This window comes from Erythrolamprus reginae, chromosome Z, assembly GCF_031021105.1.
Source record: "Erythrolamprus reginae isolate rEryReg1 chromosome Z, rEryReg1.hap1, whole genome shotgun sequence".
NCBI classification, from domain to species: domain Eukaryota; kingdom Metazoa; phylum Chordata; class Lepidosauria; order Squamata; family Dipsadidae; genus Erythrolamprus; species Erythrolamprus reginae.
This window is the reverse complement of record NC_091963.1, coordinates 6817295-6958783: the sequence shown is the minus strand read 5'-3', so window position 1 is coordinate 6958783 and position 141489 is coordinate 6817295. Positions and strand designations below refer to the sequence as shown.

The 141489-nt window shown below is 43.0% G+C and overlaps 1 protein-coding gene across 2 annotated transcripts; it reads left to right on the top strand.

The window, feature by feature from the left end:
- Window positions 1-67293: 67293 nt before the first annotated feature.
- On the top strand, window positions 67294-132678 carry XIRP1 (xin actin binding repeat containing 1). 2 transcript variants are annotated; one of them, XM_070726421.1, is made up of 5 exons: window positions 67294-67655; window positions 84070-84151; window positions 112089-112252; window positions 116623-116675; window positions 123755-132678. In XM_070726421.1, exon 5 carries the CDS (start codon window positions 123757-123759, stop codon window positions 131245-131247), a length of 7491 nt encoding a protein of 2496 aa, XP_070582522.1. In that variant the 5' UTR covers window positions 67294-67655; window positions 84070-84151; window positions 112089-112252; window positions 116623-116675; window positions 123755-123756; the 3' UTR covers window positions 131248-132678. The 2 variants fall into 2 exon arrangements, with proteins under 2 accessions (XP_070582522.1, XP_070582521.1); XM_070726420.1 differs by lacking the exon at window positions 116623-116675.
- The last annotated feature ends 8811 nt before the right edge of the window (window positions 132679-141489 follow it).

The window sequence follows — 141489 nt, the reverse complement described above, 5'->3', positions numbered from 1 at the left end:
ACATAGACTGACGGCAGAAAAAGACCTCATGGTCCATCTAGTCTGCCCTTATACTATTTCCTGTATTTTTATCTTAGGATGGATATATGTTTATCCCAGGCATGTTTAAATCCAGTTCCTGTGTATTTACCAACCACGTTTCCTGGAGGTTTGTTCCAAGCATCTACTACTCTTTCAGTCAAATAATATTTTCTCATGTTACTTTTGATCTTTTCCCCAACTGACTTCAGATTGTGTCCCCTTGTTCTTCTGTTCACTTTCCTATTGAAAACACTTCCCTCCTGAACCTTATTTAACCCTTTAACATATTTAAATGTTTCGATCATGTCCCCCTTTACACTTTACACTGTATCCTTAGATTATCCACGGTTGACCTATCCAGATTCCTAAGAGGTCAGTAAGGGGCGAGTACAAGTTCACTAGAGTGCCTTCCGTCCCCTGTCCTATTGTCTCTCCTATATCTCCTATACCTTCCTTCTATTCCTATATCTCTTCTTCTATTCTTTCATTGATATGTTCTATTCCTATATCTTCTATTCTATTCTTTCTTAGATATATTTTACTATGAGTATTTCCTCTATATCCTTCATCATTTATTTTACCATGTGTATACCCACTAAAACCCTCATTGTGTATTGGAATAAATAAATAAATAAATAAATAAATAAACAAATAAACAAACAAACAAACAAATAAATAAATAAATAAATAAATAAATAAATATCAGAATAATAGAGCTGGAAGGGACCTTGGAGGTCTTCTAGTCCAACTCCCTGCTTAGGCAGGAAACCCTACACCACTTCAGATAGATGGTTATCTAACATCTTCTTACAAACTTCCAGTATTGGAGCATTCACAACTTCCAGAGGCAAGCTGTTCCACTGATTAATTGTTCTACCTGTCAGGAAATTTCTCCTTATTTCTATGTTGCTTCTATTTAATTGCTTGCTTGCTTGCTTATCTACCTACCTACTTACCTTTTTCTTTTATGTACGCTGAGAGCATATGCACCAAGACAAATTCCTTGTGTGTCCAATTACACTTGGACAATAAAATTCTATTCTATTCTATACTATACTATACTATACTATACTACAGTGTATTCTATTCTATTCTATTCCTATTCTATATTAGTACCAGATCTAGGCTGTAAAACTCTTAATGTCCACTAGAGGGAAGCAGAACTCTGTATGGCACCATCTATTGGCATTTCATCATATGAACAGCATCAAACACTTTACAAACAGTGGACTCTTACCTCTTATCGCACGGAACAAATTCCTATATCCTTGTTCTGCCTGAGCTGGATCAATAGAGCTGCCAGCAGCTGAAATTTTACTCCCTCTGGGAGCTCAATGGAAATCTTTCTTGATTACATCCCATCAGATTAAAAGGGTAAATTTTATATATAATGCCAACTTATATATAGTGCCAACTCTGTGATCAGTGCCAATTCTCTCTCTCTCTCTCTCTCTCACACACACACACACACACACACACAGTATTTCCAGCTCCACAAGTCTCATGAATGGCACAACTCCAACTTCTGAGCATATCTGCATTTCAAAATTATCCTGCCCTGACTCATAACCCAATTTACAAAAGGAGTATTAAATGACGCAGCTTGTTCGGCACGAGAATTCCATTGCAACCTTCTCCAACTACGGGTTTTTCAGACGTTCCAGAACCTGCTGCTCACCAACAGATCTGTAGGGTTGGTTTGAGTTAGCAGGAGCTGCAATCGTTTCCCTTTAGCCAGTTAAAGTTAATATAAGGCATTCCTAAAGCACAGGAGGCAATGGTCAAATAAGTTAAAATGACTGGCAGGCCAATTGATTCACTGCCTGTTTTTCAGGTGTACATATGGTCCCCGACTTACAATTGTGTTCAAAGGTACAACATTACTGAAATAGCATCTTCATCAATGACTTGGATTTAGAGGGGATAGAAGGGAGAACTCATCAAATTTGCAGATGACACCAAACTGGCAGGAATTGCCAACACTCCAGAACAGTGTTTCCCAACCTTGACAGCTTGAAGATATCTGGACTTCAACTCCCAGAATCCCCCAGCCAGCATTCGCTGGCTGGGGAATTCTGGGAGTTGAAGTCCAGATATCTTCAAGTTGCCAAGGTTGGGAAACACTGGACTAGAAGACCTCCAAGGTCCCTTCCAACTCTTGTTATTCTATTCCATAGAATATAATAGAATAATATGCTTGCATCAAATTTCAGAATGGCATCAGCTACGTGGTAGCATTGTGGTGTGTAAGTCTCCCTTTCCCTGTTTGAAGGGTTTGTGGCAGATGCTGCTGTGTGAAATACGGTGGAAGACAACAAAGTCAACGGCAAAATTGTGAACGCAGGGAGAGAAATGTAATTATATGAATAAATTATATATAAATCCATGGGGTGCTGATAAAAAGCTTGCTTAAGTATGCAGGGTTTTGCTGTCAAAAAGGTTCCCGGAGGGAGAAACAAAGACAATCTCCATGGTCTAATCAGTCCAAAGAGTGTTAGGCCAAAAGAAGGAATGTCAGAAGTGAGCGAAACCTTTATTTTTACCAGGTGGAGAATTCGTGTGCTGAAAAAGTTTAAGAGCAAAGGAGCCCCTTTTAAATTTATCTAAAGAAGAACAATTTTGGGGGCTTCGATTCCCTGAATTTCCCCAGCCACATTTTCATCCCAACTGGGGATAAAAAATTCCCAGTTGGATTTGAAGGAAGCATTGAGAGCGGAAAAGCTCAGGAAGGTTAATTAGCAATAAATTAATGTGTAAAGAGGGAGAGCGTCTTAAAGCTTCTCGGTGCTTCTTGATTTAGAAACGGGAGGAAAAGCATTCTGGAAGTTGTGAAATAAAGACAGGACGGGAACGGACATCAGGAAACCTACCCTGACTAGATGCTGGAAAGGGGGGAAAAAAGCCCTTCCAATAAATTATCCTCCTCTTAGAAATAATTATCAACTTTCTCATCATTATTTAATGAGAAAACTATATAAACTGATGTTTCAGACGAGATGATCTCTATTTAATAATCAACCCAAACTAAACACTAATCTTCAAATCCCTCTGTTAACCATCTGTAATTGTACTTAACTCATAGAAAGCCCACAAATGGCTCCCAGTCTGTTATAAAGCTGCCTAGTCCATTTTCTCTAATCAAAGCAATCACCATTTCTGCTATAGTGTGAAACAATTCAGAGAGGGTAGGAGAGCGCTTTATAATACAGCTACGCCTCAAACTTATTTATTTTGTCCTATACACCAGTGTTTTTCAACCAGTGTGCCACGAGACATGGTCAGGTGTGCCGTGAAGCTCAGAGAAAGAAAACAAGAGAGAGAGAAAGAAAGAAAGAAAGAAAGAAAGAAAGAAAGAAAGAAAGAGAAAGCAAGCAAGAGAGAAATAACAAGAGAGAAAGCAAGCAAGAGAGAGAAAGCAAGCAAGAGAGAAAGCAAGCAAGAGAGAGAAAGCAAGCAAGAGAGAGAAAGCAAGCAAGAGAGAGAAGGCAAGCAAGAGAGAGAAAGAAAGAGAGAAAGAGAGAAAGAGAACAAGAGAGAAAAAAGCAAGAGAGAGAGCAAGAGAGAGAGAGAAAGAAAGCAAGAGAGAGAGAGGGAGGGAGAGAAGGTGGGAGAGAGAAAGACATAGAGGGAGGTAGGGAGGGAGAGAGAAAGAGAGCAAAAAAGAGGAAAGAAGGAAGAGAGAAAGAAAGAGGGATGGAGAGAGAGAAAAAAGAGGAAGGGAGAGAAAGAGGGAGAGAGAAATAGAGTGAAAGGGAGGAAGAGAGAGAATTTTTTTGTCCAATATTTTTTGAGGGGCCCCCCCTCAATGTGCCCCATGGTTTTGTAAATGTAAAAAATGTGCCGCAGCTCAAAAAAGGTTGAAAATCACTGCTATACACAATAATACACAATGAAGGTAATAGAGGACACCTTTGAGGAAACAGAATTAGAGAAAGAATAGAAGAGAGAGTATAGGATAAAATAATCAATGAGAGAATAGAAGAAAGATATTGGGATAGAAGAGAAGATATATGGGATATAGGAGAGACAATAGGCAGGGGTCGGAAGGCACTCTAGTGCGCTTATGTGCACCCCTTACTGACCTCTTAGGAATCTGGAGAGGTCAACTGTGGACAGTGTAAGGGTAAAATGTTGGGGGTTAGGGGATGAGACTATGGAGTCCGGTAATGAGTTCCACGCTTCAACAACTCTATTACTAAAGTCGTATTTTTTACAGTCAAGTTTGGAGTGGTTAATATTGAGCTTGAATCTGTTGTGTGCTCTTGTGTTGTTGTGGTTGAAGCTGAAGTAGTCGTTGACAGGCAGGACATTGCAGCATATGATCTTGTGGGCAATACTTAGATCATGTTTAAGGTGTCGTGGTTCTAAGCTTTCTAGGCCCAGGATTGAAAGTCTAGTTTTGTAGGGTATTCTGTTACGGGAGGAGGAATGCAGGGCTCTTCTGGTGAAGTATCTCTGGACATTTTCAAGGGTGTTAATGTCTTACAACCACAATTGAGGCCAAAATTTATACTGCTAAGTGAGACACTTGTTAAGTTAGTTTTCTCCCATTTTACAACCATGCAGTTGTCAAGTTAGTAACCCAATTGTTAAGTGACTTTGGCTTCCCAACAACTTCGCTTCTCAGAAGGTCACAAAAGGTGATCACATCAACGCAACCGGGACACTCATAAGTATGAATCCGTTGCCAAGATGATCACATGACCACGGGGGATGCTGCAAGAGCGTCATCTGCAAATTTGATGAGTTCCCCCATGTATCCCCTCTAAGTCCAAGTCATTGATGTAGTTGCAGTTTTTGAGCCGCGCCACATTTTTTATATTTACAAAATCCTGGGGCACACCACCAACCAAAATGACACTCTAACACAGTACATATTATACATATAGTTAACAATATAGTTTCTAAATGTATTTATACTCACTTAGTGTGAAACCTGGGCCTATTTCGATGAACACAAGAGGGAGATCCTGGCAGGAATGGTAGTTTGGGGACCCATGTTTAATTTTCCCCACGGCACATCTGACCATGTCTCATGGCACACTGGTTGAAAAACACTGCTCTAGCGCTTGGGGAGGGTGAAAAACGGGCCTACTGGGCCCACCAGAGGTTGGGAAATGGGCCATTTCTGGCCTCCAGAGGGCCTCCAGGGGGAGGCCATTTTTACCCTCCCCAGGCATTGAATGATTGGTGTGGGCACTCATGCATGTGCAATAATAGAGTGTGTGTGTGTGCATTTTCGGCACCCATGGGGAAAAAGGTTCGCCATCACTTGTCTAGGATTTCCTACTTATTTATTTTTATTTATTTGTTTTGTTAAGTACATATTAGTGGTATACAATGTCAGCTGGCGGGACCTAGGGGAAGAGCCTTCTCTGTGGGGGGCCCGGCCCTCTGGAATCAGCTCCCCCTGGAGATTCGCATTGCCCCCACCCTCTTCGCCTTCCGAAAGAGTTTAAAAACTCATCTTTGCCACCAGACTTGGGGTTTTTAGATCTTCCCCTTGACCAATGAATGTTTTCAGTATGATGGTTGAATGATTGGTTTGATAGGTTTTCTTTTAATTAGAATTTAATGGTTGTTTTAATGTGTGATTTATTGGATCCATATTATTGTTCTGTTTTTGTACATGCTGTGAGCCACCCCAAGACCTCGGAGAGGGGCGGCATACAAATCCAATTAAACAAACAAACAAACAAACAAACAAACAAACAAGTAAGTAAGTAAGTAAGTAAGTAAGTAAGTAAGAAAGTAAGTAAATAAGTAAGTAAGTAAGTAAGTAAGTAAGTAAGTAAGTAAGTAAATAAATAAATACTATTTATATACATGATACTAGTAAAAGACAGACATTAGGACAGGGGACGGAAGGCACTCTGGTGCACTTATGCACACCCCTTACTGACCTCTTAGGAATTGGGAGACGGCAACAGTGTATAGTCTAAGGATAAAGGAAAAAGGGTTGGACTAAAAGACCTCCAAGGTCCCTTCCAACTCTATTTTATTCTGGATGGTAAACAAATATATAGGTGCCACCAAATATAAGTTGATAAATTATAACTTTTCTGAGACTTGAGCCCCATTGAATCTTACACCGACTCTTATAAAATCCGATTGAGTCACTCATTAGCTTATGTTCCTACACTCGTTTGCAAAATGTTCAAGACCGACAAAGTGCTTAAGAGCTATCATTGATCCATCTCTTGTTCTTGTTTTCTGTGGCCCCATTAACAACAAAGCAAGAGGGAGTTAATGATGGGTGAACTGAACAAGGCAATTGGAAACCCAATGCCCGAAGAAACCAGAAAACCAGCATCCCATAGAGAAAACGTAGATGGATTTGGAGGCAGCGACGAGAGCCAAAAGACTCAGGAAGGTTAATTAACAATAAATTAATAGGTAAAGGAGGAAAGTGGCTTAAAGCTTCTCAGTGCTTCTTGGTTTAGAAGAAAGAATAAAAGAATTATTTCCTGGTCACAGGAGAGGAAAGTTTAATTCTTTAGGCCAAGATAGTAACTTTATGATGTGTGGACTTCAATTCCCAGAATTCCCCATCCAGCCCTTGATGGCTATTTCAGCTAACAATTAGAAAGTAAACTGAAGGACTGAGGAAAAACAGTGGAGTTTCTAAATGTTTTTTGAGAGGCTGGGAAGAAAAGTTGCTAATTTAGCACTTTTCTATTCTCCTGAAGAAAGTGGTGAAGTAGTGATGGGCTCCTACAGGTACAGTAAGGTACACAGAACTGGTAGAAAAATTTTGATATTTTTTTTTTTCCTTTTTTCCCTTCTGGGCTTTGGGTATGTTTTTCTTATCGCGGTAAATGAGGTTGAATGTGTATAATTTTAGAAGAGCTGCGCATGCGTGTGTGTTTGTGTATGTACACATATAGTTAATATAATAGATAATGTATATATTTGTGTGCCTGTGTGTAATATGTATGTACACGTATGGCATATATACAGGGGGTGGACAAAAAAATGGAAACATTTGCAGCTCTTCCGTGGAATCCAGATTTGTGAAGCTCCCTTCGAATAGTTTTTGTGGAAACTGGGTTCTGTACGTGTCTATTGAGCTCTGCAGTGATTTTAGGAGCTGCTGTCTTGCGATCCGCTCTAACAATTCGCTTTAGAGTCCGACGGTCTCTCTCAGTCAACTTCGACTTTCGACCAGACCAGTGCTTGGCTGAGGACGTTTTCCCTTCTCTTTCAAAAGCAGTCATTACTTTTGAGACATGACCTCTTGAAACGCCAAACATTCGGGCACTTTCTGTTACACTCACACCTGCCATTCGAGCACCAACAATTTGGTGTCCTCTTTGAAAGTCTGATAGGTCTGCCATTTCTAGACGGTTATAACCAACTTCCTTAAATTTCTGTAAAAAAAAAAAAGGTAGTTTAAAAAACATATCAAATAACAGATTTTTTTTAAAAAAACATTAAAATAAGTCAAGTTTTGATTGATTTGAACATGTTCAAACATTATGATGCCAAAAAGTCAACTGTTTCCATTTATTTGTCCACCTCCTGCACATAGAATTAAATAGTATATTTTAGATGTTCAGTAATACTAAATGGATAGGGAAATTGTATCTCTTTAAGGCGAGGAGAGGCACCCTAACTGAAACCCTTGACGTCAAGTTGGCCATCTTTAAGCCAGTCACATGATCATTAAGCCATCCCCCTGGTCACATGATTGTCAAGCTACTCCCATCTCCCATGGCCAGCAAGCCACACCCACAAAATAAGCCACACCCACAGCATGGTAGTAAAATTTTTTGCAGCCCTTCACTGTGGTAAAGGTAGACAACGGGTCTGGATGCGTGTCAACAGTCTCAAACTCAACCCGGATAAGACGGAGTGGCTATGGGTTCTGCCTCCCAAAGACAATTCCATCTGTCCGTCCATAACCCTGGGGGGGGAATTATTGACCCCCTCAGACAGGGTCCGCAACTTGGGCGTCCTCCTCGATCCACAGCTTACATTAGAGAACCATCTTTCAGCTGTGGTGAGGGGGGCGTTTGCCCAGGTTCGCCTGGTGCACCAGTTGTGGCCCTATCTGGACCGGGACTCACTGCTCACAGTCACTCATGCCCTCATCACCTCGAGGTTCGACTACTGTAATGCTCTCTACATGGGGCTATGTCTGAAGAGTGTTCGGAAACTTCAGATTGTGCAAAATGCAGCTGCGAGAGCAATCATGGGCTTCCCTAGGTACGCCCATGTTAAACCAACACTCCGCAGTCTGCATTGGTTGCCGATCAATTTCCGGTCACAATTCAAAGTGTTGGTTATGACCTATAAAGCCCTTCATGGCATCGGACCAGAATATCTCCGGGACCGCCTTCTGCCGCACGAATCCCAGCGACCGGTTAGGTCCCACAGAGTTGCCTTCTCCGGGTCCCATCGACTAAGCAATGTCGTTTGGTGGGACCCAGGAGAAGAGCCTTCTCTGTGGCGGCCCCGACCCTCTGGAACCAGCTCCCCCCAAATATCAGAGTTGCCCCCACCCTCCTTGCCTTTCACAAGCTCCTTAAAACCCACCTCTGTCGTCAGGCATGGGGGAATTGAAATTTCACTTCCCCCTAGGCTTATAGAATTTATACATGGTATGCTTGTATGTATGATTGGTTCTTTGAATTGGGGTTTTTTAGATTATTTTTAATATTAGATTTGTTTTCATTGTCTTTTCATTGTTGTTAGCCGCCCCGAGTCCTCGGAGAGGGGCGGCATACAAATCTAATGAATAAATAAAAGAAAATAAATAAAAGAAGAGGAGGAGGAGGAAGAAAAAATAAGGAGGAAGAGGAAGAAGAGGAGGAGGAAAGAAAAAAAGGACGATGGATAGGAAGAAAAAGAGATAAAAGAGGAAAAGGGATAGAGAAGGGAAATAAAGAAAAAAGGAGAATAAGATAGACAAAAATAAGAAGGAAGAGGGGACAGTGGAGAAAAATTATTTTACAGTCATGATTGGAGATACTGATTGTGAATCAACACCCAACCACAGGGAAGAGTGGAAGTCCTACTATCCTGTTGCCTTTTTTTCTCGAAGCACGTTGGCTGAAACCTCAACGGACCATTTTCAGGCGGAAGAGACTCTTGAAAAGTTCTGGCCCTCTGAGATTTTCCAAGCTTTGCTGAATCAATGAATGTGAAAACAGCCAGCCGGCTTTTTCTCTGTGGCAATTCATGGAGGATCTTCTTTTGCTGATAAAAAGTGATTAAGGTGCCCCTAAGTGGTTCTAAATCTCCTCTTTGGAAATTGCTTTATGCAATCTAATTAGCTAATTCAATTAAATGACGGGGAGATATTAATTAGTCCATTTGCACACTGGAATTTATTATTGGAGGAATGGGGAAAAACAGGTGGAGCAGTGAAAAATAATAATAATTCCCCCCCTTCAGCACACAAAATGCTTGTGCCAGCACACACATATGCTTTGCACACTTTAATACCCTCCAGGTTTTTTTTCATTCACACTTTCAAGCATTATCTGATTGAGTTGGACTCTTCCTGGCATTCCAGAGCCTGCCTCTATCCCAACACAAGCAACTCATTTAACACCACTGATCTCTTACTAAAGGATCTAACAATTAAAAGTGAATGGAGCCAAACTAGTTTTAAACCGGTTACGCCACCCAGTCCCTGTTATTTAAATACATCATCAAAATTCAATTCAGATGAGCCGAGGTGGCGCAGCAGGTAGAGTGTAGTACTGCAGGGCCATTGAAGCTGACTGTAGATCTGCAGGTCAGCGGTTCAAATCTCATCACCGGCTCAAGGTTGACTCAGCCTTCCATCCTTCCAAGATGGGAAAAATGAGGACCTGGATTTTGGGGGCAACAGGCTGGCTCTGTTAAAAAGTGCTAATGCTAACATTATTATTATTATTATTATTATTATTATTATTATTATTATTATTATTAATTAGATTTGTATGCCGCCCCTCTCTGAAGACTTGGGCGGCTCGCAACAATAATCAAAAACAATACAACATTGCAACAAATCTAATATTAAAAGAGAACAATATATAAAACCCCGACAATTTAACACCCATGCAACACACACATACCAAAAACATAAAATATAAAAGCCTAGGGGAGATGTCTCAATTCCCCCATGCCTGGCAATATAGGTGGGTCTTGAGTAATTTGCAAAAGACAAGGAGAGTGGGAGCCGTTCTAATCTCCGGGGGGAGTTGATTCCAGAGGGCTGGGGCCACCACAGAGAAGGCCCTTCCCCTGGGGTCCGCCAAACGACACTGTTTGGTCGACGGGACCCAGAGAAGGTCAACTCTGTGGGACCTTATCGGCCGCTGGGATTCGTGCGGTAGAAGGCGGTTCCGGAGGTATTCTGGTCCACTGCCATGTAGGGCTTTGAAGGTCATGACCAACACTTTGAATTGTGACTGGAAACTGATCGGCAGCCAGTGCAGGCCACGGAGTGTTGTAGAAACGTGGGCGAATATCGGAAGCCCCACGATAGCTCTCGCGGCTGCATTCTGCACGATCTGAAGTTTCCGAACACTTTTCAAAGGTAGCCCCATGTATAGAGTGTTGTAGTAATCGAACCTCGAGGTGAGGTGTTGCAAGCTGCCCTGAGCCTAAGGAGGAGGACGGCATAAAAATCGAATGAATAAAACTAAATAAATAAAGGTTATAAAACAAGGATATCACTTGGTCGTGAACATCATTCCCCACCACGGCATTCTGGCTCACGCGAAGCTCTCAGGTAGTCTTCAAGGACAGTCCCAGGTAAAGTGTGTTGCAGTAGTCAAGCTGTGAGGTGAGCAGGGCATGCAATGACTGGTTCCAGGCCTATAAAAAGATGCAACTAGAACATCAGATGAATCTCAGCCAATGCTTGCCTGGCCCTAGCTGCCATCTGTTCGCTGAGCCGGAGTTACGAGTTCAGGAAGACGCTAAAATTACACACCATTTATTCTGGCTCTTTCCCTTTAAATGAGGGTCAGACAGTGGATGGCTCAGGCCTCACTTCCCAAAAACTCTGTGTTTACAATCAGCTTTCCTGGTCTTGGCATGAAGGGCTCGCGTTGTTTTGGGGAGGAATCCAGCACAAGAGAGAACAGAACAAAAACACTTCACTCCCAACAGCTGACGGAAGGAGAGATCTTGTACGTGGGCTCCCTCTACCGCTCCTGTCACAATCTGCAGCTTGGATTTGTCCCAAGGAAAAATTTGGGGTGTAACAGAATAAAAGAGTTGGAAGGGAACCTTGGAGGTTTTCTAGTCCAACCACCCCACCCCACCCCTGTTTAGACTGGAAACCTTTTACAATTCAGACCAGTAACTGTCCAATCTCTTCGTAAAAAACCTCCAGTGATACTCACAACTTCTATATAAGCTGACCCCTCGCGTCCTGGACATGAACTGCTTCAACTCCTACCCTCAAAACAACTCTACAGAGCACTGCACACCAAGACAACTAGACACAAGGACAGTTTTTCCCGAACGCCATCACTCTGCTAAACAAATAATCCCCTCAACACTGTCAGAGTTTTTACTAAATCTGCACTGCTATTACTACTATTTTTTCCCATTTCTTCCCACTTATGACTGTAGGACTGTAACTTGTTGCTTGTGTCCTAAGATTTTTATGAATATTATTGTTTCCTCATTGCTTAATTGACCCTATGACAATAATTCAGTGTTTTTTACCTCATGATTCTCGACAAATGTATCTTTTTCCTTTATGTATGCTAAGAATATCTCCGGGACCGCCTTCTGCCGCACGAATCCCAGCGACCAGTCAGGTCCCACAGAGTTGGCCTTCTTCGGGTCCCGTCGACTAAACAATGTCGTCTGGTGGGACCCAGGGGGAGAGCCTTCTCTGTGGTGGCCCCGACCCTCTGGAACCAGCTCCCCCCAGAGATTAGGATTGCCCCCACCCTCCTTGCCTTTCGTAAACTTCTTAAAACCCACCTCTGCCTTCAGGCATGGGGGAACTGAGACATTTTCCCCAGGCCTATATAGTTTATGTATGGTATGTTTCTGTGTATGTTTTTTTTAAAAATTATGGGTTTTTAACTTTGTAATATTAGATTTGTATTGTACATTGTTTTCTATTGCTGCTGTGAGCCGGCCCGAGTCTGCGGAGAGGGGCGGCATACAAATTTAATTAATAATAATAATAATAATAATAATAATAATAATAATAATAATAATAGCATATGCACCACAGACAAATTCCTCATGTGTGGAATCACACTTGGCCAATAAAGAATTCTGTTCTGTTCTATTCTATTCTGTTCTGTTCCTCTGGTTAATTGTTCTCAATGCCTCCTTAGTTCTAGCTAGAATCTCTCTTTAATAACCTTCCTCTTGTCCTGCCCTTAGGTGTTGTTTTGGTTAATAATAATGATGATGATTATGATGATGTCTGGCGGGGCCTAGGGGAAGAGCCCCAGCCCTTTGGAATCAACTCTCCCCCAGAGATTTGTACTGAAATTTTAACATCTACCCTGGCCTATGACTGAAAGATAGGATGAACGTGGACGATTGGTTTTTAAATATACAGTGGAACCCCGACATAAGAGCTGCTCTACTTAAGAGCAACTCGAGATAAGAGCTGGGAGGGGAGAGATATTTTTGTTCTACTTACAAGCCCAAATTCGAGATACAAGCGCCAAGGAGCTGTCTCCTGAAGCCAAACGCTAACTTCCACGTTCGGCTTCAGGAGACAGCTGCGAAGCGGCGCGCGTGTTTTAAAAGGTTGCAGCTGGCCTGGGGGGCTCGGGGGGGTGCTTGCAGCTTTCTTTCTTGCTCTTTTTCTTTCTCTCTTTTACCTTCCCTTCCTCTATTTCTTCTTTTCTTTCTCCTTCCCACCTTCTTCCCTCCCTCCCTCCCTTCACTCATTCCTCTCTTACTCTCCCCTTTCATAAGTTTCCTTGCTTCCTTCCTCTGTTCCTGTCCCTTCCCCCTTTCTTTCTTTCTTGCTTTCTTTCTTGCTCTTTTTCTTTCTCTCTTTTACCTTCCCTTCCTCTATTTCTTCTTTTCTTTCTCCTTCCCAACTTCTTCCCTCCCTCCCTTCACTCATTCCTCTCTTACTCTCCCCTTTCATAAGTTTCCTTGCTTCCTTCCTCTGTTCCTGTCCCTTCCCTCTTTCCTTCCTTCCTTCCTTCCCACCCTCCGTCCATTCATTCACCCATTCCTCTCTTGATCGCTTAAAGCCGGTCCCTGGTGCAAAAAGGGTTGGGGACCTCTGTCCTACAGGATTGGGTGGCAGAGAAGTTGAACATATGTAAATTTAAAAGTTTAAGAAAGTTTACAAGTTAAGTGAAAGAAACTTCATTATTCATTTATATGTACATGTACATTTCTTCATTAAAAACATGTCTTTCTGCATAATTTAGACTAACTTTGTGAGTTTTTTGAGGGCTGGAACCAATTAAAATTATTTACATTAATTCCTATGGGGAAAAGTCGTTCGAGATAAGAGCTGCTCGACTTAAGAGCCCAGGTCCGGAACGAATTAAACTCGTATCTCGAGGTACCACTGTATTGGGATTTTTAAAATAAAATTATATTGAAGTTTTTTTAAGAGTGTTTAATATTAGATTTCCTACATGTTTTGTTTTTACTCCCGCACTGCGGCCTATTTCTTCTGAAGCCTTGCAAGGCTTTTCTCAAGGCCTCTGCAGCTGATAACAGAGCTCCGGATCGATCCAGAACTCTGTTATCGGCTACAGAGGCCTTCAAGAAAGCCTTGCAAGGTTGCAGAAGAAATGGGATGATGTGTTGGAGGCCTGGCTGCATCTATCTGAAGGTAAGTAGCAGGGCAGCTCCACAACTTCAGTTAGGGCCATGCGCATGCGTGAGGGGCAGCGCCAGGGTTGTGCCCATTCATGGGGGAAGGACATTGCATTATGGGGATATTCACGCCATCACGTGTGCGCGCAACATTTTGTCACCTAAGCCAAAAAAAGGTTCACTGTCACTGACCTAAAGTGTCAAGTTGGGGACAGGCTCTCTTGAAAGAAATCTCACTTATGTTAATAATAATAATAATAATAATAATAATTATTATTATTATTATTATTGTTGTTGTTGTTGTTGTTGTTGTTGTTATTATTATTTTATTGATTGATTGATTGATTGATTGATTGGATTTGTATGCCGCCCCTCTCCGCAGACTCGGGGCGGTTAACAACAATAATAAAAACAGCATGTAACAATCCAATACTAAAACAACTAAAAACCCCTTATTATAAAACCAAACATACATACAAACAAACATAACATGTATAAAATTGTAAAGGCCTAGAGGGAAAGAATATCTCAGTTCCCCCGTGCCTGACGGCAGAGGTGGGTTTTAAGAATAGAAACATAGAAATATAGAAGATTAACGGCAGAAAAAGACCTCATGGTCCATCTAGTCTGCCCTTATACTATTTCCTGTATTTTATCTTAGGGTGGATCTATGTTTATCCCAGGCATGTTTAAATTCAGTTCCTGTGGATTTACCAACCACGTCTGCTGGAGGTTTGTTCCAAGCATCTACTACTCTTTCAGCCAAATAATATTTTCTCACGCAGCTTCTTATCTTTCCCCCAACTAACCTCAGATTGTGACCCCATGTTCTTGGGTTCCCTTTCCTATTAAAAACACTTATCTCCTGAACTTTATTTAACCCCTTAACATATTTAAATGTTTCGATCAAGTCCCCCCTTTTCCTTCTGTCCTCCAGACTATACAGATTGAGTTCATTAAGTCTTTCCTGATCAGTTTTATGTTTAAGACCTTCCACCATTTTTGTAGCCATTTTTGCATTAACCATTTTGTAACCATTTTTGTATTAATAATAATAATAGTAATAACAGAGTTGGAAGCAGCGGTGGGCTACGAGCCGGAACGCTAAATTGCACTTGCCGCTGCGGCTCGTAAGTGCTTGTGGGGCTAGTGTGATTTTGCTTCTCTACTTGTGGAAGTAGAGCGGCCGGTGCCCCCCTATTTCGGCATTCACAGAAGCAAAAAAACCTCACCGAAACACTTCTCAAGCAGCAGCGGGCTACCATTCCCAGCCCTACCGGAATGGGCTGGGAGCACCCCCCCTGCAAGAGCATGATTTCCAGGGTTTTTTCGCTTCTGCGCATGCAGAATTGGGCAAACAAGTAAGTGCCCACTCGCTGCTGCCCGCCGCCATTTGTCCCCCCACCGCCCGCTTGCCGCGCTTGCCTCTTGCTCTTGGGGCAAATGGCAGCAACACGAGAGGTGGGGGAGCTGGCACGAGAGGTGAGCAAGTGGCGAACGGCTGGGGAAGGCAGCGCTTGCGGTGGGGCAGGGCAGGCATAGGTCTGGGGAAATGCCGGTGGCGCATGCACGCCCGGCATTCCCACCGGTGCTAGCCTACGCGCTACATGGCCGCCACTGGAACCGCGTTCCCCACCGTTGAGGCTGGGGCCCACCACTGTTCTCAGGTCTATAAAGCAAAGAAAAGCCGCAGTAAGATTGCAACTTTAATCGAAGTTTCAGTTAGCAACGGCTTTGCTTAATGACGAGAGTTGTCAGTCCCAACTGTGTTTGTTAAATAGGTTGCTATCTCTGTTTCTCAATTAAGTGAGAACAAAAAGAAGAAATGCATGAGACTCTAAGATGTTGCTAAGCTACCAATGAGAGTCAGGATGGATTGGTGGCAAAGGAAATGACCTGACAAACTTCGGTTCAACTCTAACGTCAGCTGGGTGTCTGGTGTGGATGTTTGGGTGTGTGGACTTCAAAATAACCTTTCCTGGGGAATTCTGGGAGTTGAAATCCAAACCTTTTAAACCCGTCAAGATTGAAGAACGCTCTTCTTTGCCAGCTGTTCAAATAAGTTGACATTGTTTTGTATTTCCACAACAGGAATTCTTTTTAAAAGCAGGGATTAGCACAGAGGAACAGGTGGCACTTGGAACAGCAATGAAAGACGGGCGGGTCTCAATCAGCAATGGATCCCAATCCCCTCTTCATGGGAAAGAACTACCCCTGCCTTTATCTGGGTCAGTGATGGCGAACCGTTTTTTACATCCGGTGCCAAAATAGTGTGTGTTCACGCTATCTTGCATAAGCGAGTGCCCAAACCCATAATTCAATGCCGCTTCCCCTACTCCCGGAGGCTCTGGAGGCTGGAAATGGCCTGTTTCCCAAATTCTGGTGGGCACAGTAGGCTCGTGTTTCGCCCTCCCCAGGCTCCAAAGGCTTCCCTGGAGCCGGAGAGGGTCCTCCTCCATACCCCTAGAGGCCAAAAACGCCCTCCCAGAGCCTCTGGGTGAGCCAAAAATTAACTGGCTGGCACACACATGTAGATTGGAGCTGAGCTAGGGCAACGGCTCGCGTGCTAGCAGATACGGCTCCATCTGTCCCCTGTGCCACCTGTGGCATAGGCTCACCATCACTGACCTAGAGTACTGCAACGTTCTCTACATGGGGTTTGATTACTGCAACGCTCTCTACGTGGGGCTACCTTTGAAAAGTGTTCGAAAATTTCAGATTGTGCAGAATGTGGCCGCGAGAGCTATCGTGGGGCTTCCTAGATTCGCCCATGTTTCTACAACACTCCGTGGCATTGGACCAGAATACCTCCAGAACCGCCTTCTACCGCATGAATCCCAGTGGCTGATAAGGTCCCACAGAGTTGGCCTTCTCCGGGTCCCATCGAATAAACAATATTGTCTGGCGGGGCCCAGGGGAAGAGCCTTCTCTGTGGCAGCCCCGGCCCTCTGGAATCAACTCCCCCCAGAGATCAGAACGGCCCCCACCCTCCTTGTCTTTCGCAAATTACTCAAGACCCACCTATATCGCCAGGCATGGGGGAACTGAGACATTTCCCCCAGGCTCTTTTACTATTGTTGTGAACCACCCCGAGTCTTCGGAGAGGGGCAGCATACAACTCTAATAAATAATAATAATAATAATAATAATAATAATAATAATAATAATAATAATAGATCATTTCCTCACACACACACCCCTATGGGGCTAAATCATACCAAATACCTCACAGTAATTGGTTTCTAAGGTGGCATTCTTCAAATATTATTATTATTATTAGTAGTAGTAGTAGTAGTAGTAGTAGTAGTAGCAGCAGCAGCTGCAGCAGCTGTAATAGTACTAGTAGCAGCAGCAGCAGTAATAGTACTAGTAGCAGCAGCAGCAATGGTAGGAGTAGGAGTAGGAGTAGCAGCAGCAGCAGCAGTAATAGTAGTAGTAATTAGATTTGTATCCCGCCCCTCTCCGCAGACTTGGAGAGGATGAAAGACCTTGGAGGATGAAATTATAACTTCCGTGGTGTCTTTGGAGAAATACACCAACTTTCTGCCAGGTTAAAACATCACCGACTTGGTCACCAGAAGGTGATGCTCCAGTGTCAGCTGCTCCTAGCAACTGTTTCCCCAGAAGCCTGTGTGTGTGTGTGTATGTGTGTGTGAGTGTGACGCTATGTTTGTGGTGATGTCACTGTTGTCACAGCAACCATTAGCTGGCGGACCAATTTACCTCCTCATTGCTAAGGAACCAAGTCAGCTCAGAGAGCGATCGTTCGCCAAGTGAGAAAGTTCCTGTTCTTTTGCTAAGAGAAGAGCCTTCCTAAGAGCAGGACAAGAGCATTTAGACTTATATATCGCTTCACAGTGCTTTTACAGCGTTCTCTAAGCGGTTTACAGAATCAGCCTCTTGCCCCCAACAATCTGGGTCCTCATTTGACCCACCTTAGAAGGACGGAAGGCTGAGTCCACCTTGAGCCGGTGGTGAGATTTGAACTGCTGAACTATAGCTAACAGTCAGCAGAAGCAGTTTGCAGTACTTCCCTCTAACCACTTACACCACCTCAGACAGATGGTTATCCAACACCTTTAAAAATTCCAGTGTCAGAGCATTCACAACTTCCGGAGACAAGCTGTTCCACTGATTCATTGTTCTAATTGTCAGGAAATTTCTTCTTAGTTCTAAGTTACTTCTCTCCTTATTTAGCTGCTTTGAATTCTATCCTCAAGTGCTTTGAAGAATAGGTTGACTCCTTCTTTTTTGTGGCAACTCTTAAGATATTAGAACACTGCTATCATGTCTCCCCTTGTCCTTCTTTTCATTAAACTAGCCATGCCCAGTTCCTGCAACTGTTCTTCATATGTTTTAGCCTCCAGTCCCCTAATCATCTTTGTTGCTCCTCTCTGCACTCTTTCTAGAGTCTCAACATCCTTTTTTCATCGTGGTTACCAAAACTGGATGCAGTATTCCAAGTGTGGCCTTACCAAGGCCTTGTAAAGTGGTATTAACACTTTGCATGATCTTGATTCTATCCTCCTATTAATGCAGCCTAGAACTGTGTCGGCTTTTTTGGCAGCTGCTGCACACGGCTGTCTCCTATTTAAATGGTTGTCCACTAGGACTCCAAGATCCTTCTCACAGTTACTACTGTTGATTTGATTCTTTGATTCTAAAATTTGGAATTTGATTCTTGATTCTAAATCTTGGTTATACGGTTAAATGATAGAATTTTGCAAATCTTTATCTTCTAGGGAGCTTTCTGAGATTACCGTTCTGTCCCGGGGCCTCAAATTCCTTTTATGTCATTGTTGTCTTGATTGCATATCGTTACCTTGTTCCTCAAAGTTATTCCTGCTTCTATTACATCACTGTTGCCAAAAACATAACATGTTTATATTGAGCGTATTGGAGTATAAGACGCACCCTTTTCCTCTGTAAAAGAGGCTGAAAATTCAGGTGCATATTTAACTATGAATGTAGCTTTTTTTGGAAGCTTTTTTTTCAGCCGTAACTAGATCCTAATGATCTTCCCAGCTCATACCTTGCAGGTTCTTTCATTGTTACTCTTTGTAAAAAATCTTTTCCAAGCCTTAAGTCTTTGCAGGGTTTTTTTCCTTGCTCTAACATGCTCCAAATGTTTATTTCCAGCCATAACCAGGTGCTAACGATGTTCTCAGCTCTTACCTGCTTTCTTTCTTACCTGCTCTTGCCTCTTTCATTGTTACTCTCTGCAAAGAATGTTTTCCAAGCCCTTAATCTTTGCAGGTTTTTTTTCATTGCTCTAACTTGCTCCAAATGTTTATTTCCAGCCATAACCAGGTGCTAACGATGTTCTCAGCTCTTACCTGCTTTCTTTCTTACCTGCTCTTGCCTCTTTCATTGTTACTCTTTGCGAAGGATGTTTTCCAAGCCCTTAGTCTTTGCAGGTTTTTTTTCATTGCTCTACTTGCTCTGAATGTTTCCAGCCCTAACCAGGTGCTAATGATTTTCCCAGCTCTTACTGGCTTGCAAGCTCTTTCATTGTTACTCTCTTTGAATAAAGTACACAGTGTTCCCTCGATTTTCGCGGGTTCGAACTTCACGAATAGCCTACACCACGGTTTTTCAAAAAATATTAATTACAAAATACTTCGCGGGTTTTTTTCTATACCACTGTTTTTCCCGCCCAATGACATCATAAATATCGCCAAACTAATAATTTTTCCAAATAAATAACAAAAAAATAATTATTGTTAATAAATAATTATGTTTATAAATATCACGATCACTAAGTGTCTTATTCAATGGTGAGTACCAGTAATAATGGTGAGTAAATGGTTGTTAAGCAAATAGGAAATGGTAATTTAGGGGTTTAAAGTGTTACGGGAAGGCTTGTGATACTGTCCATAGCCAAAAATGGTGTATTTACTTCCGCATCTTTACTTCGCGGAAATTCGACTTTCGCGGGCAGTCTTCCGCGAAAATCGAGGGAACACTGTATTTCTAAAGCCCTAACCAGGGCATAAAATAATGTGCTGAAGCTGACCAGACAAAGGACGCTAGCTAGATGAAGATTTGGTAGCAGATTATTTTCCCTATTTTCCTCCCTTATACTCCGAAAAATACAATTCTTTTTTTTAAAGCCAGGAACCCTGAAGAAGGATTTTCCACCAACTCACCACACTTTTAATTAATCCTCTCCTTCCTCTCTCCCCCACCCCCCAAAAAAATCTATTATGAAAATAACCGCACCCAAAAGAGAACCCAAAAGAATGTTTTTATTAATGATTCTGCCAACATGAATTTCTCCCCAGGGTTCCTTATTTCTTGATCCTCAGGAGGAATGCTGACATTAAAGATTTTGGAAGTCCTTTTCCTCTCCCTGTGTTCATGCAGGACATCTCCAGTTGGATTGGCTCCAATCCACAATGTTAGAAGCCAAGGTCCAAGCGAGGGAAACCTCACTCCAGGGGCAAAACCTTGGCTGAAATTTCAACTGGCTCTTTTGCAAACAAAATAACATTGCTGCTGATTAAGGAGGTATAGGAGGAGAAGGACTGAAGTGTCTATCAGCTCCATAACTTTCTGGTTTGGTTCTGCAAGCCAACAAGAGAGACACAGATTTCAGAGGATAATTAGAACTGCAGAAAAAACAATTGCTACTAACCTTGAGGCCCACGTCAAAAGGAGGGCTATGAAAATATTTTCAGACCCCTCACATCCTGGACACAAACTACTTCAACTTCCAACCTCAAAACAACGCTACAGAGCACTGCACACCAAGACAACTAGATACAGTTTATTCCTGAACTCCATCACTCTGCTAAACAAATAATTCCCTCAACACTGTCAAACTATTTACTGTTGGTATGTCTCGGTATAGCTAGGCTATGAGACCTTTGACATACACTGAGCAGAGAATTTTAACAGAGTGTGGATGTGTGGTAAAGCCAAAGAAAAAGACACAGATTTAGTTATGCTTAATAAGTACTATTTACATATACAGTATACAAAATAGAAACAATCCATAACATGCACTAAGCAAATACACTCCCACCTCAAGGCAAAGCAAAAACAAATGAGCGATAAAGCATCATTGAGGGAAGGAGTACTGGCGCTCTCTTATGGCGAACCAGCCCAAAATATTTAAAGTGAAAGTACAAGAGACTATAATAGGTAGTTTACAATGGCAAACCCTTAACAACCATGTACCTTGTACTAACATTTACTAAAGTCTGCACTGCTATTAATCTCCTCATTGTTCCATCACACATCTCCTCCCACTAATGACTGTATCATGACTGTAACTTGTTGCTTGAATCCCTAGGATTTATATTAATATTGTTTCCTGATTGCTTATTTGTACCCTATGACAATCTTCAAGTGTTGCACCTCGTGATTCTTGACAAATGCATCTTTTCTTTTCCACTCAGATGTGTTATTAACTTATTTTCCCGACCGGTTCGTAAATGTGAGCATGCACACAGCTTGCACACTTGCACACGGCTTCAAAATGAGCCTAAATAGGATGGCATAGCATCTGGGTCACTACTACAGCTTCTCCTGAACAGCTCCAAACTGGCTTAACCAGTGATGGGCTGCCAAAATTTTTATTGCTGCACTGTGAGCATGGCTTATTTTGTGGGTGTGGCTTGATGGTCATGTGACTGGGTAGGAGTGACTTGCCGGCCATGTGACCAAGTGGGAATGGCTTGACAATCATGTGACCAGGGGCAGCTTAAAGGTCATGTGACTGGTTTGGAGTGGCTTATCGGCCAAGATAACTTTTCAAATAGGTGCTTGGACTCTTTTTTAGTTGAATAAGTCACATTATTTGAATAGCCACAAAAAGGACAAATGATAGACAGCATTATTTGTTGAGGAGCACAGTAACATTTAATTATTATTATTAATTGGACTTATATGCTGCCCCTCTCCATGGACTCGGGGCGGCTTACAACATTTTAGTAAAAAATACAATAAATAAAACATTCTAGGCCAATTAATAGAATAATAATTTTTTAAAAAAATTAAACATTTAAAATAAAAAGTCACACACATACTATCACACCAGATACATTCATTGGGCAGAGGGTGGGGTCTAAGGACCCCAAGCCTGGCAACATAAATGTGTTTTCAAATTCTTACGGGAGGCAAGGAGGGTGGGGGCAGTGCAAATCTCTGGGGGGAGTTGATTTTAAGGTTTTGTATTGAACCCACAAGGTTCAGTAGGATAACAGATTAGGCAAGTAGCTCAGTTTTATTTAATTGCTATAAAAGTTCAGTTCTAGATAATGGTTAAAATGATTAAATCATTTATGGGTAAAAAACCATACTATTTAATTATGTCCTATTTTAAAAGTAATTAAGGATCATACTATGGTACTAGATAAGGAAGGACAATAAAAAAAATTAAGTATTCAATAAATAGTGCATAAATTTAGTTCTCCCACCCCCTTGGGGCAGCATCCCATTACTGCCTTTAACCAGACTTAACCCTGCTTAGCTTCCAGTCTTAGATAAGGCCAGCTAGGTACAACTAGGGATCAACTCAAGTTCTTCTTTGTTATAGACCAAAGGACTTCCTTTTGTTCTAATGTCAGTGCCGATAAAACAAGCCCAATTAATGAAAAGTGTTTAATATTGAATTGCTACCTTCTTTCTCTTATGCCGGGACAAAGAGTTTGACAGCTGCTTTTGAAGGAAGCCCAGGACTCAGAGAGGTGCTGGGAGTGAACCTCTATCTGGAAATGAAATTAAAGAGAAACAGAAAGAAAGTTCAAACACCATTCCTATTCATCGCTGAAGTGGGCCCCTAGTGAATATTTATGATCGAAGTTGTTGGCAAGTGGCTGTTTTCATACATCGCCAAATAGATTGTTGCAGCCGAGAGCTCTTTAAATCAACCCTAACCGGAAAGTTGCGATTGTACCCAGCTAATCCTTACATCTCTTGTTTTCTCAGAAATATGTTCTTTTTTTCTCTAGCACACGGAGATCAAACTGAGAGATAACACTGCAGGCCTGGCTCCTTTATCTCCATGGGCGGTTGTTGTATAGTGTTGATGTGCGGTTGTATGTGGAAGACAGAGAGCTGATTTGGCAGGAAGCAAGACTGCCGACTTATTTCCACAGAGACCCTAGGAGTAGGAGGGGGTCACACACCAAAAAGGGATTGAGCCCAATTTTATATTTGGTTTTTTGGCCATAACTGCAGTTTTTTCTTTCAGTGTATATATATTTTTTATTTTTCTGTATCATAGAATAAAATGCATAACTACAAACACAATGCTTATAATCAAACATGCCGGTATATAAAAAAAAATATTTTTCTTATTATTCATTCAATGGAGGATCTTATATCTCTTTCCTCATCTAAAAATTCTATAAGTTTATACAACATTGTAAATTGTTAAACCTCTAAAAAAAAAATTCTCCATCTTATAATAAAACATTACATTAATATAAACATGAACAAAATCTCACTTATCTGAATATTAATTTAAACATTCATATCTCCATTAAACTAATTAATCTAATATCAGTTTATCTTATAACAAATAGAGATTTTATATATAACATACTGTATATATATGCTCAAAAAAATAAAGGGAACACTCAAATAACACAACCTAGATCTGAATGAATGAAATATTCTCATTGAATACTTTGTTCATGCCACTGTAACTTTGGACTGTCATGAAACAAATTGTTAAGTAAAATCTTTAAAAAATTTAAATTAATTTAATTTAATAATTTAATTTAATGAATTTATTATATTTATACGCTGACCAACTTCTTCCGGACTCTTAACCAGCAGTTATACAAGGTAAATGGAATAGTTAAATAACTTATTTTAAGAAACTGAAAAAAATCTGTGGGAATGAGGTAAGGGAAAAAAAAATCAAGATTATTCATTCATTTAATTTTTATGCCCCCCTTCTTCTTAGACACAGGGCGGCTTACAACATGTTAGCAATAGCACTTTTTAACAGAGCCAGCCTATTGCCCCCACAATACAATTGTCTGAACAGCAGTGTTAATTGCTTACTTGGCTAATGTACACTGAGAGTTTAGGTACTGTTGTGGTTGGCTCTGGCGAAGCTCCTGCCCCAAGGAATGTGGAGGTGGAGGCAGGGGAAACATCAACATGTCATAGGCCTGTTTTATTGCCAACAGAGTCAGGTAATGCAGTTTCCTTGGACGAAGAAGAAGGTGAGGGTGACTAGGAAGAGGAGGGCTTGGCACACAGCCCAGGAAGCCAATCTCCATTATTTTCGGTGTATTCGGATGAGGAAGTGTTAGACCCATGCATGCGCAGAATTATGCATCGAAGAGACCAATTGAAGAAATATTACAGGAGATAAGAGAGGCCACCTGTTTTTGGGTGGGGCTCCAGTAATTAGAGCTGCTGATATAAATAGCAGCGTGCTGGCTTGGCCGTTGTGGAAGATTATCTGATCGTTGTTCTTCAGAACCGTACCTTGCTATTTCCGGACTTTGTTGATTTTTCACGACTTTGAAACCAAAGCAGAGCAAAGTGTGTGTGTGTGTGTGTGTGTTTCACTTTGTGGAAGAAGGAGGGCTGTGACGTTCCTTCACAGCTGCTAGCTAAGTACTTAAGGACTGATTAAGGGGATTGTACAGACTACCAGGTTGTTTTGGGACGAGTGCTCTTTGCAATACAAAAAGGGTGCTTTGTTTCTTTTCAACTTTTTGTGATAAAGAACATTGTTTTTGAACTTTCAAGTGTGTGTGTGTGTGTGTCTGAAATTGGTACCCTTGAATTTTCGGGGGGCTCATACCATAGAGCCCGGCAGAATAGGCACCGAAGACGAATTCCTTGTGTGTCCTATCACACTTGGCCAATAAAGAATCCTCATTCTAATTTGTCTCAAGTAAGGCAGATTATTCCTGAAGCACAGGCTGTCTGGGTGCCACATTTTCTGGACAAAAACATATGATGTTAAGCATTAAAAATAAATGGAGCTGAGCAGATGGAAAATAATTGGGGGAGAAGAGAAATATTCCTCATCGTACAGATCATGTTTGGCAAGAAATTTCAGCGCTAATAGAAACAATTCTCCTCTAGAGATAAGGAGAGGGTCTCCTCTGCCAGCCTCTAGGTCTGCTACTTGCTTGGAACCCACCTCCTGATCCAGTTTTACTTTGAGCCAAGATGGTCTTGATCCAAAGTAAACATTTTTGATCCCGACATGTTTTGTTGGTGACGACCTGGAAAAATAACAAGCAGTAAGAAAAAAACATATGAGGGAAACTCTGAAATTAGAAGCAAGATAACCAGAGGTTTCTCAAAGGTAGTTTTAGTATGTGAACCTGTCTTTTCACTGTGCCAGCAGAAACATAGAGTGCTTTCCCGAAGGAGATGAAATACATCTTACTTTTACTGGCACAACAAAAATGTTTTTCACTTCCAAGCAGGAATACTTAAGCTTCCTACTTAAGCTAAGTCTTGTAAATTGAGTGTGTGTGTGTGTGTTTTTCCCTTTCAAAAGCTACTTCTTCATGCAGGAAAACACAGGAAACTAGCTAAGAATTCTCCAACAAAAATTCTCCAGCCAGAATTCTGGGAGTTGAAGTCCACAAGTTTTAAAGTTGCCAAGTTTGGGGACCCCTGATGTTTAGATAGAGGACCTGTGATCAAAGTTACTGGACAAAGGCAGAACCAAACATAGGAGGGCTTCAAGGATTCACTAAAACAGCGGTTCTCAACCTGGGGGTCAGGATCCCTTTGGGGGTTGAACGGCTGTTTCACAGGGGTCACCTAAGACCACATGGGAAAAGACAATTTTCCCACGGTGTTAGGAACTAAAGCGTCTATTCTGCCACTTTGGAACATATTTTTACAATCCGACCAATCAGGCGTTTGCAGTGGGCGTGTCCCTCTGACCTTCCTGCCAATCAGCTTGATGCTCTGTTGGGAGGATTGGCGCTGGACTTATGGTTGGGGGTCACCGCAACATGAGGAACTGTATTAAGGTGCCGCGGTATAAGGAAGGTTGAGAACCACTGCTTTAAAAGGATGCAAATAACCATCTGTCTGCAAGGAATATAAATCCTTTCATTCCTCACTATCCTGACAGAGATAAAGACTCTTCTTGCATGAGAAGCGAAATGTCTTCAAAAGAAAAAAACAAGAAAATCCAGTCACCTCCTGAAAAAGCACCTTTGGGATGACTCTACGGATAGTTCTCAGTTCACAATTATTTGTTTAGGAACAATTCAAAGTTGCAATGCCATTAAAAAAAGTTTGCTATTAGTAAATTACTACTGCACCTTAACTGTTGAGGTGACATGATCGAAATTTGGGGTTCTGGCTACTGGCATGCATTTATGATTGTTACATCACCTGTGTGGTCATGTGTTTGCCATTTAGAATAGAATAGAACAGAACAGAACATAATAGAATATAATTCTGTATTGGCCAAGTGTGATTGGACACATAAGGAATTTTGTCTTTGGTGCATACGCTCTCAGTGTGCATAAAAGAAGAAGATACATTTGTCAAGAATCATGAGATACAACACCTAATGATTGTCATAGGATACAAATAAGCAATCAGGAAACAATCAATATTAATATAAATCGTAAGGATACAGATACGACTTCCGAGCCAACTTCTAAGCTAAATCAACAGGGGAAGTCAACAACTATAGTGATTTACTTAACATTGGGAATAAAAGGTTGTAAAAGTGGGAATGACTCACATAACACCTACTTTGTTTAACAAAGGAAATTATGGTTGTAAGTCAAGGACCACCTATCAGTGTTCCCTCTAATTTTTTTTTTGGGGGTGGGCGGAAAAGTATAGTGTCTGAGCAGCAGTCCCTTCGGGACTGGGCGGCACAGAAATAATAAATAAATAAATAAATAAACAAACAAACAAATAAATAAATAAATAAAAAACCCACCCTGTTTTGCCTCAGAGAATATCAAAATAAAATACTGTACTGTGTGTCTATAACAGTGAGCTCATAATAGGGCAACTCTATCCATATCAAAATGCCACTTAAATAGTTGAGCTAGTTTCAAACTAGATTTTGATTTTCTTTCTCTCTTCCTTACTCCCATTCTTTTTCTTTCTCTTTTCCTTCCTTTCTTTTTTCTATCTGTTTCTCTCTCTTCCTGTCTTCCTCTCTCTCTCCTTCCCTCTCACTCTTTCCCTCTCGGCTTCTGGGCAGCATAGTTCCCTCTAAGCTGAGCAGTGAGCAATCGCTCACTTAAAAATCATCATCAACTCAGAGTTTTCCAAACCTGCCCAGAAGCCGAGAGGGAAAGAGTGAGAGGGAAGGAGAGAGAGAGGAAGAGAGAGAAACAGATAGAAAAAAGAGAGGAAGGAAAAGAGAAAGAAAAAGAATGGGAGTAAGGAAGAGAGAAAGAAAATCAAAATCTAGTTTGAAACTAGCTCAACTATTTAAGTGGCATTTTGATATTGATAGAGTTGCCCTATTATGAGCTCACTGTTATAGACACACAGTACAGTATTTTATTTTGAAATTCTCTGAGGCAAAACAGGGTGGGTTTTTTGTTTGTTTGTTTGTTTGTTTATGTATTTATTTATTTAATATTTCTGTGCCACCCAGTCCCGAAGGGACTGCCGCTCAGACACTATACTTTTCCGCCCACCCCAAAAAAAATTAGAGGAAACACTGCTGGGCAGGTTTGGAAAACTCTGAGTTGATGATTTTTAAGTGAGCGATTGCTCACTGCTCAGCTTAGAGGGAACTATGCCACCTATATGAAATCTGAATCTTAAATCTCTTTTTTTTTTTTTGCATCATTTTAATTTTCTCTTTTTTTGGCATCATTTTATTTCCGCTTTTCTCAGTACTTATTTGTTTGTTTCCATTCATGCGGTTGCCCGTTCTCAGTGGGCAAACAACCATTAAAACGTAAAATTACAATCGCATCTCAAATAAATACAACCCGAGCCATCAGCACCAATATGAAACGGTGTCTGTCAATACCGTCTCAATTTCTCGGTGCAGCTTAAAAAAGAGATCTTATTCAAGCCATTTGCTTTCCCTGTGATGAAAAGCAAAATAGTCTACCTCCCTTCACTAGTTGACGTGAGTGATAATCCCAGAGAGGGATTTGCAGAAGATATCTCCATGTAAATGTAATTCTGAAGTGGTGAAATTAACCTGTTACCCTGACATAAATTTTCATATCAAAAATGAAGTGCAAATCTGACCAAAATGACAGATGTCTCAGAGACATCGTTTCTTCATTATTCAAGAACTGTCTTTGAAGAAAGTTTGTGAATTATTAATCCAAACTACTACAGGTAGTCCTCTACTTACAAAAGTTCATTTAGTAACCATTCAAAGTTATAACAGCGCTGAAAAAAAGTGACATTTGACCATTTTTCACATTTACTATCATCAGTGAAGTGCTGCCAAAAATTTTACTGCCACACTGTGGGCGTGGCTTATTTTGTGGGTGTGGCTTGATGGTCATGTGACCAGGTGGGAGTGGCTTGACAATCGTGTGACCAGGAGGGCTTTAAGATCGTGTGACCAGGAGGGCTTTAAGATCATACAAATCCAAATAATAAAAGATCATGTGACTGGGTGGGAGTGATTTACCGACCAAGATAAGTTTTCAAACCACAGAGTTCAGTATGATAAGAGATTAGGCAAGTAGCTCAATTTTCTTTCATTGCTATAAAAGTTCAGTTCTAGATAATGATTAAAACGATCAAAGCGTCTATTGGTAAAAGCATGCTATTTAATTATTTCCTATTTTAAAAGTAATTAAGGATCATACTAAGGTACTAGAGAAGGAAAAAACAATTAAGTATTCAATAAACAGTGCATAGATTTACTACCCCCACTGTGCCCCCCCCTGTGGGGGCAGCAGCCCAAAACTGACTATCATTGCAGCTCCTCGACTTATGACCTCAGTTGAGCCCAAAATTTCTATTGCTAAATGAGACATAGGAATTTTGAAATGAATTTTGCTTCATTTTAGGTCCTTCTTTACCAGAGTTGTTAAATGAATCACTGTGTAATGTGCCGGTTGGCCACTAGAGGGCTGATCACGAGCAAAAGAAGCAAGAATGTGATTGGTTGTTTCGTTTGAAAAGCTGGGTATAAAATTCTGGCTGTTAAGACAGTTATTTTGTATTCTAAGTTACACTGATGAGCTACAGGTGCAGTTGCTGCTCTGTGATGTTCTCTTATTACAATTAAAGGCGGTTGTCGTGAAAATCCCGTGTGCCTGCGATGTCTATAAACACCTCTACTGAACCATCCTCGAATACAGCTAATCTGTTTGGAACCCATATTGCATCTCAGATATCAACACCCTTGAAAATGTCCAAAGATGCTTCACAAGAAGAGCCCTTCACTCCTCCACTCAAAATAGAATACCCTACGAGACTAGACTTTCAATCCTGGGCCTAGAAAGTTTAGAACTAAGATGCCTGAAAAAAGATCTAAGTATTGCCCACAAGATCATATGCTGCAACGTCCTGCCTGTCAGCGACTACTTCAGCTTCAACCACAACAATACAAGAGCACACAACAGATTTAAACTTAATATTAACCGCTCCAAACTTGACTGTAAAAAATATGACTTCAGTAACCGAGTTGTCGAAGCGTGGAACTCATTACCGGACTCCATAGTGTCATCCCCAAACCCCCAACACTTTACCCTTAGATTATCTACATTTCACCTATCCAGATTCCTAAGAGGTCAGTAAGGGGCGAGTACAAGTGCACTAGAATGCCTTCCGTCCCCTGTCCTATTGCTCTCCTATATCTCCTACACCTTTCTTCTATTCCTATATCTCTTCTTCTATTCTTTCATTGATATGTTCTATTACTATATCTTCTTTTCTGTTATTTCTTAGATATATTTTACTATGAGTATCTCCTCTATAACCTTCATCATGTATTTTACTATGTGTATATAGATATATACCCACTAAAACCCTCATTGTGTATTGGACAAAATAAATAAATAAATAAATAAATAAATAAATAAATAAATAAATAAATAAATAAATAAATAAATAAATAAATAAATAAATAAATAAATAAATAAATAAATAAATAAATAAATAAAACTTATTATGAATGTTGTTTGGTGGTGGGCACTTTCAGCATTGAGCACACTGTTGTGTGTTGTGTGGATGTTTTAATGTTGTATTGTGTTCTGCCGGGCTCTCTGGTAGGAGCCTCCTGAAAATTCAAGGATACAAATTTCAGACACACACACGTTTGAAAATTCAAAACAATGTTCTTTATCACAAAATTCAAAATAAACAAAGCACTCTTTTTGTATTGCAAAGAGCACTCGTCCTAAAACAACCGGGTAGTCTGTACAATTTCCCTTAAGCAGTCATTAAGTACTTAGCTAGCAGCTGTGAAGAAATTCACACCCCTTCTTCTTCCAACGAAGTGAGAACACACAGACGTTGCTCTGCTTTGGTTTCAAAGGCGTGAAAAATCAACAAAAAAAGTCCAGAAAAACAGCAACACAGGATTCCTGAAGAACTGCAATCAGATATTCTTCCACAATGGCCAAACCCACACACTGCTATTTATAGCAGCATCCCTAATTACTGGAGCCCCATCCAAACACAGGTGGCCTCTCTTATCTCCTGTAATATGTCCTTACTTGGTCTCTTCTGCGCTTGCGTGGGCCCAAGATGTCTTCATCCGAATCAATGGAAGATAAGGGAGATTGACTGCCTGGGCTGTGTGCCAAGCCCCCCTCTTCCAAGTCACTCCCACCTTCTTCTTCGTCCGAGGAAACTAAACTCTGAACTGACTCTGTCAGCAATAAAACAGGCCTATGACATGTTGAAGTTTCCCCTGCATCCACCTCCACATTCCCCAGGGCAGGAGATGGGCCAGAGCCAACCACAACATATTGTTATTATAAAAATCAATTTTAAAAAATTTATTTAAAAAAATACAAACACCTCTACTGAACGTATTATAAATGTTGTTTGGTGATGGGCACTTTCAGCATTGATCACACTATTATGTGTTCTGTGAATGTTCTACTGTTATATTGTTATTATAAAAATCAATTTAAAAAATTTATTTTTAAAAAATACAAACACCTCTACTTAATATATAAAACACTGCAGTTGTAAAGTTAATAGCATGGCTGTTAAGTGAATCTGGCTTTCCCAGGGACTTAGTTTGTCAGAAGTTCTCAAAAACCTTCATCATGTATTTTACTATGTGTATACAGATATATACCCACTAAAATCCTCATTGTGTATTGGACTAAATGAATGAATGAATGAATGAATGAATGAATGAATGAATGAATGAATGAATGAATGAATGAATGGATCAAATGAGCCCGGCACACTACAACAGTCATCAGTATGAGACGACAATTGCTGAGCGCATGAACGTTGATCACGTGACCATGGGGCAGGCGGGGCTTATGGCTCCCATTGCTCCAATTGCGTTGTGCGCATAGCTTTTGCGTGCATGTCTCACTGAGATTTTGCTTTCACAAAATGAGGGGAAATACGCATGTGTGGATTTCGGCAAAAATCTCACACACATGGGAGTTCCCCCAAAGCAAAATCTCAGTGGGACACACATGTGTGCATTCCAGACAACTTAAGCTGTGCACGCATTTTAGTGCCGGTACGCAGTTTAAGACCTCGACTGTGTCTCCGATTGGTCTAACACCTGGCAACTTCAAATATCAACCAACAAATGCTCTACCCTCCACATCGGCAAAAAGAACCTGAGCCTCATATATAAACTGAATAAACAAAATCTCACAGCCAACCCCCACTCAGTAAAAGACCTTGGAATTCTAATATCAAATGACCTAAGTGCCAAAGCCCACTGCAACAATATCGCCAAAAAGGCTCTAGAGTTGTTAACCTGATCCTGCGCAGCTTCTGCTCCGGCAATCTCACACTACTCACCAGAGCCTACAAAACTTTTGCCAGACCAATCCTTGAATACAGCTCATCTGTCTGGAATCCATACCACATCTCGGACATCAACACCCTCGAAAATGTCCAAAGATACTTCACCAGAAGAGCCCTTCACTCCTCCACTCGAAACAGAATACCCTATGAAAATAGACTTTCAATCCTGGGCCTAGAAAGCTTAGAACTAAGACGCCTTAAACAAGATCTAAGTATTGCCCACAAGATCATATGCTGCAACGTCCTGCCTGTCAATGACTACTTCAGCTTCAACCGCAACAACACAAGAGCACGCAACAGATTCAAACTTAATATGTACATATTTACAAAATATGTAAAAAATATGACTTTAGCAATCGAGTTATTGAAGCCTGGAACTCATTACCGGGCTCAGTAGTGTCAACCCCTAACCCCCAACATTTTTCTCTTAGACTATCCACGATTGACTTCTCCAGGTTCCTAAGAGGTCAGTATGGGGCGTACATAAGTGCACCAGTGTGCCTTCCGTCCCCTGTCCAATTGTCTCTCCTTTATCTCATATATCTTTTCTTCCTTTCATATATCTTCTCCTCTATTTTTATATCTTTTCTTCTTTATATATATTACTACATGTCTATTCTCTTCAATATGTATTTTGTATTGGAGAAATAAATAAATAAAATAAATAAATAAAAGTGTGGCCTGTACTGGATGCTAGAAGTGTGAAAAAATGGTCACAAGTCACTTCTTTCAGTGCCATTGTAACGTTGAATGATCACTAAAAGAAGTGTTATAAGTCTAGGGCTCCCCGTATTGAGAGAATCATTAGCAGGAACAAAACCAGCAAATACGATAAGTGGAAGCTAAACAGCGCGATGGCATGGCTTAGGGAATTGGGTATGTTAGCCAAACAAAGAAAAGGATTAAGGTTGACACGACAGCTGTCTTCCTGTACTTTGTCACAAGGAAAGTGGGTGGGGGCAGAGGGTAGATTTCTTCTCTAAAGCACCAGAGGGCAGGATAAGGAGTAATGGGTGGAAACTCATTAAAGAGAGCTCCAACTTAGAACTAAGGAGAAATTTCCTCACAATGAAAACAATTAATCAAGGGAACAGCTTGCCTTCTGGAGTCCTGGCTGCACAGTCTCTCGAAAAGATCTCTTGAAATTGAGTGAGTGGGCCACAAAGTGTTCGGAAACTTCAGATCGTGCAGAATGCAGCTGCGAGAGCAGTCATGGGCTTACCTAGGTATGCCCATGTTTCACCATCACTCCGCAGTCTGCATTGGCTGCTGATCAATTTCCGGTCACAATTCAAAGTGTTGGTTATGACCTTTAAAGCCCTTCATGGCATCGGACCAGAATATCTCCGAGACCACCTCCTGCCGCACGAATCCCAGCGACCGATTAGGTCCCACAGAGTGGGCCTTCTCCGGGTCCCGTCAACTAAACAATGTCGGTTGGCGGGTCCCAGGGGAAGAGCCTTCTCTGTGGCGGCACCGGCTCTCTGGAACCAACTCCCCCCGGAGATTAGAACTGCCCCTACTCTTCGTGCCTTCCGTAAACTCCTTAAGACCCACCTTTGCCGTCAGGCATGGGGAAATTAAACATCTCCCCCTGGGCACGTTTAATTTATACATGGTATGCTTGTGTGTGTGTCTGTTAGTATATGGTTTTTTAAAAATCTTTAAATATTTTAATTAATTGGATTATTATGATTTGTTTCACTTGTTGTGAGCCGCCCTGAGTCTTCGGAGAGGGGCGGCATACAAATCCAAATAATAAATAAAATAAATAAATAAATGCATTTTAACCTAAACAAGTGCAAAGTTATGCATATCGGGGCAAAGAACTCCAATTATACCTACCAAGCTTTCTGAGACAACCACCAAGAAAGGGATCTTGGGATTTTGGTGGACAACTCAATGAAGATGTCAACCCAGTGTGCAGCAGCAGTAAAAAAAAAAAGGCAAATTCCATGCTTGGCATGATTAGGAAGGGAATCAAAAATAGTTCGGCAAGTGTCTACGGAGAGGGGCGGCATACAAATCTAATAAATAATAATAATAATAATAATAATAATAATAATAATAATAATAATAATAATAATATATTGTCTCTGTACAAATCGATGGTGGAGACCACACTTGGAGTACTGTGTACAGTTCTGGTCACCGCACCTCAAGAAGGATATAATAGAACTGGAAAAGGTGCAAAAAAAGGCACCTCCCTTATGGAAGCAGGTTGCAACGCCTTGGTCTCTTCAGCCTTGAAAGACGGCGTTTAAGAGGTGACTTGATCAAAGTGTATAAAATCATGCATGATATAGAAAAGGTGGATAGAGAAAAATTATTTTCTCTGTCACACAATACTAGGACGAGAGGGCACTTCCTAAAGCTCATAGGTAAGAAAGTGAGGAAAAATAAAGGGAAATATTTCTTCACCCAGAGGGTCATTGATTTATGGAATTCACTTCCAGAAGAGGCCGTGACAGCTGTCTGCTTGTATAGCTTCAAGGCAGGATTAGACAGATTCATGGATGCCAAGTGTATCGGTGGTTATTGAAATGGATGTCCATGTGCCGCCTCTATGTTGGTTGAGGCAAGCAGGATTCCCTTGAGTACCACTTGTTGGGGGTCAAGGGAAAGGAGGGAGGGTTTTGTCTTCTCTTTCTGTTCAAGATGCCCACGGACAATTGGTAGACCACTGTGTGACAGAATGCTGGATGCGATGGGCTTTGGCCTGATTCAGCATGGCTCTTCTTAGGTTCTTATGTTCATTTCTTCGGAATGGTATAAGATAAAGGGCTAAGACTAAAAGACCTCCAAGGTCCCTTTCAGCCCTATGATTCTATTATTACAAAGAAGATCTATTCAGTTGTGATTCCCAATTGGAGTCGAGTCGAGTCAAGTCGAGTTGAATAGAGTAGAGTAGAGTAGAATAGTATAGAATAGAACAGAACAGAACAGAACAGAATAGAATAGAATAGAATAGAATTCTTTATTGGCCAACTATGATTGGGCACACCAGGAATTTGTCTTTGGTGCATATGCTCTCAGTGTACATAAAACAAAATATACATTTGTCAAGAATCATATGGTACAACACTTCATGATTGTCATAGGGGTCAAATAAGCAACCAGGAAACAATCCATATTAATACAAAATTGTAAGGATACAAGCACACAGTTATAGCCATAGAGTCATAAGTCGGAGGAGATGGGTGATGGGAACAATGAGGAAACTAATAGTAAAGTAATGCAGCCTTAGTGAATAGTTTGACAGTGTTAGAGGGGATTATTTATTTAGCAGAGTGATGGCGTTCGGGAAAAAACTGTTCTTGTGTCTAGTTGTCTTGGTGTGCAGTGCTCTGTAGCATCGTTTAGTGGGTAGAAGTTGAAACAATATATGTCCAGGATGGTAGGGGGCAGTAAATATTTTCACGGCCCTCTTTTTGACTTGTGCAGTATACAGGTCCTCAATTGAAGGCAGGTTGGCAGTTATAGAAGTGCAGATAACAGACTCCCTAATTCCTCTGTAGAACTGCATCAGCAGCTCCTGTTGTGTAACTCTGGAGGGGTGTAAGTCTGGAGAATTAGGAATGGTTCCTGGATGAGGTCTGTAAGAGGGCATGCATAAGTGCATCAGTGTACCTACCATCCCTGTCCAATTGTTCCCATTTATTCGTACTCATTTCTTATGCTTATACAGTGATACCTCATCTTACGAACCCCTCATCATACGAACTTTTCGAGATACAAACCCGGGGTTTAAGATTTTTTTTGCTTCTTCTTCCAAACTATTTTCACCTTACGAACTCGCCACCGCTGCTGGGATGCCCTGCCTCCGGACTTCTGTTGCCAGGTGAAGGCTCCCCTCGTTGGGAAACCCCACCTCTGGACTTCCACGTTTTTGCGATGCTGCAGGGGAATCCCAGCAGGGGAATCCCAGCATCGCAAAAACGGGCGCTTCGCTGGCAACAGAAGTCCAGAGGTGGGGTTTCCCAGTGAGGGGAGCCTCAGCGAAATCGCAGCATCGCAAAAACACGGAAGTCCAGAGGTGGTGATTCCCATGGAGGGGAGCCTCAGGGGAATCCCAGCAGCGCAAAAAAGGGGCACTTCGGCTGGCAAAAGGGGTGAATTTTGGACTTGCACACATTCATTGTTTTTCCATTGATTCCTATGGGAAATATTGTTTAATCTTACGAACCTTTCACCATACGAACCTCGTCCCGGAACCAATGAAGTTCGTCAGACAAGGTATCACTGTACTTATATCTGTTTATGTTTATATGTCTATGTTTTATGTTTATGCTTATACTTATTTTCTCATACATGCGTCACAAACTAAATAAATGTATGAAATAAAAATAAAATATCTAGATTTGATTCTGAATGTATTCGCTGTCTTCTGAAGTTCTTAGGATGTAATTTTCCCAGATATCCATTGGATATGGTCAAAAGGTCAAGCTGGTGGCCATTGTGAGCTGTTTTTTCTTCTTCAGTGACATCTTCATTTTAGTTTATTAGGAGATAAAACACAAATAGAAACAAAAGTTAGGAAAAAAGCAGAAAGAAGGGGTGTGCAGAAAGGAAAGAAGAGAGAAAAATGTGGAAATTTCAGTTTTCATTTGAAAAGTAATAATAATGATAACCTCAAACTTTTGCTTTACATTTCTAAATATTTCAAGTCATTTCTACAATAACAAAGTCATTTCAGTCATCCAAACCTAAATCAAAGTTTCTTTTTTTAAAAAAAAAACCCACTTTTGAGCACAAAGTCTAGAACTAGCTTCCAACCAAAGCAAAACTTGATAAGTTCTTCTTTTTAATTAAAACAACTCCATCAATTTCACCATCTGTTCCTATATTGTGGGAATTAATGAGTCTTTCCATCCTTGTGTAAATAAGACTCTTGCTGCTATCAATATAGTACAAAGTTCCAAATTTTCTTTTAAACTCTAAATCCATCAAACCTGAAAGGAAAACCTCTGATTCTTAAATTTATTAAATTTATTTTAAGAATCTTCCCAATCAAGATAAGACTCTGAAAAAGCTTTGGTAACCTTGTACTTGACTTTTTTGACCTATGTTCTGTAGAAACTTCTTGTGGTATTTCTTCAGCTCTTCCAAATTTATTCTCTGCCTTCTAAAACTTTGCCAAGTCAGCTCAAAGGGTTATAGTTTATTTTCTGGTTTTATAAATTGCCCCGTTAGAAACGTACATCGGGCACTAACGATCAAAGGGTTCCTTCATTCTGTAGCCAGCATCCAAAATAGCCTGCAAAGCTATTTTTAGGACAGAGAGAGGGGAAAAAAATTAGTAGGCTCGGTCTGAATTCATCGTTGTTGGCAATAAACACACCTCTCAAATAATAATCAGACAATCTTTTTCTAAACATCGGTTTGCAAAGATCCCTGACTGCCGGAAAGCTAGTATTATCTGATCTTTAATTTAATCATTCGTGTTTCATAATATCAAGGTGTCTGGGGAAGAAGAGGCTACATATTACATCAATGAGCATAGCCACATACATTTCATAGCCTTGCTATTTCCCCCTCGCCGCGTTTTAATTCTGCTGACTAAGAGACGCAGTTATTCATAGATATATGACTGCGTGGACAGAACACACCAGTTGCCAAGCAATTCCTTTAAATTTCGTTTGTTTATTGAGATTCTGCAGCCAAGAGACAAGGGATTTTTAGAAATACAGACTACATTTTGCAACCCAAAGCAAAAGGGAGGTTTTCTTAGTTTGGGGCATTCGATTTACCGGGTTCATGAATCAGTTATGCCTGGATACCTATGCTCAGCTAGAGAAAACTGTTGAAATAACTTGACCTGCAGAATTTGATTTAAAAAAAAAAAAATCCTAGCAGATCGTAGCTGAATAAATGAGGAAATAAATGCGAAATAGTTTGAATGTTCTTTATAAGCAATATCTATATCCATCTCTGTCTGTCTGTCTGTCTGTCTGTCTGTCTGTCTGTCTGTCTGTCTGTCTGTCTGTCTGTCTATCTATCTATCTATCTATCTATCTATCTATCTATCTATCTGCACCCACCCACCCACACACACACACACACACACACAATTTTTTGGAGTATAACACGCACTTCTCCTTCTCCCTCCCACCTTCTCCCTCTCCTCCCTCCCTCCTTCCTTCCCTTCTTCCTTCCTTCCCTTCTTCCTTCCTTCCCTTCTTCCTCCCTCCCTCTTCTCCCTTCCTCCCTCCCTCTCTCCCTCCTTCATTCCTTCCTTCTTTCTTTCCCCCTCCCTCCCTTCCTCCCTCCCTCTCTCCTTCCTTCTTTCCTTCTCCCTCCCTTTTCTCCCTCCCTTTTCTCCCTCCCTTTCTCCCTCGCTCTCTCCTTCCTTCCTTCCCTCCTTTCCTTCTCCCTCCTTCCCTTCTCCCTCCCTCCTTCTGTCCTTCCTTCCATCCTTCCTTCCTTCTTTCCTTCTCCCTCCCTCTCTCCCTCCCTCCTTCCTTCTCCCTCTCCTCCCCCCTCCTTCCTTCCCTTCTTCCTTCCTCCCCTTCTTCCTTCCTTCCCTTCTTCCCTTCTTCCTTCCTTCCCTTCTTCCTCCCTCCCTCTTCTCCCTTTCTTCCTCCCACACTCTCTCCCTCCTTCATTCCTTCCTTCTTTCTTTCTCCCTCCCTCTCCCTTCTTTCCTTCTCCCTCCCTTTTCTCCCTCCCTCCCTCCCTTTCTCCCTCGCTCTCTCCTTCCTTCCTTCCTTCCTTCCTTCCTTCCCTCCTTTCCTTCTCCCTCCTTCCCTTCTCCCTCCCTCCTTCTGTCCTTCCTTCCTTCCTTCTTTCCTTCTCCCTCCCTCTCTCCCTCCCTCCTTCCTTCTCCCTCTCCTCCCCCCTCCTAACCTTCCCTTCTTCCTTCCTCCCCTTCTTCCTTCCTTCCCTTCTTCCTTCCTTCCCTTCTTCCTCCCTCCCTCTTCTCCCTTTTTTCCTCCCTCCCTCTCTCCCTCCTTCATTCCGTCTTTCTTTCTCCCTCCCTCCCTCCCTTCCTCCCTCCCTCTCTCCTTCCTTCTTTCCTTCTCCCTCCCTTTTCTCCCTCCCTCCCTTTCTCCCTCGCTCTCTCCTTCCTTCCTTCCCTCCTTTCCTTCTCCCTCCTTCCCTTCTCCCTCCCTCCTTCTGTCCTTCCTTCCGTCCTTCCTTCCTTCCCTTCTCCCTCCCTCCCTCTTTCCTTCCTTCCTTCTCCCTCTCCTCCCCCCTCCTTCCTTTTCCCTTTGCCTTAACAAATGACTTCTTGGCCTTGACAGTTTTGGGGTCAGCAATGAACCGGAGCCAGGCTGCTCAGCTGTTAATGATGGTGTGGACGTTTTGTTCTGTCCTCAAGTTGCTAACATTTTTTCAGCAGGCTGGCAGGAGGGTGGTGGCCTAATGCCCGACTTGCTGTTCTCCAAGGGATCAAAGTGTGCATTGTGAGTAATCCATCTGGGCTTCCGGCCAGAAACAGAGCTGAAAGAGACCCATTGATACTCGATGAGGATAATCTGCCATTTTGGACTCATTATCCACTTTCTCTCCTGTTAACAGGAGAACATTGCCAATCTGGAGTGAAATGCTAAAATTGAACTCTGGTCTTTCTGACAAGACTTGAGTATTTTCTTCTTCTTCTTCTTCTTCTTCTTCTTCTTCTTCTTCTTCTTCTTCTTCTTCTTCTCCTCCTCCTCCTCCTCCTTCTCCTTCTCCTCCTTTTCCTTCTCCTTCTCCTTCTTCTCCTCCTTCTCCTCCTTCTCTTCCTTCTTCTTCTTCTTCTTCTCCTCCTTCTCCTCCTCCTCCTTCTCTTCCTTCTTCTCATTTGACTTCTTCTCCTTCTGTTGATATGATTTCTTCTGCTCCTGATTTATTTTCTCCTTCTTCTCCTGTTCTACTTCTCTATCTTCTTCACCTCTCTCACTTTCATCTTGTTTATTTCCTTCTTCTTTTCCTTCTACTTCCACTTCTCTTTATCTTCTCTGCTTTCCTTCTACTCCTCCATCTTCCCTTTGCCTTTCTTCTTATTTCTTTCTCTTTCCTCCTTCTTCTCTATCTTCTCCTTCCCTTTCATCTTCTCCTTCTTTACCTCCTTCTCCCTCCCTTTCTCGATTTCCCCCTCCATTTCCTCTATTCTTTTCTCTTCAAAGTTGAGCTGAATTGAGTTCCATTAATTTTAGGAGAACAAACTTATTTAAGGAGGTTTTCTATATTCCTTATATTTGGCTCATCCATTTCATTCGCCATTTGGATGAAGTTTCAATCCAGGTCCTGTTTCTCAGTCTATGACCCATTCTGTTCCTTTCTTCTGACCTTTTTTGTGAAAAGCTGTGCTTTGTTATGTGGAAAGAAAAACCCAGTTTGGTTCTGTTCTGCCGGCGTGTTTCAACCGCCCATAATTACAGGGTAATTAGTCCAGGAAGACACACACCACAAGATAAAAGGAAAACCCAAAAGTTTTTATAAACAGAAAAACAGAAACAGCTCCCTTTTTAAATGTCAAAGGGATTTTCTAGTACACACAAGGCACAGATTAAATGCAGTCCAATTGCTCACCCAATAACTGGGAAATTGAGTCCAATCCTAAAGTCCAGAGAGTCCCCACACAATCTTGAACAGCACAAAAACCACAATCTTGATGAAACAATGAATCAGATAAACTGCCATGAGGCTAAAACACCAGGTTGCACTTTTATCTGTAGCACTAATTACAGCAGCCCCACCCAACCACAGGTAGCCTCATTTTCTCTTGTAATAATCTTTCAGTTGTTGTCTCCTATGCATCACTCTACACATGCGTGGATGCGTCATTAATTCTTGTTCAGAATCCAGCTCTGCAGATCTCCTCCTGGGCTGTCTGCCAAACTCCCCTTATTTTTTTTCTCAGAGTATAAGATGCACCTTTTTCCTTCCTAAAAGAGGCTGGTAATTGGGGGCGTCTTATGCTCTGAATGTAGCTTTTCACAAAGCTTTTTTCCCAACCAGAACCAGGTGCTAACAATGTTCCCAGCTCTTACCCACTTGCAAGCTGTTTCATTGTTACTCTCTGCGAAGAATGTTTTCCAAACCCTGTCTTTGTAGGTTTTTTTCGTTGCTCTACTTGCTTCAAATATGTTTATTTCCAGCCCTAACCAGGTGCTAACAACATTCCCAGCTCTTATTGGCTTGCAAACTCTTTCATTGTTACTCTCTGCAAATAATATTTTCCAAGCCCCAAGTCTTTACAGGGTTTTTTGTAATTGCTCTACTTGCTCTGAACGTTTCTTTCCCGGCGATAATGATATTCCCAGCTCTTACTGGCTTGCAAGCTCTTTCATTGTTACTCTCTGCAAATAATATTTCCCAAGCCCCAAGTCTTTACAGGTTTTTTTTAAATTGCTCTACTTGCTCTGAATGTTTCTTTCCCAGGGATAATAATATTCCCAGCTCTTACTGGCTTGCAAGGTCTTTCATTGTTACTCTCTCCAAATAAGTTTTTTTAAAGTCCTAACCAGGGGATAAAATAATGTGCTGAAACTAACCAGACTAAGGACGCTAGCCAGATGAACATCTTGTAAGCAGATTCTTTTCCCTATTTTCCTCCTCCAAAGCTAAGGTGCGTCTTATACTCCGGTACAGCTTATATTCCCCAAAATACGGTAATTGATATTAACACTTCGCATTTGGAGTTTGCTCTGACAGACTCCCCACCAACAAACCGGTTTTAAGTTTCTAAAGAACGCCTGGATGAGAGCATCAGAGGGAAGCGAGGAAGAAAAGACATCAACAATGAAGGGAATCACCATATAAGGCGAAAGGAATAATGTATTTGCCAGGACAAAGCAGGTTCAGGCAGATGGAGAAATTCCGCTGGGGGAATATTAGAATCCCAGCATCGGCCTGGTGCCAAAGTGAAAAATGAAAGTGGGAATGAGGCCAGAGGAGGCAGGGAATCTGCAAACAGAAAAAGGCTTTGGAGAGAGGCACAGGCACCTAATTGATGCTAGGGAGAGATAGAGCATTACAGGTGGTCCTCGACTTAACATCAGTTCATAGAAACATAGAAGACTGACGGCAGAAAAAGACCTCCTGGTCCATCTAGTCTGCCCTTATACTATTTCCTGTATTTTATCTTAGGATGGATCTATGTTTATCCCAGGCATGTTTAAATTCAGTCACTGTGGATTTACCAACCACGTCTGCTGGAAGTTTGTTCCAAGGATCTACTACTCTTTCAGTCAAATAATATTTTCTCATGTTGCTTTTGATCTTTCCCCCAACTAACTTCAGATTGTGTCCCCTTGTTCTTGTGTTCGCTTTCCTATTAAAAACACTTCCCTCCTGGACCTTATTTAACCCTTTAACATATTTAAATGCTTCGATCATGTTCCTCTTTCCTTCTGTCCTCCAGACTATACAGATGGAGTTCATGAAGTCTTTCCTGATACGTTTTATGCTTAAGACCTTCCACCATTCTTGTAGCCCATCTTTGGACCCGTTCAATTTTGTCAATATCTTTTTGTAGGTGAGGTCTCCAGAACTGAACACAGTATTCCAAATGTGGTCTCACCAGCACTCTATATAAGGGGATCACAATCTCCCTCTTCCTGCTTGTTATACCTCTAGCTATGCAGCCAAGCATCCTACTTGCTTTCCCTACCGCCTGACCACACTGCTCACCCATTTTTGAGACTGTCAGAAATCACTACCCCTAAATCCTTCTCTTCTGAAGTTTTTGCTAACACAGAACTGCCAATGCAATCCTCAGATTGAGGATTCCTTTTCCCCAAGTGCATTATTTTACATTTGGAAACGTTAAACTGCAGTTTCCATTGCTTTGATCATTTATCTAGTAAAGCTAAATCATTTACCATATTACAGACCCCTCCAGGAATATCAACCCTATTGCACACTTTAGAGTCATCGGCAAATAGGCAAACCTTTAGTGACTGTTTGAAGTTGAGAAAAAGAGACTTAAGACTGCTTTTCATGTGACTATTGTGGCATCCCTGTGGTCATGTGACACTTGGCAACTGACTCATACTTTTCACAACTGTTTTCTACTTTTTGACATCCATGATTTTTAAAAAAAAATTACTTGGTTTCGCATGCTGCCTACATCCCACAGATGGGGCTTTGCTTATTTGCAAGGCCTGGTTTTTGGTGTGTTGCAGCCCAATGTTGGTCCAGGGATTGAGGGTTGGGGGTTTTGGGGACCCCCGAAATAAATGAATTAAAACCCATTTCCTTGCTCTCTTTTTTTTTGCACCCTCTCACTTCTATAGATTTTTGAAGAATTTTGTTTGTTTGTCTGTTTGTTTGTCTGTTTGTCTGTTTGTCTATTTATTTATTTATCTGTTTATTGATTTATTGATTTATTGATTTACTGATTTACTGATTTACTGATTTACTGATTTACTGATTTACTGATTTACTGATTTACTGATTTACTGATTTACTGATTTACTGATTTATTGATTTATTGATTTATTGATTTATTGATTTATTGATTTATTGATTTATTGATTTATTGATTTATTGATTTGATTTGTATGCCGCCCTTCTCCAAGGACTCGGGGGCGGCTCACAGCATATAATATAACAATACAGTACAACGGCGAATCCAATTAAATTTAAAATTACAATTTAAAAATCCCAGTATTTAAAAACAATCATACCAGCTCAATCATACAACAGATATCTCATTTTGTTGACCAGTGGGCTGAGACCTAACTGCCCCAAGCCTGACGACATAGGTGAGTCTTAAGACTCTTACGGAAGGCGAGGAGGGTGGGGGCAGTGCGAATCTCCAGGGGAAGCTGATTCCAGAGGTCTGGGGCCCTCGCAGAGAAGGCTCTTTCCCAGGCTCCGCAAAGCGACATTGTCTGGCTCATGGGATTTGGAGAAGGCTGACTCTGTGGGACCTAATCGATCGCTGGTGCTCATACGGCAGAAGGCGGTCCCACAAGTAATCTAGCCCAATGCCATGTAGGGCTTTATAGCTCATTACCAACACTTTGAATTGTGTCCAGAAACCAATCGGCAACCAATGCAGTCTGTGGAGTGTTGGAGAAATATGGGCATGCTTAGGAAGGCCCATGACCACTCGTGCGGCTGCATTTTTCATGATTTGAGCACCTGCACCAGACTGCACTGGTAGGAACCCACTTAACAACTGCAGTCAAGAAAGTTTGTGATATGGGGCAACACTCATTTAATAACTGTTTCACTTACCAACAGAAATTTTGGGCTCAGTTTAGCAATAGCAATAGCACTTGGACTTATATACCGCTTCACATTGCTTTACAGCCCTCTCTAAGCGGTTTACAGAATCAGCATATAGCCCCCAACTATCTGGGTCCTCATTTGACCCACCTCGGAAGGATGGAAGGCTGAGTCAACCTTGAGCCGGTGATGAGATTTGAACAGCTGAAGTACAGCTAGTAGTTAGCTGAAGTAGCCTGCAGTACTGCCCTCTAACCACTGCGCCACCACCATGGCTCATGGTGGGTCAGTTTTGGGTCATAACTCGAGAACTATCTATAAATCCCCCAGTCTGAATTGACACTCCTTCTTAAAAGACACCAAACTCCTAACACATTCATTTGACAAGTTCCTGATGCAGAGAGAGTAGGACTACTCCTAGTCAGGGGTGGGGAGCAGGCAGGACAGGGTGGAACACAGTTCCACCGGCAGGAATGAAGATGCGTGCACAGCTCCAGCTGATCGACAGCTGTCACTTCCTGAATTACTGGTCTCACCTCGCCTCTCTTTTTTCCCCCTGCTGCTGCTGCGTCTGCACTCCTTGCTTTTTTCCTCTTTCCTCCTTCCTGGCCTCGGACGAGCTTCCCTCTCTCCTGCCCGGCTCCCCTCCGGCCTCCCGTGGCCACCTCCCGCCTGAGGTGCAAGCAGAAGGCGTGGGTGGAAGTGGCGCTGGCAGCACTTATGCTTCAGGCAGCCCCCATTCACCTAGCTCCCCAGCCTGAGGTGGGGGGGCGACCCAGGAAGGAGAGAGCGTGAAACACAAAGCAAAGTGTTACCCTAGCGAGCGACACTGTTGAGGTTGCAAGTCAAGGACTTAACAGTTTACTTGAACGATGATGATCGTTCAAGCCACTCCTACCTGATCACATGGCTGACAAGCCACTCCTACCCAGTCACATGACCATTAAACCACACCCACAAAACAAGCCACACCCGCAGTGTGGCAGTAAAGGTTTTGGCTGCCCATTACTGCTCCCAGTGTGATACACACACACACACACAAGCACACACGTTTGAGATGATAAATGATCCGAATAACAGAGTTTAGATTCTGATTTTTAAATAGAAGTCTCTATTTCTCTCTCACACACACTCCAATTCCTCTGCTAGCATCTCCTTATGGAACAGCGACTCAAGCGCTCCGCCACCCATCCTGTGCACACCCGGGACCTTCAAATTAACGAGGGCCAAATCTCAGAGCTGGTTTAATTCACCAAAGTGACACTGAAACCATGAATAATGAGGTTATGTGCAGTGTGGACTCTCTCCAAGGATCGCTGCGTAGACACCTTCCATTAAAGAGACACTCCGTCAACCTTCCTAGGAGAAAACCAAGCTGGCGTGTTTTGTTGTGTTTTTTTTTTTCAAAAAAGATGCCACCAAGCAGCAGATGCTTTATGACAGGTGCCAATATGATGCACTGAACCAACCACCAAGAACTGATTAGAAAAACACGCTGGCAGCTAGGTGAGCTTAGTTTTCATTCCAAGCGAGTCCTCTATTTTGTTTTTATTTTTTTAAGTCTCTAGGTGCTCTATTATTCTATTACTTAGATTTCTATGCTGCCCTTCTCTGCAAATTTAGGGTGGCTTACAACAGGAATAATACAAAAACATATAAGAAATCTAGTAATTAAAACAATTTAAAATTATCTAAGCCGCCTCGAATTTTCAGAGAAGGGCGGCATACGAATCTAAATAATAATAATAATAATAATAATAATAATAATAATAATAATAATAATAATAATTGGACTAATACTGGCGGCACAAGAATAGACCATTAGAACAAATGCTGTCAAAGCCAGAATTGAAAAATCAACAGACGATCCAAAGTGCAGACTCTGTAAAGAAACAGATGAAACAATTGATCACATACTCAGCTACTGCAAAAAGATCGCACAGACTGACTACAAGAATAAACATGATGCTGTGGCACAAATGAGCCACTGGAACTTGTGCCGGAACTACCATTTACCAGTGGCAAAGAACTGGTGGGAGCATAAGCCCGAAAAAGTGGTCGAAAATGAGCAAGCAAAACTACTGTGGGACTTCCAACTTCAGACTGACCGAATTCTGAAGCATAACACACCAGACATCCTGATTGTGGAGAAAAAGAAAGTACAGTATGGATCATCGACATCGCAATCCCAGGAGACAGCAGAATTGAGGAGAAGCAGCTAGAGAAATTAGTGAAATACGAAGATCTAAAAATCGAGCTGCAACAACTCTGGCATAAGCCAATGAAAGTGGTCCCAGTGGTACTTGGCACGCTCGACGGAGTGCCAAAGGATCTCAGCCGACATTTGAAAACCATCGGAATTGACAAAATCTCCATCTGTCAATTGCAAAAGGCCGCTTTAATAATAATAATAATGATGATGATGATGATGATGATGATGCACTAATAATAATAATGCAATAATAATAATAATAATAATAATAATAATAATAATAATAATAATAATGATGCACACTTAAGAACAACGATGATGATGATGACAATGATGATGCACACATAATTCGCCGCTACATCACGTAGTCCTAGGTGCTTGGGAAGCGCCCGACTGGTGATGAAATACGAAATCCAGCATAGTGATCTCGTTTGCTGTGTTGTATTGACATAATAATAATAATAAAAACAACTGCAAGAATCCAATTTATCTAAACCCCGAATTATAAAACGCAATCAATCACATTCATTCTATTTACACTGATGGTGGAAAAAAGTATCCGTGCTCAACGGCCCCATGCCTGCCGGCAGAGATGAGTTTTCAAAGACTTACGAAAGGCCAAGAGGGTGGGAACGGTGCGAATCTCAGGGGGAGCTTGTTCCAAAAGGCCGGGGTTGCCACAGAGAAGGCTCTACCCCTAGGTCCCGCCAGGAGACATTGCCAGATGATGGGACGTGGAGTAGGCCAACTCCGTGGGACCTAACCAGTGTATGTTAGTCCCGGGGACTTATGAAACACATGTCTTTCCCAGGTTCGTGTGATCAAAATTCAGACGCTTAGCCATTGACTCGTATTCAATGATGGGCTCCTCCAGGTACAGCTAGGTATGCAGAACTGGTAGGAAAATTTTGATCAGGTAAGCAGAACCAGTAGAACAAATTTGATTTTTTTTTTTCCCCCTTCTGGCCTGTTTTTCCTATTGCAGTAAATGAGGTTGAATGTGTATAATTTTAGAAGAGAGCTGTGTCTGCATTTGTGTATGTACATGCAGTTTATATAGTAGATTGTGTATATTTTTGTGTGCCTGTGTGTAATATGTATGTAGACATATGGCATATATACATAGAATTAAATAGTATACAGTATTTTGGATGTTCAGTTATAGTAAATAGATAGGGAAATTGTATCTATTTGAGGCCAGGAGAGGCCTAACTCTAACCCTAACTCTTGACACGAGTGGTGTCAAATTGGTCACTTTTAAACCAGTCACATGACCTTTAAGCCACCCTGGTTCACATGATCGTCAAGCTATGCCTACCTGGTCGCATGTCCAGCAAGCCACACCCACAAAATAAGCCACACCCACAGTATGATAGGTAAAAATTTCTGCAGTCCTTTACTGTTCCTTAAGTATTTCCTGACCTTCCCTACTGGTTCTCAAATGTGAGTGCGGGCACGCTCTCTCTCTTGGCTCGAATATGCCACCTCCAAACATATGCAAAGCCTCCAGCACATGTGGGCCTTCTGAGCATGCGCCCTGTCTCGAAAATGTGACTAAGTAGGACGGCATTACATCCGAGCGGGTGGGCCCAGGTGGACAGGGGCTGGTGGGCCCACCCACAGTTGTCGCTACCAGTTCGCCCGAACCGCTCCAAACCAGCAGAACATCGCCTCTGTCCTTCCTTCCCCTTACAGGAGGAGCTGTGCGGGCCCTGTAAAAAGACAGATGAAGACAATAGTCTGTCTGGGCTTCCCAGACACTTCAGCTCTCGGGATTAAAAATAGATAAAGAGCGAGAAAACAGATGAAAGCCGTTTCTTCTCGCAGAGGAAGGCAGCAGCTGAATGCAAATCACAGCTCTGAGCTTGTAGCAGCCTTGCAGCCAAGAAAATGGGAAGAATGAAAATTCTCATTTGTTCTCCTGGTTGTTGCTGTTATTTTTACTGGGTTTTTATATATTTTTTAATTTATTTTTATTTGTCATACAAATATAGTCTTGTACAGTGGAACCCCGACATACGAGCAGCTCTACTTACGAGCTACTCGAGATACGAGCTGGGAGAGTAGAGAAATTTTTGTTCGACTCACGAGCTTCCATTCGGGATACGAGCCGAGAAGAGCCGGCCTGGCTTGCTTTGCTTCCGAGCTGATGCAGAGCCGAATAAAGCGTCACGCCCCTCTGACGCTTTCGGCGGCTTCCGAAGCGATGCTGGGCTCTTTTGCCGCCAAAAGCGTCAGGGGGGCGTGACGCTTTATTTCTCCGAAGCAAAGCAAGCCAGGCCGGCTCTTCTCAGTACAATATCCAGCTCTTGGTGAGTCCTTGGCTTCTGCTGGGGGTGCAGAAGCGGGCGGGGGGGGGGGGCGGCAAAAAAAACGCCCGGACAAGCACTTGCTGCGAGGCGGGCGGGGGGGGGGGCAAAAAAAACACCCGGACAAGCACTTGCTGCGAGAGGCGGGCGGGGGGGGGGGGCGGCAAAAAAAACGCCCGGACAAGCACTTGCTGCGAGGCGGGGGGGGGGGCAAAAAAAACACCCGGACAAGAACTTGCTGCGAGAGGCGGGCGGGGGGGGACGGCAAAAAAACCGGGGCACTTTCGCTGCGAGTGGCGGGAAAAAATAAGCAAGAAAAAATAAGCGGCTTTTCCGCTGCCTCCTAAAGCGGGGAAGTTCGCCAGGAGGCAGCAGAAAAGCCGCGCGTGTCTTTTAAAACATCGGAGCCGGCATGGGGAGGCTCTCAATCAACCCCCGAGTCCGGGTTCGGGGCTCGGAGGCTGATTAAAAGCCTCCCCATGCTGGCTCCGATGTTTTAAAACCCACGCGCGGCTTTTCCGCTGCCTCCTAAAGCGGGGGCGTGTGTTTTAAAACATCGGAGCCGGCATGGGGAGGCTCTCAATCAACCCCCGAGTCCGGGTTCGGGGCTCGGAGGCTGATTAAAAGCCTCCCCATGCCGGCTCCGATGTTTTAAAACACACGCGCGGCTTTTCCGCTGCCTCCTACAGCGGGGGCGTGTGTTTTAAAACATCGGAGCCGGCATGGGGAGGCTCTCAATCAACCCCCGAGTCCGGGTTCGGGGCTCGGAGGCTGATTAAAAGCCTCCCCGTGCCGGCTCTGATGTTTTAAAACACACGCGCGGCTTTTCCGCTGCCTCCTACAGCGGGGGCGTGTGTTTTAAAACATCGGAGCCGGCATGGGGAGGCTCTCAATCAACCCCCGAGTCCGGGTTTGGGGCTCGGAGGCTGATTAAAAGCCTCCCCGTGCCGGCTCTGATGTTTTAAAACACACGCGCGGCGTTTTCGCTGCCTCCTACAGCGGGGGCGTGTGTTTTAAAACATCGGAGCCGGCATGGGGAGGCTCTCAATCAACCCCCGAGTCCGGGTTCGGGGCTCGGAGGCTGATTAAAAGCCTCCCCGTGCCGGCTCCGATGTTTTAAAACACACGCGCGGCTTTTCCGCTGTCTCCTAAAGTGGGGAAGTTCGCCAGGAGGCAGCAGAAAAGCCGCGCGTGTCTTTTAAAACATCGGAGCCGGCATGGGGAGGCTCTCAATCAACCCCCGAGTCCGGGTTTGGGGCTCGGAGGCTGATTAAAAGCCTCCCCGTGCCGGCTCTGATGTTTTAAAACACACGCGCGGCTTTTCCGCTGCCTCCTAAAGCGGGGGCGTGTGTTTTAAAACATCAGAGCCGGCACGGGGAGGCTTTTAATCAGCCTCCGAGCCCCAAACCCGGACTCGGGGGTTGATTGAGAGCCTCCCCATGCCGGCTCCGATGTTTTAAAACACACGCCCCCCGCTGTAGGAGGCAGCGGAAACGCCGCGCGTGTGTTTTAAAACATCGGAGCCGGCACGGGGAGGCTTTTAATCAGCCTCCGAGCCCCAAACCCGGACTCGGGGGTTGATTGAGAGCCTCCCCATGCCGGCTCCGATGTTTTAAAACACACGCCCCCGCTGTAGGAGGCAGCGGAAACGCCGCGCGTGTGTTTTAAAACATCGGAGCCGGCACGGGGAGGCTTTTAATCAGCCTCCGAGCCCCAAACCCGGACTCGGGGGTTGATTGAGAGCCTCCCCATGCCGGCTCCGATGTTTTAAAACACACGCCCCCGCTGTAGGAGGCAGCGGAAACGCCGCGCGTGTGTTTTAAAACATCAGAGCCGGCACGGGGAGGCTTTTAATCAGCCTCCGAGCCCCAAACCCGGACTCGGGGGTTGATTGAGAGCCTCCCCATGCCGGCTCCGATGTTTTAAAACACACGCCCCCGCTTTAGGAGGCAGCGGAAACGCCGCGCATGTGTTTTAAAACATCAGAGCCGGCACGGGGAGGCTTTTAATCAGCCTCCGAGCCCCAAACCCGGACTCGGGGGTTGATTGAGAGCCTCCCCATGCCGGCTCCGATGTTTTAAAACACACGCCCCCGCTGTAGGAGGCAGCGGAAACGCCGCGCGTGTGTTTTAAAACATCAGAGCCGGCACGGGGAGGCTTTTAATCAGCCTCCGAGCCCCAAACCCGGACTCGGGGGTTGATTGAGAGCCTCCCCATGCCGGCTCCGATGTTTTAAAACACACGCCCCCGCTGTAGGAGGCAGCGAAAACGCCGCGCGTGTGTTTTAAAACATCAGAGCCGGCACGGGGAGGCTTTTAATCAGCCTCCGAGCCCCAAACCCGGACTCGGGGGTTGATTGAGAGCCTCCCCATGCCGGCTCCGATGTTTTAAAACACACGCCCCCCGCTGTAGGAGGCAGCGGAAAAGCCGCGCATGTGTTTTAAAACATCGGAGCCGGCATGGGGAGGCTTTTAATCAGCCTCCGAGCCCCGAACCCGGACTCGGGGGTTGATTGAGAGCCTCCCCATGCCGGCTCCGATGTTTTAAAACACACGCCCCCGCTTTAGGAGTCAGCGGAAAAGCCGCGCGTGTGTTTTAAAACATCGGAGCCGGCACGGGGAGGCTTTTAATCAGCCTCCGAGCCCCGAACCCGGACTCGGGGCTGATTGAGAGCCTCCCCATGCCGGCTCCGATGTTTTAAAACACACGCGCGGCTTTTCTGCTGCCTCCTGGCGAACTTCCCCGCTTCAGCCGACGTCTTTTCCCCTCAGCCCTCGGGCTTGCACGCATTAATCGCTTTTACATTGTTTCCTATGGGAAACAATGTTTCGACATACGAGCTGTTCGACGTGCGAGCCTCCTTCCGGAACCAATTAAACTCGTAAGTCGGGGTTCCACTGTATTGTAGTATGTTTAACATAATATAAGGATAAAGTACAGATATAAAGGATAAAAATGACATTAGGACAGGAACAGTAGGCACAAAGGTGCACTTATGCACGCCCCTTACAGGCCTCTTAGAAAAGGGGAGAGGTCTATTGTAGATAGTGTAAGGTTGAAGATTTTGGGATTGGGGGAAGAAACAACAGAGTCCGGTAGTGAATTCCTGGCATTGACCACTCTATTGCTGAAATCGTATTTTCTGCAGTCTAGTTTGGAGCGATTTATATTTAGTTTTTATCTATTGCGTGCTCTTGTGTTGTTGTTGTTAAAGGTGAAGTAGTTGCCAACAGGGAGTACATTGTTTTAGGTGTTGTAATTCTAAGCTTTCTAGGCCTAGGATTGAAAGTCTGTTTTCGTAGGGTGTTTTGTTTCGAGGGGAGGAGTGGAGGGCTCTTCTGGTGAAGTATCTTTGGACGTTTTCTAGGGTGTTGATGTCCGAGATGTGGTATGGATTCCAGACAGATGAGCTGTATTCAAGGATGGGTCTGGCAAATGTTTTGTAGGCTATAACATGATCTGGAATGCAAAAGTGTTACCGGACCCCACAGCACAAAGCAGATCAGATTCACCTGTCCCGCAAACACGAAATCAAATGAGTTGCAACTCTACAGAAATCTCGTTTGCATTTTGATTGCTATTATAACTCAGAGGTTTGTTTCAGTCAGTAATAAATATCTGAGTTCCAACGAAATGATGCATGCAACTCTTTGAGGTAAATAAAGATGTATTGTTAAACATCTGAACCCATTTGCAGAATGCATTCTCCAGTGCTTAAGGCTATTTTAGCAGTAACGTGCGTCTGAGAACGGTTGTTTTTATAGATTTCTTCCCCAAAGGATGAACACCAACATCAATTTCATTGTGGTTATCAGACCAGAAAACACAAGAATAACACAATATTAAAAATGTAATGCACTGGGGCACTTAGGCATCCCCGTTTTATAGAAGCCAATAATAAAACAGCTAAAATATTTTTTTTAAAAAAAACTCACATTTGTCATATTAAATTTCCTTTACCTTTAATTTCATCATTGCTGAGTGCTTTCCATTCCTAATAGGTGGTAAAATGACCTATCAGAGCCTGAGCTACTAATTAGCAATAGCATTAGCATTTAGGCTCCTGTTTTTGCGCAAAATGGCCCATTTTCCCCCAAAACCCTCAGCCCACCTCATTTTTGTGGAAAACGGCCCCCAAACGGCTGTATGGTGTATAAGACAAACCAACATTTCCACCCTCCTTTGAGGGTGGGGGGAGGAAAGGTGCACGAATCCCAGCAACCGGTTCGGTCCCACAGAGTTGGCCTTCTCCGGGTCCCATCGACTAAACAATGTCGTCTGGCGGGACCCAGGGGAAGAGCGTTCTCTGTGGCGGCTCCGACCCTCTGGAACCAGCTCCCCCCTGAGATTAGGATTGCCCCCACCTTCCTTGCCTTTCGCAAACTCCTTAAAACCCACCTCTGCCGTCAGGCATGGGGGAACTGAAACATCTCCCCCTTGCCCATGTTGTTTTGGTGTTAGATTGATTGTATGCGTGTTTTTTAATATTCTGGGGTTGTTTTTTATGAATTTTTTAGTTTAAAATTGTAATTGGATTGGTGGGTATTGGATTTGTTATTATGTATTGTTTTTACCTTGTTGTGAGCCGCCCCGAGTTTGCGGAGAGGGGCGGCATATAAATCCAATAAATCTAATCTAATCTAATCTTATACTCTGAAAAATATGGTACTCATTCGACCCAGAGAGAGAAATATCTGATGCTCCCTAGCATTGAATTCACAACCTCGATTGCGAAGAGCTCTATTTCTAGACTATCACACCATTCTAATATCCAATAAAAGTGTCAAAAAGGGTGAGCAGTGCAGTCAGGCGGTAGGGAAAGCAAGTAGAATGCTTGGCTGCATAGCTAGAGGTATAACAAGCAGGAAGAGGGAGATTGTGATCCTGCTGTATAGAGCGCTGGTGAGACCACATTTGGAATACTGTGTTCAGTTCTGGAGACCTCACCTACAAAAAGATATGGATTAAATTGAACAGGTCCAAAGACGGGCTACAAAAATAGTGGAAGGTCTTAAGCATAAAACGTATCAGGAAAGACTTAATGAACTCAATCTGTAGAGTCTGGAGGACAGAAGGGAAAGGGGGACATGACTGAAACATTTAACTGTGTTAAAGGGTTAAATAAGGTTTGGGAGAAAAGTGTTTTTAATAGGAAAGTGAACACCAGAACAAGGGGGCACCATCTGAGGTTAGTTGGGGGAAAGATCAGAAGCAACGTGAGAAAATATTATTTTACCAAAAGAGTAGTAGATGCTTGGAACAAACGTCCAGCAGACGTGGTTGGTAAATCCACACTAACTGAATTTAAACATGCCTGGGATAAACATATATCCATCCTAAGATAAAATACAGGAAATAGTATAAAGGCAGACTAGATGGACCATGAGGTCTTTTTCTGCCGCCAATCTTCTATGTTTCTATGTTTTTAAACAAAAACATTTGAGTTGGTCTGAGCTTTGCCAATTCTTCATTCTTGAACCGTGCTCGCATAGCACATATATTCCAGGCAAAATTGTCAGAATTTTGACTTCAGTAGAGTTTTCCTTCCAATTATCTTTAAAAGTATTGTCTGGAACTAGTAGACGCAAACATGACTTTCATCCAAATTTTAAATAAGTGTTCTGTTCCGGCCTCTGTGGTCTAAGACACTATTTTTAAACGCGAAGCTGAGGTGTTTACAATCTCTTCTGGACATGTCCAGATGTGGACTTAAAAACCTGAAAGACAATCTCAGTTTCCAAAGGAGTGAGTCACTTTATTGCTTCCTTCCATTAAATTACTTAAACGTGTGCTGCTTATTCCTTTTTATCTGATTGGCTTTAGTGACTGCAATGCTTCTCAATCTTGGCCACTTTAAGATGTGTGGATTTCAACCCCATGCTGGTTGGAGAATTCTGGGAGTTGAAGTCCATACAAGCTTAGGAAACGCTGATCTATTGGCACAATGGCGTAATGACTAGAATGCTGTACTGCTGACTGCCGGCTGCCAGCAGTTTGGCAGTTCGATTCTCTTTTTTTAAAAAGAAATAATAATAACATTTTTATTGTTTTTCTCCACAATACATCCATACATATACCTTAATTCATAACAAAATATGTATAATTATACATTTCTATTTAATAAAACACAAACCAATATCCTAGTTTGCACTTTTTATACTTTTATTACCCGCCTGTTTTCTCCTTTATTTCATATCGCTCCCCTCCCTCTACCTCCCTCTCCGTTCAGTTCTCATCAGCTCAAGGTTGACTCAGCCTTCCACCCTTTTGCAATTGGTAAAATAAGGACTCAGATTATTGGGGACTAGTGTTGGGCGAACCGAACCTGCACAATTCGGGTCCGTACCGAATTTTGTGGTGTTTGGCATACCAAACCCGAACCCGAATTTTTTTAAAAAATTGTGCCCCAGATAGGTATTTGTGCCAAGCACCGCGAAGTGCCACTGCCTGGCTGTCATCTTCTAAGAAGAGGAGGAGGAGCTGGGCAGCGACAGCGGCAGCAGCGGAGGAAGACAAATACCGGGGAGCTGTCGGCTGGTCAGGAGGCTGGTCGGGAGGCACAAAAGGAGCTGGGAAATCCCACAAAGGGATTCCGGGAGCGGAGCTTTGACGTCACATATACCGGCAGGTTGCTAAGTACAACAAGGTGATCACTTCCTGGATTCCATCCTCCCTCCATTATTCTAGTGCCGCCCCTGGAATCCAGGAAGTGATCACCTTAGCGTGCTTAGCAACCTGCCGGTATATGTGACGTCAAAGCTCCGCCCCCGGAATCTCTTTGTGGGATTCCCCAACTCCTTTTGCTTGCGGCGCCGCAAGCAAAGGGAGGTCCTTTCACATAAAAATAAAAATAAATAAAAATAAAAAATCCGTAAATAAAAAATCCGTAAAAAATCCGTAAAAACGATGGGATTCTGGGGACAGAGCTTTGATGCCATGGACCGTTTGGGTTTGTCCGAACTTTGCGTGAAGTTCGTCCGAACTCGCCGAACCTGAACACCATTGGGTTCGCCTATCACTATCAGGAACTATACACTGACTCTGTAAACTGTTCACACTAACATCACATTCCCAGTGATTGGCTTATAAAATGGGACAAAATTTACTTAACAATTGTCTCACTTAGCTGCAGGAATTTGGGGCTCAGTTATGGCCATAAGTCGAGGATATACCTGTATAGTAAAATAGTGAGTATTCCCTGTTCATTCTCTGGCTAGACTTTGCAAACAAAGGAAATTGTCCTGAAAAATAAGATGAGAGCACCCTCTAGTGTCATTTTCACAGAATACAAGCAGTGGTGCTAAATTGACATTAGATTCGGATACCAGATTGAAAACACCAAAGCGAGTCCCAAACTGCAGCAAATGTTTCTCAACCTTAGCGGTTTTACAATGGGTGGACCTCAACTCCCAGAATTCCCCATCAGCATGGGGAATTCTGGGAGCTGAACTCCACTCCTCTTAAAGTTGCTAAAATAATCAAGTTGTCGACACGTGGAACTCATTACCGGACTCCGTAGTATCTTCCCCTAACCCACAACATTTTACCCTCAGACTATCCACGGTTGAACTCTCCAGATTCCTATGAGGTCAGTAAGGGGCATACATAAGTGCACCAGAGTGCCTTCCGTCCCCTGTCCTATTGTCTCTCCTATATCTCCTATATCATATCTCCTATTCTTCTATTCTATTCTTATACTAATCTCATAATATCCTTCTGTTCTCTAATTGATATATTCTATTCCTAAATTTTCACTTCTATTCTTTCTCTAATATATTTTACTCGAGTATAACCGCTGTAACCTTCATTGTGTATTATTGTGCATTGGACAAAATAAATAAAAATAAAGGAAGGAAGGAAGGAAGGAAGGAAGGAAGGAAGGAAGGAAGGAAGGAAGGAAGGAAGGAAGGAAGGAAAATTATAATTCCAGTAGATGAGAGTTCAACAGCCTTTCTGTCTTTGCAGCCTTGGGGAGGGGGCAGGAGGGAGGGAGAGAAAGAATGGTTCGATGTGAGCAGCAGGTAAACACGTGTAGAAAGTTAGCACCATTATTTATTATTTATTATTATTATTTATTTGATTTTTATGCCACCCTTCTTAGACTCAAGGCGGCTTACAAAGTGCAATAGCACTTTTTAACAGAGCCAGCCTATTGCCCCCACAATCCAGGTCCTCATTTTACCCACCTCGGAAGGATGGAAGGCTGAGTCAACCTTGAGCCGGTGATGAGATTTGAACCGCTGACCTGCAGATTTACAGTCAGCTTCAGTGGCCTGCAATATCACACTCTACCTGCTCACCAGAGCCTACAAAACTTTTGCTAGACCCATCCTTGAATACAGCTCATCTGTCTGGAACCCATATCGCATCTCAGACATTAACACCCTCGGAAATGTCCAAAGATACTTCACCAGAAGAGCCCTTCACTCCTCCACTCGAAACAGAATACCCTACGAAAGCAGACTATCAATCCTAGGTCTAGAAAGCTTAGAACTACGATGCCTAAAACACGATCTAAGTATTGCCCACAAAATCATATGCTGCAACGTCCTGCCTGTCAATGACTACTTCAGCTTCAACCGCAACAACACAAGAGCACGCAACAAATTCAAACTTAATATTAATCGCTCCAAGCTTGACTGTAAAAAATATGACTTTAGCAATCGAGTTGTCGAAGCGTGGAACTCATTACCAGACTCAATAGTGTCAACCTCTAACCCCCAACATTTCTCCCTTAGACTATCCACGATTGACCTCTCCAGGTTCCTAAGAGGTCAGTAAGGGGCGTACATAAGTGCACCAGTGTGCCTTTCGTCCCCTGTCCAATTGTCTCTCCTTATCTCATATATCATATATCTTTTCTTCCTTTCATATATCTTCTCCTCTATTTTTATATCTTCTCTTTATATATAATACTTCATGTCTATTCTCTTCAATATGTATTGTGTATTGGACAAAATAAATAAATGAATGAATGAATGAATGAATGAATGAATAACATGTACAAGATAGTTATAGTATAAGCATAAACATTAGCAAGGTAGGTACAGGAAAATTAGGCAATAGACAGTAGGCACAATGGTGCACTTATGCACGACACTTACAGACCTCTTAGGAATGGGATGAGGTAGACAGTCTAAGGTTAAAGTTTTTGGGGTTTGGGGAAGAAACCACAGAGTCAGGTAGTGCATTCCAGGTATTAATCCCTCTCTTGCTGAAGTCGTATTTTCTGCAATCAAGTTTGGAGCAGTTTACATTGAGTTTGAATCTATTATGTGCTCGTGCGTTGTTGCGGTTGAAGGTGAAGTAGTCATTGACAGGAAGGACATTGTGGTAGATGATTTTACGAACTACATTTAGATCAGACTCTTCTCGTGAAATATTTCTCGATTCTCTCAATTGTATTAATGTCCGATATGCAGTGCAGGTTCCAGATGGGTGAGCCATATTCGAGGATTGGTCTGGCAAATGTTTTGTATGCTCTGGTTAGTAGATTAATATTGCCAGAGAAGAAGCTACGCAAGATTGGGTTAACAACTCTTAGTGGCTTTATGGCAATGTTGTTACAATGGGTTCTGTCACTTATGTCATTAGATATGAGTACTCTAAGGTCTCTTAATAGAGTGAGGATCATCTACAAGGTTGTGTCCTTCAAGTTTGTATTTTGCCCAGTGGTATGTATGTATTTATTTGTTTGTTTGTTTGTTTGTTTGTTTGTTTTGTCCAATACAAATTGAAAGTTAAAGAGAATAAAAACGTGTAATAGTAAATATCAGGGAAGGGATAGAAAAAGAGATATGAGAATCGAATACATTAATGAAGAGTAGAGGAAGATTATATGAATGGGAGAAAAGATATATATCTTGCCCAGTGTGTTTTCGGTTTTTTAGCACAACTAAAGCCTCTTCTGTCTTCATGTCTTTATACAAGAATTAATTACCTTCAAATATTTTCTGCCACACCATTTTAACCTGATAAACTTTCTCCCTTCATTCATGTTTTGCCTTCTCTGAACTTCTGGATTGGTTAATAATGCTTGCATTTGTTTGTTTGAGAAAAATGTTGCTAAATGAAACCACAAGGTGGCGCTCCTCTTCCATTTTTCTTGGCCACTACTGTATAAAAAGAAACTTTTGCTAAAATCTAGATTTCGTAGAAGGCATCTTTTTCCAAACAGGGTGGATCCTGCTAGATAAGCCTAGAAAATCTGGCATTTGTTGCATCCTTTTTCCTGGCAACTAGAATTTTATTGCACCCAATTGTGGCTATACTAGTTCACCAAAACAATTCAAAGTAGGATTTTACAGGTAGTCCTGGATTAGAATAGAATGGAATGGAATGGAATAGGAAAAATGGAATAGAATGTAAAATAGAATATAGGAGGAGAGGGGGAGGAAGAGGAAGAGGAAGAAGAAAAGGAAGAGAAGAGGAGAGAAGAGAAGAGAAAATATGGAACGGAACAGAACAGAATAGAATAGAATATTTATTTATTATTATTTATTTATTAATTAATAATATTTGTATGCTGCCCTTCTCCACAGACTCGGGGCGGCTCACAGCAATAATAATACAATGTAAACAAATCTAATATTTAAGCTAATTTAAAACCCCAATTTAGAAACCAATCATACATACTAACATACCATGCATAAATTTTATAAGCCTAGGGGGAGGGAAAGTGTCAATTCCCCCATGCCTGATGACAGAGGTGGGTTTTAAGGAGCTTATGAAAGGCTAGGAGGGTGGGGGCAACTCTGATATCTGGGGGGAGTTGGTTCCAAAGGGTCGGGGCCGCCACAGAGAAGGCTCTTCCCCTGGGTCCCGCCAAATGACATTGTTTAGTTGACGGGACCCGGAAAAGGCCAACTCTGTGGGACCTAACTGGTCGCTGGGATTTGTGCGGCAGAAGGCAGTCCCGGAGATATTCTGGTCCGGTGCCATGAAGGGCTTTATAGGTCATAACCAACACTTTGAATTGTGACCGGAAACTGATTGGCAACCAATGCAGACTGCGGAGTGTTGGTGTGACATGGGTAGAATAGAATAGAATAGAATTGGAAAAATAGAATGGAATGAAAAATAGAATATAGGAGAGGAGGAGGAAGAAGAAGAAAAGGAACAGAAGAGAAGAGAAAATATGGAATGGAACGGAACGGAACAGAACATAATAGAATAGAATTTTATTGGCCAAGTGTAACTGGGCTACACACAAGGAATGTATCTTGTCTTGGTATTATAACCATAATTGGGACCATAATTTCTGTTGCTAAACAAAGCAGTTGTTAAGTGAGTTACCCCACAGTTTTTAAGCAAATCGTTGCAGTGAATCTCACAGTTATTAAGTGAATCTGGCTTCCCCCAATTTGCTTGTTGGAACCTGGCTGGGAAGGTTTCCAGTGGTGATCACGTGACCCTGGGATCCTGCAACCATTGCAAATATGTGCCAGTTGGATCCTATGGCCATGGGGATGCTGTGAAGGTTGTGACTGCGAGGACCAGTTGTATGGGCAAGCCGTGTGCAGCCACAGCCAAGAAAGCCAATGCCTAAGTCCTAAGTTGCATCAACAGAGGGATACAATCAAGATCAAGAGGGCTACTAATACCATTCTGTAAAGCCTTAGTAAGACCACACCAAGAACACTGCATTCAATTTTGTTCAGATGATGAGACTCTAAAAAATGTGCAGACAAGAGCAAACAGGATAATTAAGGAACTGGAGGCTAAAACATAGGAGCAGTCTTCTAATATTTGAGGAGCTGCCATAGAGAAGAGAGGGTCAACCTGTTTTCCAAGCAGTGGTGGATGTGGGTGTGGCTTGTTTTGTGGGTGTGGCTTGCTGGCGATCTGACCAGGTGGAAATGGCTTGATGTGACCAGGTCATGGTCATCACGCCATTTGATGACCATTAGTGTTGGGCGAACCGAACCTGCAAAGTTCGAGTTCATACCGAACTTTGCGCGGTTCGGCATACCAAACCCGGCGCTCTCCTGAACCCGAACTTTTGCCGAACTTCCGGGTTCAGCGTTCGGGAGACCGCTGAGAAGCGCCCCGGCTGGGGAGCTGGGGAGCTGGGGAGCTGTCGGCCAGTCGGGAGGCGAAAAAGGAGGTGGGGAATCCCACGAGGAGATTCCAGGGGTGGAGCTTTGACATCACTAAGACGTCCTTCCTGGCTGGCTGAAACGGGGACTCCAGGAAGCTCCCTGACTGTTCTGGAAGGTGACAGTTGGGCGGCGGCGCTTCCTGGTGCTTTCCTGAGTGCCGAACTCGAAAGTTCGGCAAAAGTTCGGGTTTGGTTTCGGGTGCCGAACCCCAATTTTTTTTAAAAAAATTCGGGTGCCGAACCCAAACCCGAACTTCGTTGGGTTCGCCCAACACTAATGACCATGACTCAGATAGCGTTGGCATATATACATGTGGTCGCTATCTGAGGACTCGGATCAGTTTACAATATATAAAAGAAACTACGTAAATATACTAATCCAATTAATTTAAGCTAGTTAATCTAAAACCCCAGTAACATTAAAAATCAATCATTCCCATTCACACAACAAGTATAAACTACATTCATCGGCCAGGGGGCGAAATTGATATTAGAAAGCTATAGACCAGCGGTTCCCGTCCATTCTTAATGCCGTGACCCCTTAATATAGTTCCTGATGTCATGGTGACCCCCAACCATAAGTCTAGCGCCAATTCTCCCAACAAAGCACTAAGCTGATTGGCAGGAAGATCAGAGGGACAGCCCCACTGTAAACGTCTGATTGGTCGGATTGTAAAAATATGTTCCAAGGCGCCAGAATAGAAGCTTTAGTTTCTAACACCAGGGGAAATTTGTCTTTTCCCGTGGTCTTAGGTGACCCCTGTGAAACAGCCATTCGACCCCCAAAGGGGTCCCGACCCCCAGATTGAGAACAATGCCGTAGAGAAACCTATGGCATGAGCCATATCTGAGGGCACATGAGGCGTTGCTCTATGTCAACTCCAGTGCACATGTGCCAACTGATTTTTGGCCTTGGGGAAAGCCATTTTTTCCTTCCCCAAATTCGGGAGGCTTCCCTGAAGCCTCTGGAGTGCAAAAAATGGCTCAACAAGTGTTCTGTCTGGGTCCCCCCAGACGCCAACACCAACCAAAAGGAGTATCCAGACACACTGGTCAAAAGCAAAGGCAGTTTATATACTTGAAAGCAAACACAGGTAACAAAAACTGTTCTTACAGACAGGAACACGATGAAGCTTCACAGAGGTTTCACGAAGGCCAGGCAATAAAACAGGATTCTTGCTGGCAAAAACAACTCTGGAGATAATAAAACCCACGCCTCCCCCAAGTCTTCCAGTTAACAGTTAACAACTGTGGCAGGAACGGTTGTAAAATGGAGCAAACTAGTAATGGGCTCCTACAGGTACAGTCAGGTACTCAGAACTGGTAGAAAAAGTTTGAACTTTTTTTCTTTTTTCCCTGTCTGGGCTATGGGTATGTTTTTCTTATCGCAGTAAACAAGGTTGAATGTGTATCATTTTAGAAGAGCTGTGCGTAGTTGTGTGTGTATACATACACTTATAGTTTAAATAATAGATAGTGTATATTTTTGTGTGCCTGTGTGTAATATGTATGTACACATATGGCATATATATATACATAGAATTAAATAGTATATTTTGATATTTGGTAATAATAAATTGAGAGGAAAATTGTATTTCTTTGAGGCGAGCAGAGGCCAGGCACCCTAACCCAAACCCTTGATATGAGTGACGTCAAGTTGGCCACCTTTAAGCCAGTCACATGACCTTTAAGCCAGCCCCCAGTCACATGATCATCAAGTCACTCCCACCTGGTCACATGGCCAGAAAGCCACACCCACAAAATAAGCCACACCCACCGTGTGGTAGTAAAAAAATTTGCAGTAAAAATTTTTTCACTGGAGCAAACCTACCTGACAAATGTCTTGCTTAGTGACAGAAATTTTCGGCTCAATTGTGGTCGTAAGTTAAGGGCTACCCATACCTCAAATGATTGCATCTCATTTGTATGCTAGCCTTTCAAAGCCACTGAGACGCATTTGTTGATTTATTCGTTCGGTTTGTTTATTTGTTTATTTGCAGGAACTTAAGCCTAGTGACTGTAGACAGCACATGAACCATACTTCAGAAATAACTATAAAACCATACTGGAGGTAGGTTCTGGATTCTGCTACTGTCGGCTCGCTTAGGAATGCACCATGTGGGTGGGGGTGCATTGTGTGCTGTGTGCTCTGTGCACATGTGCAATACTTTTTAAAAGCTGCACATACGCAGAAGCAAAAAACAAGATGGCGGCTTGGGGCATGACAGGCCCGGGTCATTGCCGATTCCAGTGACCCAGGCCTTCAAGTTGCAAACGGTTCTATAGAATCGGTCCAAACTGGTGGGAGCCCACCTCTCAACCATATCATTCCTCTCAGACATCACACCCAATTATTCTGTGCTTGCCTAGGAACCAGAAGACTACAAGTTCTAGTCAGCGAAAGTCTGCCATCTTTGGAGCTACCAGTACGCCCTTTGAGGCCGTCGCAGGCACGACCGTCGGCCTGAGATTTGGCTTCTGCACATGTGCAGCAAGTGAAATATCATGTGAGGATGCCCGCGCGAACAAGAGTTTGGCGATTTTCGCCGATATTTTTGTTTGGAGGCATGTGCAGAAGCAAAAAAATCGGTGAAAATGTCTGAAATCTCACTCCTGCAAGATTTCGCTTGCTGCACATGCGCAGAAGCCAAATCTCACACGGGCATGCGCAAGCACGTGTTGGGGACATGCAGTTGCGTGAACATCCCGTAAATCGCTACTGGAACGTAGCACCTTACCGTTCCAGTAGCAGGCCATCAGTAGTTCTAGTCCAACTTAGACAGGAGGGAGGTCGACTGGATGACTTTGTGCCAGACTCTCTCTCTCAGCCTATTCTACCTTGCAGGGTTGTTGTTACGGGCAACATAGGGGGAAGAAAAAGGATTCGGTTACTTCAATGATGGCAAACCTATGGCATGGGTGCGACAGGTGGCATGCGGAGCCATATCTGCTGTCATGCAAGCTGTTGCCCTAGCTCAGCTCCAATGAGCATGTGTGTGCTAGCCAGCTGATTTTTGGCTCACACAGAGCCTCTGGGAGGGCGTTTTTGGCTTCCAGAGATCTTTCAGGGAGATGGGGCAGGGTGTTTTTATCCTATCCAAGCTCCAAGGAAGCCTTTGGAGCCTGGGGAGGGCGAAACACGAGCCTACTGGGCCCACCAGAAATTTGGAAACAGGCTGTTTTTGGCCTCCAGGGGGCCTCCGGGAGGCAGGGGAAGCTGTTTTTGCCCTCTCCAGGTGTTGAATTATGGGTGTGGGCACTCACACATGCACGATAGTGAGCATGCATGCTCTTTCGGCACCCAAGGAAAAAAAGGTTCACTATCACTGGGTTAATTCATTGCCGTGAACTATTTATAAAGTAATAAGAGTGCTAAAAATGTAAGTAAGTAAGTAAGTAAGTAAGTAAGTAAGTAAGTAAACTAACTAACTAACTAAGTAACTAAATAACTACTAACTAACTAACTAACCAGTAATTAACTAACTAACCACTAATTAATTAACTAACTAACTAACTACTAACTAACTAACAACTAACTAACTACTAAATAACTACTAACTAACTAACTACTAACAGCTAACTAACTAACTAACTAACTAACTAACTAACTAACTAACTAACTAACTAACACTTGGTTTATTGACCAGCAGAAACCTCTGAAGTTCAGTTTCCAGTTTCCTCTCCATACTAACTTCAGCTCACAAGTGAAAAGAAGCAGTGCAGGGTTGTTGTGGCTGTTTTTAGCAAGAGTGTGTGTTCTTTCAGTAAAATTGATTTATGCTGCAACCTTTTTCTAGCATGTCTGGATCTCTGGGGAGAAAACCGAATTCTCCAGTTGCAACATTCCAGGGCAGGCGTTCAGTTGCTGAATTAGTCACCCGGTGAGCAATATTTAATTAAAACGTGTTTCAGTGAAACAAACCTTGATTTATTAAGAGCTTTTGCTCCAAGTGACTTGGGGGCCTTCGATGAAATTCTGAAATTTTGCAAATGATGCAAATTGTGTCATTTGCATCCTTTAACTATTGATGTCGCTCCAACTACAGGTAGTCTTCAAATTGTTTCATTCAAAGTTACAACAGGACTGAAAGAAGTGACTTATAGCCTGTTCTCCCATGTATGCCTGTATAGCATCTCCAAGATTACATGATCAAATTTCAAACACTTGGCAACTGGCAGGTATTTATGACGGTTGCAATATCCCAAAGCCATGTCATCAACTTTTATGACCTTCTGACAAGCAAAGTCAATGGGGAATCCAGGTTCACTTAACAATTGTGTTACTACATTAATGCCTGCTATGGTTCATGTAACACCTGTGGCAAGAAAGGTCATAAAATGGAGCAAATCTCACGTAACAACTTAGCAATGGAAATTTTCATAAGTTGAGGACTACAAATTCTCTATCTCTCTGAACAGGAATTCAAAATATCCATAACAGCTTCATCCAACGAAATTGTATATATTTACTCATACATAGTCCCTTCCACAATCAATTTCACTTCCAACACACACCTCTTCCTCACACTTCCTACACCTGTGATGGTGAATCTTTGGCGCGCCTGCCACAGGTGGCATGTGGAGCCATATCGGTGGATACCATAGTTCCCTCTAAGCTGAGCAGTGAGCAATCGCTCACTTAAAAATCATCATCAACTCAGAGTTTTCCAAACCTGCCCAGAAGCCGAGAGGGAAAGAGTGAGAGGGAAGGAGAGAGAGAGGAAGAGAGAGAAACAGATAGAAAAAAGAGAGGAAGGAAAAGAGAAAGAGAAAGAATGGGAGTAAGGAAGAGAGAAAGAAAATCAAAATCTAGTTTGAAACTAGCTCAACTATTTAAGTGGCATTTTGATATGGATAGAGTTGCCCAACACTGGTGGATACACGATACTTTGCCATGTTTCAGTTCTAGTGCGATGCGTGTGCTGGCCAGCTGATTTTCAACCATGGGAAAGGCCGTTTCACCCTCTGGATGCTTCAGGGAAGCTTTCCTGAAGCCACGGAGGCAAAAAAAATACCCCAAAGGACAAACCAGAAGTTCGGAAAAACGCACTTCCGGTTTGCTATTGTGCTGTTTTTTGCACTCTGGAGGTTTCAGGGAAGCTTCATGAAGCCTTGGAGTGTGAAAAACAGCACAATGGGAAAACCGGAAGTGCGTTTTTTCAAACCTCCGGGTTGCCCGTTGTGCTGTTTTCTGTACGTTGGAGCTTCAGGAAGCTTCCCTGAACCCTCCGGAGTGCAAAAAAACCAGTACAACAGCAAACTGGAAGTGTGTTTTCTTGAACCTCCGGTTTGCCCGTTTGGGCGGGGTATTTTTTCACCTACCAGACTTCAGAAAGGCCTTTGCCCATGCGGAGGGGGCAACGCAGGGGAGGGCTCATGTGGAGGGGGTAGGAAAGGGGTGTGGGCACACGCACTCATGCTAACGCCCACACACCCACACGCCTTTTGCCACATAAACAAAAAAAGGTTTGCCATCACTGTCCTAGACCCTCATTGATTTTTCTCTTTATAGATACCAAAGCATATTTGACTGTGCAAATTCTTCCTCAGCTGAGCAGAAGACCAAGGTGAGAAAATAGTTGCATTTTAACAATAATAATAATAATAATATTAATAATAATAATAATAATTATTATTATTATTATTATTATTATTATTTATTAGATTTTTATGACGCCCCTCTCCGAGGACTCGGAGCGGCTCACAACAGGACAATACACAATATACAAATCCAATGGTTTAAAAAACAGTTTAAAACCCTTATAAAAATAATCATACAACTCAAACAAACCATACCTAGATTATAATAGCTAAGGGGTATATTAATTTACCCATGCCTGGCGACACAGGTGAGTTTACAAGAGTTTACGAAAGGCAAGGAGGGTGGGGGCAGTCCTGATCTCCGGGGGGGAGTTGGTTCCAGAGGGCCGGGGCTGCCACAGAGAAAGCGTTCTATTCTATTCTATTCTATTTCATTTTATTTTATTATTTATTTATTTTATTTATTTATTTTGTCCAATACACAATGAGAGTTTTAGTGGGTATATATATACATAGTAAAATACATGATGAAGGTTATAGGGGAGATACTCATAGTAAGATATATCTAAGAAATAATAGAAAAGAAGATATAATAATAGAACATATCAATGAAAGAATAGAAGAAGAGATATAGGAATAGAAGAAAGGAATAGGAGATATAGGAGAGCAATAGGACAGGGGACGGAAGGCACTCTAGTGCACTTGTACTCGCCCCTTATTGACCTCTTAGGAATCTGGATAGGTCAACCGTAGATAATCTAAGGGTAAAGTGTTGGTGGTTTGGGGATGACACTATGGAGTCCATGCTTCGACAACTCGGTTTCTGAAGTCATATTTTTTACAGTCAAGTTTGGAGTGGTTAATATTAAATTTAAATCTGTTGTGTGCTCTTGTGTTGTTGTGGTTGGAGCTGAAGTAGTCGCCGACAGGCAGGACGTTGCAGCATATGATCTTGTGGGCAATACTTATTCTATTCTATTCTATTCTATTCCATTCCATTCCATTCCATTCTATTCTGTTGTGAAATCTAATTTTGACATCTTCAATTCAATTTTTGAGAAATAAGGATTTTGGGGTTGTTGTTTTTTTACAATGGCTGTGAGTCATTCAAGTGTAAAAGGCCAAACGTACGTAGGGCAAAGTTTAAAGCCAAAGGAGGTTAAACATTGCAGGACTGGCATGAGTTGAAATAGCAGAGTGGTGATGTATTACATTTAGTAGAGAATCCATCTGATGTTTTTGCTTGGGATGCATTTTCAGACCTGGGAGAAAAATCCTTCCGGGAAGAGCGAAGCTGCTCAACTCCGCGCTTCTCCAAACAGAGATCCTGACATTATGAACCAGGAATCGAGGGAGAATCTTGACCTCCAGCAAGCGAGACCATCTACGACGAGAACCAAGAAAATTCCCCACAGCAGATCTGACCCACCTTCACCAAATATGGTGGGACATATAAACAGAACTTCTAAAGTTCATCTAACCGAGACTGGGAAGAAGATGGAAAACTTGCATCACCCCCAAAATCAGATTTCAGCCTAGGGTGCTGCGTGCGAGTTCTTCTCCGCTCAGCACTAATAGGAGGGAAGGACAAAGGACAGGTGTTCTTGAGGTGCATGGCGGTAATCCAGGTAAAACGGTGGGTATTTTTCTTGTTCTTCCTAAAACCCAGAGGATAGGGCTGTGCCAGAAAGCACCAGTTCTGTCCTTCTCCACTTTAAAAAGCTCTTTTAGAGGAGTGAAGTTTAAGCAGAAGAGCAGATACATCCCAAAAAGGACAAAAAGGACACGGCACCACCTGGTAATCCCATCCCTTTAGATCAGTGGTTCTCGACCATTCGAAGGCCTTTAATACAGTTCCTCATGTTGTGATGACCTCCGAGGTCTACCTCCCATTCTCCCAACAGAGCTTGAAGCTGATTGGCAGGAAGGTCAGAGGGACACACCCACTGTAAACGCCTGATTGGTCGGATTGTAAAACTATGTTCCAAGGTGCCTGAATAGAAGCTTTAGTTGCTAACACCAGGGGAAATTTGTCTTTTCCCACGTGGTCTTAGGCAATCCTTGTGAAACGGTTGTTCGACACCCCCCCCAAAGGGGTCCCGACCCCCAGATTGAGAACCGCTGATCTAGATAAATATACTGTTACCAGGATGAATCTGCTCATCCAGTCTGGTTATTTAGAGCAGTGATTTTCAACCTTTTTTGAGCCACGGCACATTTTTTACATTTACGAAACCCTGGGGCACATTGAGCGGGGGGGGGGGGAGGCTAAAAAAAGTTTGGACAAAAAAATTCTCTCTCTCTCTTCCTCCCCTTCACTCTATTTCTTTCTCCCTCCCTCCCTCTTTCTCTCCCCTCCTTCCTCTTTCTTTCTCTCTCTCCATCCCTTTCTCTTCCTTTCTTCCTCTTTTTTGCTCTTTCTCTCTCCCTCCCTCTATGTCTTTCTCTCTCTCCATCCCTCCCTCTCTTTCTCTCTCTTGCTTTCTTTCTTTCTCTCTTTCTCTTGTTCTCTTTCCCTCTCTTTCTCTCTTGTTCTCTTTCTTTCTCTCTCTCTCTCTCTCTTTCCCTTTCTTGCTTTCTTTCTCTCCCTCTTGCTTTCTCTCTCTCTTGCTTTCTTTCTCTCTAAGCTTTGCGGCACACCTGACCATGTCTCGCGGCACACTAGTGTGCCTTGGCACACTGGTTGAAAAACACTGATTTAGAGGAAGCTGCTTATGACTTTGGGGCAAGATTGAAGCTCTTCTTGCCTCCCTTATGACATGCTCTCCCCCCACCCAAGAGGCACAAGTGGTGTGGTGTTGACACTCTGAATACAACTCTCGCCCTGTCCTTACTTGAATGGACTCTTGAAATCTGATGCTTTCTAGATTTGATCTTTCGGTCAGACTTTGGTACCAATTAATTGTTTGTGTAATATTATTATTATCATCAATTCTGGCTGCTTTTTATTGTGAAGTTGGTTTCTCCTTTACCCTTCTCCTCCTTGTGTATTTGTTCTTTCTTTTGCGTCATCTATCTTTTCTTTCCATTCCTTACACTTCTCCTTGTCTTTCTCTTCCTTCTTTGGCTTTTCCTCCTTCTTGTTAATCTTCTTCTTTTCTCCTCCTCCTCATCTCCTCCTCCTTTGTCTCCTCCTCTCCCTCTCCCTCCCTTCCTCCCTCCTTCTTTTTCTCCTCTTTCTCTTCCTCCTCCTCTTTCCCTCCTCCTCTTTCCCTCCTCCTCTTTCCCCTCCTCCTCCTTCTCTCCTCCTCCTTCTCCCCCTTCTTCCCTCCTCCTCTTTCTCCTCCCTCTCCTCCTTTCTTCCTCCTCTTCCTCTCCCTCTTTTCCTCCTCCTCTTTCTCCTCCTCCTTCTCTCCTCCTCTTTCTCCCCCTTCTTCCCTCCTCCTCTTTCTCCTCCCTCTCTCTCCTTTCTTCCTCCTCTTTCTCCTCTCCTCCATCCCTCCTCCTCTTAATCCTCCCCTCCCTCTTTCTCCTCCCTCTCCCTCCTTTCTTCCTCTTTTTCCTCTCCTCCTTCTCTCATCCTCTTTCTCCTCCTCTTCTTCTTTTCCTCCTCCTCTTTCTCCTCCTCCTCTTTCCCTCCTCCTCTTTCTTCTCCCTTCCTTCCCTCCTCCTCCTTCTCCTCCCCCTTCTTCTCTCCTCCTTTTTCTCCCCCTCCTGCCCTCCTCCTCTTTCTCCTCCCTCTCCCTCCTTTCTTCCTCCTCTTCCTCTCCCTCTTTTCCTCCTCCTCTTTCTCCTCCCTCTCTCTCCTTTCTCCCTCCTCTTTCTCCTCCCCCTCCTTCTCTCCTCCTTTTTCTCCCCCTTCTTCCCTCCTCCTCTTTCTCCTCCCTCTCTCTCCTTTCTCCCTCCTCTTTCTCCTCTCCTCCATCCCTCCTCCTCTTAATCCTCCCCTCCCTCTTTCTCCTCCCTCTCCCTCCTTTCTTCCTCTTTTTCCTCTCCTCCTTCTCTCATCCTCTTTCTCCTCCTCTTCTTCTTTTCCTCCTCCTCTTTCTCCTCCTCCTCTTTCCCTCCTCCTCTTTCTTCTCCCTTCCTTCCCTCCTCCTCCTTCTCCTCCCCCTCCTTCTCTCCTCCTTTTTCTCCCCCTCCTGCCCTCCTCCTCTTTCTCCTCCCTCTCTCTCCTTTCTCCCTCCTCTTTCTCCTCTCCTCCTTCCCTCCTCCTCTTTCTCCTCCCCTCCCTCTTTCTCCTCCCTCTCCCTCCTTTCTTCCTCTTTTTCCTCTCCTCCTTCTCTCATCCTCTTTCTCCTCCTCTTCTTCTTTTCCTCATCCTCTTTCTCCTCCTCTTCTTTCCCTCCTCCTCTTTCTTCTCCCTTCCTTCCCTCCTCCTCCTTCTCCTCCCCCTCCTTCTCTCCTCCTTTTTCTCCCCCTCCTGCCCTCCTCCTCTTTCTCCTCCCTCTCTCTCCTTTCTCCCTCCTCTTTCTCCTCCCTCTCCCTCCTTTCTTCCTCCTCTTCCTCTCCCTCTTTTCCTCCTCCTCTTTCTCCTCCTCCTCCTTCTCTCCTCCTCTTTCTCCCCCTTCTTCCCTCCTCCTCTTTCTCCTCCCTCTCTCTCCTTTCTCCCTCCTCTTTCTCCTCCCTCTCCCTCCTTTCTTCCTCCTCTTCCTCTCCCTCTTTTCCTCCTCCTCTTTCTCCTCCTCCTCCTTCTCTCCTCCTCTTTCTCCCCCTTCTTCCCTCCTCCTCTTTCTCCTCCCTCTCTCTCCTTTCTCCCTCCTCTTTCTCCTCTCCTCCATCCCTCCTCCTCTTAATCCTCCCCTCCCTCTTTCTCCTCCCTCTCCCTCCTTTCTTCCTCTTTTTCCTCTCCTCCTTCTCTCATCCTCTTTCTCCTCCTCTTCTTCTTTTCCTCCTCCTCTTTCTCCTCCTCCTCTTTCCCTCCTCCTCTTTCTTCTCCCTTCCTTCCCTCCTCCTCCTTCTCCTCACCCTCCTTCTCTCCTCCTTTTTCTCCCCCTCCTGCCCTCCTCCTCTTTCTCCTCCCTCTCTCTCCTTTCTCCCTCCTCTTTCTCCTCTCCTCCATCCCTCCTCCTCTTAATCCTCCCCTCCCTCTTTCTCCTCCCTCTCCCTCCTTTCTTCCTCTTTTTCCTCTCCTCCTTCTCTCATCCTCTTTCTCCTCCTCTTCTTCTTTTCCTCCTCCTCTTTCTCCTCCTCTCCCTCTTTCTCCTCCTCCTCTTTCCCTCCTCCTCTTTCTCCTCCCTCTCTCTCCTTTCTCCCTCCTCTTTCTCCTCCCCCTCCTTCTCTCCTCCTTTTTCTCCCCCTTCTTCCCTCCTCCTCTTTCTCCTCCCTCTCTCTCCTTTCTCATAGAAACATAGAAACATAGAAGACTGACGGCAGAAAAAGACCCCATGGTCCATCTAGTCTGCCCTTTTACTATTTCCTGTATTTTATCTTACAATGGATATATGTTTATCCCAGGCATGTTTAAATTCGGTTACTGTGGATTTACCAACCACGTCTGCTGGAAGTTTGTTCCAAGGATCTACTACTCTTTCAGTAAAATAATACTTTCTCATGTTGCCTTTGATCTTTCCCCCAACTAACTTCAGATTGTGTCCCCTTGTTCTTGTGTTCACTTTCCTGTTAAAAACACTTCCCTCCTGAACCCTATTTAACCCTTTAACATATTTAAATGTTTCGATCATGTCCCCCCTTTTCCTTCTGTCTTCCAGACTATACAGATTGAGTTCATTAAGTCTTTCCTGATACGTTTTATGCTTAAGACCTTCCACCATTCTTGTAGCCCGTCTTTGGACCCGTTCAATTTTGTCAATATCTTTTTGTAGGTGAGGTCTCCAGAACTGAACACAGTACTCCAAATGTGGTCTCACCAGCGCTCTATATAAGGGGATCACAATCTCCCTCTTCCTGCTTGTTATACCTCTAGCTATGCAGCCAAGCATCCTACTTGCCTTTCCTACTGCCCGACCACACTGCTCACCCATTTTGAGACTGTCAGAAATCACTACCCCTAAATCCTTCTCTTCTGAAGTTTTTGCTAACACAGAACTGCCAATGCAATACTCAGATTTAGGATTCCTTTTCCCCAAGTGCATTATTTTACATTTGGAAACATTAAACTGCAGTTTCCATTGCTTTGACCATTTATCTAGTAACGCTAAATCATTTACCATATTACAGACCCCTCCAGGAATATCAACCCTATTGCACACTTTAGAGTCATCGGCAAATAGGCAAACCTTCCCTACCAAACCTTCCCCTATGTCACTCACAAACATATTAAAAAGAATAGGACCCAGAACAGACCCTTGTGGCACACCGCTTGTAACCTGTCTCTGCTCAGAATACTCGCCATTAACAATAACTCTCTGATGTCTATGCTTCAGCCAGCTTGAAATCCACTGAACTATCCAGGGATTAAGTCCAATCTTCACTAATTTATCTATCAGCTCTTTATGTGGAACCGTATCAAAGGCTTTGCTGAAGTCCAGGTAGGCAATATCCACGGCACCACCTTGATCCAACACCTTTGTGACATAGTCAAAGAACTCAATGAGATTAGTCTGACACGATTTCCCTCCTCTTTCTCCTCTCCTCCTTCTCTCCTCCTTTTTCTCCCCCTTCTTCCCTCCTCCTCTTTCTCCTCCCTCTCTCTCCTTTCTCCCTCCTCTTTCTCCTCCCCCTCCTTCTCTCCTCCTTTTTCTCCCCCTTCTTCCCTCCTCCTCTTTCTCCTCCCTCTCTCTCCTTTCTCCCTCCTCTTTCTCCTCCCTCTCTCTCCTTTCTCCCTCCTCTTTCTCCTCTCCTCCATCCCTCCTCCTCTTAATCCTCCCCTCCCTCTTTCTCCTCCCTCTCCCTCCTTTCTTCCTCTTTTTCCTCTCCTCCTTCTCTCATCCTCTTTCTCCTCCTCTTCTTCTTTTCCTCCTCCTCTTTCTCCTCCTCTTCTTTCCCTCCTCCTCTTTCTTCTCCCTTCCTTCCCTCCTCCTCCTTCTCCTCCCCCTCCTTCTCTCCTCCTTTTTCTCCCCCTCCTGCCCTCCTCCTCTTTCTCCTCCCTCTCTCTCCTTTCTCCCTCCTCTTTCTCCTCTCCTCCATCCCTCCTCCTCTTAATCCTCCCCTCCCTCTTTCTCCTCCCTCTCCCTCCTTTCTTCCTCTTTTTCCTCTCCTCCTTCTCTCATCCTCTTTCTCCTCCTCTTCTTCTTTTCCTCCTCCTCTTTCTCCTCCTCTTCTTTCCCTCCTCCTCTTTCTTCTCCCTTCCTTCCCTCCTCCTCCTTCTCCTCCCCCTCCTTCTCTCCTCCTTTTTCTCCCCCTCCTGCCCTCCTCCTCTTTCTCCTCCCTCTCTCTCCTTTCTCCCTCCTCTTTCTCCTCTCCTCCTTCCCTCCTCCTCTTTCTCCTCCCTCTCTCTCCTTTCTCCCTCCTCTTTCTCCTCCCTCTCTCTCCTTTCTCCCTCCTCTTTCTCCTCCCCCTCCTTCTCTCCTCCTTTTTCTCCCCCTTCTTCCCTCCTCCTCTTTCTCCTCCCTCTCTCTCCTTTCTCCCTCCTCTTTCTCCTCCCTCTCTCTCCTTTCTCCCTCCTCTTTCTCCTCCCTCTCTCTCCTTTCTCCCTCCTCTTTCTCCTCTCCTCCATCCCTCCTCCTCTTAATCCTCCCCTCCCTCTTTCTCCTCCCTCTCCCTCCTTTCTTCCTCTTTTTCCTCTCCTCCTTCTCTCATCTTCTTTCTCCTCCTCTTCTTCTTTTCCTCCTCCTCTTTCTCCTCCTCTCCCTCTTTCTCCTCCTCCTCTTTCCCTCCTCCTCTTTCTCCTCCCTCTCTCTCCTTTCTCCCTCCTCTTTCTCCTCCCCCTCCTTCTCTCCTCCTTTTTCTCCCCCTTCTTCCCTCCTCCTCTTTCTCCTCCCTCTCTCTCCTTTCTCCCTCCTCTTTCTCCTCCCCCTCCTTCTCTCCTCCTTTTTCTCCCCCTTCTTCCCTCCTCCTCTTTCTCCTCCCTCTCTCTCCTTTCTCCCTCCTCTTTCTCCTCCCTCTCCTTCTCTCCTCCTTTTTCTCCCCCTTCTTCCCTCCTCCTCTTTCTCCTCCCTCTCTCTCCTTTCTCCCTCCTCTTTCTCCTCCCTCTCTCTCCTTTCTCCCTCCTCTTTCTCCTCTCCTCCATCCCTCCTCCTCTTAATCCTTCCCTCCCTCTTTCTCCTCCCTCTCCCTCCTTTCTTCCTCTTTTTCCTCTCCTCCTTCTCTCATCCTCTTTCTCCTCCTCTTCTTCTTTTCCTCCTCCTCTTTCTCCTCCTCCTCTTTCCCTCCTCCTCTTTCTTCTCCCTTCCTTCCCTCCTCCTCCTTCTCCTCCCCCTCCTTCTCTCCTCCTTTTTCTCCCCCTTCTTCCCTCCTCCTCTTTCTCCTCCCTCTCTCTCCTTTCTCCCTCCTCTTTCTCCTCCCCCTCCTTCTCTCCTCCTTTTTCTCCCCCTTCTTCCCTCCTCCTCTTTCTCCTCCCTCTCTCTCCTTTCTCCCTCCTCTTTCTCCTCCCCCTCCTTCTCTCCTCCCTTTTCTCCCCCTTCTTCCCTCCTCCTCTTTCTCCTCCCTCTCTCTCCTTTCTCCCTCCTCTTTCTCCTCCTCCTCTTTCCCTCCCCCTCTTTCTCCTCCCTCTCTCTCCTTTCTTCCTCCTCTTTCTCCTCCTTCTTCCCTCCTCCTTGTCTGTCTCCTCCTTTTTTCTCCTCCTCTTCCTCTGTCTCTTCCTCCCCTCCTTGTCTGTTTCCTGTTCCCATTCCTCTTTCCTTCCTTTTTTTTTTGTTCAGCCTTTTTGTGTTCAACATTATCTAGAAACCTCCAAGTTCATGGGGAGGTTAGTAGAATGAAAAAGTAAATAAAACTATTTTGTAATCTTGCAGCACTTTGTGCCAAATCACCCTCTTTTTTTCTTTTTTACAGTCAGATTTTCATCTTAAATCCCCATATTAGGTAATAAGGTTTATTAACCTTCCTGTGTTTCTTTGTAATGTATTTTATTTTCACTGGGTTTAATTTTTAAAATATTTTGGACCCCGTCCACGAAACTCTGATTCATGGGTGGATTAAAAATCCAATTAAAAGTTCAAAGACTGATAACATTAAAGCAGAATCAAAGGCATCTAACTCTAGCACTCCCCGAAGAAGAGAGGCAGGCGCACGGGAATGGTTAAATAAGTCAAAATGGTCAAAAAAGTCAAAATGGTAGCTGCAGCTAAGTGACCAGCACCATGTTCCTTTAAATGGTCAAATGGTCAAAAAAGTCAAAATGGTAGCTGCAGCTAAGTGACCAGCACCATGTTCCTTTAAATAGTCAAATGGTCAAAAAAGTCAAAATGGTAGCTGCAGCTAAGTGACCAGCACCATGTTCCTTTAAGTGGTCAAATGGTCAAAAAAGTCAAAATGGTAGCTGCAGCTAAGTGACCAGCACCATGTTCCTTTAAATGGTCAAATGGTCAAAAAAGTCAAAATGGTAGCTGCAGCTAAGTGACCAGCACCATGTTCCTTTAAATGGTCAAATGGTCAAAAAAGTCAAAATGGTAGCTGCAGCTAAGTGACCAGCACCATGTTCCTTTAAATGGTCAAATGGTCAAAAAAGTCAAAATGGTAGCTGCAGCTAAGTGACCAGCACCATGTTCCTTTAAGTGGTCAAATGGTCAAAAAAGTCAAAATGGTAGCTGCAGCTAAGTGACCAGCACCATGTTCCTTTAAATGGTCAAATGGTCAAAAAAGTCAAAATGGTAGCTGCAGCTAAGTGACCAGCACCATGTTCCTTTAAGTGGTCAAATGGTCAAAAAAGTCAAAATGGTAGCTGCAGCTAAGTGACCAGCACCATGTTCCTTTAAATGGTCAAATGGTCAAAAAAGTCAAACTGGTAGCTGCAGCTAAGTGACCAGCACCATGTTCCTTTAAATGGTCAAATGGTCAAAAAAGTCAAAATGGTAGCTGCAGCTAAGTGACCAGTACCATGTTCCTTTAAATTGTCTTCAATATGCATTGCGTACACTGCACACACAATGCATATTAGAGAGAGGTGCAGCTTCACTTGCCAACTTGTTTTCTGGCTGTTCATGAAAAGAAACACCTATAAAAACCCTAAGAACCATAAAATAATTATATTTTCCTAGCAAAACTATATTATCATGGTTATAAACTGAATGGGGGTAGTAGACCAGTGTTTCGCAACCTTGGCAACTTGAAGATATTTGGACTTCAACTCCCAGCATTCGCTGGCTGGGGAATTCTGGGAGTTGAAGTCCAGATGTCTTCAAATTGCCAAGGTTGGGAAACACTGTAGTAGAGGATACAGTAGGTTTTTCCCCGTCCAAGTGGACTTCAACTCTCAGTTTTCCAGAGCCAGCAGAGAATTCTGGGAATTGCAGTCCACTCATCTTCAATTGGCCACGGTTAGTAAACACTGGGATAGAGGAACCAAAGAGGAATTTCAGGGATTCCCAAACTTGCCAACTTTAATGGAGCACCCACAACTCTAGGAAGCAACCTGTTCCATTGATTGATTGATTGATTGATTGCTTTCGCTTTCAGGAAATTTCTCCATAATTCCAGGATGGTTAATTGGTTCGTTCATTCATTCATTCATTCATTCATTCATTCATTCATTCACTCACTCACTCACTCACTCACTCACTCACTCACTCACTCACTCATTCATTCATTCATTCATTTATTGGATTTATATGCCACCCCTCAGTGAGAACTCAGAGCAGCTTACAACATGTAAAAGGAAACAGTGAAATACTATAGCTAAATCCAATTAATTAAAAGTAGATAAACGAATCCCCCAATTTTGTTATAAAAACCAACCATACTCATTCAGACAATAATCCCACATAACATTCGTTGGCCAGGGGGCTAGGGTCTATTCGGCCCAAACCTGGTGGCATAAATGAGTCTTAAGACTCTTGCGAAAGGCGAGGAGGGTGGGGGCAGTGCGGATTTCCAGGGAGAGCTGATTCCAGAGGGCCGGGGCCCCTACAGAGCAGGCTCTTCCCATAGGCCCTGCCAAGCGACATTGTCTAGTTGACAGGACCTGGAGAAGGCCAACTCTGTGGGACCTGACCGGTTGTACGGCAGAAGGCGATCCCGCAAATAATCTGGTCTGATGCCCTGTAGGGCTTTATAGGTCATTACCAACACTTTGAATTATGCCTGGAAACCAACCGGCAACCAATGATAGTTACAACCTGCAATGATTGAGCTTCTACCTGTTCTGTCTGGGTTCCCCCAGATCTCAACACCAACTGGAAAAAACAGCCAGACACGCTGGTAAAAGCAAAAGTACTTTATAGCTTGAAAAATAAACACAGAGAAAAACCTGTTCTTCCCAACAGGCAGGCTAGGAGACTTTACAGCAGAGTCCTGATGTCCAGACAATACAGCAAACTTCTTGCTGGCACACCCACCACTGTAGAGCATAAGACCCCCACCTTTCCCCCCCAAGGTTTCTGTATTCAAAGTCACAAACCAGAATTCCAAGACGCCAAAGATCACAGCCAGGTCCCAGGACTCCCAAAGATAATACTCCACAAGCCAGGAATGGTGGGTCTGCCTTTTAGCCTTTCCAGAGAGCACCACACCCAAACCCAGCTGTTGCCTCTTTAGTGCTGAAAGTACCTGGCTAATTGGTCCCTTCTTTGTGTTGCTCTTCTCTGTCGCAGATCGATTATTGCTTGTGCATTTTCTCTAAGGAATCCAGGCTGCTTGCTGGGGAGAGCTCCCTCTCGGGGGCCTCTGGCTGTTCCCCCTCTTCCTCAGCCTGGGATTCCTCCTCCTCGTCTGCCTGAACCTCCTGTTCCTCATCCTCCCCCTCTGAGCAGGAAACCGACAGAAGATCAGCCGTTCCCTGAGGGGCCTCGGACGGAACCACAACATTACCCATTGCCTCTTTTCCTACCCTCCGTTGCTTTGGAGAATAAGTCAACCCCCTCTTCTGTGTGATAGGCCCCTTAAGTATCGGAAGACAAGGTATCATGTCAACCCCTAAACTTTTTCTTTGCTAGGCTCAACACACCTAGTTCCTTTAACCATTCATCCAGTGAAGGGCTAGCAATTTTTTTACTACCACCCTGGGGGCGTGGCTTAAGCATTTTCTTGCAACATCTTTCAGTGCAAATTGGGTGCTCTGGGGTGGAGCTCCATTTTCGCTACCCTACTGCGTCCCCCCCCCGCCTCGCCCATCCGGGCAGGAGCCCACCTCTGCATTCATCACACTATTTGCCTTCAGCAACAGAGTGGTTAATGCCAAGGATGAGTGGTGGGTAGCAGCTGGTGCCCCCAGGTGCACAGCTCTGGTAGGAAAATCCCGGATGCATGCGCAGCTGCGCAGCCATGATGCGCTCCCCCACGAGATTTGCCAAATCTTGCGCGAGAACGTAAGCGTGTGAGGGATTTTGGCTATTTTCGCCAATTTTTCACTTCTGTGCATGCGCCCACAATGACCTCCAAGGGAACTCCAGTAGCAGGTAAGAAGAGCAGCCCTTCACTGCCCTTGATGCTCTACCCACTCATTGTTACAGCCTCAAACCTTCGCATTTGATGCGTTCCCATTCTACCCCCTTCATAGCTTCCATCTCAAACTGTCTACCGTGGACCTCACCCCATTCTTAAGAGGTCCGTAAAGAGGGTGCACATAACCCTCCACCAGCATGCCTACCCGTAGTGGGTTGTTGTCGGTGTGGTAGGGGACCGCGCACCAGTAGCAGTCATTAGATTGTGTAATTGGTAGAAGTCCTATGAAAGCCGCCATCTTTTTTCTTCAACTTTTCATATTTTGTACTCTGTGCATGAGTTTTCAGTGATTTTTTGTGTGCGTGAGATTTCTGTGATTTTTTATGTGCATGAGATTTTGGTGGGTTTTTTTATGTGCATAAGATTTTGGTGATTTTTTGTGTGCATGAGATTTCAGATTTTTTTTGTGTGCATGAGATTTTGGTGATTTTTTTCTGTGCATGAGATTTTGGTGATTTTTTTCTGTGCATGAGATTTTGGTGATTTTTTGTGTGCATGAGATTTTGGTGATTTTTTGTGTGCATGAGATTTCAGATTTTTTTTGTGTGCATGAGATTTTGGTGATTTTTTTCTGTGCATGAGATTTTGGTGATTTTTTTCTGTGCATGAGATTTTGGTGATTTTTTGTGTGCATGAGATTTTGGTGATTTTTTGTGTGCATGAGATTTCAGATTTTTTTTGTGTGCATGAGATTTTGGTGATTTTTTTGTGTGCATGAGATTTTGGTGATTTTTTGTGTGCATGAGATTTTGGTGATTTTTTGTGTGCATGAGATTTCAGATTTTTTTTGTGTGCATGAGATTTTGGTGATTTTTTTCTGTGCATAAGATTTTGGTGATTTTTTTCTGTGCATGAGATTTTGGTGATTTTTTTTGTGTGCATGAGATTTTGGTGATTTTTTGTGTGCATGAGATTTCAGATTTTTTGTGTGTGCATGAGATTTTGGCGATTTTTTGCTTCTGTGCATTTGCAGAAGCAAAAAACCCACCAAAATCTCAAGCATGCGCGCATCCCCTTGCAAGATTTCAGTGTGGTTTTGCTTCCTGCACAAATGCAGAAGAAAAATATGCTGGAGACATGCGTGCATAGCACATGTGCACACGCAAGACAACTGAAGCTGCGCACGCAGTGCACCAGCAGCGGCAGGATTATCAATTCGCCCCTGGTGCCTACTATCTCTGTCTTATTGGCTCTATTTATCTGTATTTACTTCCTTTCTTCATGTTTATGTTCACACCTATACTTGTTGTCGTGCACATGTTTGATAAACAAACAAGCAATAAATAAATATTTAGCCTCCAGATCTTTTATCATCTATGTTGTTTTTTCCTGCACTCTTTCTAGGGCCTCAGCATCTTCTTGTGTCTGTCTATTGTGGTCAGAATTGGGTGCAACTGCATTGACCTTCTTGGCAGCTGCAACAGATTGCTGGCTCACACTTAAATGATGTTCACCTAGACCTTCTCACAGTTACAACTTTTCAGCCGGGAACTATATATTCCGTACTTGTGCATTACTGAACCTGTGCATCTGGGTTTTCTGCCTAAGTTGCACGACCTTATTTTTCTCACCAATGAAATATTTTTTGTTAGATAGGGCCCAGGGGTCGAAACGGTCAAGATCTTTCTGGGTCTTGAACCTGTCTTTTGGAGTATTTGCCAGGCAGGGGTTCCAATTTACCACTTCTACCAATGCTGTTGTGCGCGCAGCTCCAAGTGATCAGCGGGTGGGTGCATGCACGCATCTGGCAGCACATGCACACATTGGAGTGAGATTTGGCTTCTGCACATGCGCAGGAAGCAAATCTTGCAAGGGGACATGCAGGCGCGCAAAATTTTGGTGAATTCTTTTGCTTCTGCGCATGTTGGGAAGCAAAAAAATCACCAAAACGCGCCAAAATCTCTCACGTACATGCATCCTCCCGCAAGATTTTGCTTCCTGAACCTGCGCAGAAGCCAAATCTCACTCCAATGTGCCCACCCGCCCATCAGTCACCCAGAACTGCATACGAAGCTCCATCTCTGCTATGGTACGGCATCCAGCCCCCACCCAACCCGTTCCAGTAGCAACCTGATACTGGCGTTGGCTATTCCTGCCTGTTTGGTGTTGTCTGCAAATTTGATGAGTTCCCATTCTATCCCATCATCTAGATCAGTGATGGTGAAACTTTTTTCCCTCGGGTGCCGAAAGAGTGTGCGCAAGTGCTATTGCACAAGCGCAAGAGCCCAGTCCTGCATAAACCACACCCACAGTGTGGTAGTAAAAAAATTGGTAGCCCTTCACTGGGTTTGGGTGACCATCATTTGCAACCTCTGGCATGCAAGGTCAGTAGGTGTTGTGGTTCCGTCTGAGGCCCCTCAGGGAACGGCTGATCTTCTGTTGGTTTCCAGCTCAGAGGGAGAGGCTGAGGAACAGGAGGTGCAGGCAGACGAGGAGGAGGAATCCCAGGCTGAAGAAGAGGGAGGACAGCCAGAGTCCCCCCAGAGGGAGCTCTCCCCAGCAAGCAGCCTGGATTCCTTAGAGGAAAATGCACAAGCCATAATTGATCTGCGACAGAGAAGAGCTACTCAGAGAAGGGATCAATTGGCTAAGTACTTTCAGCATTAAAGAGGCAACAGCTGGGTTTGGGTGTGGTGCTCTTTGGAAAGGCTAAAAGGCAGACCCACCCTTCCTGGCTTGTGGAGTTTTATCTTTGAGAGTCTTGGGACCTGACTGTGAACTTTGGCGTCTTGGAATCCTGGTTTGTGCCTTTGACTACTGAAACCTTGGGGTGGGTGTGCCAGCAAGAAGCTTGCTGTATTGTCTGGACATCAGGACTCTGCTGTAAAGTATTATAGCCTGTCTGTTGGGAAGAACAGGTTTTCCTCTGTGTTTATTTTTTCCAGCTATAAAATACTTTTGGCTTTTACCAGAGTGTCTGGCTGTTTTTTCCAGTTGGTGTTGAGGTCTGGGGGAACCCAGACAGAACAGTAGGGAAGCAAGATTCACTTAAAAACTGTATTACTAACTTATCAGTTACAGTGGTTCACTTAACTGAGGCAAAAAAAGATGGGGCAAAATTCACTTAAGAGCTGTTTTGCCTAGCAGCAGAAATTTTCGGCTCAATTTGTTGTTGTAAGTCGAGGATTTCCTATACACCCTGCTTCTAGGATCCCTTCACAGCTGAAAGTGGCTATTTTGAAGAGTTGAAATATAAACCAGACAAAAAAATTTTTTTTTTAAACTCCAAGATGTATGAACTCAAAAGTGCAAGAATTCCCCAGCCGGTATGAAAAACAAAAGATTAAATTGCTGATTATGATTCTGACCTGCAAAATATGCTCATCTCTCTTTTGGCCATATAAAACAAAGTTTTATTTTAAAAGCTTATAAAAATAAATAAAGCAACAAAAAATGACTAGCGGCCTGGAAGCAAAAATAAATGAAGAATGGGAGCAGGGATTGAACTATTCTATTCTATTCTATTCTATTCTACTCTCCATTCCCATTCCATTCTATTCATTCTTCTTCCCTTCTCTTCTCTCCTCTCTCCTTCCATTCCATTCCATTGCATTCCATTCCGTATTTTCTCTTCTCTTCTCTTCTCTTCCATTTCCAATGGGAAAAAAAGGATTAACAATGCTTTATAAGCCTCTCTATGCCAGGGATCACCAACATTTTAGACCTGAGGGACCACTAAATTCATAATCTTAAATCCCGCGGACCACTAATATGATTACTATTTTTTAAAGATAAATATCATTTTGTGCAGTATAAAAAATGCAAATAATTTTTCTACGGACCACCAACATTTTCTCATGGACCACCAGTGGTCTCTGGACCACTGCTCTAAGCATATTGCATATTACGCAATCAACATATTGCCCCCAGCACTCCGGGTCCTCATTTTACCCATTTTGGAAAGATGGAAGGCTGGGTCAACCTTGAGCCGGTGGGACTTGAACTGCCAAACTGCTGGCAGTCCGCAGAACTGGCCTAGAGTACTGCATTCTAACCACTGCACCACCACAGCTCTAGGGATGACATAATAGCAGTGTTGCAATAGTTGAGGGGCTGCCACAAAGAAGAGGGGGTCCACCTATTCTCCAAAGCACCTGGAGTCAGGACAAGGACCAATCTAGAAGAAAAGCAACCTAGAACTCAGGAGACATTTCCTGACATTGAGAATAATTAACTAGTGGGACAGCTTGCCTCCAGAAGTTATGGGGGCTCAAACACTGGAGGTTTTTAAGAAAAAGATCATGTGAAGTGTTAATACCACTTTACAAGGCCTTGGTAAGGCCACAGTTGGAATACAGCATTCAGTTTTGGTCACCACGATGCAAAGCTTCTGCTCAGGCAATCTCACTCTACTCACAAGAGCCTACAAAACTTTTGCCAGACCCATCTTAGACTACTGCTCATCTGTCTGGAACCCATACCACATCTCAGACATCAACACCTTTGAAAACTTCCAAAGATATTTCACCAGAAGAGCCCTTCACTCCTCCACTCGAAACAGAATATCCTACGAAAATAGACTAACAATCCTGGGCCTAGAAAGCCTAGAACTAAGACGCCTTAAACAAGATCTAAGTATTGCCCACAAGATCATATGCTGCAATGTCCTACCAGTCAATGACTACTTCAGCTTCAACCGCAACAACACAAGAGCACGCAACAAATTCAAACTTAATACGAACCGCGCCAAACTAGACAGTAAAAAATATGATTTCAACAATTGAGTTATCGAAGCGTGGAACTCATTACCGGACTCAATTGTGTCAACCCCTAACCCCCAACACTTCTCCCTTAGACTCTCCACGATTGACCTCTCCAGGTTCCTAAGAGACCAGTAAGGGGCGTACATAAGTGCACTGGTGTGCCTTTCGTCCCCTGTCCAATTGTCTTTCCTTTCTTTCACCTATCTTATATATTCTCTTCCTTTCATATATCCTCTCCTCTAAGCTTTCACCCTCTTTTATATTATCACATGTCACTTTCACCCTCTTTTATATTATCACATGTCTATTTTTCTTCCTATGTATTTATGTATTGGACAAATGAATAAATAAAATAAAAAGGATGTTGACACTCTAGAGAAAGTGCAGAGAAGAGCAACAAAGATGATTAGGGGACTGGAGGCTAAAACATATGACGAACGGTTGCAGGAACTGGGCATGGCTAGTTTAATGAAAAGAAGGACCAGGGGAGACATGATAGCAGCTTTCCAGTATCTCAGGAGTTGCTACAGAGAAGAGGGAGTCAAACTATTCTCCAAAGCACTTGAGGGTAAGACAAGAAGCAATGGGTGGAAACTAAACAAGGAGAGAAGTAACTTAATAACTAAGGAGAAATTTCCTGACAGTTAGAACAATTAATCAGCGGAATAGCTTGTCTCCAGAAATTGTAAATGCTCCAACATTGGAAATTTTAAAGAAAATGTTGGATAACCATTTGTCTCAAGTAGTGTAGGGTTTCCTATCTAAGCAGGGGGTTGGACTAGAAGACCTCCAAGGCCCCATCCAACTCTGTTAAAACTTGAATCAGTAATTTCAGGGCTCATAGCTCACATTCTTCCCCACTTTCCCAAAATATTCTTCTCATTCTTTCCTACCTGTCACCTCTAGTTGACCCCATGTAGAAGAATCAACAAGGCAGCACCATCTACAAAAGGCACGTTGGCTTATCCTGCATTTCAAGTCAACAACTGTGAGTTAATAATTATGACTGGGACCCTGGGATGATATTTCCTAGTTCTCTTTTTAAAAAAACAAAGGTGATTTTAGAGTCAAGGACACTCGGAAGAAGAGAAAATTAATTGGAATGTTGTTTCTTCCTTGATGGCTTGTGTTTATCTTCTATTCCTTCCTGCTTATCATCTGTGGTCCTGGATGCTCTTGGAGCTGTGGTTGTTTTCTTGCAAAGGTTTTAATTAATCAACTCGGTAAAAGGGAATCTGGGTTTTTCCCCCTCTCTGTTTATATAAAAATGACTTGACCCATCAGGGTTGTCTTGATGGCTCCTTGATTAGCCTGCTGTTTGAATAGGTTTGATTGTTTCTCTGAGAATTCCTGAAGACTGTCACTCGGACAAATCAGCTTAGCAACAGGCTTGGAAATAAACAGCATCCTCATCCCATCCAAAGGAGGCAATCAAAAATGAAACCTGTCAAGCAATCGACACCTAAATAAGCAGAGATTCAGATTCAGCCAATAACCAAGCAATAAAAAGAATAAGGGTTAGTGATTTAGGGGTACTGATTTCTGACAGTCTCAAAATGGGTGAATATTGGGGTCAGGTGATAGGGAAAGCGAGGGGCGGCATACAAATCTAATAAATAAATAAAATAATAAATAAATAAGTAGAATGCTTGGCTGCATAGCTAGAGGTATAACAAGCAGGAAGAGGGAGATTGTGATCCTGCTATGTAGACCGTTGGCGAGACCCCATTTGGAATAATGTGTCCAGTTCTGGAGACCTCAACTACAAAAAGTTATTGACAAAATTGGACGGGTCCAAAGACGGGCTACCAAAAACGGTGGAAGGTCTTAAGCATAAAACGTATCAGGAAAGACTTCATGAACTCAATCTGTATAGTCTGGAGGACAGAAGGAAAAGGGGGGACATGATCGAAACATTTAAATATGTTAAAGCGTTCAATAAGGTTCAGGAGGGAAGTGTTTGTGATAGGAAAGTGAACAAGGGGCCACAATCTGAGGTTAGTAGGGGGAAAGATCAGAAGCAACGTGAGAAAATATTATTTTAGTGAAAGAGTAGTAGATGACTGGAACAAACTTCCAGCAGACATGGTTGGTAAATCCACAGGAACTGAATTTAAGCATGCCTGGGGTAAACATGTATCCATCCTAAGATAAAATACAGGAAATAGTATAAGGGAAGACTAGATGGACCATGAGGTCTTTTTCTGCCATCATAGAAATATAGAAACATAGAAGACTGACAGCAGAAAAAGTCCATCTAGTCAGTGGTAATACTGTTTCCTGTTTTTTATCTCCTGTGTTTCTATGTTTACAAAGAACTACAACTAAGACAGGGAAACTGACATTAAACGATAGTCTGATCAAAAAACTACCAAGACCACCAGCACAGGTACAAGGAAAACCACTTGTCTATAAACAGTGCCAAAGCCCGCTTCCCTTAGGTACCAATGAGGTTATGCTATTGGGTAATGAAACATTTGCAAACCCCCCCCCCCCAACCCCCAGTTATTAAACACAGAGTTCTTTAAAACCCTCTGTTTCTAGTATTGGTTGACAAGGTATGACGAGGAGGAATCCATATCCCAAGAAAGGTGGTAGGACAAGGTACTATATATATATTTAAAAAGCCAGCAAACTCTACCTCCCAGTGCACTGATAATGTAACCTACCCTAGTAATTTTAAAAAAGTGCAATGAAAGAATAGCAAAATCAGACAAAGCATGAATTTCTTTCTCCTAGACCAGAGGTAGGCAAAGATGGCTCTTCTATGACATGTGGACTCCAACTCCCAGAATTCCTGAGCTAGCATGATTGTCTCAGGAATTCTGGGAGTTGAAGTCCACAAGTCATAGAAGAGCCAACTTTGCCTACTCCTGTCCTAGACTACTTAAATGAAGGACTAACAGACAGATTAGTTATCCATCTGTTCTTTGCTTATTTTGGCTCAAAATACAAGTAGTCCTTCACTTAATGACTGGTCACAGTGAAGTTATGATGTACGTCCCAAAAGGTACTTATGAACTGATTTCAGGGTTACAATAGCTACATTCTTCCTGGCTCACATTTGCAGCCAATTTGCAGCATCCTGTAGTCATGTGACCAAGATTTTCATACATATGTAGCCTAGAGGTTAATTCTCTGCTCTGAAAGGCAAAGGCTGCAAGTTCAAATCCCAGTGAGGGTATGGCTAGCTGATGAGGCCAGAACAAGGACGAAATAGATCTATCCTAGTCTCCCTTCATTTTCAAATTCAGCAAAAACATGTTACACATATATGAAATATATATATATGTTTTCATAGATTTTCATAGGTACAGGTATGAATGTGAAGGTCTTGGCATATTTGGATTTCTTCCCGTGCAGGATTCAGATATTTCTGGCGACGTTTCGACGAGGTTCCACTCGTCATCTTCAGGCTGGTGCTTCTGTCCTTGAACATATATATATATATACGAAAACAAATATATATATATATATATATATATATATATATATATATATATGTCACATGTGGGGTTTTTTTTGCTGAATTTGAAAATTAAGGGAGACTAGGAGAGATCTATTTTGGCCTTATTTTGGCCTCATCAGCTAGCCATACCCACTGGGACTTGAACCTGCAACCTTTGCCTTGTAAGGCAGAGAATTATCCTCTAGGCCAGTGTTTCCCAACCTTTTTTGAGCCGCGGCACATTATTCACATTTACAAAATCCTGGGGAACATTGAGGGAGGGGGCTAAAAAAGTTTGGACAAAAAAAACCTCTCTTCCTCCCTTTCACCCTATTTCTCTCTCCCTCCCTCTTTCTTTCCCCCTCTCTCTCCATCCCTCTTTCTTTCCTCCTTCCTTCCTCTCTTTTTTCCTCTTTCTCTCTCCCTCCTTCCCTCCCTCTTTCTCTCTTTCTTGCTTTCTCTCTTTCTCTTGCATTCTCTCTCTCTCTCTTGCTCTCTCTTTTATTCTCTCTTTCTCTCTCCCTTGCTTTCTCTCTCTCTCCCTTGCTTTCTCTCTTTCTCTCTCTCTTGTTTTCCTTCCCTCTTTCTCTTTCTCTCTTTCTTTCTCTCTCTCTCTCTTTCTTGCTTTCTCTTGCTTTCTTTCTCACACACACTCTTTCTTTCTTTCTTTCTCTCTTGCTTTCTTTTTCTCTCCCTCTTGATTTCTCTCTTGCTTTTACTTCTCTCTCTTTCTCTCTTGCTTTCTCTCCTCCTTTTTCTCTCTCTCTCTTTCTCTCTCGTGCACCACACCAGCAACAGAGAGAGAAAGAGAGAGAGAGCGGAGAGAGAGTGGAGGGCGGCTTGCAGGTCCGCGACCCCCTGGATCAGCAGCCCCGCATGGCCCCAGCACGGACTCCGCCATCGCCTTCGCCTCCGCCTAAGAGGCAGCAGCCACATTCACCCCTTCGCCCTCCCAGGTGTCCATGGTGCTCAGCGCCCGGCCACGCTCCGCCTCTGCCTCCCGGTACCCCGCCTGACTGCTACCTGCAGGAATGGGTGGTGGGGCGCCACGAAGGGCGGCGCTTGAAAGCCACCACAGCGCCGTTGTTGTCATCACGGCGCAAAGCCACACAGTCCCGGATCGCTCGGTTCTCCAGCCAGCAAGCCGGCTGCCAGGGAAAGCGGCGCGCTTTTAAAACGCGCGTTTTTCAAATGCGCCGCTTTCCTAGGCAGCAGACTTTGCTGGCCGGAGAAGGGAGCGATTCAGGACTGTGTGGCTTTGCGCCACTTCAAAAATTTCTGTGGGGGGGGGGGTCCTAATGGCTGTGCGGGCGCCCGCCCACGCAGCTTAGAAGCAACAGTGGCCAGTGCCCTCCCACCGGGCCCCAAAAGCTCACGCCATCACCGCTAGGGAAGCTCCAGCCAGGCCAGGCTCGCGGCACACCTGACCATGTCCCGCGGCACACTAGTGTGCCGCGGCACACTGGTTGGGAAACACTGCTCTAGGCTACAGTATCCAATCCCTTCAGCTCTGCACCAGGGAAAGGTTACATATTTTTGTGTCGAATCACCCTGGTGTATTGAAGGAACATCACAGCTCCTTATTTGCCTCTCGGCCCAACCCAGGGCCATTTCCAAGGCAGTTAAATTTTATTGATAGCCGACAATTCTATCTGTATGTGTCACATGTTTTTCCCTTTGAAAATTAAGGGAGACTAGGATAGATCTATTTCGGCCTTATTTTGGCCTCATCAGCTAGCCATACCCTTAGCCATATATAGCCATATATATATAGCCAATTTTTAGGTTTTACATTTAGTGTCTGTTTGGGTATAATGGGTTCATTTCACATGTTAATCACAGCAGCGTTTATTTAACTGTAAAAAAATTAAAATCAGGTTTGGTCGCGTATAATTCACTTAACAACCGCCACAAACTATGACCATAATTCTAGGTTAAATTACAGTCATAAGTTGAGGGTCAGCAGTACTCGTCTTTCTTTCTCAGCTTCTAAGATACTCCATCGTGTTACATGATATATCATGACATTTTTTGCTCTTATGGAGCTATGGTGGGTGTGGATTGCGCATGACACATCCGGCCCATGGGCCATCAGTTTGAGAGGCCTCCTCTAAGATTTCTTTTTATACTTTACCCATTTCTTTGGAGAATGTTTATTCCAAAAGATGATCAAAGAATGGTGGGAATAAATAAATCTGTGTCTGTATCACTTTTGCTGGGTGCCTTGAACACCTTGGTTATTCTTCTTAATGTCTTTTGGAGATGGTGCATTTTAATTAGTCTTGACTCCTGGGAAATGCCCGGATAGATCCTTGTAGTTTTCTTGGCAAAATTTCAGAAGGAGTTTACCATTGCCTCCATGATGGCTTAGCACAGAGATGGCCTGCTACTGGAATGGTCGGGTGCTATGCTCCGGTAGCGATTTTCAGGATATGCACACAGCTGCACATCCCGATGCATGTACATGCACCCCTGTGTGAGATTTGGCTTCTGCGCATGTGCAGCAAGCGAAATCTTGTGTGAAGATGCTCGTGCAAGTGTGATTGTATTTATTTATTTGACTTCTATGCTGCCCAATCCCAAAGGACTCAAAATAATATAGAATGAAATGGAATGGAGCAGAACGGAACAGAACGGAACGGAATAGAACAGAACAGAACAGAATAGAATTCTTTATTGGCCAAGAGTGATTGGACACACAAGGAATTTGTCTTTGGTGCAAATGCTCTCAGTGTACATAAAATAAAAAGATACATTTGTCAAGAATCATGATTGTCACAGGGGTCAAATAAGCAATCAGGAAACAATCAATATTAATAAAAATCTTAAGGACACAAGCAACAAATTACAGTCATACAGTCATAAGTGGGAGGAAATGGGTGGTAGGAATGATGAGAAAAAACTAGTAGTAATAGTCGTGAAGACTTAGTAAATAATTTGACAGTGTTGAAGGATTATTTGTTTAGCAGAATGATGGTGTTCAAGGAAAAACTGTTCTTGTGTCTAGTTGTCTTGAAATATTACACAGGGCAAAACCCGAACTCAGAACAATCTACATACATATACCCGTGAAAATCTACGAAAACAAATATATATAATGTGTGTGTGTATATATATATATATATATGTCACATGTTTTTTGCTGAATTTGAAAATTAAGGGAGACTAGGATAGATCTATTTCAGCCTTATTTTGGCCTCATCAGCTAGCCATACCCTCACTGGGACTTGAACCTGCAACCTTTGCCTTGTAAGGCAGAGAATTAAGCTCTAGGCTACAGTATCCAATCCCTTCAGCTCTGCACCAGGGAAGGATTACATATTTTTGTGTCGAATCACCCTGGTGTATTGAAGGAACATCACAGCTCCTTTTTTGCCTCTTGGCCCAACCCAGGACCATTTCCAAGGCACTTAATTTTATTGATAGCCGACAATTCTATCTATATGTGTCACATGTTTTTTGCTGAATTTGAAAATTAAGGGAGACTAGGATAGATCTATTTCGGCCTTATTTTGGCCTCATCAGCTAGCCATACCCTCACTGGGACTTGAACCTGCAACCTTTGCCTTGTAAGGCAGAGAATTAACCTCTAGGCTACAGTATCCAATCCCTTCATATATATATATGATTACTTCAAATCTTAACTACTTTAGACTATCTCTATTTAGTTTTCTTCACTATTTTTCCCTTCTACCCACATATAGAATTTGTTCCATACTTTATAAGCTAATCAGATATATAGGCACCTAAGAAAACTGTGGTTACTAAGAGTCAGCAGTGAACTAATAGGTGCCCCCGAGAGAGATTGACTAGTCTAGAGAGAAATGTAAGAAGGTGAGTAGATTCTTTATAGACAGAAATAGAAAAGTATGAACACAGATACGATACATCCACCATTCAGCGCTGTGTGTCAATAAGATGAACTGGAAGAAGCCCAAGGATTTTAATGGAATGGGAGACAGACCCGTTATTAGCTGTAGATCACATCATAGCAACGTCACCCAACGATTACGGTATGTCACCCTGACCCAAGTGACTCAGGGTATTTTTTCCCTTGACTGACGACTTTGAAATTTGGGCTCTTTCCCTACGGGGGGTTTTCACATGACCTAATTTTTTGGGTATTGCGAGCTTCCTGGGTGGGCTGCAGCTCCCCCCCCCCCAAAAAAAAAAATCTCTTCCTTTTCCCATCAAGGTTACAAAGGACCTGTGATTGACTCAGCCCGGTGAAATAGCAACTTGGCTACTCTCTAAAAATAGACCACATTTTTCACTCTCCCAACATAGCTCAGGGCTCCCAGATATAATCCGCTTGCAAGGGGCCAGCAAGAGATTCGAGCCAGGCTGACGCTATAGAAGAGTGGAGCAGGACTCCTCTTTAGAGAGACCCCGAGAAAGGAGACCGTCAGAAGGTCCAGGATTTGGGATTTGGGACTAAGCGGCAACTTTCCAGATTTCTGCGTCCCTTGTGTAAGTCAATTTTCAGGGTGTGATGGTGGATAGGGGGGTTAAATTTTGGTTTTTTCTTAAATTCTCTCTGTATAGGCAGTCCTCGACTTGCAACCACAATTGAGCCCAAAATTTCTGTTAAGTGAGATATTTGTTTGCCTTGTTTTACGACCTTTGTTGCCAGAGTTGTTAGGTGAATCATTGTACTGTAGTTGCATGTTTGTTAAGTGAATCTGGCTTCCCGATAAACTTCGCTTGTCAGAAATTTGCAAAAGGTGATCGCATGACCACAACTGCTGCACGAATCCCAACGACAAGTTAGGTCCCACAGAGTTGGCCTTCTTGCTGTCAACTCAACAATGTTGTTTGGCAGGATCCAGGGGAAGAGCCTTCTCTGTGGCGGCCCTGGCCCTTTGGAACCAATTCCCCCCAGAGATTAGAATTGCCCCCACCCTCCTTGCCTTTCTTAAGCTTCTTAAAACCCACCTCTGCCATCAGGCATGGGGGAACTGAGATATTCTTTCCCCCTAGGCCTTACAATTTACTCATGGTATGTTTGTATGTATGTTTGGTTTTATAATAAGGTTTTTTTTAGTTGTTTAGTATTGGATTGTTACATGCTGTTTTTTATCACTGTTGTTAGCCGCCCCGAGTCTGCGGAGAGGGGCGGCATACAAATCCAATAAATAAATAAATAAATAAACTGTCATAATTTCGAAGTCATTTGCCAAGTCTCTAAATTTTGATCATGTGACCCATGGTCATGAGTTTGAAAAAAACAGTCGTCACATTTTTCAGTGCCGTTGTAAGTTTGAACAGGCTCTAGGTTGGACGTCGAGGACCACCAGTACTGAATGGCATGTTCGCTGAGCCAAATCAAAGGCAGAGCTGCGAATTGCTGAAAAATCTCAGTTTGTAATGCTGGTTTAAGATATTTAATCTTCCCATTGTTGAACTATAATGGGGGATTTGATTGGCGGGCATGAAATGTCCTTTGGCCCCAATGAATACCAGCTCCGCTCACTTTCTGGCCGTAACCCAAACTCTGCCATTGGGATGTTAAACGTTCCATTATGGCTTTGAAGCAATTGGTGTGAATTGGTTGCAGAGTTGTAGACAGATAGTTCTCAACTTCCGATTACAATTGGGATATGTATTTTCATTGCTAAACAAGCTGGTTGTAAAGTGAGTCACGTCCTAATTTACAGCCATATTTTTTTACCATGGTTGTTAAATGAATCACTGCAAACCTGGCTTTCCTGTTGACTTTGCTTGTCAGAAGCAAACTGGATAGATCCTAAACAGGGACCCATGTGCTGCAACCTTCATAATTATGTGTAGGTTGCCAACCACCTGAATTTTAACCCTGAGACCTGGAGAATGCTACAAACGTTGTATTTGTGAGGATTGGTCAAAACCCGCTTTTTAAAGTGCATTTGTTAACTTTTACATTCAAATTCAGAATAGAGCTGGAAGAGACATTGGAAGTCTTTTAATCCAGCTCCTTGTTCATGGTGGCGAACCTATGGCATGTGTGCCACAAGTAGCATACGGAGCCATATTGGTGGACCCACCTCTGCCGTCAGGCATGGGGGAACTAAGATAATCTTTCCCCCTTGGCTTCTACAATTTATGCATGGTATGTTTGCATGTATGATTGGCTTTATAACAGGGGTTTTTAGCTGTTTTAGTATTGGGTTTCTACATTCTGTTTTTGTCACTGTTGTTAGCCGCCTCGAGTCCATGGAGAGGGGCGGCATACAAATCCAATAAATAAATGAATGAATGAATGAATGAATAAGCAAGCAAGCAAGCAAGCAAGCAAGCAAGCAAGCAAGCAAGCAAGCAAGCAAGCAAGCAAGCAAGCAAGCAAGCAAGCAAGCAAGCAAGCAAGCAAGCAAGCAAGCAAGCAAGCAAGCAAGCTAGCTAGCAAGCAAGCAAGCAAGCTAGCTAGCTAGCTAGCTCAGGTCCAAATTGGGAAAAGGGCCATTTCTGGCCTCCAGAGGCTCTCTGGGTAGAGTGGGGAAGGCCGTTTTCGCCCTCCATAGGTGCTTAGAAAGTCTCTGAAACCTGGGGAGAGCGTAAAACAGGCGTGCCATCGTTGGCCCAGAGCAGGGGAAGAGACACATGCGCATTTCAGACAAATGAAAATAGAGTACTACTCTACGAGTACTCTAATCGCGTACTACAAAACTGGCTAACTAACCGCACTCAACAGTGACAGCAGTGTTCGAGTATCTCAGGGGTTGCCACAAAGAAGGAGTCCATCTATTCTCCAAAGCAGCTGAGGGTAGAACAAGAAGCAATGGGTGGAATCTCATCAAGGAGTGAAGTAACTTAAAACTAAGGAGAAATTTCCTGACAGTCAGAACGGTTGATCATTGGAACAGCCTGCCTCCAGAAGTTGTGAGTGCCCCAACACTGGAAGATTTTAAGCAGATGTTAGATAACCATCTGTCTGAAGTAGTGTAGAGTTTCCTGCCTAAGCAGGGGGTTGGACTAGAAGACCTCCAAGGTCCCTTCCAACTCTGTTATTATTGTTATTATCATTAGTACCCACAACTTCTGAATAATAATAATAATAATAATAATAATAATAACATCATCATCATTATTATTATTATTATTATTATTATTATTTATTAAATTTGTATGCTGCCCCTCTCCGCAGACTCAGCAATCTCCTCCACTGGTTAATTGTTCCCACTGTCAGTAAGTTTCTAATTCATTCCAGATGGCTTCTCTCCTTGATTAGTTTTCTTGATTAGTGTTCAATTAGTTGATTAGTCCTTGATTAGTTGATTAGAAGGATTAGCTTCCAATAGTCACTAAACAAATGATTGCAAGTCAAGGACCCACCTGTATCCTGCTTTCAGACTGCACCTCTAGACATCATACAAAGCAGTTCCTTCTCTTTCTTTTTTTTAATAAAAATTTTTAATTGATTTTTTAATAATAATAACACATACACAGTACATATAGCACAGTGACCAGTGATCTATGCTCCCACCACCCAACAACATTCAAACCCCTCCACCAAAATGAGGGTGTATCTTATTTATAACGTTTTAAACTAAGAACATTACAAGATTTAGAAATTATATAGAGAGATTCCAGTTTATTCTTTATACCTTGGTCTCAAATTCTACTGTATAACCTCTAATCCTGTCCCGTCTTCCCGATTCCTAGAGAGGCCCCACAGAGGTTTCTCCCCACCTTTTCCGGTTACAGTTTCGTATTTGTAAGTGGAAAATGGCTCTTGAGAAGAGGCAAAAAAATCTTGAATACCCGGTTCTTATCTAGAAAAGTTCGTAAGTAGAGGCGTTCTTAGGTAGAGGTCCTACTGTAGTTGGCAAAGAGGAGCATTGCCCACACCAGAGGTGGGTTTCAGCAGGTTCTGAGCAATTCTGGAGAACTGATACTGAAAATTTTGAGTAGTTTAGAGAACCGGTAAATACCACCTCTGACTGTCTCCTTCCCCCATCTATTCTCTGCATCCTGAGTTTCAGCTGATTGGGAGGAAATGGGGATTTTGCAGTATCCTTCCCCTGCCACGCCCACCAAGCCATGCCCACAGAACTGGCAGTTTAAAAAATTGAAGTCCACCACTGCCCCCCCCCCCCCACCCTATAGACAAGCGAGCACCATTTTTGCTGTTTAAAAGAGCCTCTGTTTTTAGCATGTTGAAGGTTGCATTGGGAAAAATGATGATGCAAAGGAGAGGAGGGTTGGTGTGGTTTTTCCCAGCTGGGGGGTGACGGAAAGGAGGTGTTACCCACCCATCCCGGATTTGTGATTTCTGGTCTTAAAAATCGGTGAAACTCTGCTGTGGATTTTCTGGGGCATAGTTGGGGGAAAGATCAAAAGCAACATGAGGAAATATTATTTCACTGAAAGAGTAGTAGATCCTTGGAACAAACTTCCAGCAGACGTGGTTGGTAAATCCACAGTAACTGAATTTAAACATGCCTGGGATAAACATATATCCATTGTAAGATAAAACACAGGAAATAGTATAAGGGCAGACTAGATGGACCATGAGGTCTTTTTCTGCCATCAGTCTTCTATGTTTCTATGTTTCTATATCTCAAAAAAATAAAGGGAACACTCAAATAAACACATCCTAGATCTGAATGAATGAAATATTCTCATTGAATACTTTGTTCTGTACAAAGTTGAATGTGCACAACAGCAGGTGAAATGGATTGTCAATCAGTGTTGCTTCCTAAGTGAAGTAGACCCAGAGACAGGGTTCAAACAAATCGGTACTTTTTATTCAGCTCAGAGAACAAGTGACAGCTCAGCAAGGCAAGTGACAATTCAGCGAGTACCGACTGACTCTGCTTGGAGAAACCGCTTCTTTTATACATTTGCGGCTCCCGCCAAAGCAAGAGCCAGCCGCGTCTGAGCCAATCAGGAGCGACTTCCTGCTTCAGCTCAGACAGCGCTGGAAGACGGAACAAACTATCTACAGGAAATACAAGGTAGCCATTTCAAGATACAACACTAAGTTTTATTTCAGAGAAGTTTGATTTACTTGGGGTTATATTGTGTTGTTTAAGTGTTCCCTTTGTTTTTTTGAGCAGTGTAGTTTATATAAACATGACATAAACAAAACGTAAGGATAAAAGAATACAATAGGACAGGGACGGTAGGCACAATGGTGCGCTTATGCACACCCTTTACAGACTTCTTAAAAACAGGGAAAGGTTGACTCTAGGCAGTCCAAGGTTGAAGATTTTGGGGTTTGGGGAAGAAACCATAGAGTCAGGTAGTGCATTCCAGGTGTTGATCATTCTATTGCTGAAGTCGTATTTTCTGCAATCGAATTTCGAGCGGTTTACATTTAGCTACGTGCTCGTGTATTGCTGCGGTTGAAGGCGAGGGAGTCATTAACAGGAAGGACGTTTTGGCATATGATTTTATGAACTTGGAATATGGAATTGAAATTTACAATGTGGCTCCCCCATTGCTATATTTACCGACCCTCTGGAATCAGCTCCCTCCAGAGATTAGAACTGCCCCCACCCTCCTTGCCTTTCATAAACTCCTTAAAACCCACATCTGTCGTCAAGCGTGGGGGAACTGAGACATCTCCCCCTGCCTATGTAGTTTTTGTGCATGATATGACTGTATGTATGTTTTTATATTGGGGTTCTTTGCTTTTAGATTTTTAAATGTACAAGTGTTATTTTAGATTTTGAATTATTAGATTTGTCAATGTATATTGCTTTTGTCACTGCTGTGAGCCACCCCGAGTCTGCGGAGACGGGCGGCATACAAATATAATAAATAATTAATAATAATAATAATAATAATAATAATCTACATAGAGCAGCAAATCCACCTGTTTCTCCTTTAACATTGAAACAACAGACTGAGATATGAGGGTTTAGCATTTCTGGATGTAGAAGGAGGACACGTGAGATTGGAATTTAAGATCAGATCCCCCCCCCCCCTGTTTCGGTTAATCAATAGTTGCTTGTCTATGGAGTTCCTTATCTCATGAAGTGTGGCTGAGGTTAAACAGAACATCCTTCCAGCGGCATGAAAATATTCTCAAATGTATTTGAGACAGACCCAGTTTTATAGCGTTGGCTTCCTTGAAAATAATTGAAAACATCTCCTCTATAACCTTCATCATGTATTTTACTATGTGTATATAGATATATACCCACTAAAACCCTCATTGTGTATTGGACTAGATAGATAGATAGATAGATAGATAGATAGATAGATAGATAGATAGATAGATAGATAGATAGATAGATAGATAGATAGATAGATAGATAGACAGACAGATATAGGAGATAGATAGATAGATAGATAGATAGATAGATAGATAGATAGATAGATAGATAGATAGATAGATAGATAGATAAAATTGTTATCTAGGAAATTCTAGGCTCCTCTGCCCAGGTAGATGCAGGCTTACGAATTTAAAACTACAGATTCATTTTGTAGGTTTAAAGGGAGAGGGTCTTCATATAAATCCAATCAATCAATCAATTTAAATACAGGGAGTCCTTAAGACCATATCTGAGCCCAAGGTTTCTGTTGCTAAGCAACATGGCTGTTAATTAAATTCTTCCCAACTTTATGACCTTTCTTGCAGCACTTGTGAAGTTAATCACTGCAGTTGTAAAATAAGTAATATGATTGTTAAGTGAATCTGGCTTCCCAATTGATTTTTTTCCACCCAAAGGGTCACAAGAGGTGATCACATGATCCTGGAACAGTGCAACAGCCATAGATATGAGTTAGTTGTCAAATTTATTTATTTTTTTATTGGATTTGTATGCCACCCCTCTCCGTGGACTCGGGGCGGCTAACAACAGTGATAAAAACAGCATGTAGAAATCCAATACTAAAACAGCTAAAACCCTTGTTATAAAACCAATCATACATACAATCATACCATGCATAAATTGTAGAAGCCTAGGGGGAAAGAAAATCTCAGTTCCCCCATGCCTGACGGCAGAGGTGGGTTTTAAGAAGCTTAAGAAAGGCAAGGAGGGTGGGGGCTATTCTAATCTCTGGGGGGAGTTGGTTCCAGAGGGCTGGGGCCGCCACAGAGAAGGCTCTTCCCCTGGGTCCAGCCAAACGACATTGTTTAGTTGACGGGACCCGGAGAAGGCCAACTCTGTGGAACCTAACTGGTTGCTGGGATTCGTGCGGCAGAAGGCGGTCCCGGAGATAGTCTGGTCCGGTGCCATGAAGGGCTTTATAGGTCATAACCAACACTTTGAATTGTGACCGGAAACTGATCAGCAACCAATGCAGACTGTGGAATTTTGATCACATGACCATGCGGATGCTGCAATGGTCTTAAGCAGGCCATTGGTACCGGTGCGCTGCGTGAGCAGCTCTGCATCTCTGACCTGTGTGCGCATATGTCCGAGTGAGATTTTGCTTCTGTGCATCCACAGGAAGCAAAATGTTGTGAGGGGGCACGAGAGAGGTTTCCGCAATTTTGGCCGATTTTTTTTGCTTCTGTGCATGCACGGAAGCAAAAATATTGGCGAAAATCACCAAAATCTCGTTCGTATGCATGTCCTCTCGCTTGCGCAGAAGCCAAATCTTGTGCCAGAGGGAGTGCACGCATGTCCACACCATGACGACCCCAGAGGGCGCACTGGTAGCGCCGAAGATGAGCGACCCTTCACTGTGTATTTATAGTTTAAAGACTTATCTATGCGGCCAAGGCCTGGGGCCATTAGATCTCTGACCCGCCCCCAACTAGGGTTTTAGTGTATTGGTGAGGAATGTTTTTAATTATATTAGAACTTTTCAAGATATTTTTTAGTTATATTAATTGGATTCCAGATCTATTGTTATGTTTCTTGAACTGTTGTGAGCCGCCCCGAATCCTTGGAGGGGGGCAGCATACAAATCCAATCAATCAATCAATCAATCAATCAATCAATAAACACTGCTTTTTTTCTTTTTTAAAAAAATAAGGGTTTTTCTTTTTTAAAAAAATAAGGGTTTTTCTTTTTTAAAAAAATAAGGGTTTTTAAAATTATTTTAAATATTAGATTTGTTACATGTTGTTTCATTATTGTTGTTAGCCGCCCCGAGTCTACGGAGAGGGGTGGCATACAAATGTAATGTAATGTAATGTAATGTAATGTAATGTAATATAATATAATATAATATAATATAATATAATATAATATTATAATATAATATAATATAATATAATATAATATAATATAATATAATATAATATAATATAATATAATATAATATAATATAATATAATATAATATAATATAATATAATATAATATAATATAATATAATATAATATAATATAATATAATATAATATAATAAATAAACACAATATAACTCCAAGTAAATCAAACTTCCATGAAATCAAACTGTCCACTTAGGAAGCAACACTGATTGACCATCCATTTCACAGGCTGTTGTGCACATTCAGCTTTGTACAGGACAAAGTATTCAATGAGAATATTTCATTCATTCAGATCTAGGATGGGTTATTTGAGTGTTCCCTTTATTTTTTGAGCAGTATATATATATAAATAAAATGTATAATAGTTTGAGGGCCTAAGGAAGTCATTTGCTCCCCCACCTGTCCTTTGAGGTGGCCATTCCTTGGGTTTGCATTCATTCTTTTGTTATTCCAAAAAGTTGGAGCACTCACAGAAGTTCTTGGGAATGAGGCCCCCATGAGTGGTCTTCACTCACCACCAGCTGCCCGCTGAAAGACAGTATCCTTCCCCCCCCCCCCCCTGCTCCAAATGCCAGAAGCAGCTGTCATTGGCATAGCCACCCTTGAATTTCTGAGTCAGAAATAGAAGGGCTGTGTTATTTCAAACTTGCTCTTATTCTCTCTGGGTCAAAGATAACTTGACCATGGAAAATGCCTCAAATGAAAACTGCATTTCGGAAGTTTAAAAGGATATAATCACTTCCTCCCAATGCCAAAATTAGGGGTGATTATTCAACTATCTTTCAGATCCAGGAATTCTTTTTTTAAAAAGAAAAATATTTTTTATTTAGTTATTTACATTAAATGTTATTTACATTTTTAAAAGAACATACAATAACCTACAAACAATGAGCCGCCCCGAGTCTGCGGAGAGGGGCAGCATACAAATCTAATATATTATTATTATTATTAATAATAATAATAATAACAATACAATAATACATAATATATACATTTGCACCTCTAGGATTATCATACAGTAATTTGTATCGACAATCTATTCATGCTTATACATGAATTAATATAATTCTATATATACATTACAAGATTTAAAGTTAATAAAGTTAACTTAAAAGTTAATAAAGTCATATGCGTACTACTAAGTTAGCCATACACTAATCCATTTTATTTTGTCCATTCAATCCAATCAAAACTTTTGTCAGATCAATTCTAGAATACAGCTCACCTGTATGGAATCCACATTGCATATCAGACATAAATACAATCGAGAGTGTTGAGAAATATTTCACAAGAAGAGTCCTCCACTCTTACTCTCACAACAAAACACCTTACTCCACCAGACTGTGATTAGACAATTTACAAGTACTGTACGTCGCCTCCGATCTGATCTAACAGTAGTTCGTAAAATCCTATACCAAAATGCCCTTCCTGTTAATGACTACTTCACCTTCAACCACAACAACTCACGAGCACGCAATAGATTCAAACTAAATTTAAACCGCTCCAAACTAGATTGCAGAAAATAAGACTTCAGCAATAGAGTGATCAATACCTGGAATGCCCTACCTGATTCTGTGGTTTCTTCTACAAACCCCCAAAACCTTTAATCTCACATTGTCTACCGTTGACCTCTCCCCTTGTCCTGCTGCCCTATTTTCTTCTTTTATCCTTATTTTCTGCTTATGTTATGATTATACAAACTACAATCCTATACTTTTTCGACAAATACATAAAGAAAAGTAAATAAACTTCAAATTTCCAGATCCTTCTTTTTCATTTAACTCCATTGTCATTTTATCTAATTCGGCACAGACCAAAATTTTTCTTAATTATTATATTTTCAGTGGGTGGATGTTATTTTGTTCCAGTATTGTGCGAGACTGATTCAGATCCTGGAATTCGTTTTAATTTTTCTTTTCTCAAAAGCATGAGGGTTCTTTTGATCCCAAATAGCAGAGAAGGTTGTTTTGACTTCAACTCATTTTGGGCCCGTCTCAATTTCAATTTCAAAACCAAAATTTCACTCATTGCAAAGTCCATTCTAGATGGAATCCAAGATTAAATGACCTCCCAAATGCAGAAAGGATTTAATCCTCATTTCGCATTTGCCCAGCCTGACTGGTCTTTTCATTGCCTTAATCAAACATTTCCTGATTTGGGTGCACAATTTCCCTGCATGATCAATTCCTCACACATAAAATGATAAAACCGAATGTGTCGGATAGTTAAGCCTATATTTGTCCATTGCTATTTGGGAGGTCTCTACTGCAGCTGAATGTGGAATGGAGCTAAAACCAAGATAAGGGTTCTGGTTTCTCTCCAAATATAGCATTGCAGAAAACAAGATTGAAAAAGAGTCTGATTGAAAATAATGATGTAAAAAAAAAAAGGAAACCTTAGGCCAAATTTGCAAAATGTACACATAAAAAGGGACATTGCTGAAATTTATAGGTGGTCTCAATAATTTATAGGTGGTCTCAATATTTGCTATGAATATGCAACGTGCCCATGCCTTGTTACATTTGGGATTGCTGAATCGAGTAGTCTTCAATTCTTTCTTTCTTCCTTCCTTCCTTCCTTCCTTCCTTCCTTCCTTCCTTCCTTTCCTTCCTTCCTTCCTTCCTTCCTTCCTTCCTTTCCTTCCTTCCTTCCTTCCTTTCCTTCCTTCCTTTCATTCTTCCTTCCTTCCTTTCATTCTTCCTTTCCTTCCTTCCTTCCTTCCTTTCATTCCTTCCTTCCTTTCCTTCCTTCCTTCCTTTCATTCTTTCCTTCCTTCCTTTCATTCTTCATTTCCTTCCTTCCTTTCTTTCCTTCCTTCCTTTCCTTCCTTCCTTCCTTCCTTCCTTTCATTCTTTCCTTCCTTCCTTCCTTCCTTTCATTCCTTTCATTCCTTCCTTCTTTTCATTCTTCCTTTCTTTCCTTCCTTCCTTCCTTCCTTCCTTTCCTTTCCTTCCTTCCTTCCTTTCCTTCCTTCCTTCCTTCCTTCCATTCTTTCTTTCTTTCTTTCCTTCCTTCCTTCCTATTTATTTATTTATTCATTCATTCATTCATTTATTTATTTGTTTGCCACTCTTTCTCAAATAGACTCAGAGCGGCTAACAAGAGTTATAAATACAACAATAGTAAAAAAAGCAGTTAAAAAAATACAACAATAAAATCAACAGTAAAATAAAACGATACTATCATAAAAATCCACGCATACATTACAATCAATCTAGTTCTAATTCCAGGCCTGCCGGAAAAGCCAGGTCTTAACAGCTTTCCGGAAGACCGGTAGGGAGGAGATAGTGTGGACCTCTGGGGGGCAGTTGATTCCACAGGGTCGGAGCCACCACAGAGAAGGCCCTTCCCCCGGGTCCCGCCAAACGACATTATTTGGCGGACGGGACCTGGAGAAGGCCAACTCTGTGGACCCTTACTGGCCGCAACGAGGTATGAGGGAGGAGTTGGTTCCGTAAATAGTCTGACCCTGAGCTATGTAGGGCTTTAAAGGTAATAACCAACACCTGAATTGTGTTCAGAAACCGACTGGCAACCATTGTAGCTCGCATAAAGATGGGGTAATAGGTACACCTGTTATTACATGGGCTGCTGCATTCTGCACCGACTGAAGTCTCCGAACGCTCTTCAAGGGTGGCCCCATGTAGAGCAATTTACAACCATTTCATGTTAAAATGCCACTGAAAAAAGTGACTTATGACTTATCCTCATACTTACAGCCACCGCAGCATCCATATGGTCATGTGATCAAAATTGAGCATTGGGCAACACCAACTTATATCGTCTGTAGCATCTCAGGGTCATGTATATCGCCGCTTGTGACTTTCCAGCCGGCTTCCAAAAAAACAGTCAACGGCACAAGCCAGATTCACTTACTGACCACATGATTTCTCTTAATGACTGCACTGGATTGCTTAACTACCTTGATTTTTTAAAAGGACATAAAATCAGGTGTGACTCATTTAACAACTGAGATGTTGGTCCCAATTGCTGTCATATGTTGAGGTCTACCTGTACAGTCACGAACTGGGAACTGCTAACCTCCTACTCCCCGTTGTGGGATGCTGCAGCACGCAACCACAATTGGCACTGGAAACGTCCATTACTAAGCAGGGCAATTGTTAAAAGAGTTGTGTCTTGTTTTATGTCCTTTCTTGCTGTGGTTATTAAGTGAATCTGGCTTCCCCCACTGTCTTGGCTTGTCATCGGCTCCCTGGAAATTTGCAATCACACAACCCTGGGACTATATGTGTGTGTGTGTGTTTTCTGTCAATAGCTTGAAATAGATCTATACTAGTCTCCCTTCCTTTTCATATATATATCATATAAAAAGGAAGGGAGACTAGTATAGATCTATTTCAAGCTATTTTGCTGGCTGGCTGGGTAGATATATACTGCTCAAAAAAATAAAGGGAATACTTAAACAAAACAATATAACTCCAAGTAAATCAAACTTCTATGAAATCAACCTGTCCACTTAGGAAGCAACACAGATTGACAATCAATTTCACATGTTGTCAGCACATTCAACTTTGTACAGAACAAAGTATTCAATGAGAATATTTCATTCATTCAGATCTAGGATGTGTTATTTGAGTGGTCCCTTTACTTTTTTGAGCATTGCATGATAGATAGATAGATAGATAGATAGATAGATAGATAGATAGATAGATAGGTAGGTAGGTAGGTAGGTAGGTAGGTAGGTAGGTAGGTAGATATGATGGATAGATATGATGGATGAATGGATGGATACATGATAGATAGTTACAAGATAGATAGATAGATAGATAGATAGATAGATAGATAGATAGATAGATAGATAGATAGATAAACAATGAGAGGGCTATGAAGCATGTGAAGCAGTATATGTCTAAATGCTATTGTTATTTTCCAAAGGTGCTATTTAAAAAGCACTGAAAAGAACATCTGGTGGGGAAAGCTGGTTGAGATCATCATTGGAAGGACTACTAGGCAATTATTTATTCTTAATTGATCAGGGGGTTGGACTAGAGGCCCTCCAAGGCCCCTTTCCAATTCTGTTGATCATAAGAACACAACAAGAGTCATGCTGAATCAGGCCAAAGCCCATTGACTCCAGCATTCTGTGTCATACAGTGGCCCACCAATTGTCCTTGGGGATCTTGAGCAGAAAGAGAAGGCAAAACCCTCCCTTTCCCCTGACCCAACAAATAGTACCCAAAAGAACCCTGCCTGCCTCAACCAACATAGAGGCGGCACATGGACACCCGTTTCAATAGCCACTAACATGCTTGGCATCCATGAATCTGTCTAATCCTGCCTTGAAGCTCTCCAGGCTGACAGCTGTCACGACTTCTTCTGGAAGTGAATTCCATAAACCAACGACCCTCTGGGTGAAGAAATATTTCCCTTGATTTGTCCTCACTTTCTTACCTGTGAGCTTTAGGGAGGGCCCTCTCGTCCTAGTGTAGTGTGATAGAAAAAATATTTTTTCTCTATCCACCTTTTCTATCCCATGCAGGATGTTATACACTTCGATCAAGTCACCCCTTAAACGCCGTCTTTCAAGGCTGAAGAGACCAAGGCTTTGCAACCTGGTTTCACAAGGGAGGTGCTCCATTTCTTTGATCATTCTTGTTGCCATTTTTTGCACCTTTTCCAGTTCCATTATGTCCTTCTTGAGGTGCAGTGACCAGAACTGTACACAATACTCCATATGTGGTCTCGCCATCAATTTGTACAGAGGCAATACATCATTTGCCAACCTATTTGCGATTCCCTTCCTAACCATGCCAAGTGACGCTTCCTGTCGTCTTCAGCTTCTCCCATTCCTGCCGCTTCTAGGAAGATTTCAAATTTCGCCATGTAGGCGTCCCAAGACGACTTCTCGGGGTCGAAGTAGTCGGGAGCCCGGCCGATCTGGAGGTTATTCATGCTTGACTCGTGGATTCTTCGTTCTCTCGTCGCCAGTGAAATGAATGAGACTCAGACAAGGAGTACAAGATGGTTCCGTTTATTCAGCTCTCTCGAAGTGACTTCAGCAAGGAACGCATCTGAGCTGTCAGTGTCAAAACCAGCCCTTTTTATACCTTTAAGGCTCGCGCCTAAAAGAAACGGCCGTGCGTCTTAGCCAATCAGACGCGGCCAAGGTTTATTCATAGTTTAAACAGTATTTACAAGATCTTTTCTTTTACAGAGTTTACATTGGTTATATACAGACTTAACACCAAGTATGGAATTTGCTGCTGTGCATTAGGTTGACATCTTCACTGAGCTGTCCACCAAAACCCCAAGATCCCTTTCTTGGTGGTTGTCTCAGAAAGCTTGGTTCTGTGTTCTATGAGATATTTCAAGTCGATCCATCTCTTTTTACCGGCCTGTAATTTTTTGCCATCTGTTCCTAGCTATGACTGGTGGTCAGAAAGAGGCGAGGACCTGCCGGATCAGGAATGTAGACAGGATTAGAGCTTGGAAGCTGCGAACAATAGCCAACTCGTGCCCAGAAGGGACAGGACAGGAACATGGCAATTGAGCTCATAGTCCTTAAATGAATGGGGCCTGCAGACAGACAGCCCACTCCCCACCTCCCTTTGGCTGCCACATTGGCTTCTCCTCCAGCTATTATTACTGCTTACCCATCTATGAGAAGTTAACAGCCACCAGGCGCGTCCACGGCGCCAGCAATCGTTGGGTTTGTGTCGGGCTCAAATTATCCACAAGGCAAGCGACAGCAGAGGGATTAAGGGACAGGCCACACAAGTGAATTCTTTAACTTCCAACAACAGATTCCCAAGGCCATTTAAAGACCGGGATGGTGCTGGAAGGGGTCATCGGTCAAGAGGCCAGCATGCCTTGTGGCCAGGGCAGAGCCAAGCTAGTTGTCAAGGATCTAGTTTGTCTGAAGAGAGGACACAACTGGGAGAATCAGCGCTGGTTCTGTTTTCTGACTTGTGTGTTGAACTTCAAGGACATCTTGAAATAAGCCAGTCCTTCGAGATAGTTCAGAATAGAGAATAAAGCAGTGATGGCGAACCTATGGCACAGGTGCCACAGATGGCACGTGAAACCATATCTGCTGGCACGTGAGCTGTTGCCCTAGCTCAGCTCCAATAAGCATGTGTGTGCCAGCCAGCTGATTTTTGGCTCACACGGAGGCTCTGGAAGGGCGTTTTTGGCTTCCAGAGAGCCTCCGGGGAGATGAGACAGGGCGTTTTAATCCTCCCCAGGCTCCAGGGAAACCTTTTAAATTAAGGGAGACTAGGATGGTACCATTTCGGCCTTTTTCTGGCCTCATCAGCTAGCCACACCCTTCCTTACTGGGATTCGATCTGGCAGCCTCTGCCTTGTAAGGCAGAGAATTAACAGTTGAGCCACCAGACCTGATCCCTCCAGCTCTGTACCAGGGAGGGGCTATATGTTTTGTTTTGTTTTATGTCGGATCACCCTGGTATATTGAAGGAACGTCACAGCTCCTTTTTGCCTCTAGGCCCAACCCAGGACCATTTCAAGGCAGTTAATTTATTCATAGCTGACAACTATATTCTGTATGTATCAAATGTTTTTTTTAGCTGAAATTTATATATATATAAATTTCATATATAAATATATATATATATATATATATATATTTGTTTTCGTAAATTTTCACGGGTATATGTATGTAGATTGTTCTGAGTTCGGGTTTTGCCCTGTGTAATATTTTGCATGTCTATGCGACGTTTCGGTGAAATCACATTCACCATCATCAGGCTGAAGTTCCAAGTTCCATTTTACAACAACACGAAGCTTGGAACTTCAGCCTGATGATGGTGAATGTGATTTCACCGAAACGTCGCATAGACATGCAAAATATTACACAGGGCAAAACCCGAACTCAGAACAATCTACACATATATATATATATATAATTCATTCTTTCATTCATTAAATCAATCAATCAATTTGATTTATATGCCCAATCCCAAAGGACTCAGGGCAGCTCACAACAATATAAAATTGCAAATACAATAAAAAGAAATCAAACGTACAGCCTAAAACTATAAAATCCCTAATTAAAATCCACAGTTAAACTATCCAATCAGCATACACACCTACCATTCATACAATTTGCCCGTGATAGATGTCATGTGGGAACCCACCACTTCTGAGATCTAAGGGAGAAAGATGTCAAAGGAGGAGGAGGAAGAAGAAGAAGAAGAAAGAGAGGACCAAAAAGAGACTTACTCTGTGTTCTGCACCGCATATTTCTACCACCATAGAATTGGCACTGGGCTTTGACACCAAGCTTACGCAGGGACACAATAGGCGTTTTGCTTAGGGAAGCATATTTGTTTAGGGTAGACGCTGTCGCTTTTTAAAGTGGATGAAATGATCCTGGACACTTCCAACAATGAGGCGGGTGGTGGCTGCCTCTTTGTCGAAAAGTTCTTTCCGATGATAGCCAAGGGGTGAACGCAGCAGCTCGGGGCAAGAGAAGATGAGCCCAGAACAGGTGGGTCGCATTGTTTGAGGCCTGAGTCACCAGCAGCCGAATTGGGTGGGGAGAGAAGGTGGGTGGGTGGGAGCTCCAGAGATCTGCCTTTAAAAGGGGCACATTAAAACATAGAAACATAGAAGATTGACGGCAGAAAAAGACCTCACGGTCCATCTAGTCTGCCCTTATACTATTTCCTGTATTTTTATCTTAGGATGGATCTATGTTTATCCCAGGCATGTTTAAATTCGGTTCCTGTGGATTTACCAACCACGTCCGCTGGAAGTTTGTTCCAAGCATCTATTACTCTTTCAGTCAAATAATTATTTTCTCACATTGCTTCTGATCTTTACCCCAACTAACCTCAGATTGTGCCCCTTTGTTCTTGGGTTCACTTTCCTATGAAAAACACTTCCCTCCTGAATCTTATTTAACCCTTTAATATATTTAAATGTTTTGATCATGCTTGATTAAAAAAACACCATTTAATTTGGATGGGTTTGCTTTCTTTTCATGATCGAAACATTTAAATATGTTAAAGGGTTAAATAAGGTTCAGGAGAGAAGTGTTTTCAATATGAAAGTGAACACAAGAACAAGGAGGCACAATCTGAGGTTAGTTGGGGGAAAGATCAGAAGTAATGTGAAAAAATATTATTTGACTGAAAGAGTAGTAGATGCTTGGAACAAACCTCCAGCAGACGTGGTTGGTAAATCCACAGGAACTGAATTTAAACATGCCTGGGATAAACATAGATCCATCCTAAGATAAAATATAGAAAAATAGTATAAGGGCAGACTAGATGGACCATGAGGTCTTTTCTGCCGTCAGTCTACTATGTTTCTATGTTTCTATCCACTTAATATATGTGGCAAGAAAAATTGTAAAATAGAACAAACTCAACAAATTAACAACATAAATTTTGGGCTCTGTTGTGATCGTAAGTTGAGGTCTACCTGTATGTTTTTCTTCTGACTCAATAATGATTTCCCCTTTATGAACCATTTAACCCAGAACCACAGTGTATTCCCCCTTTCCATTTTAAACCAGACTTGTGTGATATTTTTTCAGCCTTCCTGAATGTGTGCCTTGCTCAGATTGTGTTACTCTCTAGCAATTGTGTTTGTTTCCATAATTGTGCCTGTTGAAGTGTAGAACCAGGTACAAAAGCCAACTAAAGCTATTAGAGATAGGAGGGCAAACAGGATCAGCAAAAATGATTAAATATTTTTTTCTGCCTTGCTTTAGTTCAACATTATTTATTCAATTTCAATTCAATTCATCTCTCTCTGACATCTACTTACAAAATTTGCACAGACTTTCTCTCTATATATATACTGCCCCCCAAAAATAATAATAATAAAGGGAACACTCAAATAACACATCCTAAATCTGAATGAATGAAATATTCTCATTGAATATTTCATTTGCACAACTATTCCATTTGCATAACAATATGTGAAATTGATTGTCAATCAGTGTTGCTTGCTAAGTGGACAGTTGGATTTCACAGAAGTTTGATTTACTTGGAGTTATATTCTGTTATTTAAGTGTTCCCTTTATTGGTTCCTTTTATTTATTTTTTTGAGCAGTGTATATGTGTGTGTGTGTGTTTGTATGATTTTTTGTTGAATCACCCTGGTATATTGAAAGAACATCACAGCTCCTTTTTTGCCTCTCACCAGTGGCCATATTGCAAGGTAGATAAGTTTTTTATAGCCAACAACTATAATCTATAGATGTAACATATTTTCCTTTTCATTATCAGCAAAAATATGTTACATACACTTACACAAACACACATGTTTTTTGTAGATTTTCACGGATATAAGTATGTAGGTCTTGATATATTCGGTAAGATTGATGGAATCTTATCTGACATTTCATTTCTATTTATTTATTTATTCATTCATTTATTTATTTATTTATTTATTTATTTATTTGATTTGATTTGATTTGATTTGATTTGATTTGACTTGATTTGATTTGATTTGATTTTTATGCAGCCCTTCTCCTTAGACTCAGGGCGGCTTACAACATGTAAGCAATAGCCCTTTTGAACAGAGCCAGCCTATTGCCCCCACAATCCGGGTCCTCATTTTACCCACCTCGGAAGGATGGAAGGCTGAGTCAACCTTGAGCTGGTGATGAGATTTGAACCACTGACTTTCAGATCTACAAGTCAGCTTCAGTGGCCTGCAGTACAGCACTCTACCTGCTGCGCCACCCCGGCTCAATTTTGATGAGGTCCCACTCGTCATCTTCAGGCTGGTGCTTTCGGCTTCGTTCTAGAGCGAACAAAGCATGGTCTGAGATGCCATCCCTTTATAAATATTGGTGGGGTGTGTGTGGAGTGCTAGTTCAACTGCAAAAACTACTCAGGGTGTCACCCCAATCTATAAACATCAACTAATCTGCAAACAGCTGCATCAACTATTCAAGGTGTTACCCCCGTCAGGATGTTACAACATAGCCAACCAGCCCGCTGGCAGCAGTTGAACCAGCACTCCACACACAAAAACACACACACACCAGTATTTATAGAGGGATGGCAGCTCAGACTATGCTTTGTTCACCCTAGCACCAGCCTGAAGATGATGAATGGGATCTCGTCAAAACATTGGCAAGATTCTGTTAATCTTACATGGGAAAAAACCCTAATACACCAAGACCTACGTCCACGAACACACACACAAACAGAGAGAGAGAGAAAGAGAGAGAAACACATATGCACACATAGAGTATATAGATTAGACTAGAATAGAATAGGAATGGGAATAGGAATGGGAATAGGAATAGGAATAGGAATAGAATAGAATAGAATAAAATTCGTTATTGGCCAAGTTTGATTGGACACACAAGGAGTTTGTCTTGTTTATATGAATCTGGCTCCTCCATTGACTTTGCTTGTCATAGGGTCCCAAAAGGGGATCACGTGAACATGAGAACATAAGAAGAGTCATGCAGAATTGGGCCAAAGTCCAGCATTCTGTGTCACACAGTGGCCCACCAATTGTACATGGGGATTTTGAGCAGAAAGAGACCTCAGGACACTGCAACACTCTTAAATGTGAATCAGTTGTCAAGCATCTGAATGCAAATCATGTGATTATGGGAATGTTGCAACAGTCCTAAGGGTGAAAAAATTGTCATAACTCCCTTTTTGTCCCCACTTTGAACTGAATCAGGCCACTAAATGAACTGTTGTAAATTGAGGATTACCTGTACAATTGTACATTAACCAATCTCACCATGACCCTCTTTCTGTCTATCATCCATTCCGTGTAATCCTCAAAATCACATTTGCTTTGTTTTTATGCAAAAAAGTTAGCACCAGGGATCACTGATAAATGTAGGGTTTTTTTCTCTAATCAAAGGGTCAGTTCCTCCACCCGTGCTCCATATCATAACTTTGGGAGGTAGCCACATGTGAGAATGTGCACGGTACAATACCTCGCAAGGAGCTTTTGTGGCTGAGGAGAGATTAGAACTCAGATCTCAATTACTGCCAACCTGCCGTCGATGCACGAGTCAAAAAGAGGGCTGTGAAAATATTTGCTGACCCCTCGCATCCCAGACATAAATTGTTTAAACCCCTACACTCAAAATAAATGCTATAGAGCACTTCACACCAAGATAACTAGACACAAGAACAGGTTTTTCTCCCCGAATGCCATCACTCTGCTAAACAAGTAATTCCCTCAACATTATCTAGCTATTCACTAAGTCTGCATTACTATTACTCTTTGTTTTCGCATCGTTCCTATCATCTGTCTCCTCCCACTTATGACTCTATGACTGTAACTTGTTGCTTGTATCCTTAAGATCTTTTCCATTAGTATTGACTATTTCCTGATTGCTTATTTGACCTCTATGACAATAATTAAGTGTTGTATCTCGTGATTCTTGACAAATGTATGTTTTCTTCTATGTACACTGAGAGCACCTGCACCAAAGACAAATTCCTTGTGTCTCCAATCACACGTGGCCAATAAAGAATTCTATTCTGTTCTATTCTATTCTATTCTATTCTGTTCTGTTCTGTTCTGTTTGTTTTGTTTTGTTTTGTTCTGTTTTGTTCTATTCTTTAATAGAATTCTTTATTGGCCAAGTGTGATTGGACACACAAGGAATTTGTCTTTGGTGCATAGGCTCTCAGTGTACATAAAAGAAACGTTCGCCAAGAATCATGAGGTACAACACTTAATGAGTGTCATAGGGGTTAAATAAGCCATCCAATCATATTGGGGCTGTATTTTATTAAACTTTCTTACACCAATAAAGCTGTAAGTTATGCATGGTATGTTTGTGTTCATGTTTGGTTTTATAATAGGGGTTTTTAGTTGTTTTTATTATTGGATTGTACATGTTGTGTTTTATTATTGGATTGTACATATTGTTGTTAGCCACCCCGAGTCTGCGGAGAGGGGCGGCATACAAATGCAATAAATTATTATTATTATTATTATTATTATTATTATTATTATTATTAACAAAATCAGTCAGTATCATCTGGATGAACTACCAGCATTACTTCCAACCATAATTCTGGTCTCAGTTGCTGGGTTGGGCTGAGAGAGAGCCGCACACCTGGATAAGGTGGGACTAGAACCCATATTGTTTACGTGCAGACGTTTCACTACCCAGTTAGGTAACATCATCAGTGCTGTGATGTAGGTTGGTCAGGCCCAAAATTCTCCAAACAGAGTCCAACATCTTTTCTTCATCCTGCCAGAAATTACCATCCTCCAAATCTGACCCAGAATTGCCGTCTTAAAAACTGTTCTTCGCCACCCAGGAATCAACCTTGAACTACTGATGCAGGCGCCCTGATACGGCTCTTAATTTTTGGAATGTCCCTTTGTTTCTCTTTCAGACGAAAAATTCCCAGAAGTTTTAGCTGCATCTGATAACAGGGGTCACGTGCCTCCTCAAGGAGAGGGATTCTCCCCGTCTGCCTCCGTCAAAGAGAGATCGGCTCTCTACCTCTCCCGAGTAGCAGCTGCTGCTGTTTATCCCACTGACCGTCGGACAGAGCGGGTGAGTTTTCTCATGCTTTGCATTTCTGCCATGTTTCTGCCTCTCTAGAACTATGTCAGCAATGTCCTTCTCCAACAAATGTGCATTCGTATGGGAGTGTGTGTGTATACATACACACACACACATATATACATATGCATATATATATATATATGTCACAAGGTTTTTTTGTTGAATTTGAAAATTAACATATATATATGTTTGTTTGTTTTCGTAGATTTTCATGGGTATATGTATGTAGATTGTTCTGAGTTCGGGTTTTGCCCCGTGTAATATTTTGAGTGTCTATGCGACGTTTCGGTGAAATCACATTCACTATCATCAGGCTGAAGTTGTAAGCTTCGTGCTGCTGTAAATATAGTTTTATATTTATATTTATTATATTTATATATTTACAGCAGCACGAAGCTTAAAACTTCAGCCTGATGATGGTGAATGTGATTTCACCGAAACGTCGCATAGACATTCAAAATATTTCACGGGGCAAAACCCAAACTCAGAACAATCTACATACATATACCCGTGAAAATCTATGAAAACAAATATATATATATATATCCCTTAATTTTAAAAATTCAGCCAAAACATGTGTGTTCGCCTGAGAACAAGGACAGAAACACCAGCCTGAAGATGACGAGTGAGACCTCGTCGAAACGTCGCCAGAAATTTCCAAATCCTACACGGGAAGAAACCCGAATATACCAAGACCTTCTTCATACCTGTACCCATGAAAATCTACGAAAACATAGATCTTGGCATATTGGGGTCTTTTTTTCATGTTCCCAAGATTCTATCAACCTTACATGGGAAAAGACCCGAATATGTACATTTATATTAATGTATGTACAGTATATAAAAAACCCAAACTCACAACCATCTACATACATATGCCCGTGAAAATGTACAAAAACAAATTTATATATATTTGTTTTAATAGATTGTCATGGGTCTATGTATGTAGATTGTTGTGATTTCGGGGGGTTTTCCCCATGTAATATTGTGAGTGTCTTTGCGACATTTCGGCAAAATCACATTCACCATCGTCAGGCTGAAGTTATTGGCTTTGTGGTTGAGTATACTCAAAGCAGCACAAAGCCAATAATTTTAGCCTGATGATGGTGAATGTGATTTTGCCGGAACATCACAAAGACACTCAAAATATTACACAGGGAAAAATCTGAACTCACAGCATATATCATAATATGTATATACATACATACATACATACATACATACATACATACATACATACATACATACTCATACACACACACACATACATATTTATACATATTTATACATATATATGTATACACACACACACTTACTTTTCTGTGCCATGATGCACTTTGTAGCAAAACTGACCCTTTGTGGCAATACTAACCACATATATAAAACCATTTCATACATCTGAATGTTATGGTAAGCCGAAATGGGCAAGGGGTTTTGTAAAAATTTGCAAACTCCCAAGTGCAAAAATTAGAACTCCTGGGTTCAGGTGGCATCAAAATAGATGAAGGGGGATTTTAGAAGCCGGTCTATGCCAGCTTTTCAATGGCAGGTCAAAGTAGATTTTACTGCCCGTGGTTCCTTGCCAGAGTGGCTTAGAAACATGCAATATGGGTCTCCAAAGCCTTGAACTAGGAAAGGTGATGCTATACATTACTGTCCAATGGAACTATCGTTATAACCAGCAAATTTGTCAGAAATTCTATTGGCAATCAGATGGGTGTTAGATCTGTAAGCCGCCCAGAGTCGTTTGGTTTGGCAGCTATAGTAAGTAGTTTAAAAAAAAGAGAAGAAGGAAGGAAGGAGAGAAAGAGAGAGAAAAGCAGGTGGGGGAAAGAAGGAGTGAGAAGGAGAGAGAAAGAGGGGAAGAAGGAAGGAAGGAGAGAGAGAAGCAGGTGGGGGAAAGAAGGAGTGAGAAAGAGAGAGAAAGAAGGGAAGAAGAAAGGAAGGAAGGAAGGAGAAAAAGAGAGAGGGAGAGAAGCAGGTGGGGGAAAGAAGGAGTGAGAAGGAGAGAGAAAGAGGGGAAGAAGGAAGGAAGGAAGGAAGGAAGGAGAGAGAGAAGTAGGTGGGGGAAAGAAGGAGTGAGAAAGAGAGAGAAAGAAGGGAAGAAGGAAGGAAGGAGAAAAAGAGAGAGGGAGAGAAGCAGGTGGGGGAAAGAAGGAGTGAGAAAGAGAGAAAGAGGGGAAGAAGAAAGGAAGGAAGGAAAGAAGGAAGGAAGGAAGGAAGGAAGGAAGGAAGAGGGAGAGGGAGGAAAGAACATGGAAAGATGGAGATACAGATTCTCACTTAGAAATCTAACCTCCATCAGTTCCTGGATACCTAGTTACAATTCATTTAATTCTGTGGGCTGAAATTAATTATGATATTTACTCATTTCTTAGTGACAGAACTGTTCCTTCTTCCATGGTTTTACAGAAAACTACATCGTTACGACCCCATTGTTATTTCCTATGCCTATTTAACCCAATTTTCCCCTAGATTAATGGGTGATTAAAACCGAAATATTTTATATACCTCGATGCTGTGTTTTCTTAGTAATGGGGCAGAGGGAGGAAAATGCCACTGTAATGTCGATCCAACAAATTAAGATCAACTCACTCTTAGGCTGGCCAGGAGACGAAGGAGCCAGAAAAGCAGTGTTCACCAACCATTAATGTGGCTAAGATTGGTGAATACATCAACCAACAGGCATAACAGAAAAGTGAACCAAATATGGTGTGTTTGCATTATGGTTTGGCATAAGGGGAGAGAGATTCTGCATCATAACGAACAACCAAATATAAGCAGTCCTCAACTTATGGCTGCAACTGAAAGCAAAATTTCCATTGCTAAACAAAAAGTAAGCTATGCTAAAAGTAAGTTATGTCCCATTTTACAACCTTTCTTGCCACAGTTATTAAGTAAATCACTGCAGTTTATTATTTATTATTTATTTATGATTTAGATTTGTATGCCGCCCCTCTCCGAAGACTCGGGGCGGCTCACAACAAAATACAGCAATCATAACAAATCCAAATAATTTAAAATATTTAAGACGATTTAAAAAGAACCCCATTTACTAACAAACAAACACACAAACATACCATGTATAAATTGAACATGCCCGGGGGAGATGTTTCAGTTCCCCCATGCCTGATGGCAGAGGTGGGTTTTAAGGAGTTTACGGAAGGCAGGGAGAGTAGGGGCAGTTCTAATCTCCGGGGGGAGTTGGTTCCAGAGAGTCGGGGTCGCCACAGAGAAGGCTCTTCCCCTGGGGCCCGCCAACCGACATTGTTTAGTTGACGGGACCTGGAGAAGGCCCACTCTGTGGGACCTAATTGGTCGCTGGGATTCGTGCGGCAGAAGGCGGTCTCGGAGATATTCTGGTCCAGTGCCATGAAGGGCTTTAAAGGTCATAACCAACACTTTGAATTGTGACCGGAAATTGATCGGCAGCCAATGCAGACTGCGGAGTGATGGTGAAACATGGGCATACCTAGGTAAGCCCATGACTGCTCTCGCAGCTGCATTCTGCACGATCTGAAGTTTCCGAACACTTTTCAAAGGTAGCCCCATGTAGAGAGCATTACAGTAGTCGAACCTCGAGGTGATGAGGGCATGAGTGACTGTGAGCAATGAATTCCGGTCCAAATAGGGCCGCAACTGGTGCACCAGGCGAACCTGGGCAAACGTCCCCTTCGCCACAGCTGAAAGGTGGTTCTCTAATGTGAGCTGTGGATCGAGGAGGACGCCCAAGTTGCGGACCCTCTCCGAGGGGGTCAATGACTCCCCCCCCCCCCAGGGTAATGGACGGACAGATGGGATTGTCCTTGGGGGGCAAAACCCACAGCCACTCCGTCTTAGTTGTTCATTTAGTAACATGGTTGTTAAGTGAATCTGACTTCCCTGTTGACTTTGCTTGTCAGAAGGTTGCAAAAGGGGATTGGGTGACTCCAGGACACTAATGCCGTCATAAATATGAATCCATTGCTTAGTATCTGAAGAAAGAAAGAGAGAGAGAGAAAGAGAGAAAGAGAGAAAGAGAGAAAGAGAGAAAGAGAGAAAGACAGAAAGACAGAAAGACAGAAAGACAGAAAGACAGAAAGACAGAAAGACAGAAAGACAGAAAGACAGAAAGACAGAAAGACAGAAAGACAGAAAGACAGAAAGACAGAAAGACAGAAAGACAGAAAGACAGAAAGACAGAAAGAGAGAAAGAGAAAGGAAGGAAGAGATAGAAAGAGAGAAAGAGAATGGAAGGAAGAAAGGAAGGAAGAAAGAAAGCAAAGAAAGAATTCGTTGTTAAATTTATATCATACATTACCCGTGTATAAATCATGCACCATCTAAACTGCTTTTCTGTTTTTCCCTGTTCTATTCAGAATTTCTTACACCAGATTCCTTAGAATACTTTTGATAACCAGTAAGCAAGCAGGTAGGAAATTCTTAGACTATGGTTGCCTAACCCAATTTCTGCAGTCAATTGCCTGCAGTGGTGTGCAAAATAATCGCGTTTTTTGGAACTCCACTAATACCAATCTCGTTTGCAAGTGCTGCTTAATTTCTTATTTTTCTAGCTTACTCACACAAGTAGTTTCTTGCTTATTTAAAAAAATAAGTTCATGTATATAACTAAGGAACTCACCATGTTAAAAATGTGCAGGAGATGGAAATGGATTCCTGTGCTTTAATTCAGGGATCTCTTTGATTCTGTACATTATTCCAGTCCATTCTTGATCCATCAGGTCCTCAGAGTAAGGAATGAAAAGCAAATAACCCAGCTATTTTCCTCCACCGTATCCTTCCTTCTTTCTGCAACTTTGCCTGCTATATAACCTAGCACCTTCTTTGGGTTACAAAGCTAAGGAGGATCAGCCTGTTAATAGCTGCACGAGAGATACAAGTAATCCTCGATTTACGGCCATCATTGACTTAATTTTTTTGTTGCTATGTGAAATAGTTGTTAAGTTCATTTTGACCAATTTTACAACCTTTCTCATCACAGTTGTTAAGTGAATCACTGCAGTTGTTAAGTTAACATCTAAGGTTGTTAAGTAAACCTGGCTTCCCCATTCACTCTGTCGGTCCAAATTTTGCAAAAGGTGATCCCATGATCTGGGAAACTGCAACTGTCATAAATATTAATCTGTTGTCAAGCAGGGAAATTTTGATCACATTACCGGTGTGTGTGTGTGTGTGTGTGTGCTAGAACCACTACCAGTGTAGAAAAGGTCATAACTTAAGTTAAAAAGTTTTTTAAAAAGTAAGGTTCTACATTTAGGCAAGAAAAACAAAATGCACAGGTACAGTATATGTGACACCTTGCTCAACGGTAGCAACTGCGAACAGGATCTTGGAGTCCAAGGCCCGACCACACTGCTCACCCATTTTGAGACTGTCAGAAATCACTACCCCTAAATCCTTCTCTTCTGAAGTTTTTGCTAACACAGAACTGCCAATACAATACTCAGATTGAGGATTCCTTTTCCCCAAGTGCATTATTTTACATTTGGAAACATTAAACTGCAGTTTCCATTGCTTTGACCATTTATCTAGTAAAGCTAAATCGTTTGCCATATTACAGACGCCTTCAGGAATATCAACCCTATTGCACACTTTAGAGTCATCGGCAAATAGGCAAACCTTCCTTACCAAACCTTCCCCTATGTCACTCACAAACATATTAAAAAGAATAGGACCCAGAACAGACCCTTGTGGCACACCGCTTGTAACCTGTCTCTGCTCAGAATACTCGCCATTAACAATAACTCTCTGATGTCTACGCTTCAGCCAGCTGCAAATCCACTGAACTATCCAGGGATTAAGTCCAGTCTTCACTAATTTATCTATCAGCTCTTTATATGAGCCAGCCGTGTGCAGCAGCTGCCAAAAAAGCCAACACCATTCTAAGCTGCATTAACAGAGGGATAGAATCAAGATCACACGAAATGTTAATACCACTTTATAAGGCCTTGGTCAGGCCACACTTGGAATACTGCATTCAGTTTTGGTCGCCACGATGCAAAAAGGAAGTTGAGGCTCTAGAACAGTGGTTCTCAACCTGGGGGTCGGGACCCCTTTGGGGGGTTGAATGGCCATTTCAAGGGGTCGCCTAAGACCACGTGGGAAAAGACAAATTTCTCGTGGTGTTAGGAACTAAAGCTTCTATTCTGGCACCTTGGAACGTATTTTTACAATTCGACCGATCAGGCGTTTACAGTGGGGATGTCCCTCTGACCTTCCTGCCAATCAGCTTAAATCTCTGTTGGGAGAATTGGCGCTAGACTTATGGTTGGGGGTCACCACAACATGAGGAACTGTATTAAAGGGTCGTGGCATTAGAAAGGTTGAGAACCACTGCTCTAGAAAGAGTGCAGAGAAGAGCGACAAAGATGATTAGGGGACTGGAGGCTAAAACATATGAAGAACGATTGCAGGAACTGGACATGGCTAGTTTAATGAAAAGAAGGACCAGGGGAGACATGATAGCATGAGATCCAATATCTCTGGGGTTGCCACAAAGAAGAGGGAGTCAACCTATTCTCCAAAGCACCTGAGGATAGAACAAGAAGCAATGGGTGGAAATTAAACAAGGAGAGAAGCAACTTAGAACTAAGGAGAAATTTCCTGACAGTCAGATTAGTTAATCAGTGGAACAGCTTGCCTCCAGAAGTTGTGAATGCTCCAACATTGGAAGTTTTAAAGAAGATGCTGGATGACCATCTGTCTGAACTAGTGTAGGGTTTCCTGCCTAAGCAAGGGGTTGGACTAGTAGACCTCCAAGGTCCCTTCCAACTCTGTTGTTATTATTATTATTAAGTGGCCTTTTTCAATGCCATTGTAACTGTGAACATTCACTAAATGAACTGTGGAAAGTCAAAGACAACCTGTATATTGGAGATACGAAGAGCTATAGTCTAAATTGGGAAATTGAAAAATCATCCAGTTTTCAACCTTGACAGCTTTCATATCTGCGGACTTCAACTCCCAGAATTCTCCAGCCAGTCATTGGGGGTTGAAGTTCATATTTTTGAAACCTGTGACTGTGATTTGGTTGCAAATGTCCATCAATGTGACTCAGTTGCTGGGCCCCGAAAAGGGGGTAGGATTTTGACTGTCAGAACTTCAAATTCAGGTCTAATTAATTATCCCACAGGAGGATCTATCATAACTTCAGTCAGTCACTAAGTGGCTAGTCATAACTTGAGGACTACCTATATTTATTTATTTATTTATTATTTATTACTTAGATTTGTATGCCGCCCCTCTCCGAAGACTCGGGGCGGCTCACAACATGTAGAAACAAATCATAAGCAATCAGACAAATTTAAAATATTTAAATATTTAAAAACCCCATATGCTAACAGACACACACACAGACATACCATGCATAAATTAAACGTGCCCAGTTCCCCCATGCCTGACGGCAAAGGTGGGTTTTAAGGAGTTTACGGAAGGCAGGAAGAGTAGGGGCAGTTCTAATCTCCGGGGGGAGTTGGTTCCAGAGGGCCGGTGCCGCCACAGAGAAGGCTCTTCCCCTGGGGCCCGCCAACCGACATTGTTTAGTTGACGGGACCCGGAGAAGGCCCACTCTGTGGGACCTGATCAGTCGCTGGGATTCGTGCGGCAGGAGGCGGTCTCGGAGATATTCTGGTCCGATGCCATGAAGGGCTTTAAAGGTCATAACCAACACTTTGAATTGTGACCGGAAATTGATCGGCAGCCAATGCAGACTGCGGAGTGATGGCGAAACATGGGCATACCTAGGTAGGCCCATGACTGCTCTCACAGCTGCATTTTGCACGATCTGAAGTTTCCGAACACTTTTCAAAGGTAGCCCCATGTAGAGAGCATTACAGTAGTCGAACCTCGAGGTGATGAGGGCATGAGTGACTGTGAGCAATGAGTCCCGGTCCAGATAGGGCCGCAACTGGTGCACCAGGCGAACCTGGGCAAACGCCCCCCTCGCCACAGCTGAAAGATGAAATATATGAAAACCATATATATATAAAAAAAACCTATATCAAAAAACTGCCCAACAAATAAATCGGAAGTTCAGAAAAAGAGCCTTCGGGTTTCCCTGTTGTGCTGTTTTTCACACTACGGGGGCTTCGTGGAAGCTTCCTGAAGCCCCAGAATGTGAGAAACAGCACAATGAGCAAAAAGGAAGTTTGTTTTTCTAAACTTCCGGTTTGCCTGTTGGGCAGTTTTTCGCACTCCTGAGCTTTAGGGAAGCTTCCCTGAAGCCCCCAGGGGGGCGAAACGGCCTTCCTCAAGGCTGAAAATCAGTTAGCGCTGGAGCTGACATGGGGCAATGCCTGGCGTGCCTTCCAATATTTATTTGATTTTTATGCCGTCCTTCTCCTTAGACTCAGGGCGGCTTACAACATGTTAGCAACAGCACTTTTTAACAGAGCCAGCCTATTGCCCCCACAATCCGGGTCCTCATTTGACCCACCTTGGAAGGATGGAAGGCTGAGTCAACCTTGAGCCGGTGGTGAGATTTGAATCGCTGACCTATAGATCTAGAGTCGGCTTCAGTAGCCTGCAGTACAGCACTCCACCTGCTGCGCCACCCCGGCCCAACACATGCCATAGGTTCACCATCACTGTCCTATACCATTCTAGACAAGATGGCATTTCAATATCTTCTTTGAAACCTCCAGCTTTGGGCACCGGTAGTGGGTTCTAAATCCCATTGCTACCAATTTGTGTGTGTGTGGAAGCAAAACATCACCGAAATCTGGTGTGCGTGCACATCCGCTTAATCCTTGCCATATATGTCACGCTGGATTCAGCAGGTTCTGAATGAGTTCTGGAGAAAAGGTAGCAGAACTACTTCGCCTCCGAACTGATCTAACCGCAGTTCACAAAATCATATGCAAAGTTGTCTTCCCTGTTAATGACTACTTCACCGTCAACCACAACAACACATGAGCACGTAACTGATTCAAGCTAAATTTAAACTGCTCCAAACTGGACTAGATACGACTTCAGCAACAGAGCGATCAATCGAAAAGAATAGGATAGGACAGGATAGGATAGGATAGGTTAGAATAGAATAGAATAGAATTCTTTATTGGTCAAATGTAATATAATAATATATATATGACGGTCTTGGTATATTCGGGTTTCTTCCCGTGTAGGATTTGGAAATTTCTGGCAACGTTTCGACGAGGTCTCACTCGTCATCTTCAGGCTGGTGTTTCTGTCCTTGTTCTCAGGCGAACACTGCGAGACCTGAGCTGCCTTCCTTCTATAAATACTGGTGGCTGGGTGTGGTTTGATGGCTCAGCAATTGCCTGCTGTGTAGAAACTTCCTGGTGAGTCAGTGGGGTAACAATTGGGGTCGTTGATGTAGCTGAGGTATGCTGATTAGTTAATGGTTGTGGATTAGGCGTGATATCCTGAGTAGTTGGAACTTGCAGGCTACTTGATTGCTTTACAATGTGTGTTCTGAGTCTGAAACCAGGAGCCGGGTTGGCCAGGCGCGGAGGAGGTCGGGCGGACGAAGTTTGTCCCCGCGGCGCCACCATCGCCACTTCCCTGTAGGCAGAGGCTGCTTTGGCAGGCCTGGCGGCGCGTGGCGTTTCCACTATTAAGGTGCACAGACGGCGAGGGTTGTAAAAGGGATGCGGCGGCCTCCACGCTGAGCTCGGCTGCAGGCGTTGGGCCAAGCCAGACTTGAGATGAAAATCTTCCTGCAACAGAAGACTTGGGTTTGGATGTTGGGTCTCGCAGTGTTCGCCTGACAACAAGGACAGAAACACCAGCCTGAAGATGACGAGTGAGACCTCGTCGAAACGTCGCCAGAAATTTCCGTCTGTAAGGGGCGTGCATAAGCGCACCATTGTGCCTACCACCCCTGTCCTATTGTCCTATTTTTTTATCATTACCTTCTATGTTATATTTATATAAACTACTATCCTATACTTGATTGATATTAATTGATTAATTGATTGATTGATTGATTTGATGAATTGATTTGATGAACTGATTTGATTAATTGATTCAATTAATTGATTCGATTGATCGATTGATCGATTAATTAATTAATTATGAGTAGTTCAGAGAACCGGTAAATACTGCCCCCATCTGTTCTCTGTCTCCCAAGTCGCAGATAATCGGGAGGAAACGGGGATTTTGCAGAAACCTTCCCCTTCACCAAGCCACGCCCACCAAGCCACACCACGCCCACCAAGCCACACTCACAAAACCGGTAGCAAAAAAAATTTGAATCCCACCACTGCTGCTCCCCATATCTCTCTGCCAACTAAATTAAATCTCATAAATTAAAATTAAATGACCTTTCTTACTTTCTGGAATTTCTGGATAAGGCATTAAACGCCAGAGTACCACTTTGACTTTCAGTGTCACATTAGACCCCCTTCACCCCACTCATTAACAGAGCAATGTTCATCCTTTCTTTAGCAGCCATTTGCTTAATGACAGTTCAAAATTAAAATGTATTTCGAGAAAGCTTCTTGCTACCCACCCTCAAAGTTATGGCTGACAAACGTAGCCCTGTAGTCACATGATTGCATTTTGGGGGCTGGGCAACCAGATCTCTGTTAGGACCAGTTGCAATGTTGTAAAACACAATTTACAGCTGTGTTTTCCAGCAGAAAATGGCAAAAGAAACCCGTACATTGAATATGCGAGATTCATTTAACAACCATGTGATTTGCTTAATGACCAGGGTGCCTTGCTTTACGGCAGTCATAAAACCAGTAGAAACATCAACTCCAGTCAAATGGCGACTTGATTTAGAACTGCAATGACTTACAACTGAAATCCCAGGCTCTTTTGCGGTTGCAAGTCGAGGATTACCTGTAATGTAATTGTCAGTGGTGTGGGATGCAGTGTGTGTGTGTGTATGTGTGTGTGTGAGAGAGAGACAGAGAGAGAGAGAAAGAGAGAGAAAAAAGATTGAAAGAGAGATAGAGAGAGAAAGACAGAGAAAAAGAGAAAGAGAGAAAGAAAGAAAGGAGAAATAGAGAGGGAGAAAGACAGAGAGAAAGACAGAGAAAGAGAAAGAGAGAAAGAGAGAGAGAGAGCAAGAGAAAGAAAGAAAGAAAGAAAGAGAGTGAAAGAGAGAGAAAGAGAGAAAGAAAAAGGGAGAGAAGGAAAAAGAGAGAGAGCAAGAGTGAAAGAAAAGGAGAGAGGAAGACAGAAAGAGAGAGAGAAAGAGAGAGAGAAAGAAAGAGAGAGAGAGTGAAAGAGAAATAGAGAAAGAAAAAGAGTGAGAGAAGGAAAAAGAGAGAGAGCAAGAGAAAGACAGAAAGAAAAAGGAGAGAAAGACAGAAAGAGAGAGAGAAAGAGAGAGAAAGAGAGAGAGAGAGAAAGAAAGAGAAAGAAAGAAAAAGAGAAAGAAAGAGAGAGAGATAGATGAATTTAAAATAAGAGACCTCTTTTCAACATTTAACCCAAGCTGCTGCATGAGTTTGGACACTAACGGGGTTGGGGGGGTTGATGGTGGCCTAATACTGATGCTGAAAAACCCTGTTTCCTTAGAGATGGCAGACACTCAGAGTGAAAGGACTTGCAGTGCAGATATGAAGAAAGCCGTGGAAGACCTACCACCGCCTCCTCCTCTTCCTCGCCTCCAGGACTCCCCTACTGCCCCTGCTGCCCAGGATCCCAGCCCTCTTCCTTTACCGCCACCTAAAGAATCCTTCTCCAAGTTCTACCAGCAACGCCAAGTGAACGAGTTGAAAAGACTTTACCGCCACATGCACCCAGAGCTGAGAAAAAACCTGGAAGAGGCGGTGTCAGAAGACCTGGCAGAAATGTTGAGCCCGGATGACCCTAATGAGCCCGTCGTGGCGACTCAGGATGCGGTGGTTCCAGGCGAAGTCCAATCCATGCGTTGGATCTTTGAGAACTGGTCCTTGGACTCCATTGGGGAACGTCAAGCGGCTAAGAAGCTATCTGAGGAGGAAGCCATCCCAAGTGGAGATGTCAAGAACAGGTCCATGAAGTTTGAGAGCCAACCTCCGCACGGAGACGGGCTGCTCACTCCAGCCAAAGCATCGGAGATACAAGAAACGAAAGGCGATGTACACACAGCTCGGTGGTTGTTTGAAACTCAACCTCTAGACTCTTTAAACAAAATGTACCTGGACGAGACAGATGTGCAAGAAGTACTCTTGAAAGAACCCGTCGAGAGAGGGGACGTGAAAGGGGCAGCCCAGCTCTTCGAAACTCATTCTTTAGAAGCTTTGGGCCACTGCAACTCGGTGGAAGAGGAGAACATCCTACAGCTCAAGTCGGAAATCCAGGAGCTCAAAGGGGGCGTCAAGAAAACGGTCAAGCTTTTCCAAACCGAGCCCGTCTGCGCCCTCCAGGATAAAACAGGGAGCATTCACGAGATCAAATCCATCTGCAGAGAAGAAATACAAACCAACTCCGTCAAGACGGCACGGTGGCTCTTTGAAACCCAGCCACTGGACACCATCAGCAGGGACACTTCCAAAGTGCAGGTTATTCGCGGGATATCTCTAGAGGAAGCTGCCAAGGGAAATGTCAGCGGGACGAAATGGGTGTTCGAAACTCAACCTCTAGACGCCATCAAGGAGTTCACCGTGTCCGAAGAAGATTTCAAAGCTTCTCCAGATCTCATCCAAGGAGCCGACGTTGGCAAACAGTGCCTACTTTTTGAGACTCAACCTCTGGACAGCCTGAAAGGTGAACCCTCCGACAGCCCTCCGGCTAAGGAGGAAGTTATCAAAGGGGACGTGAAGTCAACTCTCTGGTTATTTGAAACCCAACCTATGGAAGCCCTGAGGGATCATTTCGAAGTTGGGCGTTTGAAAAGAGTAGAGCTTTCCAAAGATGAGAAAGGAGCTGTGAAGCAGACGAAGCACCTTTTTGAGACCTGCCCTTTCGGAAGCATCTCAAAAACTCCAGATTTCTCCATCACTCCTGCCCAAGAGGTAAAGAAAGGAGATGTGAAAGCATTCAAGAGCCTCTTCGAGACACTTCCTCTAGATAGCATCAGGCAAGTCAGCACTGAGGAGGTCACCAAGGGAGGAGAAGACATCCCTTCCGGGCAGGTGAAAAGTAATCAGCTCCTGTTGGAAGAAACACCTTTGTATGCCATTAAAGACTGCTTTGGCCACTTCCACCAGGTCACCTCTGTGAGTAGAGATGAGGAAGTGACCAGTGGAGGCGTGAAGAACTACAAATGGATGTTTGAAACCAAACCTTTAGATGAGTTTGACGGGAGCGTCCAAAAAGTGGATGTGATCAAGGGCATCACCAAGCAGGAGATCATGTCTGGAGATGTTCAGACAGCCAAGTGGCTCTTTGAGACCCAACCCATTGATGTCATCCACAGCCAAGTCAACCAAGCAGAGCAGAACATTTCTGAGAAAAGAGATGTTTCTCAAGCAAGAGATGTAGTAAGGACTTGCCGGTGGCTGTTTGAGACACAACCAATTGATGCCCTGTGTGAGAAAGATGAGATGAAGGAGACCCCAGAAGAGCCTGTGCCTCAAGCTGACGTCAAATCATACACATGGATGTTTGAAACTCAACCTTTGGATACTCTGAAAGGTCAAGAAGAACAGCACTTACAAGTCAGAAAGACCTCCCCCCAGGAAGAATTACAGGGGGTGGACGTGAAAACTGTGCGGCACCTCTTTGAAATGGAACCCCTGTCCAGTAATATCCCTGGAAACAGGCAGAGGATTAGCAGGTGCTCCAGCCGAGTGCAGATACAGTCTGGAGAGGTGTCCAGAGTCAAAGAATTCTTTGAAGCCAAGCCTTTGGACACAGCAACTAAATCAAGGATAGTCGTGAAAGAAAGCTCAGTAGATGGGGACATTGAACCTGGGGCTGTGCCCAAGTTCACTTGGCTCTTTGAAAACTGCCCCATGGATACTTTGAAGAGCAGTGCCGAGAGTCTCCAAGAGACAACGCTGGAGAAGAACATTCAAGGGGGAGACGTTGGGAGCAAAAGGTTCATTTTCGAGACCTTCTCTCTTGATCAGATCCATGAAAAAGAGAACGAGGCACAAACCCAAAACGTCAACGAAGAAACATCAAAGAACGCCAACGTCAACTCTTGCATTATGCTGTTTGAGACCCAGCCCCTCTATGCTATTCAGGACAAAGATGGGGGATACCATGAAGTCACCTCGGTGAAGAAGGAAGAAGTCATAAAAGGAGATGTGAAAGGTGCCCGGTGGCAATTTGAGACCAAACGGTTGGATCAAATCAAGAAAGACGAAGAGGTCTTCGTCATCCGAGCTGTAACGCAAGAAGACTTCAAGAAAGGAGATGTCCAGTCAGCTAGGTGGAGATTTGAAACGGAGCCTCTCGATTCCATTGCTGGAGAAACGAGGCCCACCTTGAAGAGCGTTGAGGACGTACAGAAGGGAGATGTCCAATCTAACAAGCAATTGTTTGAGTCGGAACAAGTCAGCCAAAAGAAGTACGTGAGGATGGTTAGCGTCAGTGATGTCCAGCAAGGAGATGTGAGGACGTCCACTTGGCTTTTCGAAAACCAACCCATGGATTCCTTGAAAGGAGATTCTGAAGGTGCCTGCAGCTTGACCACAGTCCAGAGGGAAGATATCCACAAAGGAGCTGTCAAACGCTGCACTTGGCTCTTTGAGACTCAACCGATGGACAGTCTCAAAGACACAGAGGCTTCAACAAGCACAGAGTCCCCGACAGGAATTCCTCAGGCCTGTGTAAAAAGCACTACGTGGTTGTTTGAAAGTACCCCTCTGGATAAATTCAGCTCTCTTCAACGTGGCAGAGAAACAGAGGCGAAAGAGAGGACCACGTCGGACACTTTGCAACTGTTATTCTCCCATCAGCTGATCCAAAAGGATGGCATCCTTATTGAAACCCATAACACCGAGGGCATCAAGATGGCAGCATACCACTTCAGTAACCAGGAGACTCCCAAAGTTCAAAAGGAAATGGTTGTAGGAGACAATTTGCAAACGGTCTTGTTGCAACTCCTTCAGAATAGTAGCGTGGAGGCCTGCGGGTTGCTAGTGCAAGAAGAGGAGAACGGCGGTATCAAAATTAATCCCATACAGCTGTTGGACTCTGACCAAGCTGAGAAGAGCAAAGAGGAAATTAGGAACAACGTGGCAAGGGTTCTTCAAGAACGTCTTAACCAAGAGATCTCAGTTAAGAAAGGAATAGTTATGCAGGAAACAGGCACAGGGTTGACAACGGTGATTATTTATTCCCTCTGTCAGTGGGTGGCTGAACAGCAAACGTTTGTGAAAGGTGACATAAAGTCAGTGATTGGGAATCTTCTGACTTCTTCCCAAGAGCAGAAAACCTTAGCCACCATCAGGCCAGAGGACAACGAGAAGGGGAACGTCCAGTTGTATACTCGCTGCATTGAGAAGGGGGATCTCGACTACTTAAAGAACCTCCAGAGGGAGTCTGAGATAGAATCGCTAGTTTCTACACAAGCGAAAGAAGAACCGCCAAAAACTGGGCAAGAGGTCGTGGCGCCAACCACGGTGCAGAACAAGGAAAGTGTGATGGCGGTAGATGTGATCCAAGGGAGCCCTGGCTGCTCTGAGCAAGCGTTTTTGTGGAAGACCAAAGAAGGTACGTCGGGAAGAGAAGTCCCCCATGCAAACCATCAAGGTTGTACCCCCTCTCGTTCAGCACAATGCGGAACCCCACCATCACCCAAAGAAAGCGTGGCTCTTCCACCTGTCACATTGCCCTTCCATTTGGTGGAAGGAGCCCAAATTAGCAGCCGAGGAAGACCAGAGCAACACATCGTTCTGGAAGATGGAAAGGGAAGAACATCCATGCCAGTGGCAGATCAGAAGATGGCTGAAGTTCTCCACAGCTCTAAGGCAGGGGAAGTCAACTCAACAACAGTCCAATCCCCAACACAGGTCCCTGGGAATGACCTTCAAGCTGCAATGCACAGCCTGAGGAAAGCCACAGCAGAAGCCAAAACTCTTCAGCAACAAGTGCAGAGTAAGCTGCAAAAGATGACCGACCATGTGCAACTGTGTGGCGCCCAAGCAGTGACTCAAAGTGCAGTGCCCAATGAAGGCTGCGAGGCCAGCAAGCGACAGCCGGGTGGCAAAGTATCTTCTTCCAGACGGCAGGAGGCGGGTGTCGATCTGTCTCAGAAGAGCCCGGCGTCCTCGCCCATAAAGGTCAGTGACCCTGAGGAAGGACAGGGTGGGGCACAGCCTTTCGTGGCCCACCAAGCCGGCCAAGTGCTGCCTAGGACAGACCTTAGTGTTAAGGACGGCCTTTACACAGCCAAGCCCATGAAGTCCTATGTAAACCCGTTCCTTGAATCGGACTACCAAGACCACTCCGTTCCTGAAGAACGTGAGCAAGAGGCTATAATCAGAGGGGATGTAAAGACAGCTATCAGAGCCCTGCAGAATGCTGCAGCCGAGCAGAGGCAAGTCGAGAAAGAGGACGTGGTCCGTGGCAATGTAAAAGCCGCGCTCGAGTCCCTGGAGAAGTCTAACGTCAATGTGTCCCAAGGGGACTTTAAAGCAGCCATGATATACAGAAATGCAGGGCAGTCCCATTCCATGGGTAGAAAGAAGGAGGAGGTAGAGTGTCTTAGTGGCCAGGCAGTTACTGTAGCTGTGGCACCTACAGACTCACATGATGTTAATGACTTTCCTCCTCCTCCTCCTCCTCCTCCAGCTTCATTGATGAGATCCGATGTCCACACAGCCTCCTCCCAACAAAAACAGACTGAGGTTCGGTGCTGTTCCCCATCTACACAGTCATGTGACCTCAAGACTCCCTTGTCTTCCCCAACCAAAACAAGTCATCAAAGACCTTCAGAGAAGCCCCAATTGCCACCCAAGCCTGATGTGGTCGCCCCACCAAGGAAAAAGCCTGTTATCCCCCCAAAACCAGAATTCCTTTTGAAGGAGGGACTCCCTCATCCTGCTGGCGTCAACAGAGGACCACCAGGGAAAGCACCTCCACTTCCTTCACTTCCTAAGTCTCCCACCTTGATTGAACAGAACAAGCCAAACCCTTCGCCTACAGTGAGCCAAGCATATGGAGCTGAGATTTGGGGGCACTTGGAATGTAGAGAGGACTCCGCTATGTGTCCTTCACCCAACGCGACCAATGTTGAGGACATCAGTGTTGAGAATAAGCCAATAAAAGGTATCATCAAATTGCCTCAGCAGGACAAAGAAGAAGAGAGATTTAAGGCAAGGAAAGAAGAGAAGGTCAGAGAGGACTTGATTGGCCACAGTTCTTCGTTAGACACCATAAAAACCAGATTGGATAGTCCTGAAGGAGGAAACCTAAGCAAGGACCTTCAAGGGTTCCAAGAAGAAAATGCATGCTTCTTACCTGAGAAGCAAGATTCCCTCACACCATTCGAATGCCAAGTGAATGTTCTAGAAGTTCAGAGGAAGCCCTATTTGTCTGCGAAATGCCACGCCAATGTTCTGAGGAAAGGAACTGTCGTGACACATGTCACATCTTCTAACTCAGAAAGAGCAAGCATGGAATCACAGGCAGACAGGACAACACCTGCTCTTTCCTCAGGCTTAGAAGCCAAACAGCTCTTTACAGGACATCCAATTGCAAACAGTGGTGGCTCAAGAGATCCAGAAATGAAGAATGACTGGGATACAGAGAAGAGAAATCTTGGAGTGGTGATGAGGGGAAAGGTTGGCAAAGAAACGGAAGAAGAACGTCGCAAGAGATTATCCGTCCATAAAGAGGAGATCATGAAAGGCAACGTCAAGGAAGCCATGGAGATATTTGAAAACCTACGGAAACAGGAGGCTCTAGAAGAAATATTGACACAGGTAAAGGAGTTTGAAGAGGAGACCTCAAAGGTGGACGTCAAAGCCTTGAGAAATCTCTTTGAGAATGTGGCCGATTGGGTGGCCGATGAAAAGCCTCAGCAGACAAAACAGGCCAAAGTAGAGAAACCTGAGCAGCTGAGGGAATTTAAAGAAGATTCGGAAAGTGTCTCATCGGTGGAGTTAGCTTTTGAAGATCTGGAGCGAGCCAGTGCTGAGATTGTTCATTTGAAGGAGCAGACCCTAAGTAGACTTCTGGATATTGAAGACGCCATTAAGAAAGCTCTATATTCCATCTCTAGTCTCAAGTCTGAATCAGACATAGCTGGACTTTCGGGTCTTCTGAAGGAAACGCTTGGAGGTTCTCAAAGCCTTGCAGCGGGAAACAATATTCGCAAAATCAGTATTATATCCAGCAAAGCCAAACAAGAAAAAGGGACATCATATCCATCATGGGAAGGAGACAAGACGGCTGATCAGCACGACGTACCCAAACTGTCCCTAGAGATTCCACATGTGATTCAGCCTCGGTCAAGTTCTCCTTCTTCTCCGTCCTACATCTCCATTCAATCTGCTGCACGGAAAAATACAGAGTCACCCCAAATTGTGCCACCCCACCCTACGGAAGAGGCATTCCCTCCTAATCTTTTCTTGCCAAAGAAACCGATGAGATCCGATGGCTATGGAAGGACCCTTGGCGAAGAGGATCAGGAGGTCATCCAAATTAAAAAAGGAGGAAGTTTGATTAAACAGCAGCAGCTCAGCAGCCCCAGGCAATTGGCGCAACACCTCAATGGCAACGGCACCAAGGAGAAGGATGCGGTTCAAGAGGCGGCTTCCGATTACAACGCCAAGACCTGCGCTTTAAGTCCTTCCAACCCTAGGAGGCAGAAGAGCATTTTGGAATTGCAAACGAGCCACGACGGTTCCAAACTCTACGGGGCCACCCGGACGGTGACTGAGCAGTACGAGGAGGTCGACGAATTCGGGAACAAAATAATCACGTCATCCACAACCGTCACCAAACAATCGGAGACCCAGACTTCCTCCACTTGCGGCATGGTGTCTTGCCCAACCAGATATGAAGTGACAGCTTCTCCCATACTTCGCCGGTATCTCAACAGCCCAGCGAATTTCCCTTCGGATGATGGTCACCAAGAAACAGGCGTGGTCTTTGTCACCTTTAGCAACTCTAAGCCAGGGAAGAAGTAAGCAAGCGTCGTTGAGGTCAACAAGATCATTGGTGTTGGCTGTTCAGCATTCCACCACTTTGATTTGGATTTTTAAAGGACTGAAAACCATAAGCAACGTTGTTGTTCTTGTGACCATTACTCTCTTTTTTTCTAAAAAAAAAGAAAGAACAAAAATAAAACCCAATTTTGCCCTCTGAATAATAGTCTTAATGTTGGGCATGAGAGAGATGAGTAGATGTTCCTTCAAAGCTGGTTCTTGAAGATGAAAAGGACTCCCAATTCAGTAGAAATCCAAGTTTTCCAGTTTCGGAAAGAAAAGATAAAAACGCAAAATTACAAAATAAAATACAAAAGCAAGATTGAATCTTTCAACACCATCCATCACCGCTGAATATGTTTGCCTTAGGGTATTCATCTGATCAGGGGCAAAATAGGGCAATATTTTGAAGATTGTTATTTTTAACACATGTGTGTCTTTAGGTCAGTCTCAATTCCTGGCCATTGCCTGGATTAGTCACTGCATTTTTTTCAGGCAACATTTTTAGAAGTTGATTTTTTGCCATTACCTTTTTCTTTGGATGAGAGAGGAGGACAGGCCCAAAATCACCCAGCTGAGGTGGGACTAGAACTCGTGGTTTCCTGGTTTCTAGCCTTGTGCTTCAACTATCACACCAAACCGGCTGTCATTTTGAGAAATTGTGATAATTTTCTGACCCTTTCTGCTATTTAAGCCTCTTTCCTTTTTTTTTTAACATCCCTGGAGAGTTCTCTCCCCAAATTCTTTCTCTGGTTGAGATACAACCCAAAATGAGTGTGGGGGATATTCCCCAAATGAAAGTAGAGCTTACTCCCTTTTTAAGTTTTATTCTTCTTTCTCGGGACAGATTTGTTAGCACTACAGTAGTACCTCTAGATACGAGCTGCTCTACCTGCGAGTATTTCAAGATACGAGCCACGAGGGGAGAGACATTTCTGTTCTACTCCCGAGTTCAAATTCGGGATACGAGCCGAGCGTCCACTAGGTGGCGCAAGAATCCTTGCTTTTGGTTATCTCGGAGGGGAAAAACAACTTGTTCCAGATACGAGTGGCCTCGAGATACAAGCTCCCTTATGGAACGAATTATGCTCGTATCTAGGGGTACTACTGTATTTAGCAAGAGTTACATATTAGGGGAAATTACAGAATTTCAAAGAATTTTTCCTCACTGCGGTTCACTCTGATGAAAAATGGGGAACATATTGTCTTGTTATATTGAGGGTGGCAGTTAAGCATATTGATAATGATTTTATTGTCTTCTTTTTTTATTTTAGAACTGTAATTAATTGATTGTTAATATATATTTTATTCTAGAGGCATTGCTTCCTTTACCTCTTGCAACCATGTTTAAATCAATTATATAAATTTTATTATGCCTTTTTTTGTATATTCTCAACAGAACATTTTAGATATCTTGTGGGGTCTTTTTTTTAACCTCCATATGAAGATAAACAATGACTTCTGACAATTAGTTTGTAGTTGTTTTTCTTGTGTTGATTATTTGCTGTGTTTTGGCTGGAAGGATTCAGTTTCCTCTGAATTCTCTTTTTTGTCTTCATGACTGCTAACTACACTTCTTGAATAAAAAATGGGTGGGTATATCCATTCAAAGCCAATAGTTAATAGCAAAAACAACAATTAGGGTGCTAATCCCTTTAGCCATCCTTTTTCTTTTACGTAAATTTTAGTACACAGAAAAAAATATACTGCTCAAAAAAATAAAGGGAGCACTTAAACAACAGAATATAAGCCCAAGTAAATCAAACTTCTGTGAAATCAAACTGTCCACTTAGGAAGCAACACTGATGGACAATCAATTTTATTTTATTTTATTATTTATTTATTTATTTGGTTTTTATGCCGCCCTTCTCCTTAGATTCAGGGCGGCTTACAACATGTTAGCAATAGCACATTTTGTTGTCACCGTATTCACCTTTGTACAGAACAAAGTATTCAATGAGAATATTTCATTCATTCATATCTAGGATGTGTTCTTTGAGTGTTTCCTTTATTTTGATTTTTTTTTTTGAGCAGTGTATATATATTGAACACTTGAATACTCATTGAATACTTTGTTCTATACAAAGTTGAATGTGCACAACAGCATGTGAAATTGATGGTCAATCAGTGTTTCTTCCTAAGTGGGCAGTTTGATTTCACAGAAGTTTACTTGGGGTTATATTGGGTTGTTTAAGTGTCCCCTTTATGTTTTTTGAGCAGTGTGTATATAAATACACTGTGAAGGGTCATAAGCAGTACAGTGTTCCCTCGATTTTCGCGGGTTCAAACTTCACGGAACGTCTATACCATGGTTTTTCAAAAATATTAATTAAAAAATACTTTGCGGTTTCCCCCCCTATACCATGGTTTTTCCCGCCTGATGACGTCATATGTCATTGCCAAACTTTCGTCTGCCTTTAAAAAACATTTTTTAAAATAAACTTTAATAAATGAACATGGTTAGTAATAATCTAAATGGTTGCTAAGGGAATGGGAAATTGTAATTTAGGGGTTGAAAGTGTTAAGGAAAGGCTTGGGATACTGTTCATAGCCAAAAATAGTGTATTTACTTCCGCATCTCTACTTCGTGGAAATTCGACTTTCGCGGGCGGTCTCGGAACGCATCCCCCGTGAAAATCGAGGGGACACTGTATTGGATTCCTACTGGCACAGATGAAGATGCCACACTGGGTAGTAAAATTGGAACTGTGCGCGCAGTTTCGGGTGTCCAAGAGATTTCAGTGAGATTTCAGCGGTTTTTTGCTTCTGCTCATGCGCAGAAGCAAATAAATTGCCCAAATCTCTCTCCCCCGCATATCCCCTTGCAAGATTTTGCTTCCTGCACATGTGCAGAAGCAAAACCTCACTTGGACATGCGCACGCATGCTATACATGCAAGAACATCAACCTCTGCCTGGACATAAGTCATTATTTTCAGTGCCGTCACAACTGCGAATGGTCACTGAATGAACTGTTGTAAATCCAGGACTATCTGTGTAAGAGTTGCTTTTTTTCCCCTCCCCAAAAAGTCCATGACCATGAATCAAGGGAAGGGACGAGGTGGACACCAATGTCTCCAGGCCATCAAAAGATAGGGATGGTCACCAGACCCATTGCTGCCTCTGTGGGAACAGGAATCTGAAAGCAGACTTTAGCCTTCTGTTTGTATGGGACTCACACGGGGTTCAATAGGGTTCAATAGGTGTAGGGGAAGAATTCACCAACTTTCTTCTGCCTGGAACGCCAAAGTTTGGGGAATCCAAAGAAGGAACCAAGATAAAGCTACTTCTGGCAACGTTCACTTATTTATTAGATGTTTACCCTGCCTTTGTCTCTTTGTAGGTAGCTTGAGGCAATAAAATGCATAATTCTCCTTCCTTCTCCTATTTCCTCCACACACAAACAATAATTCTTTGAGGTAGGCTGGACTGAGAAAGAGCAACTGGCCCAAAGTCATCTGATTGGCTTACATACCCAGAACTCCAGGTCTCCTAAGGATTGGTCCAAAGTCAGCTTTCATGCCTAAGGTGGGACTAGAACTCCCAGGCTCCTGGTGATTGGCCCAAAGTCATCCAGCCATCTTTCATGCCTAAGGCGGGACTAAAACCTATTGTCTCTTAGTCATTGTCTCGAAATCATTCAGCTGGCTTTAATGCCAAAGGTAGAACTAGAACTCCCAGTCTTCTGGTGATTGGTTCAAAGACACTCAGCCAGCTTTCATGCCTAAGGCAGGACTAGAACTTACCGTCTCCTAGTAATTGTCCCAAAATTATTCAGCTGGCTTTAAAGTTAAAGGCAAGACTAAAACTCACCGTCTCCTGGTGATTGGCCCCAAATTACCCAGCTTTCATGCCTAAAGCGGGATTAGAACTCCTAGTCTCCCAGGGATTGGCTCAAAGTCATCTTTAATGCCAAAGGCAGGGCTAGAACTCCCAGTCTCCCAGGGATTGGCTCAAAGTCACCCAGCCAGCTTTCATGCCTAAGGCAGGGCTAGAACTCCCAGTCTCCCAGGGATTGGCTCAAAGTCACCCAGCCAGCTTTCATGCCTAAGGCAGGGCTAGAACTCCCAGTCTCCCAGGGATTGGCTCAAAGTCATCTTTAATGCCAAAGGCAGGGCTAGAACTCCCAGTCTCCCAGGGATTGGCTCAAAGTCACCCAGCCAGCTTTCATGCCTAAGGCAGGATTAGAACTCACAGTCTCTTAGTCATTGTCCCAAAATCATTAATGCCAAAAGTGGGGGCAGTTTACGAAAGGCAAGGAGGGTGGGGGCAGTCCTGATCTCCGGGGGGAGCTGGTTCCAGAGAGTTGGGGCCGCCACAGAGAAGGCTCTTCCCCTGGGTCCCGCCAGACGACATGGTTTAATCAACAGGACCCGGAGAAGGCCAACTCTGTGGGACCTAACCAGCCGTGGCAGAAGGCGGTCTCGCTGATATTCTGGTCCGGTGCCATGAAGGGCTTTATAGGTCATAACCAACACTTTGAATTGTGGATTCACTTAACGACTGCCATGATCAAATTTATGAACACCACATTCAGTTAACAACCGCTGCAAAAAAATATATATTTGTAAAATTGGGTGTGTCTCGTGTGATGACTCATTATATGACGATCATCACTTATGGCCAAAACTGTGGTCTTAAATAAGATGAGTTGAGTTGAGGATTTCCTGTACAGGTCAGGAACTCTTTTATTGTAACAGTTGGGAAAAACAGAATTTTGCAAATCTGAATGTGTTTTCCCCCTTCCTTTTTCTTTGGTGAACCAGGAGGGGTCTGAGTTACGTTAGTGACCTGGGTTCAAGCCCCTCATATCTGAACATTCCCTTGGTAGCAGCTGTATTTCCTGTCCTAACTCCCTTTGCATTCCATAAATCTACATATTGAGTCCCTACAACTGATGAGTCACTGATTCTTGGTTGTTGTTGAAGACATTTCACTACCTATCTAAGTGTTGGTAATGACCTTTAAAGCCCTACATGGCATTGGGCCAGAATACATCCGGAACTGCCTTCTACCGCACGAATCCCAGCGGCCGATAAGGCCCCACAGAGTTGGCCTTCTCCGGGTCCCATCGACTAAACAATGTCATTTGGCGGGCCCCAGGGGAAGAGCCTTCTCTGTGGCGGCCCCGGCCCTCTGGAACCAACTCTCCCCAGAGGTTAGAACAGCCCCCACCCTCCTTGTCTTTCGCAAATTACTTAAGACCCACCTTTGTCACCAGGCATGGGGGAGTTAGGATATTCCTTCCCCTAGGCCATTTCAAGTTATGCATGGTATGTTTGTGTGTATGTTTGGTTTTTTTATAATAAGGATTTTTTAGTTGTTTTTATTAATTGGATTGTTCATGTTGTTTTACCACTGTTGTTAGCTGCCCCGAGTCTGCGGAGTGGGGTGGCATACAAATCCAATAAATAATAATAATAACATCACCAGTGCAAATAGGTTCAGATTTTGCTTCCTGTTTACATACAGTAGTTTGCCCAGCCAGCTAAATGTTGAAGACATTTCACTACCTATCTAAGTAACATCACCATTGCAAATAGGTACAGACTTTGCTTCCTGTTTACATACAGTAGTTTCCCCGGCCAGCTTTGGTGGAGGTGCAGTTTATCGATTTGGGTCCTATTCCTAATGGATCAGCCCAATAAAAATTCCAATCGTTTACTAAACATCCGGATTTGCTACTGCCTTCTTCTTTCAGGTAGAACCACAGGAAATATGTGCATTATGTTGCATGCCGATCTACTCAACACAGCGCCTGGTTATCCAAAATATTCCTATGCACCAGACGTGTTTCTGTTGCCAGCATTGCAAAAGGAATCTAAGGTGAGTTGTGAAATTTTAAAGTTGACATCATCACTAGTTTCATAGCCAACCTTTATTTTGGGGGGTAGGGGGGTAGGAATTTATTTATTTTTATTTTATTTATTTTATTAGATTTATAAGCCTCCCAACTCCTGGTGGACTCTGGGCAGCGCACACAAATAAACCAATTTACTTACAATTGAAATCCCAATTCAAAACATTCATCCCATTCAAAGCTGGAGCAGAATTCTATGGCTCAACGGCCCCAGGCCGTTGTATATTTATTTATTTACTTACTTACTTATTTCATATGCCGCTCATTCCAAAACAGACTCAGAGTGGCAGTTATAAATACAACAATAGTAAAAAAAAAAATCCAATTGTAAAAAACAACAACAATAAAATCAGCAGTACGATGAAAGCAATAATATCATTAAAAAACCATGCATACCTTACAATAACTCTGGTTCTAATTGCAGGCCTGCCAGAAAAGCCAGGTCTTAACAGCTTTCTGGAAGACCAGTAGAGAGGAGATAGTGTGGGTCTCTGGGGGCAGTTGATTCCACAGGATTGGAGCCACCACAGAGAAGGCTCTTCCCCAAGGTCCCGCCAGCCGACATTGTTTGGTGGACAGGACCTGAAGAAGGCCGATGCGCTGCTTACCAGGGATGGGCTGCTGCACGGGGGGGGGGGGGGAGTAGCGAAAATGGAGTTCCACCCAGGAGCACCCAATTTGCACTGAAAGATATTGAAAGAAAATGCAGGGCGTCCTTGACTCAGCCTTCCATCCTTCTGTTGTGGTTCCGTCTGAGGCCCCTCAGGGAACGGCTGATCTTCTGTCGGTTTCCAGCTCAGAGGGAGAGGATGAGGAACAGGAGGTGCAGGCAGACGAGGAGGAGGAATCCCAGGCTGAAGAAGAGGGAGGACAGCCAGAGTCCCCCCAGAGGGAGCTCTCCCCAGCAAGCAGCCTGGATTCCTTAGAGGAAAATGCACAAGCCATAATTGATCTGCGACAGAGAAGAGCTACTCAGAGAAGGGATCAATTGGCTAAGTACTTTCAGCATTAAAGAGGCAACAGCTGGGTTTGGGTGTGGTGCTCTTTGGAAAGGCTAAAAGGCAGACCCACCCTTCCCGGCTTGTGGAGTTTTATCTTTGAGAGTCTTGGGACCTGGCTGTGAACTTTGGCGTCTTGGAATCCTGGTTTGTGCCTTTGACTACTGAAACCTTGGGGTGGGTGTGCCAGCAAGAAGCTTGCTGTATTGTCTGGACATCAGGACTCTGCTGTAAAGTATTATAGCCTGTCTGTTGGGAAGAACAGGTTTTCCTCTGTGTTTATTTTTTCCAGCTATAAAATACTTTTGGCTTTTACCAGAGTGTCTGGCTGTTTTTTCCAGTTGGTGTTGAGGTCTAGGGGAACCCAGACAGAACACCTTCCGAGGTGGGTTAAATGAGGACCCGGATTCTGGGGGCAATATGCTGGCTCTGTTAAAAAGGGCTTTTGCTCACATGTTGTAATCCGCCTTGAGTCTAAGGAGAAGGACGGCATAAAAATTGAATAAACAAATAATAAATAAGCCACACCCACAGTGCGGTAGTAAAAATTTTGCAGTATCCTTCCCCTGCCACGCCCACCAAGCCATCTCATGCCAAGCCACACCCACAGAACTGGTAGTAAAAAGAAATTGAATCCCACCACTGGTTTAGATTATAGGTTTTGTCTCCAAGAAACACAGGAGATTATTGATAAAGAAAATTCACAATCATCCAGGTCAGGACACACCAATATTTTTATTTATTTATTATTTGGATTTGTATGCCGCCCCGAGTTTTCGGAGAGGGGCGGCATACAAATCCAAATAATAAATAAATGAAAATAAATAAATATTGATGTCAAAAGTGGTTTTAATTTTTTGAAAAGGCAACTGGATTGATTTTTTTTTCTCCCTTAAAAAAAATAACATCAGTTGTCTTTCCAAAAATAAAAACAACTTTTGGTATTGATAAAAGTACTTCTTGTCTGCTCTTCCTCACCTAGCGAACTGCATATTCCTCTTCCTGTTATGATATTCTTGCTTCAAATGATGGTAATTAATTGATTGATTGATTGATTGATTGATTGATTGATTGATTGATTGATTGATTTGTTTGTTTGTTTGTTTGTTTATTTATTTATTTTGTCCAGTACATAATACACATTGAAGAGAATAGATATGTAGTAATATAAATAAAGAAAAGAATAGAAGAAAAGATATAAAAGTATAGGTGAACATATTTGAAAGGAAGAAAAGATAAATGAGATAAGGAGAGACAATTGGACAGGGGATGGAAGGCACACTGGTGCACTTATGCACGCCCCTTACTGACCTCTAAGGAACCTGGAGAGGTCAATCGTGGAGAGTCTAAGGGAAAAATGTTGGGGGTTAGGGGTTGACACTACTGAGTCAGGTAATGAGTTCCACGCTTCGACAACTCGGTTGCTGAAGTCATATTTTTTACAGTCAAGTTTGGAGCAGTTAATATTAAGTTTGAATCTGTTGTGTGCTCTTGTGTTGTTGCGAATGAAGCTGAAGTAGTCATTGACAGGTAGAACGTTGCAGCATATGATCTTGTGGGCAATACTTAGATCGTGTTTTAGGCATCGTAGTTCTAAGCTTTCTAGACCTAGCTGTCAAAATAATAGAAATAACCGTGTGTCTCCATATATGTCTTTGCAGCTTGTTCAACTATGCAATCTTCCAAGGAGCTTTCTACTGCAAAGTTTGTTCCAAGCTGCTAGCTGAAGTTGTAGGAAAAAGAACTCCCAACACCACTTTCAGCTCAAACCATCATCCACTCCCATTGAAAGAGAGTCAGCCGAATCGAAGACAAGGATCTAAAACTAAGAGTGAACCCACTGGAAGGATTTTGGCCCGAGAGAAAATGCCACAGAGACCTTCCAATTTACACCTCCAGAGTAATCCGAGTGACGTGGCCTCACAAGACAAGCTGAAAACCATCATCTCGCCTTTAAAGAAAGATGCTAAAAATTACATTTGCAGACAACATGAGCAAGATGGAACCAAGCAAAGACAGCCACAAGAGCCTCCAATGGCTCCACATGGTCGCCAAAGGTCAAATAGCAACTTTTACAAAACCTGGGAAGATAATTCAGTACCAGAAAATGTTGGGGAACAGAAGTTGAGCCAATTTCCCAGAGTCGTCGGCCCAAAACGTGGAGACCGAGTTTTGCATTGGATTAAAAAATCACATGAAAGTCAAGAACGGGGCACATTGGAAAGCAGACAATTGTTTGTGGATGAAGGAGTTGTACGAGTTAAAGTAGGAAAAATAGGGCTGGGCATATTAGAAAAGGCCAGGAGATTCCAATCTAGCACTTCTGAAGTTGAAAGAAGCATTTGCAAAGTCATGCCTTTATTGCTGAACCTTCCGAGATCTTCATTTGGTGGCCCATTGCTATCTTCTGAAGATGCACTTAGACCTACTACAGTAACATCTGCAGCTACAACACTAGACGCTCCTCAACTGGCAAAAGATCACTTCCATGGAAAGAAACCTGTTGGAGATCCCTCCTGGAAGATGACATCGGATGGAAAGAATCCAAGGCAGACGGCAGAAGAACCTCTTCCTAAAGTCAGGACAATGTTACCAGCTTTGGTGCCACCGCTGGAGAAGAAATCAAGGAAGAAAGTTCAAAAAGCCAGCCAGGAACATACACTGGAGATACTAGACACTAAAGATGTAGAAGAAACAAATTATAACACTGTGGCACCAATGCAAAATGCGAAAACCTCCCAATCTAAGCCTGAAGGTTTGGTGTCTTCTCCTGGGCATGAAGATAAGAAAAACGATCAAATAAAATATAGCGAGAAGACATTGGTTTTCAGTGTGGATCCAGTGAAGTCCTTCCTGAAAACTAACCAGAAACCAATGCCATTTTGGATGAGTAAGAATGAGTTTCTCGGAGAAGCGACTGAAATATTGCAACCTGAAAAGCGACCAAGTATGGACAATCAACTCTCTCCCAAAACCTTCCTTTTAAATGAAGAAGATGAAAAGAATGAAATGAACTTAGAAGGGATTTCGGACAAGTTTGTGACTTGTTTTTCAGCATCTCTGAACACAGAAGATAAAGATAGAATCAGTTCTTCAGTCACTGATGGGAACATAGAAGATGGTAGCACATTATCCAACTCACAAGCAGATGATGTTGAAAATAGGGAAGGTCTACCAAGAAAGATCAAAGCCACGTTGATTTACAACCCGGAACCTACTCCTGAAATCAAAAACACAAATGAAAAGCTACAAGCCAAAGCCAACAGTGGACCCCCTAACCTAGACATTGCATTCCCAAAAGGTCCCTCTCGAGATATGAGTCTTCTGTCTTTGGCTAAAGATCCAGAAATACTTCCCTCCTGTGAAG

What these genes read in the sequence shown, in the direction of transcription:
- XIRP1 (XM_070726420.1), top strand. Translation starts at nt 123,757, where the DNA reads ATGGCAGACACTCAGAGTGAAAGGACTTGCAGTGCAGATATGAAGAAA.